The following is a 116275-nucleotide window of genomic DNA, read 5'->3' as shown; positions in this document are numbered from 1 at the left end:
AAATTATGACCATGAACTCATAAATCATCTGGGCACAGACGGTAAAAGATCTAAGTTTTATGTTCAAAATTCTTGATGCAAAGTCCAGACTTGAATCCAGCTGGAAGCACTTGAAGCAACCAGTTCAAGAAGGTAAACCCACCAAACCTGCAGCAGTAGCAGTATGCTTCAGAGAAACAGGTCAAAGTTTCTTGGACTGGAATTCACACAGAGCAAATGTTCGAGTTAAGATCTATTACTCTATAGTTTTTCTCAAGAATAAGCCAGTATTCTCATAGAGGTCAAATCTTCCTAGATAAAATAAAACAAGGACAAAACACAAGAATTTCCAAAAATATTAATGGTATAAAGAAAACAAGAGAACAGGGAAATGCATTCTGAAAGAGGCTGAGCATCACATCAATCATTTGATTAGCTGTCCTGGCTGCACAGGAGTTTGGTGTTTACTTGTCACAGACACCCCGGTGTTCCTCTGTCACTGTCTACTTAAGCAAGGTTAATGAGTTTCTTTGTGCCAACAGAGAAATTCAATAATCTGGGACTACTGTTACAAAGAAATAAGTAATGAGAATTAGTCTGACACAAATAAACCTCTCGATGCTGTTTATAACCAGACATTAACCTAGGATTTCAAAGGTGAGTGCTGAAGTTAATCTGATCCGACCCGCTTCCTGTCCGGAAAGTCGTTGAAACGCAAGTATTTAAAATTTGAATATTTGAAAAAGTGTTGCATTAACTCTATTAGGAAAACGGTTGGACTCTGCAGCTTAGTAATATATTAGTTTATAAATAAATGTTTCATTTAATGACCCCGTCTACATCAAATGCTAAACCTGCAAAAACTAAAAACAAACAAGGAAAGAAACATTCTGCACCCGTCAGGCGTGTCCCTCATTTAATCACAGTTTAGAAAGCAGAACAACCTCCTCAGCATCCAAGTGCGCTCCCCAACCAGCAGGTCACCAGTAGGTCACAAGCCTACTGGTGACCTACTGGTTCTTGATGTAGTTTCTCAATTAAACTACATCAAGAACTAAAAGTCCATGTTAGGATTGTTGGTTCTGCTGTCCTGCTGATTTTTGCTGTGTGGATATCTGCTTCTGCAGATCAATGAGAAACCAAAGTCTCTTCTAACTTCCTGAGTCCAAATAAATCAACAAATGGTATCTAATGGCATCTTTTTGTTTTTATTTATCATTTGGACACGCAGCTTCAGTATGCTTACAGGTGTTTATTTTCTCATCTGAAATGTGTCTGAAATCTTTAGCAATGGCTTTATATTATTAAACATGATATCAAACAATTGAAATTTCAGATGAGTTGCGCTGATAAGTCATTTGATTAGCTGGCCTGGCTGCGTCAGGTGTTAACTTGTCACAGACACCAGGTGTTTGTTTGTCTTTGTCCGCTTAAAGAAGGTTAATGAGTCTCTTTGTGCCAACTGAGAAACTCGGTGTCAGTGACTATTGTCACGGAGAAATAAGGAACGAGAATAATCTTAAACCTCTTAGGGAATCTGTGGAGGGAGATGAAAATTAGGGTGATGGCAGAGGCCAAAGAGTTGGAGATACAAAATAAAAACGAGAGTGGAAACACAACGCAACTCACATCTGTTGAGTAATTGTAAGAAGCACTTGATAGACAACCCTGTGTTTTCTGTTCCCTTTGCAATGATTGAGTAAAATCCAGCACAACCAACTGCATCAGGAAATCCCCTAATTAAAAGACAAATAAACTCAAGTGTCTTCTGAAGCCTTCAAAAGTGCATCATATAGATCATATAGAGAAGTTTAAAGTTATGTTTGGTCATAAAACCAAACCAGCAGGACAGAAGAGGCAAAAACGCCAGCAATGAAAGAAAGACACAAAGGGGAAATGTTTAAAGTTTTCCACAAATGGAGAAAACCAACACTTCACTTCAGTCTGAACACACACCGTCCTTGCATTTACTTATTCATTTATTATTACATTGTGGCAGCAGCATCATGCTGTGGGTCTGCTTTTCAATTTGGCGCAGGCTTTGTTTTATCTTTCTATGTTGTATCTTGTGTCAAGTTTTGTCTCATGCTGTGCATCGTCGTCTCCCTGGTGATGGGAATTCAGGCGATAGTTTGTGTAAAACAATTTCCTCTTTGGGGCAATAACGTCTAAAGTCCAAAACCTCTTTCAGAATAACAGTAAAACTTTTCACGGTTTTAGATGAATGGAGCCAAATATCCAACACTGAGCTTCAGCTGTTTCACAAAGAAGGCTGGGAAAAGACCAGGATGACTTTTCAAATAATAAACGATGGGATGACAGGGCATCCCCAGAGGTTTAGGGTTGTAAAGTGACCAAAAAAAAAAACGTTTTCAAGGCATCTTAAAAAGATACAGAAAAGATATTAATTTATGCTGAAGGTATGGATATGAATCATTTAAAAGGTTTGAAAACTGTGAGACGAGCAGCTGAGTGTGCGAGCGACAGCGGCGCTGGATAATCACTTGATTAGCTGTGCCCTGACCGTGTTGGTGGTTACCTGTCACAGATACCAACTTGTTCCTTTTTCACCATCTACTTAAGCAAGGTTAATGAGTGAGCTTCTGCCAGCTGGGACATTCAGGAATCTGTGACTACTGTTACCGAGAAATAAGTCATGAGAATTAGTCTGACGTGAATAAAACTTATCTGTGCCGTCGGCCTATACATTAAGTGTAGAGCGATGATGTGCAACAAGATATTATAATAGGCAGAAACACAATCCTTCACCTCTAAATTACTCCAAGTAGCTCAGCTGCTTCGCCTTGCTTGAAAGCGGCTCGGTTGCAGATTCAGGTGAAAATAGACTAATAACAGAGGACAAATGAACAAAAGTCCTTTCACTTTATCGCGGCTCATCTGCTCCTATATATTACGACCCACTGTTTCAAAGCCTCAGCCAGGTAATGGATCTTCTTCCTCGGGAATCGGTCCCTGACCCTTTTATCAACAACCAATGAGAAAGGGGGGCTAAAAGGGGCAAGAAGGCATCTGGGAGACGGAGTCAAATGGACCTATGGAAACCACACTAGCAAATGGAGAGCTATACATTATCAGTGTTTAATGCAGGTTAACAGAAGGTGATGTCTGAGGGTAAAAAAGGGATCAAAGGTGAGATCTGAGCCGTCGAACACCTGCAGACGAGAAATGGGGCATTTTATTTATGGAAATCTGATGCTTTTAGGGGAATTAGTTCCTTCGGGACAAACAATACAAAGCCGTTCGCAGCTCTCCAGGATGAGCCAAAAAGCAACAATAAAACGTCTATCAGGCTGCGTGAGTGCACGGCTAAAAATAGACGTCTACCTGTGTGTGTGTGTGTGTGTGTGTGTGTGTGTGTGTGTGTGTGTGTGTGTGTGTGTGTGTGTGTGTGTGTGTGTGGTTGTGTGTGTGCGCGTGTGCGTGTGTGTGTGTGTGTGTGTGTGTGTGCGCGTGCGCGCGCGTGTGTGTGTGTGTGAGCTCAGCCATGCTCGATGGATGGGATTATACATGCAAGAGCAACGCAGAGGTGATGCGTTTTTAGCTTTTCATCATTGCACAGCAGCTGAGGCTGTTGCGTCTCTCCATCCGTCCTCCTTCTCTTACAGCGATGGGGAGAAATAAAATAAGAATCCAATCTGTGTTGCAACAGAAAGGACTCGGAAGGAGATGCATGGAGAGGATTAGAAGAGATATATATATAAGGACAGAAGCACATCCTCTGATGACAGGAGAAGAGTGCAGTTTACCTGTGATGAAGGAGAAAGGGTGGAAAAAAGGGGGAGGAAGGAAAGGAGAGACAGAGGTCGACATTTTAGAGGTAGATAACACAAGGAAGGTAAAGTTCAGGAGGTATAGAGTGTCGCCTAAAGGATCAGCAGATAGCCATCAGGGGGCAGAGGTGCAGGAACTCAATCCCAGAGCCAAGACAACAGATGATAATAAAACCTCCTCACCTGAGCTCATCAGAAGACAGAAATGGACAGAAGCATCAGGAAAACAGGCAGAGGAAACACAAGGAGCAGAAAAGCAGAAGAAAGGAAGAACTGAGCTCTGATTCTACTCTGGTTTCATTTTATGATTCAGTCTTTTTTTGTTGTTTTTTTTTGTACCTCAAAAGTAGAGAATGTTGGAACATTTTCTTAAAGCACAATCTGACAAGTTCACTTTTATTTAGCAGAGTTTGGGAGGATTTTTATTTTCAAGAAGCAAGCTGAAATAAAAACCAAGCCGCCGTGGTGCAGAGCAGAGAAGTGAAGGGAAGAGAGAGGGCGAGGGAGGGGGAGGAAGGAGAGAGCGTGGTGTCTGCGCGTCTGCGCCTGTCACAGAGAGATGTTCATGCTCATTCGAGAGCCGTCCGCCGGAGGAGGCGGTGGATCAATGAGTGCACCGCCGGAGAGGAGCGCAAAGCAGGTCTGTGAGCCGGATCTGGGTTTTTGACTCGTCTCAGCTTGTGTGTGTGTGTGTGTGCGTGTGTGTGTGTGTGTGTGTGTGTGTGTGCGTGTGTGCGTGTGTGTGTGTGTGTGTGTGTGTGTGTGTGTGTGTGTGTTGCTCTCTTCTCTCTGCCAGAAGAAAAACGAAAACTAAGCTTTTGACTTTTAATATTTAGATAACGTGTGCACTGTACTCACTGCATTCTCATCGCAGTAAGCGTTGGAATACATTTTGTGAAAAGTTGCATTTTTATACAGAGGAAATGTTGAATGATGCTTTGAGCTTTAAAAATTACTACAGTTTTGACATAAACTGAGCTCCAACTTAAACCCTTTTTCCAGTGTATTCTTGTTATTTAGTGCAGTCAGTCGGTTAGAGTTCTTTATCTGCTCACTTGAGATTGAAGATTCATTCATTTCTTGAAGTAGTCTTTACAAAACGAGCTGCTCTAAGCTGCCGACTTTCCTGTCATACGAATGTCACGTTTATTTCCTTCAACCAGAAGAAATAACACGTTTTAACTCTTTCTTTCTAAGCCTGTTGCAATAAGCAGTAAATCAATTAATCGCATGATAAATTAAAACAATAATTTCCATTTGCATGGTGGTTTCTCTCTCTCTCTCTCTCTTTCTGTGAAAGACTAGTGCATTGGTCTCAACTAGCTCCTTTTTCAAAGCACTATTTTGTTTACCGAGACTTAAATATCCATGTTCGTTGTTGTTTATGGTGTTTTGTTGATTTATTTGGGATATTTAAAACGTCTTCCAGTTCCAGTGTTAAACGTTAGCTAGAAATTAAGGTTTACTAATATTTGAGAGAGTGTGTACTTGCATCAGTATGCCACCGTTACGTGACGCTATCCGAAACAATATTATTGCTTATCGTAATAACTTCTGGGGGAGTTTATCGTCTGCCTAATCCTTTGCTTAACCCCATCCAGGTTCAGGCCGCGATCAAGAGGAAGATGGAGAGGCAGAAGAGGCGAAGCATCGAGCAGGGCATGCTCATCGCTGAGGGTCAGGGCGCCACCCATGTGCCTCCGCAGCGTCAGAGATCCAGACAGGCACCCCAGACAATGGCGGCCGAGGCGGCCGAGGCGGCCGAGGACAGCGAGGCGCTGGAGGAGCAGCTGGAGGAGATGCTGGAGGGACCTCGCAGGACCAGCGAGGAGAGAGAGGTGGAGGAAGACTCTGCTGACCTGCTGCCCATCGTGAACTCGGTGTTCGGACAGGTAGGACGGGAAAACGTCGGTGTGCGTTTCTGTGAAGTGTTGAGTGTGGCTCTGTGTGTATTTTTGTGTGTGTGTGTGTGTGTGTGTGTGTGTGTTGGTCCTGCATCAAGTTCTTCAGCTTATCGAATGTCTCGCTTTTAACCTGATTGAAACCCAACTCCCCCAGTTCAAGTTTAAAAACCCAACATGACCCAAGTTTGCTCCTGATCTCTGATCCCACCCAGTCAAAGCTTTCAGAGCCAAAACAGAGTAAATATTTTATTTAACCCCAAAAACCTTGAGTAGAAATGTTGGGCTGTACTAACAAACAGAACCGGAGCTAAGGACGCTGACAGAGAGAACTTAAGTTCCTCCATGTTGGAGAACATCGGTAAAGCTTAACCCGTAACAGATACAGCCGATGAGCTCGCTGTCTCTGGTGTCGTCTTATAAGCTCAGTATCACATCACGTCCCAACACCCAGATGGTCAAAAGGAGACACAGGAGACGCAGGATTATGGCAGACATCCGTCACGGCTCAGTCAAACCACCACGATGTGGGAAAGTGTGTGGAAATACCACCGAGCTGAAGTTGACCCCTGACCTGAGCTCACTCCCTCAGACGTTTCTCTGCAACCACGCAGATGGAGTCGCATCCACCTGACCACGTCAGAAAAACTCTGACGGTGAGGTTCGCAGCAGGAAGTCGTACATAAGGCAAGGGAAAAAAAAAAAACAAAAAAAACTTGCGATGTGAGTGGTGATGCAAGTGATCCAAAAAAAGAAGAAATCTGCTGAGTGAGTGGGAGACAGAAGTCGGGGAAGTCTGGAGAGAAGAGAACAGAGCGAAGCCGAAGATTGGATCAGTCAGTGCTTCATTACATGAAGGCTTAGGGAGGACAACCACAGACCCTCGGCCCCCACATAATGAAACGGAGGGAAGCAGATGGCTCGCACAAACCCGGCATCTCTTTAAAATGTCTCACTGAAAAAAGGAGACGTCACATTACTTTATTAGTTTAAACACATTAAAATCTCAGAGAAGGTTCCCTGAGCTTTATGAATGGGATGGGTTGAAGGAATTGTAATATTTTAGACGAAAATTTTACAATTTCTTTGTTTATTTGAAAGCTGTAATTTTTTTTTAAATTAATCTTAATTTATTTATTTCTGCCTTTTATGTTTGTTACATGACCAATACAAAGCTATGCAGTTCATTTGTACAAGTAGGTAGCAGAGCATCCATCCGTTCATTTCTCATTCATTCATATCAGTTCCTTTTCTTTCTTTTTTTTTAACTAAAACCAGGTTACTTGAGGAGTTCTGCACATTTTTAAAAACAGGGATTTTTTTTAATCCTAAATGCAAAATCAATATATTTTTGTGCAGTTTTGACTTAATAACTTAATTTCTGCCCTGACTGTGTTGTTCAAATTGGCTTTTTTAAGTCTGCATGCTTCTTTTACTGATAATCGATTTCTAAATTAGTTGACAATTATTTAAATAATTGCTTCGGCCCCACATCCATCCATCCATCCATCCATCCATCCATCCATCATTTCCTTTGGGACGAAGGAAATGGTGCTACCAAAAGAAATATATACCAAAATATATCAGAATTTTTATGTATATCTGAAGATAAACTTCCTGTCTTCCGTCCTCTAATGTTTCCGTCCTTATTGGTTGAAGATGCTTAAAACCAGCTGATGTACATCTAACACCAGATCAGTACACGCCCCACCCTCACACACACAAAGCAAAGGACGGAGTCGTGTTACCTCAGATCGCTCATATAACCCATGACACCATGTCAGAGTCTTGTTCTCGTACCGGGTTGACCCACCCAGCGGCTCCTGACGTGACCGTCAGCTCTGAAACAAGCGAACAAAATGTACACAAACCCCGGGACGTAAACAAACACACACGCTCACCTACTGAGAGGTTCTAGCGGAGTGATCAGTGAGAGCAGCAGGAGAGAACCAGGCTGGTAATTAATCTGGTCGGCGGTGCCGAGGATCTTCAGTTGCAGCTGTTGGTGTCGGTTCTGTTGGGAATAATTTAGATGATAGAAAAACTCAGCAGTGCTGACAAGTAGGATTAGCGTCCATATAAATATTTAAAGAGCAGCAATTCCCCTATTATCAATGGTAGGACAGAGAGGTGAGAAAGGCTGAAGTATGTTTTAGTTTATGCAAGATTTATTCAGGAACTCATTGAGATGACTGCATCCAAAAAAACATTTGGACATTTCAGGAAGCACTTTTTAATATGTAGTACAAAACAAAATATGACACAGATGTAAACCTGCAATGCTAGAGGGGGTGGCACGAAGCTGAGAGGTCTGTGGTTACCTTGGAGGAGCTGCAGAGATCCACAGCTCAGGTGGGAGAATCTGTGACAGGACAAATATTAGACTTGAACTCCACAACTCAAGAATTTAAGGAAGAGAGTCAAAAAGAAAGCCATCGTTTAAATGAAATCATTAAAAAATCCTGTTTGCAGTGAGCAACAATCCATGCAGGGAATGGAGGAAACACCAGAACACCCGAACTAAACTAATGAACAAAACTAACACTTAGACTACACACAGCCTCCACTAACAAACTGATACACAATACTGCCAGGCAGCATCACGCAGCGGGGATGACTTACTTCAGTAGAAACAGTGAAGCAGAGTAAATAAAGAAGAGCTAAATTATGAGTTTGAGCTTCTGTGAACATAAGATTTGTCAACAATTTCAGTCTCTAGAAAGCAAAATAAAAAATAAAATAAATAAATAAAATATACGTGCAACACTTTCCATTTTGCACGAAAGAAAATCAAAAGCATGTATGATGAGCTCAGTTACTGTTGATCCGAGCCACGAAATACAAACATTGAGGTTTGAGCAGTGACGTGCGGTCGTCATCATGGAAAAATAATATTTATTTATAAAGATATTTTCACCCTGTGGTTTTTACTATAAAGTACCTATTTTTTTCATTTAATTTAATCAAGTCTGATTATTTGTTTCTTCAAAATCGCTGAATTTTCGCATTTTCCCATTCAAACGCTTGGAAGCGAAGCCGGTGAGGCAGCAGCGAGCTGAGCCTCACCTCGGATTGCGCAACCTCTCGCTAACTACACTGGCTGCCATTCTGAGAGCATGCTCCTCCTGTCTGTACGCCGGCAATAAAATGGTTAAAAACATTTAATGTATGAACTGATTTTCCATAATTTAGCTTATGTATTTAATGTACTGTGTTTTTATTGTCGCTAACTGTGTGTGTAACGTGTTTCGTGTGCTGAGGAGCGATCAGAAACCGCAGAGAACAGATTCAAGGTGAGTCAGGCAGTTCTCTTGCCTCATCGCTGGGGGCGCTCATGAACCCAGACATTGTGACTCCACAACTGCAGAGTAAGAGACAGTAACAGCTTATATATTGTTACTTATATTATGTCTATGGAGCTAGCCATATAGTAGCTGCGCTGATACAGAGAGCGAGAAAGACGTGTTTTTGAGTTGTACATTAACAGTTTCTCACTTTGCTGTTAAGCACAGCACGAAATTAATAATATCTAGATGTCTAAGTTTGATTGAGATAACAGCATTATTCTGCGGCGCGGCTAAGCATCACATGTTTAAGAATAGCCTTTTTGCCCTCCAGCATTCTACGCATGCGCGAAATTTCCTTATGTAAACAATAACATGCAGGGGGTCTAGATTTGTAAATCCGGTTATAATGAAGTCGGTGCCTCACCATCATTCTCTCTTCTCTCTTTCACCAACATTTCTTCACACTACTAGTTTTCACAGTTCCTTCCCAATAATCTTTTGCATTTTTAATGACTGTATTTTAAGTCAAGTCAAGCAAAGTGAAATTCAAACTTAACTTAAAAGGCCTTTCATAGCATAAAGCATCTAGTAGGACACTCACTTGGACTCTGCCTCGTTTGTCCTTCTCTTCTTCGTTCCCTTTTTTATGCCTTTTTAATCAGACATGGGGATTAACGCCTGTGTGTTTGTGGTCTCCCAGCTCTTCCTCTTGAACTCTCCTCCCTGAACCCGTTTGAATCGTGGCCCAAAGGCAACAGAGAAAGAGAAAGCAGAGGAGGGGTTGTTGGATGGGTGGGTTAGAAACCCAGTGGGAGGAGGAATAGTGAGATGCTCCGTCAACAACTGCAGGGTTCGGTGGGCTTTATTGAGTTAGCTTGTTGTTTGGTGGGAACTCATGCATGGATTTCATCTGAGCAACATATTAGAAAAATAAAGGAGAGGACCGGGGAAGGCAGCTGCAGGGAGGAAGTTTTTTATCTGGAGTTCTGGTGATGGGAAACTGCACAGAACCATCAATGAAAACCAAACTCCGGAAGGTAGGAGGAACTTGTTCTCTGCTGGATAACTTTATTTATTTATTTATTTATTTATTTATTTATTTATTTATTTATTTATTCATTTATTTATTTGTTATTTTTGGTGAAAATGTATTTATGTCCTTTTATTAATATTGAATGAAATAAAATATTAGTGAAAACTTCACTTATTTCAGTAACTCGATTCATAAAGTAAAGCAAATGTAGAGATCAGTTACACACTGACTGATATTTTAAAGACTTTATTATTTAATTTGGGTGATTTTCCAATTAATGTCAATTTAAAATGCAATCGTATGTTTATAATATTAACAAACAAAAAAAAACATATCAAACTCATAAATTGAAGTTTGATAAAAGAAAGTGTTTTTAGTGCCTGCTTGAAAGTTTGTTATTTTTTGAGAGCCTGTTTTAATTTGTCAAAAGAGCCTCATGGAATCATGTTGTAATTTATCGCATATAATGATTTTACAGCCATTTCCCATTTGTGCAATACTTCTAATTAAGTTAAGAACATAAAGCACAGCCTCCTTCAGAAAACAAAATCAAATCTCCAGATTTGATTTTGTTTTCTAGAAGTTTTCTAGAAGTTTCAAGATACAACACAATTTAACTTTGATTTAACATCCCAGAAAATGCGATAAACAATATTCTTTTATTTTCCTACAAGATTAGGATAGTGTAATAAGTAAAGAACGCTGGTATTTTCTCCTCAATTTATTTTCTCCTTATTGAAATCTGAATCTATCATATGATTTGTTTTATTATTATTTTTTAAATTAAATTTTAAAACATCTCCTTATATCTGGGCATCTTTCAGATGTCGGTGACGTCTCAGTTTCCTCTGGATCAGAGCGTGATGCTTTTTCAGGCCTTTTATTCTGCTTCATGTTGTCAAACAGACTCTCTTTAAGTTATTTCCTTTATTTTACAAATAAGGTCGTAATCACCATTTGAAAACACTTTTTGCATTGATCTGAAGACGTTACGTGTAAGATGAAAATCAAAAATATCTTCTGACTAATAGAATTTCAGCAGGCTGGAGACAAAAAGACAAGCATCAAAATGCCCTCTGACATATTTTGCAGAATAAAACCTGACGTAAATGTGAGCTAGGATTTCTGTGAAACAGTGAGGATCTTATATAACGTAATGCTTAAAGTCCCATTCGGACTCATGTCTGCGGGCTCAGAAAACACGGGTCCAAACCTTGTTTCCTTAAAGAGATTACTCAGGTTTTTGTGGCAGTGAGAGCTGTGATCTAACAGCCTGCTGTGTCTCTATAAGAAAGCCATGCATGGGACCCTGCGGCGCAGGCCGAGGGGCCAGCAGGGTCTGCGGCAGCCGGAGGACGAGGAGAATCAGGATACGGAGGACAAGACGTTCAAGGACTCCTTCAGGTCGCTGATGAAGAACTACGAAGTTCTGCACAACATCGTAGGCCTGGCCTGCGTCTTCCTAAAACAGGGCTTTGTTCAGACGCTCGTATGTAACAGGCAGCGCTCTGTGTCCTCTTCGCTAAGCTTTTCCACTGTCGGCTTTCATCCCCATGTCTGGGCCCTTCATCACCCTCCTCCCTTCATCACACAGGCCCAGGTCAGACAATCAGCAACACGCTCGGAGGGATTGATTACTGGCTTTAATGGAAAATTATCGAGCGGGATTTGCGAAGCTTGTCGCTTAAAATCTGGCACAGGCCAGAGTGTTATTTTCCAACTGAGACGAGTGGGCGATAAAGCAAATTAGGTCTGGATAAGAGAGCAAAAACATCTTAAATTATCTGGCTGGAAACTCCGAAAATTTTAAAACATCTCCTTAAACTGAGAGTTTTTGGATGTATTGATGGCACTTATTAGAAGTTATAATTTTTCTGCGTTATCTTTTAAACATCAAATATGACATGGCAATAAATCAATCCATCTATATCTTCTATTGTGTAAAAGCCACTTAATGGCACCAACCTATTGGGCAACATAGAGACACACAGACAGGACAAACAACTATGCACACAGACGCGCACACACACCACGCACGCACGCACGCACGCACGCACGCACGCACACACACACACACACACACACACACACACACACACACACACGCACACACACACACACACTTCTAGGAAACCAAATACACCAATTAACCAAAAGTTCAAGTTTTTTGAACTCTGTAAGTGGAGGACATGTGCTGAAATCATCAAAAGCTTTTTAAATGAAGCTGTGAACAGGATAATGTACTACTGTCATTTGTAAAAAAAAAAAAAAAAAAAAAAAAATCCAACGCAACCACTCATTTTAAGAAAACACCCTAACACACCATCGTCTTTGTAAAACATAACAGTGGCAGCATCATGCTGTGGTAATGCATTTCTGTACCAAGCTGGTGGGAGTTGAAAGGAAGACAGATAATGCTAAATAACAGGCTGTTCCCTAAAAAGACTGAAAGCTAACAGCCTGACAGTGACCCCAACCTCACAGAACGGCCCAGTCAAAGTCCAGATCTAAATCCAGTTGGTAAACTGTGATGGCCTTCATAATCTCCACTCTAACAGATTCAATGAGACATTTTTGGCTAAATTTTAGTCTTGAATATGTAAAGTCCCTCTGATGAATTTCCAATGACTAGTTCTCGTTCCAGAATCACAGGAGTCAGTAGAGGGGAGGTGGGATTAGTTTAGCCTGGTGTGTGAAACTAAAAGTAAAAAATGGCATTTTTAACTATTATTTAATCAAATGAATGTAACAGTGAACTCATTTTGGTTCTGCAAATGAAACAGTTGAAATTTCAACCCATAAAAACGCATCATGTTGTGTTCAGCTTCATTTCATCTCTGTTTAGTAAGCTGACGTGTGATTTTTTTTGTGCAAATTTTTTATTTTTTTTTTATTTTTTTGATGCAGCTTTGTCTCTCCGATTTACCAAATGATCTTAGAGTTCCTGAAACTTTTCTCTCCAACAGGACAGAGAGCTGAGACCAGAGGAGCTTGAAGGTGAGACAACAGAAAATCAAGCCGAACCTCAACTTATTTTAATGCCTCCGAGTAAAAAGATGTTTTCTGTTCGTGATCAGAGCTCCGCGTGGCGTTTGTGGAGTTTGACAAGAACAAGAAAGGCTACATCAGTCACAGAGACCTGGGGGAGTGCATGAGGACGATGGGATACATGCCCACCGAGATGGAGCTCATCGAACTGAGCCAGCAGATCAGTGAGTGGAGAAACTGAACACAAATCATAGAGAAATGAAACATGTATGACACCAGGTGGTTCTTGACACGGGGAGGAAACTGGAAGGAAGAAAGGGCGTCACAAAGAAATGTAGCTTATCAATTTAACTCGATCAGAGATCTAATTTTCTCCGAACCAGCCACTGTGTGAGAAAATATGTTGGATTTTATGTGGATTAGTCTGTAACAACGAGCGAGGGAACAGTTCGTATTTGACTGTGTGTTTGTGTGTTTCAGGTGGAGGCAAGATTGACTTTGAGGATTTTGTGGAGCTGATGGGACCGAAGCTGCTGGCAGAGACAGCGGACATGATCGGAGTCAAAGAGCTACGAGACGCATTCAAAGAGGTTCAGATAGATAAAAAAACTATAATTATTATTATTACAAACATAAAGAAATGAAGCCACTGGTACTAGAGATATTGAATGATGCAATATCTCTAGTATTGCATCATTCTAGCAGGTGAGACACAGCATGTGTCTCACCTGTTGCTGCTGGAACTAAACTTATACACAACAACATCCAAAAATCCATCATTTAAAGAGTCAATTAAAAAAAAAGTTTACTAATTTAAAACAAAGAAGGTTCTGAAGTGGCCTAATCAAAGTCTGACGGTAAATCTGATTAATAAGAATCAATTTCAAAAATTCAAAAAATGCGATGGATGCAATCAGTGCAGTATGCATATGTTTTTTTTTTTTTAAATTGCTAGGACAAAATAACAATTTTATTCTCATTTATAAAAAAATAAAAACATTAATCATTTATTTGTAATCATCTGTCATTGAAGTTTTATTTTTTTTTTTTAGTTCCCTTTACCATTTTCACATTAATACATTTGAAAATGTGATGACAGAAAAGTGTTTGGAAAGCAACAAAGGGCCATCCGCTTTGCTTATTTTGCAGTTGGCTGTAATATAACAGTGACGCGAGGAAACAGGAAATCAGGATCAGGAATTTACTCTTCCTTCCCCCAGAATGCTGAGCTTTTTGTCACATTTGTCTTCCTGTCTGTGCTGCAGTTTGACTCCGACGGCGACGGTCAGATCAGTTTGACGGAGCTGCGTGAAGCCATGAAGAAGCTGATGGGCGAACAAGTGACCAACAGAGAGATCAGTGAGATCCTAAAGGACGTCGACCTCAACGGTGACGGCCAGGTGGACTTTGAGGGTAAGAGAGAATTTCGACACGACTATTTCAGCATCCATGTTTACATTCGTTTCTCTGTTTTTGTCTTCTCAGAGTTTGTGCGGATGATGTCTCGCTGAGCAACCCAGCTGCCCCACGCAGGAAAAGGGAACACAGTACTGCAGTGAACTTTATTTTTATTGTGATAAATATATATATTTTTATATTAAATAGTGAAACAGGAAAAGATATAACAAAGGCGAATGAAAGAATATGAAAAGCAGTGCAATACATATCAGTTTTACAGAAGAAAAAAAATATGATTTCCTGTTTTTTAACATATTTTTATATGTGAGTGGTTGGTTTTTGAGTGTAATGTTTGTAAAAATGTAAAAAAATGCAGATTTTAATAATGAATAAAAATGGACAAAGAGAAGCCAGTACATAGAACACTGAGCTTTATTTATATTTATAGTGACCAAATGGGGAAGAAACATGAGAAAACACCTTGTAGAGATAAAATATCGTTTCAAAACGTCTCGATTTAGCATTTTTGTCGTGGGTTGACTGAAACTGAAACATGTTTTATGAAAGGTCCATTACAGAAAGACAAGAAGGAAAAAGAAAACAAATAAAATAATAAACTGGATTTGTATTTTATAGAGCATAAGAATTCACACAGCCACCTAAAGCATTTATAGTTGAGGTGTTTCTATCATTTCTATGGTAACGTGTATAAAGTCCTTTAGCTCGGCATGCAAAGAGCTTCTACAAACATTTGTGCAAGAGTGGGTTGATCTCAGGAGCTCAGTGGATCCCAGATTGGCACCATGATGGGACGCCACCTGTGCTCTAAGTATAATCCTAAAATGTCATGACTACTAAACATTCTGCACTCAACTCTTGTGGTATTATAACATGTTAGGAATAACAACAACACGGCCATCAAGTGCTAAGCCAGATAATAATCAGTGGGGTCAGCAGATGTTGGGGTGGACAGTGTGCAGAGGTCACCAACTTTCTGCAGAGTAAACAAACTACAGACGTCCAAACTTAACGTGGATTCAGTTTAGCTCAAGAACAGCGTGTAGAGACCCCTTCCTGCTTCAACATGAGTGTTTACCGTTCACAAAACAAGCTCCATAAAGACGCGGTGACCTGCACAGAGTCCTGTCCTCACACTGATTACACCTTTGGGATGAATTAGATCTGGGATGACAAGCAGGCCTTCCTGTCCAACATCAGTGTTTGACCTCACAAATGCTGCTATGGAAATATGATGCAAATCTTTGTTAAGCACACTATTAAACCTGGTGGAAAGGCTTTGTGGAGAAGTCAAAGCTGTTGCAGCAGCGTAAGGTGAGTCAACATCATTTCAGTGTGATGAAATCTGTGTCTATAAATGTTTATAAATGCCTGTTTTAATAATTAAATCCCATTTAAACTTTAATATGCATCAATGTGCGCAGCGGAAACTGTCTCAGTGCTACAGCAGAAGCTAACATCTGCAGCCAACGTCTCTGCTCCTGGTGGCTCAGTCGATCATTACCAAGGGAAAAGAAAGACGCTTTTTGGATTGAGCGTCATTAAGCCTTTGAGAAAATATGTTACATAATAATATAATATATATAATAATTACATATTCATATATTCAAGCATAAAAATGAACTCTCCCAAAGTAAAAGTGTGTCAATTTAATAAAGCACTACCATCACAAAAAAAACATGTTTAAAAAAATATGTGTATGAGTAACTTACTGACAATTTAATACTTCATCTTTTAAAGTGTATTAGTTATTATTATTACTAGACAACTAGGACTGAAATTAGAGATCAAACAAAAAATGCATTAAAAATATAAGTGCTAACTGAATTTCTGTCAATAAACATAAATAATCTAAAGGGTGAGACGTTTCACTCATGCTACATTTATTTTCCTAATTAAATCATGATTCTTTTACTGTATTTTTTTTCTCTCATTCATTGGTTTGACATTTTTGCACAACCTTCATTACAAATGTCTGCCATCAGCCAAAGCCAGTGATTCCGGTAGGCTATACACGATTATATCAGATGATTGGCAGCAGTGGGGTTCGAACCTGTTTCCTCTGCTTCTCTATAAACTACAGATGTTTTTTATTGAACATTGTGTGACTGGGAAATGTTCAAAATCTGATTCTGCACAGCATCATCCGAACCTCACAGCTTGGTTATGTACGTTAAAGCTTTAACACCGTCATGACCCGGCTGTGATGTTGCTCTTTTTTTATTATTACTACTGTTTTTTTAATAAGTAACAACGGCAAAAAATCTTTGAAATCAAAGTTTTTCTTTTTATTGAAAACTTGGCCAAGATTCTGTACAGCAGAGAGGGTTTGTAAAGCATAGGGGCAAGAGGAGACAGGGGCGGAGGGGGCTCCGGGGGACTCAGTTTCCCATGGTGCATCATACCCTGAGCCGAGAATCGTGTGTGTAAAACAGCAAGAGGTACTGAGTTTCCTCTCTGGTGTCTCAGAGGACTGTGGAGGGGGTTTGAACTGAGAGAGTTTAAAAAAAAAAAAGGAAGAAAAAGGGGGAAGCAAAGTGCAGCCCAGAGGGGAGAAAGAGAAAAGTAGAGACAGAGAGGGATGGAGGGTGGATCTGGTGGGTTTTACTGGTCCAGCTGGTCGTTCCACAGAGGTGTCGTCTCTGATCGGGGGGAGGGGTGGGGGGGCAGACGCAGACCTTCTCCTTTCACTTCGTTAGATCACAGACCTTCAAGAGGCACTGAGACGAAGACCTCAGACATCTCTCCCCCGCTCCCTCTTCCTCCGCCCCTCTCCCTCACTAACGCTCTTTCTCTTTCTCTCCTTCCCTGAGCCTCACTTGCTGGCCATGGTGTAGCAGCCGTGTGGGTGCCACTGCATGTCACGGATACGCCTCACGGACTGGAACTGGGGGTAGCGGGCGCCGTACTCGTTGAAGTGCCTGTAGTCGCCCTTCTCCAGCAGGTACTGGCTCCCGCGGTATCCGGGGAACTGGTATCCCACCCAGCTGGGGAGAGGAGCGGGAAGGGAAGACGGGTGATTAAAGCTGGGATCTTTGTTTCCCGGATCTCCTCTTTGGTAGTTTAGTACTCACGTTCCACAGCCGACCATGATGCTGCCCACTCTGTCTGTGAAGCCGTAGGAGAACAGGCTGGGGACGTCGTCGTCCATGATCTCCATCTTGCGGCCCTTGAACTCTCCCACCTCATACAGGCAGATCTTGTGCTTCTCGGGGTCCTGAGGGTGAAAACGTTGAGAAAATTAAAGATCTCGGATCTTAATGAAAACAGAATGACATCAGGGGAAGTTTTTTTTTTTTTTTTTTTCCCTTTTTGTACCATTCTGACAGGCCTGAAGGACAGCAGGTAGTCATTCCTCTGGCAGTTGCTCCAGGAGTCCCAGCGGGGATACTCGCCCTTCTCCAGGATGTACATCTCACCGCAGAAGTTCATCTGCTCAAATCCAACGAAGCTGCAGGAAAACACAGAGTCAGGAGACATCAATGCAACAATTTAGGCAAAAAAAATAAAATAAAATAAAACACGGAAATGTATGCACACTGGCTGAAACTTACGGTCCACACTCAACGCGCAGGGAACGCACGCGGTCCATGCCCATCTCACACACATTCATGCACTCATTGACGATCTCGATCATGCGACCCTGGAAGTTCTCCTGATCGAACACGTACATCTGGGAGACACAGAACCGCAGAGAAACTCACTCGCTATGTGATCATTAAGTTTATGTTAACAGAGGGGAAGCTCGGTGAGGGCTGCAAACCTTGTAGGACATCATCCCCATCTCAGACTTCTTGCCCTGGGCGGCCTTGCCGTCAGTCTGGGAGGAAGTCTTGGCCTTATCTCCAGTGGACATGATTGCTGACTAAAAAAAATAATAAAAAAAAAGAAAATTTATAAAATAGGATTTGAGTGAAGATACAGAAAGGACTGGACTTCCAGGTGTGCAGCGTACCTTACCTGTCTATGTGTGTGATGCCTGCGCCGAGCCTCACTCAGAGTGTGTGCGGCTCGGAGAGCGCCCCTCGCTTTTATACGCTGGCGCCCACAGGAGGAGGATTAGGCGGAGAGAAACAAACCTGCTGAGGTCAGAGCGGGGGGACAAAAGAAACCCCTCATCATCAGAGGGGGACGGGCAGAGAGGTGGGACAGAAGCAGGGGACGGGACGACAAATGTGGTGTAGCTGCCACCTCTTAAAGGATCATATTTGTCATTTTTGGTTATTTTATCGTCCTGTTTTTATCAGCAGGTCCCAGACAATAAATGGTGCTAGTCTGACAGCGACTGACTTTGGACAATGCAGTTTAAATATGAATTATAACCAAAGTGAGAGCATGTGATTAGTGAAGATTGTGTATAAGAATCGTTTTTTCCAATGAGTTTAAAAATGCAAGGAAAAACACTTATTTTAGGGCACAACATTTATTCTTTAGTTATCCAATCCAGTTGTTTAGTAGATTTGCTTCTCCAGCTGATCGTGAGCTTTTCAGCTCTCTGCTTTAAATGCTGCAGCAGCAGACACTTGGCATCCCAGCGAGGCTGCAGCTGGCTCAAGTCAGGAACGTCGGTGGGAAAATTCAGAACTATTGTTCTGCAAAAGAAGAAAAATAACCCAAGTAGGAGCAGACTATATTTTTAGTGCTTTTAGTGCACAATCAGAACTACAGAATGTTATTTTAATGCAACAACAAATAAAACGATCCCACAGCTTTCCAAGCAATGTTTCAAGAGTTTTAAATTATTGCTTTTCTAATGTCCTGTGACAGCTAGCTGTGCTACGGTGCAAAAAATCAAATCATTATCATATAAATGTTTCCTTGATCTTTCAGAGATCTATAAATTGCCAGACATTATTGATCAAACAATGGCGTGCAAACAGCTATCTGAAATTAAATACTGACAAAGACTCTTGTTTCAGATGTTATGAAGCAGCATATATACATTTTTGCAACCTTCTTTGCAAACCAATATAACAAACATGAGTGTCATTTTCGACAGCTCTTTAGGCTTTGGTCATCATCCTAAACAACCGGTTCAAAATTGGTTTAATCATTAAATTAATATTTCTAAATTAAGATTACAGGTGTCAAAAATGAGCTTGAAATGATGATTTGTGCTTTTGTCTCATTTTGTTTGGACTGTTGTTACAGTATTTTTATATGTCTTAGAAAAACAGATCAGACTGTGTGAAATGCAGTAACAAGGAATAGGGGAGCACATTACCGCTGTCCTGGCCTCCTCCTTGTTACTACATGATGCAGTTTTAAAGTATTGGTCCTGACAGTCAGGGCACTTCAACCCCTGAATATTATCAGATTTTATTACAGCCTTACTGTTCTTCTCAGAGGTTGTTGGTGACTCATTTTAAAACTAGTGACGATTGGGTTTTTCAGGCCTCAAAGCTCTGTAGCTCTGTACTTTTGTCCCTGTGCTGCATGAACCCCAGTGACTCCTCCAAGACGTTGTTATTCTGACAGGTTTTTAACTATGGATGGATAGCTTTCATGTCACTTTTTATATTCTTGTTTATTTGTCTTTGTGAAACACTTTGATTTTAGTGTCTGTGATAGCTGCTACAACTTTTACTTACTAAATTTTACTTATACAAGAGAATTTCAGCTTTGCTATTTCAACTTCTGTCTTTCATAGCAGTGCTTCCTAAAGTTAGGGTGGAGACCCAGTTATGGTCAAACTCAGGAAGAGTGAAGTTCTAAATTACAAATTTGAATTTTTTGAGGCTTATTTATGCTACTACTTCAAATGCAGTGCTGATCTAAAGGTACTTAGATCAGCTGTTTTCTATGTCATAAGAAGCAAAACGTAAATTGCAGCTGTACTTCCTTTAGAAACACAGCTAAACACATAAGCACAGAGCCAGTAGCAAAATGAAAATAGCCAGAGGGGACATAGCAGAGTTGGTAGCAGCAATAGTTCCTCCCATTGCTTTGTCTGGGAGAGACGAGGTTAACGCAGAAAGACAGGGCAGGTGCATCAACTGTAGAAAGAGAAACCCAGGCAGGTGTCAACACTACACACAAAGACACGGTTTAACACAGAAGTTACACCTGTTATTTCTAATGAGAAGGAGGAGAAAATTTCAGAGTAAGGAAATATTCAGTTCAGTTTATCCTCCAGCAGCCCAAGCCTATGGCAGCATAACTACAGTGAAAACTCAGGATAGTATCAGTCACTCAAATTAAAAACTTTATCAAACGGGACAGTTTTAATTCTAGTTTTTGCCTCATGGACAAAAATTGGGAGCTGGAGACAGAGAGGAAGTGTCTGATAACTGAGAGGCCTGTCTCCCATCCTCCTATTATAAACTCAAAGAACCTGCAGACTGAGATGAAACACTCAGATTTATATCCACATAATGAAGCATTATTATTATTATTATTATCATCATCATTAAGGGCTTTATATGTAAAAAGAAGGATTCTGAATTCTATCCTGAATTTAAAAAGTTCCCAAGTGAAAATAAGAGAAATGTTTTAATCTCACATAATTCTTCTTAAATGCTTTTAACATTATTTGGACTCCTTTATTTGTGAATGACGGCAATGTGTCCATTCTTTTCTGTTTTAATCATTTAAATCATTACATGACAATTCATTCATTGAATTTATTCATTCTTATGTAGCCCAGAAATTTAAATCTGTTGGTGCTTTTTACAACTTTTTACAACTAAGTCTCAGCAAAACAAAAAGACTGGATGCAAAAATATGCAAAACTGAATATCAAAAAAAAAAAAGTCTGTCTTGTAACAATTATGATAAAACGATTCTATTAACAAACATATTTTATTTATTTTTGTTTACTTGAGACCAAACCAAATCCTTCTAACTTGTGCTTTCCGTCCAGCTGTGGGATCCAGACCCCAACTTTGGGAACCACTGTGCTAATAAGCCACAATGAGAAAGCCAAACCAGACAGCTACCTGTGCACGTGCACCTTCACCAATTAATGCGCGTGAGCGGTAGCACCTGCAGACTTTAAAAATCTGAATCAGAAAATATGACTTTCGCCCTCTCTGTAACATTTCTATACATTAGCTCAGACCTTCACAGATGTAGTTGTGTGTGCCACCTTAATCCCCGCCCTTTGTGCCGGGCAGGGCGCTGGACTGCTGACCGGGGTCCGAACATGCCGGAGCGCCTTTTGTTCTCCAGCGTCAGGGGAACTATAGGATCTGCTGAGCTGGTCGATGCGGCAGGACAACAGCGTGCAGCGGTCACAGAGGGTCGCCGGGGTGCGCGCCCGGCGAGGCGTGGACATTTTCACAGGAGCTCATAGAGAGACGCGGGCGCGCCCCTGTGAGCGCGCCTCCCGCCCACCCGTCGGTATAAAACTGAAGCGCCAGGTTCTCTCAAAGCTCTACGCGAGTCAGGCGGTAGGCGCGTATCACTCCGAGCTCTTCCAATAAAGTGCCAGAATAGGTAAGGAAATCTCTGCTCTCTCAGCTCTCAAATCCAGAAGCACTTTTACTGCAACCAGAGCCCAGATCTCCTCCAATTTACACCTTTTAGTAACAACCAGTAGACGCAATATACGATTCTCAAATGAAAACCACCATAATTTATACAAGGAAGAGATAATCTAAAAATAAGATGCTAACTGTTCTGCATTATTTCCCTGTCCTCAATCAGGAGTCAAGATGTACAAAACTACAAGGTCCCCAATGATGCAGCCTTTGGTCAACTCAGGAATGGGCATGGCTCCTTTCTTCAAGGTAATCTGTCGCGCCTCTGCACACAAACAGGAAACATGGAGTAAATAACTTTTTCTATGATCTGTTAATTTTGTGCTCAGTGTGAAGGAGAACCAACCAGGTTAGGTAACTTGCTCTGTCTCCTCAGGTGACTGTGTTTGAGCAGGAGCATTTCCAAGGAAAGTGCCTGGAGTTCACCTCCGAATGCTGCAACATCCAGGAGTGCGGCATGGACACCATCCGCTCCATCAGGGTGGAGAGCGGAGCGTAAGTCTCTTAAGAGTTTTTGGAGTGACAGTAACAAGCTGCACAAGTTGAATTTAGCCAAAACAATATCTTTATGTACAATATATTGCATCGCAACTGTCATTACAACTTTAGTACTTGCAAAATTGCAAACTGCAATGGAGTGTGTGGATGCAGTATTTACATTTCAGGTAGAATGCTTTCAAACTCTGCTTATCTATTACATACTTGACCACTCAGGTGAAGCTTCACTGCTGTTTATGGCCACAGCTAACATAGATCTTAAAGACTGACATCATTGAGAGCAAGTAGGGGCTGGTAATGCAAGAGACTTCAAAATAGGAAAATCTGGGTGAATCATAATTGATACCATCAGTTTAATATATTCTACTTTTCAACAAAGCAACAGAGAGCCCTCTGGTAAGCTGGTCTGTCTCTGTGTCTTTGTGTGAAGCTGGGTGGGCTTCGAACACCACGACTTCCAGGGCCAGCAGTTCATCCTGGAGAGGGGAGAGTACCCCCACTGGGACGCTTACAGCGGAAACATCTCCTACCATGTGGAGCGTCTTATGTCTTTCCGCCCCATCTACTGCGCTGTGAGTACATCGTCCTCACCTTGTCCAGCCGACCGTCCGGCTGAGAACGTGAAGACATGATCGGTCTCTGTGCTCTTGTCCAGTCCCACCAGAGCAGCCGCATGATCATTTTCGAGAGGGAGAACTTCATGGGCCGCAACGCCGAGATCTGCGACGACTACCCCTCTCTGCAGGCCATGGGCTGGATGATGCCTGAGGTCGGCTCCATGCACGTGCAGTGCGGCGCGTAAGTTCTAGCTCAAAACAGGATCTACAGATTGTCCTCTGTTACTCTCTTTGACCCTGTGCCGTCCTGTTGCTGTCCCCTTGCAGCTTCGTGTGCTACCAGTTCCCTGGCTACAGGGGTCAGCAGTACATCATGGAGTGTGAGAGACACAGTGGAGACTACCAGCACTGGAGGAACTGGGGCTCTCACTGCCAGACCCCTCAGATCCAGTCCATTAGACGCATTCAGCACTGAGAGGAGAATGGGCTGAGATTGAGGCCAAGCAGTTCCTCTCCCCATACCTGCAAACCCCCTCTTCTCCCTCTCTTTCCCTCCCCTCATTCCTCTTTTTCCTTTTGACTTGAGCCGCCCCAACCTGACAACACCGCACAACGATCCAGAGCCGCTGCCAGAGTGTGATAAGAGACAATATCGCACTGTTAAAGCACAGGGAATTACACACCTTCACACACATGCTGACATTAATGACGCTCAGTGTCTTTTTATTTGGTTTAAAGGCTCCTCCACGCAGCAGGCACACACCTGAGCTGTATTCTAGCCTGAGCTCAGTGGAGAGGACAGGAAATTGATCAGACAGGTGTGAAACCTGGAGACCCAGGGAATAATCCCCCCTGCTGAATGAAGCAGAGGTGCAGCTCAGATGTGTTGTGTGAAGGAAACCGATCCACATGCTGATTACTAATAAAGTCATTTTACTTCACGTGGTTTTGTTTTATTCCTACCCTCTTCCATAAGGCTCAAATGACATGTCAATTATTTAAACAAAGGATAAATTATTTCAGATGGCTTTAATGTGGGCGAATCATTGAAAACAATGCAAAAAGAGAAAAAAAAACTAAGATGAATGCAAACTTAGAATCTATCGGATGAAAAGGTTAAAGTAAACGGGCCAAAAAAGCAAACTTTTTTGGAAGATATAATCAAAAGTTTTGACATCTCAGGTGCATACAGAATCATTTATTCAGCAATTTCCCAAAATATTATCAGGTTACAACCACAAACGTCAGTCTCTTTTATTTGGATTTTAGCTTGCATGTCGTGACATTTAAAAGATTTAAAGGGGAAAATTACACGTTTTTAGAAACTAAAATTTAAAAAGTGTTTTGTGCATATAGTCAGTCACCCCATGACAGCATGAACATTGCCCTGGGCGAGCCCCTCATCCCGTCACTACAGCGACAGAAACGGTTCCAGTTTATGAAAATGTTACACCCCCATCTGGAGCTGCTAAACATGGCACTCAGAAACTAATCTAAATGAAGATGCAACAGAAATTATTTATCCCACCTGGGAAGAGTGTGATAGACTCATCTCCCAATTCTCAGCTGCAAGCAGGAAGCATCTGTCAACACAAGGGGGCAGCAACTCCCAATTCAGTGCACATCCACCCAGAAATTTGGAAACCTTCAGATGCACCTCACAGATAGAGAATTACTATTACTTTCTAAAGTCCTTCTAGTCAGAGGCCCACATAACGAAAAACTGTACATTCCTGAGTCAGAACTTAGTGAAACATTTAACATTTTTCTAATTTTACTTTATGAAACAGATCAATTCCAGTCTCATCAGAATGAGGACATCTGTTTTGAGCAATTTTCAAGTGTTGCTACAGATTCTTAACTGGCTGTAGGCCTGGACTTTGACTAGGCCATGAAAATGCTTTAAACCAGAAGACTCCATTCTTCAAACACTGCTTTGCAACTTTTAAAAATATCCCTGATCTTACACATCCGAATCAGACTGCTGAACATATTTAGAACTAAGATAAAATACCTCTTACCCTTTGGCTTTAAAACCCTCCAAACGGTTTTGTTAACAGCTAAAACAAACTGAACAGCCACAAATTAGCTGTGAAAACCTGCAAACCGATGTAAATAACTAACTTCTTTGAATCAGATCCCAACATCAATTTCTTCCTCTGAAGAGTCTGTCCAGGTTATGCTGACAGATTCAGGGGCTGGCCCCATACCTCCCACCACATCTACATCATCCTCCTCAATGACTGTTTCACATTTTTCTGTCTCAGGGATTTTCTCCGAAGTTGTCGTGCTCTCAACATGAGATGAACTAAGAAGATTTCCATTTTTCTTTGGCCTGCCACACCTTCGATTTGGTGGCCTTGTTGTCTGTACTGAATCCTCCTCCAGAAAAGGCAAAAAGTCCTGAAAAACAACGACACAAAGTTAACTTCCTCAAAGATTTAGCTTCATGTTGTTTGGCAGTGGATTCACTGATCCTTAAAAGCAGTGCTTGTCAACAGAGACGTCACATGTTACTGTGAAGTCTCGTCTCGACAGCCCCGAAATGAAACCTTAACAGCAAGATTACTATTATTACTACATACTATTTTCCAAGAGACTTTACCAATGTTATCTTGGCAACCGCTTATATTTCACCCTCAGCTGTTGTTGGCAATACATATGAAGTCATCAGTTTAGTTTCCAATTATGTTATGTTTCCAAAACAAGAAATTTAGACCAGTCTTATATTTCTCTAGGTGGAATATAAGCCCCTTGTTTAGAGGCAGCCTGTAAAGAAGAGAGCTGTGAGAAAGTGATCACAGGAAGCTGAAGAAGGCCTGCAGGATGTTTAGAGGACATCGATGCCGTGACTCAGTGTGTGACTAACTATATGATCGACTGTGTGGACAACACCATCCCCACCACAAACCTTGGATCACCATTGACCCAAAGGGACAGGAAGAAAAGCCCTCAGGGAGGGAAATGGGGAAATATTGAGACGCATACTGAAAGCCTTTAAAATCAAAAATAGCCCCAAGTTAATAAGTCTGCAAGTAAACCTTTAACTGCAAATCAGTGGTGCTTCTTCACATCCTAATAATACTCAGTGTATTATAAGCCTGGCGGGAACCAGGCTTTATTTGTGCCCCCACCAGGCTGAGCATTGTTGATTTATTAGGTTCTTTTTAATGATTCCCTTTTTTTAAACACTTTATAGTTGGTGTTTAGGTATTAATCTTCAAGTCTTCCAAAAATGCATAACTATCAAATGATGTTTTTAAATTTCCTGTCAACTTTAAACATTTTTAACTCAAAAACACGGCGGGCAGCTGGAGGACTGCCCTAGCGCCCTGAGCACCAGGCTTAGCAAGGGGGAAACCCTGAATACCAGAAGAATTTGTCTTACCATAAAGGTTCATGCTCACCTGGATGTGTGGATCCCTAAATCTGCTCCTGATTGGGTAGAACTTTGTGACCAAGTGCCTTCTGAAACTGCCAAAATGGGAGTTTCCCTTTGATGGACTCTGCAGGAAATATTGCACACCAAAGTAAGAGATGATACATTTTCTGCAAGAGCCGTTGTCACCTTTTAGCTTTGTCCAACTCATTTAATTTCTTAACAGTTGATATAGGGACCAGTTTACTGCTGCAAAATACACATTAGGTCATCTGTCACACTTTTTATTAGGAATCTCTTACTCTTATGTAATACTCTAAGTTTTCGTAGAAATCGAGCTTTGTGTTTAAATTAGCTTTAAGTGATAATCATCAGAATAAACAGAATTAAATCTCAAATATATCACTGTGTAATATGTCTATGTAGGTTTTACTGTTTGAGGTGAAGTATTGATATAAAATTAAATGGTATTCCAGTAAACAGTGATGACCTAGTTTTACCTATAGCTACTTTTTAGTGAGACAGACTATCATCTTCGGTTAGCTGCCATTTTTACTCTATTTAGATTACTCGGTCCTCTTCAGAAAAACTGAAATCTGGAAAACATCAGCAGGTTGCAGATAGTTTAGTCACCTTTTCCTCAGAAAGCTCACAGTTGTTTCCCTGCCGCGCCGCTCTGACTGACAGCAAGTTGTCTCTAGTCAGTTTCACCACCGGTGTCTGCTGCAGCTGCTTCTCCTGTTGATCCTGACCCGACGTGGCCTTTGAGTCCCGCGACGATGCCGGCTTCTTCACCTTTTTCTTCTCTAACGAGAACAGATACGTGTTTGATCTCCTTCTCTTCGGCCTCCTTGCTGGTGTGACGGATTTGAACTTTTTAGAGGAAACAGCCTGGGTGTCTGATAGTCCGGTATCAGCCCTCTGTACTCCAGGTGTCTGAGAGTGATTGACTATGCGCTGCAGAGAAGGTGTGTGAGAGGTTTCCTCATGAATCTTGGTTGTTTTGTAATTCCTCTGAATTGCCTGACTGGCTTCTGGAGAGATCTGAATGCAAGAGCTGGCGTTATTGCTTTCAACATGCTGCTCCAATGATTGGAGTAAGTTTTCCAGAATGTCGTTCAGCTCCCCCTCACATTGCTGCTGCAGCACTGGCATCTCACAGCTGCTAATCTGGGCCTGGTGTTTGTTTTGGATAGCAGAGTTGCCAGGAGTGTTGCTGCCTGTTGAAAGAGGAGCTTTGTTGTTTGGTAAGATGTCCAGATCCTGAAAGACCTCCTCCAACAAACGATCGATGTGCTCAGGCTGGTCCTCGTGAGGCGGAGGAGTTGGAGGAGCAAACTGTGGGCTGTAGAGACGGGATGATGCTGGGGAAACGTATGGTGCAGCATGCGAACGCATCGGTCGAATGGAGGGACTGGAAGACGTTAAAACAGGCCCATCATAGAGGTTGTTGGAGGGTGTTGGTTGGTTCCTGCAGATCTGATCCGTGCCAATAGGAAGACTGGCCTGGAATCAGAGAGAGAAAACACCAATTATGACGCAAAAAAAAAAAAAAAATATTCAGATACGCCCTGAAGAAAAATGTTATGAAAAAGGCTAATTTGATCTTAGAGTAATTGGTGAAAACAGGAGTGTGTGTTATTAGGTTTTCTGTGTTTTATTTAATATATTTTATTTTGTGGTTTCTGACCTGTAAAAAATGCTACATAAATAAAGTTTATGAACTTACTTACTCAAGAAATACACTTTCAACTGTAGATCGGCTTCAGTTCAAATTCACAAACTGTTTCCCCATAAAAATGTCTAAGCAATGATGGGCTCTGATTGGTTTTCAGTCCAAGTGATTCACAGAAAGGGCACTGAAGTGTGTAGACAATTTGATAAAACAGTGTTCGCTCTGGCTCCAGAATATCGACGTATTAGGGCTGGGCGAAACATTTAATCGACAAATCTTTTTTTTTTTTTTCCGAAGATTTAATTTGAGAAAAATCAGGATTTTTTTTCTCGTTTCCATAATTCTGAGTGGTTATATCCCTCACCTTGGCAACCTGCTGTGTGGTTTTTCTTCTCCCCCGTTGGGTGTTCGCTCCCCCTCTGCCTTGCGGCGTCTCCTGACTCTGATCCTCCTCAAACACTTTTCCACGTCTCCTCGGCTTCTTCTTGGCCGGCTCCAGCTCCTCCCTGGTCTTCTGGTGTAGCCTCCTGCCCACAGCGCCCCCACCCTGACCTGCTCTGGGCGTCCTCACCCTCCACCTGTGCAGGAACAGTTTCTGCAGTTTGCTCACCCCAATCTCCTGCACATCCACCATCTGAGTGAACGCGCCTCGCCCCCTCCCTCTCGGCCTCCCTCTGGGTCTCCTGGTCCTCTGCTGTCCGCTCTTGGCTGCCTGGGCACCCCTTGGCTTCCTCCCTGCCCGCCCCCTGCGGGGGCTCTCCCTCTTCTCCGGGTTCAGGAAGTGGTTGATGAATCCCACAATGTTTCCCTCAAACTGCTCCAACCTCTCTCCTTCCCATTCCTCTGGGTTAGGGTCGGCCCAGCAGCTCTGAGAATCGGCCACACAGGGAGCCGTCTGGGTGGAGTAATGAGGAAGAGGAGCAGGAAGAGGCGCGTACTGTGGCGTCACGATGGCGACAGATGTCCTTCCAGGTGTTGTGGATTCCTGCAGACAGCCTGGTGGAGCAGCGGTGTACTGCAGCGTTTGGTTTTCTTCGGGTGGGTAGATGACAGTGACAAGCTGATGAGAGTCTGTGTGTCCTAAACTCTGGAGGACGCTCATGTCGATGGTCTCATAGGGGACCACTGCGGGGACAGGAGGACATGAGTCGACAAGCTGTTCCTCAGTTTGAGTCCACATGTCTCTTCCTCCACCTGACACCTCCGCCTCTTTCCACATATAGGTGGACCCATCCCTCACCTCTCTCCTCCACCTGACCAGCCTCCCCTCATGCTCCTCTGTCCTCTGTGGCTCCGTTTGGACCCCCACCTCCGCGTACTGCTCTGTCCCTCCACCAAACCTTCCTCTGCTCTTCGTCACCTCCACCAAGCCGCTGATGCCGAGCTTGGCTGCAGCGTAAATGGCCTCCTGCTTCTCGTTCTCCCCCTCCCCGGCCATCTCTCCGGAGTAAAGGAGCCGGATGATGTGCAGCAGGGTGCAGGCGCCCAGGGCCTGGAACTCCAGGAGACGGCTCTGTCCAGAAGGGGGCGCCGGTGAGGACGACAGAGCCGAGGAGATGTGAGGGCTGATGGCTGACAGAATGCAACTGTGTGCTGGGACTGAAACACCTGACGATGAAAAGATTAACATAAAAAACGTTTAAACAAGATGCAATAGGAAAATAAAGATATTCCTTTAGATTTGACCTTGTTCTGCAGTCACATTGAGCAAGAAAGCAGCAAAAGTGCAAAGAGAACTTCCAAAAACAGCTCGGATAACTACTAATAAATGACGTTTAACTAAAGTCCTACGGGGTTTAGAGTCCCAGTTGACGGCGTTTCAAATAAAAACCTAGAGGTTGGAGTCCTTGTCAAACGGTGTTTTTGACTAAAGTCCCAGAGGGTTAGAGCCCCAGTTAAACAACATTTAACTGAAGTCCTAAAAGGGGTGCGGGTTTTAATGTTTTTATCTTTTTTAATCTTTTTCAAAATGTCTTTCTCTTTCTCACTGTTTATTCAATGTCCCATGTTGTTTTTATTTTAATTATGTGAAGCTCTTTGAAATGCCTTCCTGCTGAAATGTGCTATACAAATAAAATTTGATTGATTGATTGATAATAAAGACCCATTTACAACATATTGCAAGAATGTCTGCTCCCCTATATGAAAACCTTAAGTAATATAAAAATTTGCACGGAACTGTTTGCAAATATTTGTCCCACAAGTAATTATCAGCAGCAACCTTATATAAATTATCAACAAAAATGCATTTGCTCTAATTTGTGAGTGAGTTTGTACCTCCAGCTTTGAGCAAAGTGTCACAGAACTGGCTGCATTGCTGCTGCTTTCGTAGTTCTGCAACGATGAGGGCTTCGAAGCCCGGTTTCTGGTAGCACCACATTTCTCCATCCACTTCAAAGCAGGAGTCAAAAGGCACAGAATAAAGGTGAGTCAGACCAGAAGATAACACAAGTATGCTTTTTATTTCATAACAGAAAGACCCGATTATCTGAATCTTGTCATTTTCATAAAAACCCACCTGAAAATTATTTAAAAATAAATTCATCACAGCATTTTTTTTTTCTTGCAAAGACTACACTGTATTATATAAAAAACAGAAGTCACTCATATAAGTAACTTTATTTTTCACTTTAAGTGTGTTTTTGTCTGTCTCACCTGTGTATAAAATAGTATTATAGACATAATTATCCTATTTATTCCAACACACTGACTTATGACTTTTAAAAACCTTTCTTAGGCAAACTTTTACACATTAAAATAATTATATGACTTCAGTTTTACTTTAATTGTATGAGCTAACTTAATCACTTTTAGGCAGCTAGGGGTCCAGGCTCAAAGGCAAGTCGCCTAGATCAAGCACACCTGAGTTTAGCATTACAAACCTTTTGCAGGCTAACTACAAAACCAAACTATTCAAAATAAGCATATTTTATCGGCCCTGACAGTCCAGCTGCTAGTTACCACTTCAAACACACCATAATACAGAGTCTAATAACTCTACTGAGTTTTATTGCCAAAAACAAACTCTATGCTAGCTAAATTACTATACAGTAAAACGCGCGCAGGTGTCCGACACCGTCGGTACTTACCGTCTTAAAGGGCCCTAAAATGATTTCTGAAGTCCAAAAATGTAAAGAAAATATTTTATATACATAACACGAACGTGTGAATTGAGTCTTTCTTCTCTTTTTTTTATTTTCGTCTGATTAAAAGAGGTAGAGGCCAGCCACGGGTCATTTTGGTGAACACCAGCAAAGCGGGATGGACAACGAGGCAGCAGTTTGCCACTGTCGCCGCCAGGTGGCGACAGTGGCTCTCCACAATGACCAAAACCGGACTTTTTGGATAGTCAACTAAAGAGTGAAAATAAAGCCAAGAGGGTTTCTGTACGTACTTCAGGCTTCTTTTGTAAATCAAAACAAGACGATGAAATCCAATTTTGACTGGATTTTGAGATTTCTGTTCATTTGTAATTAAAATAGGATTGCATTTGTTGTCTTCTTTTACACAAAATAAGAAAGTGGGAGGTTTTTTTATCCACATTTTTTTTATCTTTGTGTGATTGTAAGTTACCCTTCAACAAGAACAACAACAACAATAATAATAATAATAATAATAATAATAATAATAATAATAATAATAATAATAATAATAATAATAAATATTATTACTCTTGGAAGTACCTAAAACAAAGCAAATTAAAGTTAAAGAATGTCAGAAAAAATTAAAGAAAAAAGAGAGAGGAGCAGGGGTTAACACTGAAAAAAGGCATACAAATATTAAATATTTAGAGCCACATCTTAGAAATTCAAACTAATAAAAAGCTAAATACAACAATACCATTTTAGATGATATTTTTGTAGATTTTTATAAATTATAAATACTTTCACAACATGATATAAGGTTTGAATTAAATGTATTAAAAGAATTGAAAAGAAGTATAGATTTCTTATATTTCCCCTTTTATTTTTCAAAAGATTTCATTTCTATAAGGAAAACAGATTACATTTTGTTTGAAAATGTAATCTCTCTCTCTCTCTGTAAAATCAGAAATTTATAAACCAGATTCTTCATAAAGTTAATTTGAATTTTACTACACCTAGGAACGGTTCAGTCAAGACCCATAAAATCAAGATATCACTTAAATAGTCTCAATCTGACAACAGAAAGTAGGCCAAAAAAAATCAAAAAGCAACTAAATATATCCTAATATGCAGTAAAAACAAGAACTCCATTAAACCACAGACATTGACATTATACAAAGGAGAAAATATAGAACTGTGGTTTCCAGAAGTTATCATTCATATCACAAAATAACCCAGAAAAACTTCTGACGGCCTTCAAGCTTCACTAGCCTCAGTTCAGGTCCTATTATTCAAGAATAAAAAAAATAAGTGTTTTGGCCAAAACTGACTCCAAAAACAACAACAACAACAACAACAAAACACAAATATCTGTCTCATATTACCCAGTACATATCTTTATGATAAAAAGTTTTAGGAAAATATTCTCTGGACTGATGTCGCAGTCGTGAAACTTTATGAAACTGGCTTCTTTTTTTCAAAATGTCCCAATTCATCTGGAATAAAAATAAAGTAGCATATGAGGAAAAGATGATCATGCTGGCCGTGGGAGTAATGGGAGGTTCTGGGGCTGTTTTACTGCTTCAGGACCTGGTTGACTTGCTATAAATTGATGAAAAGGTGAACTCCTCTTTCTCTTTCGTGTTGAAGGAAAAGTTATTAGTTTGTGATCTTAAACTCAAAATAACCAAGATCATGATAACCACACTAAGTCTGATCAATATGTCATAGCACAACCCTTCAATGTTGATGAATTAAAGTAATTCTGCAGGGAAAAGTGCACCCAAGTTCCTCCAGAGAGATGTAAAGACACATTTATTGTGTGATGGGATCTGCTCGAGAGTAACAGAAACAGTGAACACATCATGTGGGAAGTTACTTTTTCACTTGATTTTGGATCAGACAGAAAAATAAAAACAGAAGACACCCTCAAAGGAACAAAAATACAAAAATCATTTTCTGTAATTTGCAACAAATATAGCAGCATGTGCATATTTTCTCCTCTATTTCCTCCTAAAAAAAAAGTATAATGGTTACTCCATTAGTTACAAAGCATAGTGCAGAATTATAAGCTGAGTCCAGTCCTGGATAACACAGCATAACAAGATTTATGAGATTCAGATTTCATTCTTCTGAAATCGTTTGTTTGTCATAACAAATTATTGATGACGGTACCAGGAAAAGCCTAAGCCATGTTATGATATAAAAACCGCATAATCTCTCTGTGTTCAACAGCAAGCAGTTAAACATGTGTTAAAACAAACAAGTAAAAAACAGTCTCTCTATAAAACAAAAACGACAAATCAACTGGCTCAGTTAAGTAACTGACTTGGCAGTATTTTTGGTTAAAAAATGTTTTTTTATTTAATTTTTTTATTTCTAAAACTCATATTTCCCACCTCTTTTGACGTAAAACAATCTCATCATCAGAAAAGAGACACGTTTAGCAATAATTATGTTTAATCATTGAGAGCCTGAAGAAAACATTCCTGTATGACGTAATAGTTCATTCTTGGAAAGCTCTTGCTCAACTCTGACGAAACGTGTTGACGAGTCCTGCTCATCTTATTGGGAGAATATTAGTAATTTCCTCTAATCAACCTACAGATTCTTACCCAGAAGTCATTTCTACTCGATCGACACCTTTGATTAACTCGCTGACATTGTTAATTTCTCGGTGACTGACGCATCAATGGAGGCCCAAACCCTTATTCTCCCATTTAATATTTTCCACAGAAGTGACACAATATAAAACTTAACACAAACAACAAGATCTGCTTTGGTCTTATCCCCCCAGTCAGAAAGAAGCATCTTCTCCAGTTTACGATGTATCGTTGAGTCTGAGAACACCGTTAAGGACTTGGACAAACGACGGGGAGGGGACCGTGGTGAAAGCCTTTGTAGGGGACGGAGACTCTTGCGGAGGAGTTGGTCGCGGCCACCGCTCGTAAAACTTGACAAAGAAGAGCGGGTCTTTGAAGGGCCCCCCGTAGATGATGGCCTGCATCAGATAGACGAGGGCCACAACCATGAAGCTGATGAGGAAGAAGGGGAGGAAGGGCCTCAAGTGGTGCCAGGCAACACCGACTCCGTAGCTGAGGTTGCTGAGCCCGCTCTGGTGGCCGGTGTGGGTTGTGTGGCGGGAGGAGTCTGGGGCCGGAGCGTTATCCGAAGACTCCTCAGGTGAATTTGAAAAGGACGAAGAGGGGCCCTCGGGTGAATCCATGGGGTTGTAGCTGCAACACAAGTCCTTTCTTTGCACCCAAACCTATACTGTAGGTACTTCACATTACTCCGCGGAAAAAAAAAAAAAAAAAAAAAAAAGGAACAGCCAGTGAGATTATGAAGAAGTAAGGATGAAGCCAAACTTAATCTCCCCTGTGCTGTGGCTCCTCTGACGTGGACTCCTGCTGTGATTAATCCAAAGATAAAATCCCTCAACAAACCAGTCGTTGGTCTCCCGTCCGACAGGCCTCCCAGTCGTATCCCCCACCCCGTCAGATAAACTGCGCACTGACATTAAATGTCAGTGCGCAGTAGATGCAATCTCCTTCTCTCTGAGCTCCGGACGGACCGAGAGGAATCAAAGAGCAGCAGGGAAGCCATAAATAGATTTGACACCCAATGACAGGACACGTGTAAGGAAGGGTGCTGCTACTTTTGGTGATCTCGGTTTTAACGGCTGCGTGTGTGCCCGGAGAACAGGTTAAAATATTATACGCACACACACACACACACACACACACTCACGCACACACACGTACGTACGCGGGGTGGCTAACAGAGACATGCACACACATGCAGGTCAGAAATGTGCTTGCCCCAGTGAGAGGACGTTAATGTTTCCCACTTGTTTATTACAGTTCTAATAATACAGCTTTGACTAAAGAGTTCTTACATTAAGACAGGTGCAGCTGGAGGATTTCACAGCTAGTTAAAACTTTATACCGCCTCAATGCTCTGTTAAAACCCCATCATTTACTTATTTGGTGCATTTTAAACCCCGCGGTTAAAAATATAGTTCGCCTTAAGAACATGTCAACAGGATGGCAACATTTAAAGTGTCTTGTAAAAATGTTTTTCACATTTTATCATCTTACAGCCACAAACATGAATGTACATCATTGGTCCGGGTTTTATTATGGAAATAAAGCATAACTGTGAGGTGAATTTTAGATTTGTTTTACGAATAAAATGTGAAAAGTCTGGTCATTCATTTGTGTTAAATAACTGGGAGTGAATTTTTGGATCTACCTTTTCTTTGCTCTCACAGCTGAAGGTCTTTGCAGGTGTAGAAACCAACATTTTTCTCCATCCTTGCTCAAATATTTTAAGCTCAGTTAATTAGCTAAAGTGTCTGTCATCCTAACCCAATAACATGCTTTGCTCAAAAGCAATCCGTTGCAGCTCTGGCTGCATGTTTAAGGCCATTGTCCTGCTGAAAGGTGAAACCTCCTGCAATCTCAATCTCTAATCTCCAGTGAAGTTCAGAGTTTGAAATCCAATCCAATCTCAAGTCTAGTGAAGCTTTTCTTTCGTGATTACCCTGTATTTAGTTTTTCTTCTTGTCATTACATGGTACATATACATTTTTTGACTAAATGCCAAAAAGCTTAACAGTTCAGATGAAATTTTCAGTCTCAAAGTTTTGCCTCAACTTCAACCCTGACCAGCCAGCTGCCTTCATGGCTTTCTTAACACTCACAGAAGACCTGTATGTTTACATTTTATTTAAACAAACATACATGTATTTGAAAGATATATATTCCTCTTCCTTCAACTTCACATTTACATATATGTGTTGGTCTATCACATGAAATCCCAATAAAGGCCATCTTTTGTGGTTGTATCGAGACAAAGGATGAAAACAGTATAAATATGGTTGCAAACGCTACACAGTGTTCAGAGGAGGCAGGTGCAGCTGAAAAGGGACAACGTGTTCCCACGAGGGTGAAGCACATCGTACTCGGTGCTGGAGCAGCGTAAAAAACTAGGTCAGATTCAGGCCTCTGTTTTCAGACGCGGGGAAACTTCGAACATTCACACTCTGCTATGTTGCTAAAAGACACAGTGAGCAATCCGATCTTTGGCTCTGTGGAATCATAGCCTGTAAAATTAAATTAAATCTGGCTCACTGGCTGACACGTAGCAAATCCTGTAGCCTGACTAATACTAAAACCATTTACAGTCGGCTATGCACTCCCAAAGCCCCCTCGTGATCCAGCAGCTGCCTTTTGAATGTGCCACATACTGAAAACGACAAGACATGTACCGAAGCGCAACTCTGAAGCACAAAATCCGTGTTGATATGCAACGAGAGACAACAGAAAAGTTGAGAATGTCAGCGCTCCGGTCTTCTGCTGCTTTATTGTGAACACGTCCAATGTGTTTGACGCAGGAGTTGTAGAAACACGACTCGTTCAAAGGCAAAACTTTTTGCTGGATTTGAAAAGCTTTGATAATTAGTTAATCCATGAAGGAGACTTCAAAAGGCTTCACAGAGCAAACTGTCGTTGAGGAGAGAAGGGCAGACGGGGTCAAGTTTTAGTGTTTGCAACTCGCCCCAACGAGTGCCAGGGGATGAAATTACCGAGACACACCGGCTCTTTAATTAGAATTGTCTGGTGACAGAAGTTCCCACTTATCTCACGTAGGGAAATTACAACCTAGATTAAATATCTACACAGCAACAAAAAATCTAAAGAAACTCAATCTGAAGGATAAAGTGTCAGAGAGTCAGATAAATGGATACTTTACAAAAGTAGCTCCTCGTTTGATACAAAATTAAGGCAGGCAATTCTCAAAACAATGCAAAAGAAGCAAAAAGGTTTCACATTTTAATTAATCACACATTTAAAAAAGCAGCACCATGAATTTTCCAAACTTAAGAGTATGTTTTTGATGAGGGAATAATATGAAATTTGATTTTACATAAATTCCATAATGTTGACACTTGAAATTGAAAGACTATATTGAAACTAGTCTAATAGAAGCAAGATCATAATCAAAATTGATAAATATAAAATATCACCATTTCAAGAAAAACTTATAAAAAGCTATAAAAGCTTTGGTCACTCGGAAAAAGCATGACACAGATGGCAAAAACTTGTCTAAGAAAAAATCTTTATTTATAAAAAAAAACAAACAGTATTACCAGTTACATACTTCACTGAAAAAGCAACTGCTCAGAGCCAAGGCAGGTGTATGGTACGTCATAATTTTACATGGATAGGCAACAGTACAAATATACTATGTGTGTGAAGAGATTAAGAAAAAAAAAATAAAAGATTGGTCTCTTTTGCTTTTAAAAACATAACAGTGAAAGTTGAATTGAAAAGAAAAATTGCATAATGCTCTCACCCACATACAAACCCCCAAAAACAAAAACACACACTGGACACAAAATACAAAACAAACAGGTCAGACCAAAATTTAAATTATAGAGCATCTCTCCCAAAGCTGCAGGAAAACTCGAGTCTCCTCTGAGTAACAAAAGCCTCTGAAATTCATATTCCAGTCGACGCAAAACGGATTTAGAGGTGAAGGTCCAAATGGGCTACATGGCAGACTCTTATTTGAAAAGTCAGAGAAAGTTCACCTGATTTTTTTTTTTTTTCTTTTTAAGTATTGAGACAGGATTAGTGGTTAAACGTGTAGTAGTGTTTGTCACAGCTTCACATCTCAGTACCAGGTTTGACACGTTGTACTGGACGAGTCTGCTAAATCCAGGCAGAAATAAAACTAAACAAGCAGCTCAAAACTTATTTTCTACTTGGGGGGGAGGAACAGAAACAAACTTAAAAAATGAAATAAAAACAGAAAAAAAGAGGCAGCAGGAACATAAGACGGTTAAAAAATAAAACAGAGGACAATCAGACAAAAACAATTAAACGTGTCTGGTCCGTGCAAGCAAAGACATTACTCAATAATAGTAAAAAAAAACAAAAAAAAAAAACAAGGGTCCATAATCATTTTGACACAAGAAACGCACACGCACACACACACGGCCACAGGTTTAGCATTTTGACAAATATACAGGTCTGTGCTCATCCCAACAGAGAGAAAATAACTCTAGACAGGAAAATAACTCCTATATAAACATTCTCCATCTACAGGGCGGCCTGTGGGTGCAGCCAGCCTCCCAGCATTCCCAGGAAAGGGACAATTTAAATTAATGCGCCAAAACCAATGCAGTCATCCTGTTTCGCCTATGTACACTATATTCCCCTACACACACGGCTAAAGACAGATCCATCGTTCGGATGCAGGGGCTGGCAGCAACATACTGAGCATGATTATCTGTTTACTTAGTAGCGAGAAAAAGAAATGGAGAAAAAAAAAAAAGGCAGGATGAAGGCTGCAGAATAAAATGATTGTCAACAAAGGTGATTGCCTTTACAGAAGACAACTATAATTTATAAACTGAATATATTTCTGCTGCTACAATTGAATGAAACAGGTGTGTGTGTGTGTGTGTGTGTGTGCTGTCTGTAACTGTTTTTCTGCAACACGACCACTTTCTTTGGATGCTGATCCTCATCTTCAGATCCCAGCTGTGTGGCGACAGAGAGGAGGGTTAGACCGAGGAAGAGGAGGAGGAGACGGCGTCCAGGTCTGCCTCCTCGCTCTCCTCAGTAGCAGTGGTAGGGCAGCGACGGCCCGGTCTGGGTGATGCACACTATGAGTTTTTCTGTAGAAACAAGCAGCGAAACACGCAAATTAAAAACCACTGGGAAAATAAAAAGGCATTTATGAACAACAACAACAACGATACGACATGGCAGCTGCACACTGGTGCCGTCACAACTTTTAAAAATAAATCGTGTTTAATTGAAGCTGATAAAGAAAACTTACTTTGATGAGAACGATTTTGGCACACGTTAAACTTAATACTCGACAAGACTTCAGTGATTTAACACGTAGTTTGCATCAGTTAAACGTCTTTGCACAATAAAGGCAAACCGAGTGGATTACAATGTTTTCTGTGACGACTAATCAGATATAGCAATGGTTGTTTAAAAGGTTAAGTTAGGCAGACTGAACAGGCGACGACGCGGCTGACTGATGGTTTGGGTGCCAAAGTATTAATCATTTACCTTTTTGAAATGTTTCAGTATTTCATTTATTTGTTTAGCGTGTGAACTTTGATCAGTTTCAACACAACAATTATTTTTATTTTTGTAAAGAAAAGCACTTTATTCCATAGAAATTCAGATGTTTTTTTTTTTATCTTTAAGATAAAGAGAGTAACACAGGGAAACGTCTTTAAGCTTCACGCTTTCAGACAGTTTTCATTGTAATTTAGATTTGAGAAAAAAGGTGACTGATTGTATAAATGTTCAAAATGAAATTAAAGGGGAAATTGTGACATTTTAAAGACTTTAAGGCTTGAATTAAGACCAACTAAAACATTTAACTTTTTTAAACCATCAACACTTCTGTGATGGTTTATACATGAAGTGGTGAATCCTGCGACTTGACTCATTATTCACACAAAGGTGTGACAAAAAAACCCCCCCTCCATCACCAATCTGTGCTTGTGTACTACAAGAATAAAAGGCAAAAATAGATTCAGAATACATTAACTTTTCTCTATGCTTTTTAAAATTACCTGCGATAACAAAATTTTAATTTTTCTGAATTTGTAACCACTTCTTTTAGAAAATGCCTGTAAAATAACCTCAAAATCATCCCTGATGGTTTAGCGTCACAGATCATGAATATATAAAAAAAAAGGTTCTGATCCAAATACTTGCAAGTGGTGTTTGCCCTAAATATGCGTTTTCTAAAGTGGTGCCAAAAAATAAAATCAGACAAGTTAAATCTTCTTATAGGCTGGGACATCAGGTGCAGTTTCAAGGATAACCACCAGGGTGTGCTCTTAGACACCAAAGCAAATCAACACGATAATCTCTCAGATTAATTAAAGGAATAATCTGACAAGAAAAAAAAAAAAAAAAATATATATATATATATATATATATATATATATATATATATATATATATATATAGCCTTTTCAGTTAGTAATATTTCTATTTGTGTCATGTAATTATACATATTTTTACTCCTATTCTACATTTTGAGATTGATTAAATTTGAGAAAGCAAAAATCATTTACGACCGTAAAAAAAAATAAAAATATTGTGACAACACCACTGAGCCCTCGTTCTAGCAGTTAAACTTGTATTATCCAGAGTTAGTAACCTGAAGAAACAACGCACAAGGACCAGCTCAGGGGGCAAACTACAGCAATATGTACAGCACAGAACATCGGGGGTGGGGGGCGTCACAGATCTAAACATGACCACAATAAACCTCCACTTCTGTTCCAGCACACCACCGTGGATCTACACCAGTTTATTCGAGGGTCTGAAGTAATAAGAGACAAAATAAGCTCAGAGTAAACATGCAGGATTAGAGGTCTGTTGGACATACCATGCTGTTACATGCAGAGGGGGGGGAACAGGGGAGGGTACGGGGCTAACCATCGTAGGAGTCCAACAGAGGCAGGGAGCCTTTTCTGCCCCCATACACCCCTCGCTGAGTGACAGAGGAAGAGAGAGAAAGAAGGTGGACAGGAAGTGACTGTGAGAGAAGTGTCAGTGAGTTACATTAAAAAGGTCACAGCGAGGAAATGTTGAACGCGGTGCATCGGGTTAGGGATTAGTCCAGTTAAATCAGGAAACTGGGTTTTTTAAAGTACCGGTAAAGTGTCTGTGGTTTCGTCCAGAGTGTGTCTCCTCTCCTTCTGATCCAGTGTAGAGTAGGAATCTGAGGGACGATCAAATAAAAGCCCGATCAGCACAGTCATAGAGTGACTTTAATACTAATTCACAAAAACAGAAGAAGAAATGAATATGCTAACCAGGGCCAAGATCATTCAAGGGAATTAGATCCCTCTTGTCTCCTAAAAATAAGCAGAAGTGGAAAAATAACCTTAAAAATATACAACACACATTTGAGTTTACAGACTTTCATTTCAAGAAACGCCCGTATTCAGGCTCAAGAGGCAGAAATGATGTCCGTACCTCTGTCCAGTAGCGGCGTGGTGCTGTCCTCGTAGGTGCCGTTCGCTCTGGTGCTCGGTCCGTTGGTGGTCGTGGTGTTTGGGTTCAGGTTCACCGTGAAGTCCGTCTTCTTCCAGCCGTCCTTCTCCAGCGGCCGGCGCAGCTCTTTGTGAGCCCAGACGAGCTGCAGCACCTGAGCCGCTCCTCGCACCTCGCGGTCGGTGCGGCTGCTGGAAGAAACCCGAATAAGCGCCCGAATTAAAGACGTGTTCAGCTCAGACCGTCAAGACGGTTTATTGCATAAAGTGAGGGAGATGTTGAACTTTAAAGAACAAGCAGCGACTCGATTCTGGTTTAAAAGTGGGACAGTTTCCTAATTTAAACTTGCGAGCCGTGCTACATTTTCGACTCGTAACTTTAATGTCAAACATTGGAAAAGCCTGTTTAATATCAAGCTACTGATCAGATTAAATATTGTTGCTGCGTTCAACACAGTTTGGTTTGAGATTTCAGACACAATTTGTCGATTCTTGACCTACGGAAAGCAGGTCTACAAAAGTTACTTTGATTTTTTTTGGGTTTTTTTGTTCTATAGAGAAAAAAAAAGTATTAATATTTGTCTCATTTCCAAGTTCTTAATCGCAAGAAGAGTTTATCAGCTGGTGTCCTACAGCGCCCTGTGCTTCGTTTGTTTGCTTTCAGTATGTATATTTATGATTTGCCCTCCATAATACTTGAAAATATGAAAGTATTTCGACTCATGCAAACAAAGTTGCAGGCCTGTGTGAAGGCTGTGCGTCAAAGCTGCATCCTGGCTCGACTCAATTTGTTACCAGCTTCCCCTCTAAAATCCACGCAAAAGATTTCAATCTTGACACTTTTATCTCGGGAGAAAGCCCGGCTGTTATCACAAACATTTTAAGTTTCTTTTGAGCTAAAACATTTTAACTTGGCACCATGCCAATTTGAGAATACTTAATTTAAGCCATGCAAGTCAGTAAATCTCATCATTCCCTTTTGCACTTTAGTTTTTCCAAGAGTAGAGACAAAACAGTCATTAAAATATTCCTAACTAAAAGAAAAAAAGTGTACACTTTCAAAACTTTTTTTAATTTCTACACACTATACAAACAGCATTTTTTCTACAAGGATTCTCTCTCTCATAATATCCCCACACGGTTTATAAATCTGTAATCCTGAAACACTTACCCATCTTTACTGATGAGCACCAGCCTCTCAATGCCAGATGCGATTCTCAGTTTCTTTGCCGCCTCCACGTTGTTGCCGAGCACCTCAGCGAGCGTGCTCAGTACCGACACCATGGTTTCCTCCGACAGATTGCACCTAGGCTGGTTCTGGCCTCCGGGCAGGACGGCCACCAGGTGAGGCAGAGCGTGCTCGCCTACGTGAGAAAAGACACGAGTCAGCATTCCTTCATTTTCGCGGCGCAGGCGAACGTCAGGACGTGTTTTTCAGTAAACAAAGAAGATCGTCTTACCCAAGAGCTCACTGTTGCGGTTGTCGATGGCGAGGTTCCTCAGGGCTCCAGACATTGCCCGAACAACACGATCGTTACTATGGGAGAGCAGTTCTGTCACGATGGGGAGGCCCTTTTCCAGACGCACCATGGCTCTGATGTACCGACCAAACTGGACACACACACACACCATCATCATCATCATCATCTGCTGAAGCAAAGCTTTCCAGAGGCTTCAGTTGTTGAAGCATCTGATACTTACGGTCCATCGTCCGGCACACAGGTTCTGGATGGCGCCGGCCGCCGCCTCCAGCACTGAGGGGTTCTTGCTCTCTTTGAGCAGAGAAGTGTAAACGCGGACCACCTCCGGCTGGTACAGCAGCTCGTAACCTGATGTCAACAAAACCATGAACAGAGCTTGATGAACCTTTAGTTCCATTCTAGGTTGGTCCCAGTAGCTCAGACAGCATTGTGGGTCAGACAGATTCCCGACTGGCCTTTAACCCAAAAGCAATGCTGCGTTCCAGCTACCCGGGAAGTTAAAACTCAGAGCCGGGTTTGACGTCAGACTCGAGGTCCAGGGGCCAAACCCGGCCCGCCGGATAACTGCGGGCTGCCGCATAAATAGAGCAGTTGTGTGCTTAACTTAATAAAATAATAATAAAAAAAAAAAACAAATGCAATTTTTATCTATTGGTTTATTTTATGACCAACTCTGGGCATTTGAGATTTACCTCAGATGCTTTAAAAGGTACTTTTAACTGCTGAGGCACACAAGGAAATTAAACTCAAGCTAAACCTTTCATAAAATTAGAGCATTCATCACTTTACTGTCAAAATGACAGCAGCCTGTGGTCACAAGTATGAAGTATTATAGAAAATGTAGAGATAATCAAATTCATTTGATTAAATTTATTGATCTAGATTTGTTTCCCCAACCTTTGAACATGAAATTTGAGAACTTCTGGTTTAAAAGTTAAAAAGGTTTTTAAATGTCATTCAATAAAACAAAACCCAACATTTCCAGACTGAAATGAAGATAAATACAAACATGTCTGCATATTCAAACTCTTGAGCTTGTTAAGCAAACAGATGTTCAGCATAAAAACAAAACTACTGGTCATACCTTGGGCAGGCGTCGTCCTCTTTGGAAAATCGTAAGACTCTGGACTTCCATCATCCCCATCCTTCTTTGCTGCAAATAAAAATACATTTTTTTTTAAATAAAATTCAAAATTGGAGAAAGGATCAAATAAATATTCCCATGCAGGCAAAGTGATTATTATGTGTTCTACTTCTAGAAACGACACCCAGTGACGAAAGCGCCGTGGGCATGCAGCGTCGTTTCAGTGGCGAATGTTCATGCCCGTGTGACACGAGTAAACGGCCTTCGTCTCTCACTGATGTTTGTTTAGCGTTAGTGAAATGGGTGATGGCAGCAGCTCTTCAAGCATTCAACACCAAGAGGAAAATCTTACCTTTGGAAAACCACTCATCTATACACAGCGGAGAGACAGGAAGACGTGAAAGGAGGGTGGGAAGACAGGAGGAGCAGGGGGAGGAGAAGGGAAACAGTGGCAGAGTGTGAAAAACAGCAACAGGTGCTTCCGCCACCAGCAAGCTCAAACCGACCAGCGACTGCCTGGCTTTCAAACAGCAGACGTCTCGGACGCAGAGGACATTTTGGACGTAAAAGCTTGTCCGACACTGACCTTTGCCCTTTCGCGAACCAAAGCAGCCTCCCTTGTGGGCGGAGGCGGGGCCATGGTTGAGCGGAGTCTGCTCTTTGTAATTTTCGCAGCCGGGGATTTCGTGGTGAACCTGATAGGACAGATTCCTCAGAAGGCAGACGCAATTCTCCACCAGCTGCAGAAACATCGAGAGACAAAAGTTAATGTGATAAAAAAAAAAAAAAAACAGAACGTAGGGATTAAAGATGCGTAGATGGAAAAATGTGCAGATTCCAGCCAAATAACAATAACCTTATTATCCACGTCTTTGTGGTTGAGTTGTGACTGGACAATGTACATGAGCGAATCCACCAGCCCTGTGCATTCCCTCAGCTTTCGTCGGGCCTCGCTCCGTTCTGAGCTGACATTCCTGATGAAGGAGGTGGAAAAGTTAAGGACATAATTTCACGTTCTCCCTCTCAATTCTCTCCGCTTTCCGTCCAATACCTAAGGCAGCCAGCAGTGTTGGTCAAGGCCGTATCCCACTCCAAATGTCGTGGTTTGGAGCTCTCTTCGCCTCCGCCTTTCTCCCAGCCCGAGTGAGGAACAATCACCTCGTCGGCGAGAGCGTGCAGAGCGTGGTCCACTATCTCCATCTTCACCGAATCATGGGAGGAGAGGTTCCACAAGGTGCCTGTCGCAAAATTACAGCCTATTTTAGGTTTGTTGTGTGGGTCTAAATGTAAGAAAACTAAGCAGATTGTGTGGAACAGCAAGGCCTCTCACATCGATTGCTTTGGTATGACTGATTTGTAGATTATGTGTGGATAAAAAGTGTCATGTAAAAAATAAAAAATTCTTGTAAAAAAAAAAAAATTAACCCTTCTATTGTGTTGTAGAGTAGATTTGAATTCAATGTCCAAATAAGCTGAAGCTATAAAACATGCTTGTCAAACAAGATGGCGGCCGTGGGCATCCTGACATCCCTCTGCAAACAAAGAACTGCTTTTGGGGAAAAAAAAAAAAAAAAAAAAAAAAACAGATTTGCCAAAAGTTACGTCTCTAAAAACCAAAACTTTGACCAGTAGAATCAAGTTATCGCTCAGCTCTAAAAGGAAAAGGAGCAAACAAACACAGAACAAAATAAAACAGGTTAGTTAAACCAAGAATCCAGAGAGAGGTCAGACCTGTGATCGTGTCAGTGAGGTCCTGGTCGTGGGTTTTCCTCAGCAGCCTGACCAGGGCAGTAACTCCATCACAGTTTTTGATGGCGATCTTGTTGTCTGCGTCTCGTCCGTATGAAATGTTCTTCAGAGCGCCGCAGGCTGAATGATGAACCTCCTTACTGGGATGATCCAACATCGACACCAAGGCTGGAATGCCTTTGAGGCGGCGCACTTCCGACTTCACCTAAAAGCAGGTAGAAACCTTATGTAAAAACCTGAATATTAAGCAACAAAAGCTGAAATACTGGATCGTGAATAATTATTGTTCATGGAACTGAGGAATATTCCACCTTATCATTTTTGAAAGTGAGATGCTGAAGGTAAGCAGCGGCGTTGGCCTTGACAGGATCCAGACGGTAATTCAGCATGGCGATCACCTCTGGTAGATCTGGCTGCCTCCATGAAGTGGGAGGGCCCTTTCTCAGCGTGCTTTCCAGGGAAGCCATGCTACCCCTCTCCAGCGTCATGGGAACCGCCCATGCATAAGGGTCGACTCCTCCCACGTCACTGTCCAAAGTGTCTTCGCAACTTCTGCAGGTTTCAGGAAGACAGAGCAATATTTGTCAAGAGCATCCTAAAGCTGGGACTTCAAGAAATTATCCAACAAGAGCAGCACTTTGCCGTTATACCTGAGTCTGCGTCTGTCTATTCCAGGACCCGGGCCGAGGCGGGGCATTGTACCGTAGCCTCCAGGGTGCATGGGTGGAGGCCCCATGCTGTAGTCGTCATACCCCATGCTGCGCTGGTCATCCTCCAGTCCGTAGTGGCCGTGGCCATACCTCATCTCCAACGCTGACCCCAGCGCCCTCATGCGACTCACCTGGGGCTGCGCCGCGTACGGGTCCAGCTGCTGGCGGCTGGGGGCCCTGTAGCCAGAGTCCAGAGTTCTGTAGCCATCGACAGGCCTGCGAGGATAGGAGGAGAATCATGGAGAGCAAATTCTGTGAAATGCTTCCCTCCAGCTGACCCAAACACTGCAGAATAAACGCCGTTACAAGAATAGTTCAGGATTTTTGAATTGAGGTTTAAGTTAAAGGGTTAGAAGCAGATTACTGCAAAAACATCAAATATTACCACTAGATTCTAGTGCAAATACCTTGGTACACTTGAAACAAGACAGAACTAATTTACAAGTCATTTTCAGCAAGTAGTGGGAGCTTGTTTAAGTCAATAATTCTTTAATATTGGTAAAAAGTTCTAGCTATAAATGAGATAATCTGCCAACATTTTAACTTGTCACGTAGGAAAAATGTCTTGTTTCACTAGCAGATTGTTTCACTTATAATTAGCACTCTCATCAATATTAAATAATTGACTTAAACAAGCTCCCACTTCTTTCTGAAAAGTTACTTGGAAGTTAGTTTTGTCTTCTTTCAAATGTAGCAAGATATTTTTAGTATAAATCCAGATAAGAAGCTTTCATCTTATCTGTGTGGCAAACATCTGAGGTGTTTGGTAGAAGAGAAAAGCACATTTCAGAGGTCTTAACTTTGTAAAAACACCACAGTGGTTCATGTGAACGGTAAAACAGTGTCACATTTACTTTGGGCACAACAGTGGCATAAAGTGGTTGGCCACATTCGAGCTTCCTGTATGAAGTGTACAGAAAACACGACATGTAAAGTGTTCTCGGTTCTCAGTCCTGTTTACAAGCTTCTGGCTGATTATTAACATGTAAAGAAAACAAAAAGGAAGTGACAAGTTCAATAATTCAACCATGGCACTGGTTAAATGCAAGTAGCGTAATGGAACCGACCTAGAATAGAGCAAACATAAAAATAAATCAGCAGAGGCACGCAAGCCTTTCATTAGCATCCACCAGTGGTTTTGCATTCATCTTGAAACTTAAAAATTTCTGCAGAGGATGCTCCGTTCCAAAAAACAGTGTAGAGTTCCTGTAACAAATCCGATACATGAAGCAGAAATTGAAGTTCTGCGTTTGTACTTCCTCCGAGATGCTTGTGTTTCCGTACCTGTAGCGCTCGTCCATGTGCGAGCCCCGGCTCAGGCTGGCGTATGCCTCCGACGGCGGAACTGACCGGTAGTCTTCGTAGCCGCCAACCGGAGCATAGTGATAATTTCGGGGTACCGTCGCGGTAGGGTAGTCCCCAACCCCAGAGGGCCTGTAAGGCCTGTCCAGTGTGGCGCTGTAGACCCCCATAGCAGGCGACAACAACCCATCCATGGACGACTGAGAGGGCGGGACCGTGCGCGAGATTGGTTTCTTCATCTGACACAGAGATGGCAAGACGCGTTAGTTAAGGAAAACGCTTTAAAAGATACAAAAACCATGAAAGAGTGAAACATCGATGTACCCCGTTATCTGTCCTCCGGGTGGTTCCTTCCTCAGAAAAGACAGAGTGCACTTCCTGGGATTCATCCTCAGGTGTGTAGCCGTCATCAAGAGCTCCGTGTGCGGGGTCCACCATTCTGTACTGTAATGGCAACAGCAAACGTTAAAAACACAAAGAGATCAAATTAGTGCTGGAACAATTAACCAAATTCATTATGATTCACTGATTAGTGAAATAATCGTCAACTGGAATACGCAGACTTGCTAAAAGAACACTGTGATTATGCCAAAACTGTACAAATAATCTACATTTAGTACTTAAGATAAAAAAATGTTGGTAAATCTGTTCTACACTGAATTCAAGTGGCATAGTTTTAGCTTCACCTGGTTCAATTTCTGTTAAAAATATATTAGGCATCTTTCGCCATCCCATTTTTAATTAAAAATAAAAATTAATACAGTATTTCTTTAGCTGCAGATACATGCTCTGCTACAACATTGCATTTTAGGCAAAAAAAAATATAGTTGAAAAAAAAAATAACTGGCTTATTTGCGTCTTTCAATGAATTTGTAATATGAAAAAAAAAAGGCTTAAGTGGTTAAATTAAAAATTTGTACACTATGACATTTTATCCAATTACCAAAACAATCAGTTACCTTAAATCAAGCATAAAATACAAAAAAAAACAAAACAAAAAAAAAAAACAAACCTGCGTGCCGTTTATGTACGAGTCGGTCAGCTTCAGACGTTCTATGTCTGCATCCCCTAAACGCCCGTTCTAGGATGGAGAAGAAGAAGAACCGTCAACATCATATTAAAACACCACATATACATTAGTCGTCAAAAATATGTTGTTTTTTTTTTTTTAAGTAATCAGAGTTCCTCTTACTGCTGCTAAAGCCCAGTCAGGGCTGACCAACCTGTCCCTGCATGTTAATGGCTCAATGAATCAGCGCCAGACACACACACACACACACACACACACACACACTACAAAAAGGCGAACACTTTGGAATGCAGACAGACGCTCCTGCACTTCTCTTCCTCCTGCTCTGCTCGCTTACATAACCACCTCTTGCCACACATTCGAATCAAACTGTGACCAACATTCATTCTTAAGATAAACTCCCTGAAATACCAGTCATCAGATGAACACAGCATTGCTACACTGCTTTAGATATCTTTTCCAGCCATCATTCATCCGCCGAGTTAATATCAGTTTCTCTGTGACAGTGATGGTGAGTCAGACGACCTTCTGACTCAGGTCACATTTATAATGCATCATACCAGATTAGGTGCTGTGTCTAACTAGGAGGAAGGCCTGTTATTTTAAATTAACAGGAAGGGAAGGCAGTGTTTTTATGTCCAGCGGGGCGCACTTCCTCTACAGGTCGTCATTTCTAGTCTACCGACCTCGATGAACTTTCTCCTGGTGGAAAAACTTCGCTTCACCGCCATCAACACCGATGTAAAAAAATGTCACATTTGTATACATACTACATTTTTTTTTTCTATTACTTGGAGTTTAGTCACGCGATTACAAAAACAAACACCAGTTGGATTTTATTACCCGCCCAACAAATAATAAAAACACAGCTGAAAACAGCCTCTGAGATAAACAGACAGGCAAATTAAAATTAATACTACCATAAAAATCTGGACTGGAGTCTAAAAAAATAAACTTTTCATATTTGCACATGAATGTTTAAAACCGGCTCCGATGAGCTGGGCAAGAAGCTTTGAAGTGGCAAAGACTTTTATCCAAATAAATTAAGATTTTTTTTTTTTATCCAAGAGTAAGAAAAAATATTTAGTCTACATTTATTTTGTCCCTACCGGAGGAGCCTCTAAGGATTCAGGCAAGATTAAATCCGACGGTGAATAATCCGAAAGAACCCATTTAATCTCTGTAGATAAAAAAAAAAAACGCTCTCACTAATAAATTTTAGCAAAGATAACATTTGCTTTTCCTGTTTAAGTTTATCAAGACTTTACTAAAAAAAAAAAAAAAAACAAGTCAAGCTTCTGATGCATTCAAGGCAGCAGCAGATGCTCGTTTGTTAAAAAATCATGCAGACTTCAATAATTTATACTAAACAGTGTTTCAAGAGTAAAACAGAGAAAAATGCTTCTAAATTATACAATACTGTTTGGAAAAATTTTAACTTTATAAAAAAAGAATAACGTTAAAAAAAAGCCGCAATAAATAGTAAAAAATATTGCTTTAGTTATAAATCTGGACATTTCATCACTAGTTTCTTCCTTCAAATCAACAAAAGAGCAAATTCTGAACATCTATCAAAAAATTCTGACAACTCATATTTGCACATTTCTTTTGTTGAGGCAATGATTTGAATAGTTTGAGACTATTTGAATAAACCAGCACAGCCAGCAAAAAGACTGGAGGGAGTTTATTCTACTCTACACTTTAAAATTGTATCAATTATAGCAGTAAAAGCCAAACATTAAGAAGGAATTTATATTACATTAACGGCACATTAAATCCCTTTAGGAGAAAAATGATTAATGCAGAGCTGGAATGACACAATACAGTTTCTAAACTAGTCTGTACTTCTTTGCATGGAAAACCAAGTGACATGCACGACCGTCAGATCCATTTCATCATGCAGAAAGGAAGGAGGAACATTTCTGAAATTCCAGAACAGGCAACAAAAGATGCTCATCAACATTAAAGGGAACATCCGGTGAGTGACAGAGTGCTGACAGAGTGACGGCCATCTCAAAAACGTCAGAGGAAGTATGAGGGCATGCAGCAATATCTGTAAACAAGGAGGAATTCACTGCAAAACACACAAAAGGCACAATCTGCAGAGTTTTGATGGAGAGGAGGTGGAGCCGAGGAGAGAGAGGGCAAGAATGACTGATGGAGGCTATCGAAGGATTAAAACTAAATTCACTGGATGGTGCAGATGAGGGGGGGGGGGGGGAGAAGGATCCATGATGCAGAAGATGGGAGAAATTGGGATGTTTTGGACTCTTTGTCGGGGCGTGTTACCTGTGTGAGAGGGAAGGGGTGACCCAGGGCCGTGGGGCTGGTGGCGGGGAGGCCAACTCTCCTCCTCTCCTCCTCCAGAGCCCGGGTCAGCTGTTCAAACTGCACCTCCTGCTCCCTGACTGACTCCAGCAGAGCCGCTGCGTTCTCACACTGCTCCATACACACTGAACAGCCCCAAGGGGTGAGAGTGGGGGCGTTACAGACAGCCATACAGATGCAAACACAGCAGCGCACAGGGAGGGGTTTTTAAAAGTAAAACCTGGCACTCCAGAACAACAGGGAGCTACATCTGACTCCACAGGATCTACAGGAGGTTTGGTGCTGAAAAGAAGAGAGTTACTCTTTTCTGTCCAGTTTCAGCTGAAAAACCATCTGCAATGACTCAGAATTAGGCATCATCTTAGATACCTGTTGGCATCAAGGTTGCACAAGAGCTGGTCTTGCTTTTACCTCAACTATAAAAGAACATTAGTCACAACCGTGAAGGTATGACATCTGAAACCTGGATCAAAAAAAAAAAAAAAATCCCCTAGACTACAGTGGATTATTATGTTATTCCTTTGATAAGGTCGGGTCTGACTTCAAAGTTACTCCCCACTTCTTTACACGACTTTCATCCGACCTGTGGAAGCAAAAATAATGAAACCCCAGGGTTTTACGCTGCAGCAGGAAATGGCAACAAGTGATATCGAAACCGGACTATTTAAAATATTAGATTAAAATAGATCAAACTATAAAAAAATTTCACACGAGTGCAATAAGATTCTTGAAATAAATGCGATAAAAAAAACAAAACTGTTAATTGAAAAATGTTTCCTTTGTTAAAAGCTCCAGTTTCAATGAGGCCATTTTTGGTAAGCACTGAAGAAAATACATGCAGCTCTCTTATTAATGCAGTTTGGTTTCAAAGCAACCAACTAAAGCCACATGTGTGAAGAAGTTGATGGTAAATTGCTGCACGAGAACAAAACCTGACTAACATGTCATCTAATGTCAGCTTGTTAGTCAAAATGTATAAACGTAAATGTACATTTTTAGACATTTACCTTCATTAAAATACCGCAAGAAAGCAATATTTTAATGAAGGTTATCATACAGTCAAGGCATCAAACCGGCGTCAGAGTTGTGTGGGGGAGCGATAAGAGAAAGTCGGATGCTTCAATGTTCCAGTTAATGCACCAAATATAAATAATGCAATATGTTGATTTGTCAGTGTCATGGTTGGCTTCTGCATCCAGATCGATAAACGAGCTTCATGCACAAATGGAGGAGTCACTTTAGGCTTCTGACTGCCTTAAGTTGCCACATTGGCAGTCATGTCAAGACAAGGCTTCATTTTACGGGAAACTGCACGATGGAAACCGATTATAGGCCGTTACTTTTTGTTATTTCAGCATTGTTGGAGTCATTGCCCTTTTAATTCAAACACCACTTAAATTGACTTTGATAAAGAAACGGCATAAAACTTCAGCAGGAAGTTAAGCGTCAAATCGAAAGGAGAAGTGTTCATTTCTCACTTTGGCTTAAACACAAATACAAACAAGAAGTTCACATTTCTCACTGGAGTTTAAGCAAACAAAGCGTCTAAAAGCTCAGCGAAAATCCCGGATACACACCTTCACCTGTGGGCGTGGTTTGGTAGAAGAGGTGAGAGGTCACGCTGCGCTCAGAGATGGGGCTCTAGTTGGACATGTGGAGAAGGCCTCTTCAACGTCCAAGCAAAAAACAAACGGGGAGACGAACTACAGAGAAGGACAGAGAGGTGGAGGGGAAAGAACAGCAGAGACAGTGAGGGAGAAATGTTTTCAGTAAATATCCCCAAGTCTGAAAAACGGCAACATGGCGAGTAAAAGGCGAACACGCGTGTCAACAGAGCTGTGTTTGCAGAGTGAGTGGAAGAGGCAGAGACAGATGCACAGTAGCCCCAGCCTTCAGACACACCCTGTATTTACCCAACATTTGGCCTGCGTACGGCAGCCCGCTGTGGGAAGCTGACCGACCTGCAGGTCGCTCTTAGCCACAGAACATTTCACAGTCAGCAGAAACGAGAAAATGTGTCTCAGATCGAAACGGCCACAGAGAGCTCAGGTTTCCGTCTCAGGTGGAATCGCATTTTAAATGTGAAAAACGCCAACCTGATGCTGCTGTTTTCTCAACTAAAGCTGCTCTTTATCCCCCCCGTCCAAACTTCCGCGTTACGTTGGCTCACAGGGAGACATTGTTATATCAGTGTTAAACAAGTGGACCATGGAAACGGATGCCCTTATCTCCTAATCCACGCTTTGCTGCAGCAGCCATTGCCACACACCTGCCTGACCGGTTGGATGAGAGGGGCAGCGGCTCGATTTGTGTTTTTCTGGCTCTCTGCATCGGGTCAACAAGCACAGACGTATACCTCAGTGTCAAGAGTTTGGCCAACCAACTGGGACCCACATTTACACTTCAAGCAGCAGGTGCTCCTGGGTCTGACAGGTAAAGCACCAACAAGTGCAAACGGAGAGACAAGCGAGGCATAATGAGAGCGAGAGATGGTGAAGAGTGACTCACAGTTTCACCTCTATCAGATTGTGCAAGTCCCATCAGACTTTGTGATGCCCATGTAGAGATCCTAGTGGTTTCACCAGGAAGACTCCATGCTCCTGGGCATTTTTTAAAAATACAGTGAAGTGACACGCTATTCCCAGCACGGGGTGTGGCAAGCAGGGCGATTTAAAAACGGGAAGAAAAGAGGGCGGTCTAATGAGAAAAGGAGTGGCTTGGGTGAAATTTCCCAAGGAAAGAAAATCTGCAACAACCACTGGGAGCTGGATTTACATGCGGGATAGGAGCGACTGACAGAGACATGATGTCACAAACCCAACACTCGGAGTCATAGCCTCCTACCTGAACCAATAACAAACTGCTGCGCTGCTTCACACATGACCATATTTGGTCAGAGTCGGGAAAGGGCAGATTTTATCCACAACAGATAGGGCTTGTTGCTGTTCTACACTGCCCTAAGTAGACTCTCAGGTAGGAAAACAAAGGCAATGCAGGAGCAAACATGAGGATAAAAGAGCAGCGGAGATAATTGAGATAAGGTTGGGCTTGTTGAATAAAGGATAATGGCTAATCTTGCATTCCTGCCATTGTCTTGGGCCAATTCAACTTCACAGCCCACCCTCGTCTGCACTGAAAAGCAAGTGTAACAGCAAGGGACAGTGGCTAATCATCATTCGGCTATCTCCGTTCACTTTGGTTGCATTTCAAGGCGACTTATTCGGTCGCTGTGACACAAGGAAAGAAAAAACTAAATATCTTATCGGCCACCCTTTCAACCATCCAGAAGCTCTCACTTCATATGCAAAGAAAAAGCAGCGTCCAGAGGATGAATAATACACCATGATTGTTATTTCTTAGGAAGCCTGGAGGGGGGAGTGTGATTTTGTAAGAGCGAGGAGTGTATGAGTGACTGGAGTTTAACCGCAGGCAGGAGGGAATTTGCAGCTGTCAGTCTGGGAGGCTGGTGGGAACAATGTGAAGTTTGTGCAACTGACAGAAAAGACAGCAATGTGAAAAGAGCCAGGGAGTAAAGATAACATCAGCGCACACATCTGAGCAGTCCTGTGTGTGTGTGTCCATGCGAGAACGGGGTTAAATTTGGTTCCTCTGTGGACTCGAACGGCTTCTGTCCACTCCCCACGCCTCTCGCAGCTGTTGGTTTTGGCCTTGAAAGTTAGAAGCGTGTTTCGCCAAACAATGAAAACAATCAATGTTGTCCCATAGCCGCTCCCTCCCCTTCCCTCTCGCGCCAGCTTCCTGAGAAACAGGATGTTATGGATTCGACATCGGAGATGGATCTTCAGCTCCCCGAAAAACAAATTCCACGACAGAGCCGCCACCTACAGGACCCTCGCCGATGGCCGCCGTTTTGGATCACGCTCCACCATTTGCCCCCATGACTACATTACACAAACGTAACCCACTTCCTATTTTTGCTAAAACAGTTCCCCCTCATTTTCACTTCCGCCTCTATGACCTTTATAAGGGAGACAAAAACAATGATTACACCAAAACCTGATTTGCATTCATTCTGTCCAAATAAAGTTTTCCAGCATACCCGCTAATGAATTAATTTATTCTTGGACTCTTTCACTCATTACGTATAAAGAGACAATAAGTCTTAGATGTCTTACTTAGTCTAATGTTGGATCTGTGAATAGAAAAACCTTTGTTCAGTTACATTTCACAATGTAATTTTTATTACGTACCCTTTTACTCTCTACAAGTAATTTTAGCAAGTTAATTTAAAGCTGTAAGCCCTAAATGCATTCCAAAAACATAATAAGCTTAATAATTCAGACATAAGCAAAACTCAATTTTATATATTTTATTAGACATCTAAATTTCTGATGTTTTTCCAACTATGGCATTCACATTAAACCAACTTCTGTGCTTACAGCACACAGACAACCTGATCATATCAACTTCTAAAGGTCATAAACTAGAAATGAATAATCATTTATGATTGCCTAAACATGGTGAAGTTCATAAAAGTAAGAACATTAATTGCAAGAAACCTTGGTCATTTTGTACCAGCAAAAGTTATTTCAGTTTATATCCATACTAACACTGGATGAATCCAACAGCGTAATTTTTAATACAACAAGTCACATGTCCCCAAAAGTCCTGACAGTGCGTTCCAAACTTTGACGGGAACAAGAGGGCACAGAGGAAGGGGTCACGCTCGCTCGTTCAAAGCATGACAGAAGTAAAAGTTCAAAACGACAAGCACGTTGCCTCTGAGGTCAACAACATCTGATTGAACCCTGACACACCACGAGCCAGATATTCCCATCTGATTCTGCAGCCATCAGTCAGCATGACTCACTTAACCCTGTCAGAAGACATCTGTGATGATCATGCGCATGCGTAACCATCAATGAGTGCTTTGTCGACTTAATCAAACTCGAGTTATTGAAATGAGCGCTCACACCTGCCGAAACAAGAGAGCCGCTCGCAGAAACGCACATCTGGTCGAGCGGTTTCAGCCGAACCGACGCCGCGGTTTGACGTCGAAGTCAGTGTGATGCTCAAGCCGAGCGAGACTTGTAATGGGATTGAAGCTTTACCCCACTAATCCACTTACCTCCTCACACATGCACATGTGAAGTTAACATGTACGCACATGTGCAGACGCCCTCCGGTATGGCTCTCTATGGATTAACCCGGAGTCGTTAAGAGAGCAGACACAATCACAGGCTACGTCCAGAGCATGTGTCAGCAATCAAACAGCGGCTTGGAGACAAGTCGCCAGGAGAGCCCGGCGTGTGGTGTTATTAGTGGCGGCACCAGCAGATCAACAACAAACCTGAGCCTGTTACACCTATAGTTCAAACACCTACTATATAAACATCTACCAGGACAGACCTAAAGCTTAAATGGAAGTCTTTAATACCACAATCCAGTATACGTCTGCATGAAACCGGTGTTTACAAAGAGGAAAAAGGCTAGCTTACATATTCACACTCATGCCGACGGTTATCCACACCCATGCTTTTTTTTTTCTTCTTCCAGTAACAAAACAAGTTCACACAAGACCCACCCAACAGGTTCACTGATAATCTCAGGTTGTGTGACCGACCACCACCCACACAGAAAGAATGGATTTTGCAAAGGCATTTCTTAACGTATACACAATCATGCCTTAATTATTTACAGTCAGGCTTAGTCATCAACAAAAGGAGTAGCGGTGATGAAATATTAAAATAAGACACTATTGAGACTTTTCTATAGAAGCAATCAAATTCTCTTGATGCAGTGGTTCGTCATTATTGAAAAATGCTCATTTGTTTTGTCATAAAGTTAATCAAGAAATAAAAGCTCTTAACAATGAAAACTGATTAAAGCTCATAAATGTGCTTCATATTAATGCCTGTTTTATTCTGTGTGACTTTAGTAAAACATTTGATCAGTTTTTAAGACCTCCGAACCAATGATAGGGCAATTTGGCAACACATGAGAGGCAGACTAGAATGACTCAATCAGTTCATTTCTGTGGGAAAAGTAGCCAGTCTACTCAAGTGTTTACTAGTGCAACTTGATCAAGTCAATTATTTTACTTTTTCCGATGTCATCAACGAACACACAACTCAAATATGTTTTCCCCATGTACTTTGTATTCAGTAAAGTCCTCCAAGAAAACTCGGTAGCACACTGCCCAGCTGTGTTTCCATTGTCGGTGTACATTCGTCAGCAGTCAGTTTCATCTTTTTTTTATTTCTCCCAAACGTGAAAATGATCAGCTGCGGCGTAAATAGGCCAGAAATGTGGAGCCAAAGTGAGAACCATCTCAAGTTAGGAGCAGCTAGCATTCCAATGATTTAGAAATCACAGATTATTTGGCAATTTGGGTCAGCAGCAATGAAGAGGACGTCATCAAAGAGGAAAATTACATTTTAAAAAAGACTAATTGTTTAAGAGTTGTACGTTTTACTCACGCTGGGTGCTTTGTAAACGCCACCGCCCCGCTAAATGAGATAAAAATCAGCTCTGTTGAGTTGAATGCTCGCTCAGCAGCAAAATGACCTGGATTGGCTGTCTTGCAACGTTAGCATCACAATAACCCACATAGCCCTCCGAGAGGGGAGCTAACGTTAGCATAGCAAACACATTATCCGCTAAATAATTTAAATGTAGCGGCCAAGCGGCGTTTACAGATAATCTATCCTGGCATTTACAGTCATACTCGTTGGTATTATATAGTCTTTTGAGTCGCAGACTTCACTGAGATATTAATCAGTTTGAACTTTTAGATTAGCATCGTTAGCTAACGTTAGCCACCGAGAGTCGTGCTCATCTGTCGAAAAAGCGACCACTCCTTGCCAACGCTGCAGTGCCCTCAAAATGTGCGAGTAACGGGAGGGGGGCACGAAAAGCGCAAATCACAACCAAACATCTGGGAATAATTATGGATTCACTCACCTGCTGAGGGAATACCAGCCCCGACCCCTTCCAGACTACTCCGTTTTTAGTGTTTTCTGCTCTCTCTCCCTCTCTCTCTCTCCCCCTCCTTCCCTGTCCTGTGGGTCAGCCTTGTGGAAAACCAAGCGACATCAGAGTTTTCTACCAAACGGAGGGCGGGATTTAAAAGGCTTTACGGTAAACACGTCGCACTCAGAATGTGTCGTACAGGTGTGTATAGTCACTGCGAACAGTTTACCAAGCTACGATTAAACTCTCTTGATCAAACACACATCTCCTTGTGTGACCAGGTTGGTTATTGCAACTGTGAAAAAGGGGATTTAAATTCCGTTTGCAGTGCCGCCTCCAGTCTCCTCCCATGTATTTCCGCCTCTGAACACACACTGATGTCATTTCATTGATTGCCCAAGAACAATGGTCACGAAAGGGGAAGCTTGGATGCACTCCATGGGGGAAGTAGCAGCATTCCACATCAACACGAGAAAATGGTTGGCACATAAAAACAACGCGACAAGTGACTGTTCGCTCACTGAGCATTTCTTGATGACTATATTAGGCATTTCCTGATTTGCTTAAATGAAATCTGCTTGTTTTACTTTTTTAAAATAATTATAATTTTTAAAGTTCATACATTTTGTTTTTGCTTTATGAACATAAATCTGAAAAGTCTGGCAATATATTTGTATTAAATCCCATTTACTTTGATGTCCCTAAATAAAGTGAAACAACACGCCTTTACAAGAAACCTAATTCTCCTGGTATGAAGGTTTGCCTTCCAGGAGGGTGACACAAACATACAACCTGAGCTTCAATGGCATGGCTGAAATCTAAGAATATTCAAATTGAATATTAATAAAAAATCCAATAAAACGTTGAGGCAAGATTTGAAAAATAATATCTGCATTCAGACTGAGTTCAAATTATTTTTGCGCAGAGGAATAGGATGAAATATCAATCTCTAGCTATGTAATGCTGTTAATCATATCCAGACTTAGAGCTGTAATTGCACTGAAAAGTGGTTCTAAAAGGCACCGATTCAGGATGTGTGCATCAAATACACACTACACTTTTACATTTTTTATTAGTAAAAGAGAAAATCAAAACAATGATCCATTAGAAAAAACAAAGAAACTGCAAAATAGTTAAATTCTGTAAAACCAAAATGATATGAATAAATAAAATACATTCATGAAGTAATCCAAAAGTCTTTCCAGTCATGATCCACACTAAGAAAGGCTGAGTGGAAAGAGGAACAATGCAAGGAATTTCCCCACAGTTTCCTTGAGACCCCCCCTTAAACACTCATCAGAATTAGAAATATTAGACACACAAGAAGTATTTACAATAGTGCTGCCCTCTGGCCGTGCAGTGTGGAAAATTGTTTATTTATGACAGAATATCCGACACTAAATAGCAAATCACACAAAAAACAAGTCATAAACTATCTGTTAAGTATAAAAACTTGGAAATCGAGCAATAAAGTTGGTGGAAGTTTGTTTATAAATGAAAATTGCACACAATCACAAAAACAAGGAAATGCTGCCTTCCTTTGTCTATTTTTTTACAATTCATTGTGCTGTGTATGAAAACTCAGACGATTATTTCAAAATGCATAGTATGTGTTAAAGGATCTTCAAATGCAGCTCCCCTAATGCTCCCAGAGAGGAACAGTCATTCTTTTCTAAACTTTAAAATTGCTCTTAAATAAATTCTGAAAAGAAAAGAAAAGCAGGTCTCAAAGCTATGTTAAAATGTTCTACAAAGTTCATTTGACTGATAATAAAATACAAAAAAGTAAATCAAGATCTTATTTTTAACGTAAGTGTTCATTTAAAATATTTTTTGGAATCTAAAACTTAAACAGAATAATGCTCCCCAAATCTTAAAAAAGGCAAGTTAACACATATTTCTGGCATTGTAGCTCTTTTAGTTTTTACATATATCAACAATAAAATTTGCCCAGGCAAAATGTTTTCAATAATTTAGAATAAGCTTTGTGTTCTGACCTGAAATATGTTTTTTTGGCAACTACAAAAAAAAAAACAAAAAAGTTTTTAAATTGAATCATCAAACAATACTTGAAAATGATACAGTTTAAACTAATTAATTTTGTCAATGTTCTAAACTAAATTCAAATGAGAATCAATGAACAAGAAATGCTTCAAATTACTGAAACAATGACATGAAGAAAAATTCAAAACAAAAAACTCGAAAAAGACTTATGCAAGATTTTTAAAAAAAAAATGCTTTCAATCAACAAAATTCATAACACAATAACTAAGTAGTACTTTAAAATAGCTGGGAATAAAGCACATCTAGATACACTGCTAATGTGAATACAGTCATGATCAAAAGTTTTGGCAGTGACACACAGGTGTTTCTGTTTTTATGGCAAAAGGTCAGTTTAGTTATCAAACTTTGTCATCTCAATGAACTTTATTGGATTAAAAATAACCAAAATAACAGCGTTGCATATTTTTAGCAATAGCTAAAAATACCAGTTAATTTTAATAAAACCGTAAAGGAGAACAAATAAAATAATTGTATCAATCTAATTAGTTAATTAACTGCATTATAAAAGGAGTGAATGTTATGGAGGCCTTTATCGATTTGAATTAACAGTAGTTCCGTCCAAAAGAAAGAAAAAAACGTGCAGCAACTGGTGACATATTGGGCTCATACAGAAGGAAATCTGCAGCCACTGTTGCAGGGAACATAAACATTTAAGGGTCTTCAAGAGGTTTTGTTGTAGAGAAAATGGTTTTATGGTGTCTAGGAGTGTCGAGCAAGCGCCAGAAAGAATGAACAACGGCAATACCAACAGTGCAGAGCTAGCTCGACACTGGCCTAAAAGAGGAAGGTGGATATAAGAAAAGCCGAGATTCACCCGAGCACAGAGAACAACCAACCCACCAGAATGCTGAGGCAGCAGGCCCCGTATTTGTGCCACTTTTATTAACGTCTTACGTGATACGCTACAACCTATAAAAGATACCCTTTTGTATTTGTACTGCATTTAATAGCTATTAGGGCTGAAACGATTCCTCGAATGATTCGAGTACCTCGATTACTAAAATTCCTCGAGGAAAATTTACCTGCCTCGAAGCTTCGTTAATTTATGTTTTATTAGTTAGCGCACCGTGTTCCGGCCGGGACTTCATTTGCGTTGCGCGGAGCTCTCACTTCCGCCTCTGAGTTGTTGACAAAAGCTAAGTCTCAGCGGCATAAAGTCCAATCTTCAAGATTGGTCCGTGGGGATTTTATTGATTGATGATAATGCCCGACTTTTTATCGTTTTTGGGGAACCAATAAGCATCCTTAAAATGACTGGGGGAATGCCTGGAGTACGGCAGCATTTCTCCTCCGGGGCTGCTGGTTGAAAGCGAACGGCGGGAAGAGCGCTGAGGTGAGCGGATAGACTGAACAGGGCGGGCGGCTGAGTAGCTGATGCTTACCGTGTAAATGTAGCTTTACCGACGAACCGCACAATACATTTCATATCCCGGTCTGAAGAAACGGGTGGCGGAGCGCATCGTACATGGCTGGTAGATGAGTTTCTGAGTGTGACCAGTGAAGGTGTCGTAAATATCCCGTATTGCTTCCCCTTGTGTTCGTCCCCCGGTCTAACGGTTCGTCAGTCCGCTGGTCTATTTCCTCCCCTCCACCCCATGTTCGTTCATTCGCCCTCTCCTCCCACTCCAGGCGGCATTTCCCGTATTTTCAAACCCAAAGCGTGACAGGTTAGGTGGCAAGGTGAGTTTAATTAATCTATTAAACTCACTGAAGATGAATACATAAACTAAAAGCTGGATTGTAGACATTTTTTATTAGCACATTTGTGAGCCTGCCTCTTTGTTATTAAATTCAATATAATTTCAGATTTTTCTATAACTTTTCTTCTGGTTAACTTAGAAAGTGAGCTATTATTGTTACAGGCTAGTTTTCTAAACTACAAAAAAGCAACTGTTAGGGATGCTCAAATATGAAAAATTGGACTGATATTGATATCTGATAGTAACACTGGTATTATGCCAGATTTACCAATATTTCATTTTAGAATTTTTTTTATCCGATTACTCGATTAATCGTAAGAATAATCGATAGATTACTCGATTACTAAAATATTCGTTTACAACAGCCCTAATAGCTATATTAGTGTCAACATGACTCTGAAGTAACCGAATCATTGAATTTTAAACATCATTGCTCACGCAACGTCTTGCCAGGACATTCACAGCAGCTTTCCTTAGGCTGAATCAAGTTAAAACATTAAAATTAATATCCTGCTTTTACGGTTCTCCAATTAATTACGTAACTTCAACCAACTGTATGTAAAGTTAAATGTCTTATTAGGAATGCTCTGAAATACTTGGACCATATTTCTGGTTTTGTTTTCATTTCAGGGATTAAGTCAGGAGTTCTTCTGCTGCTCACACTGCAAACCAGGAAGTGTCAAACTCTGACTCAACAAACACTACTGTGCGGCTGCGGTTTGTTTTCGTATGATAAACAAAACGTTAAATTCCTGGAAGTCATAAAAGAAAAAAAAAAAATCTGGATCCTGACCACTTAATTGAGATCACAGCCCTAGGGTGGAATTGTGCGTGATCATGTGTCTGCGCAGGTTGCTCGGGTTGTTAAAGCTGGCGGTGCACTGGCTGCACGAGAACGGCTTCTCTCCAGAATGGGTCCTCAGGTGGATCTTGAGGCTGCCGTTCTGCGTGAAGCGCTTCCCGCACTGCGTGCAGGCGTACGGCTTCTCGCCCGTGTGAATCCGCATGTGGATGGCCAGCGTGGTCTTGTTCGCGAAAGTCTTGCTGCACAAGGAACAAGGCATGGGCGACTCGCCGGTGTGGCCGGCGCGGTGCACGATAAGTTCCTCGCGGCTGTGGAAGCGCTCGCCGCAGAAGCCGCAGTCCAGGGATTTGCTGATCGGGTTGGGGAGGACGTTGTGCTGTTGCGAGAAGTGGATGGGCTGTCCATTTGCGTCCACTGTGGGGGAATTTAATGCTTGGTTCCCTGCTGCTGAAGCTCTCCGAGTGGGAGGATCCCTTTCGTGTTGGATGTTTCTCACCACTTCAGTACAGTTTTCCTGCACCGCTCCTACCGGTGCACGGCCATTCGCACCACTCGTGAAATTAAGAATCGTCTCCGGAGGGATGCTGTGGTCAGACAGGACGCTCAAAGCCTGAAGTTCAGAGGCAGAGAAGAGGATGTCGCCGTCCTCCTGCAGAGGGGCCTCTCCCACGCTGTGAACATTCACGATCCTCAGCTGCTTGTTATTATCGATCAAGCAGGATGAGCCGGATGAGTCTAAGCTCTGATTCCCTGCACCCTGCATGCAATCCTCTCCAAAGTTATTTTGACCTAAAAAAAAAATAAAAAAGGAACACCAACATTTATTTATTACACATTTATCGTTATCTTGCCTACAAAACAGAAACCGCACCGGTGAAGCCGACCGGTGAAGCCGACTCACCAATGTCAGACGCAGATCCTACAACATCATCCTCATCTTTGATCAGAATGACCTCTGGACTGTCCACATCTGCACACTGGCAAACAATCAGGCAGAAACCTGAGCAAATTAACACGTCAAACAGACTCACAACAACATAAAACTATATTTACCTGCACTTGGACAGCGGAGGAGGACGACTTGGTTTGGGGGACAGAGGTGGAAGCAGTTTCAAGAACGGTTTTATCACCCTGTGCTGGCTTCATAAACACTGCAGAGAAAGGAGAAAGTTTATGGTCAAAAACCGAGTGGAAGGATCCACTCCTTCCACTCTAATGTTCATCTGTCTTTATACCAGCTGGTATAAAGACAGATGAACATTAGTGTTCAGAACTGTGAGAAAAAAACACAGCAAAGATTAATGAGGCAAAGTCTTCTTTCCATCAAGAAGGCTCTTCAGATGTACTTTGTTGTGACAGGCACAACACCAATGCAGAATGACCCTGGTACAAAGTCAACCTCTGGTGGTCAGTTCAGGTTAAAGCAATACTAGAGGCCTATATAACATAAAATGTGAATAAAAAAGGGAAATTATGTTGATATCCTCCTTCTGGTTCTGACAATAAACTGACACAAAGAATAAGTATTTTCTTTCTTCAAACACTATAACTCCAGAACAATAAAATATCTAATGCATAATATAAATAGGCAACATTGCATTTTAGGTCTTTATTAGCATATGTTGAACATATATTCTTATTGCAATGTCACTGTTCTTTGTAATAGCAGCTATATTATTCTATTCAATAAATAAGAGCTAATAACCTAAGTATCATGCATTCAGACTCTCAAGGGTAGTGATATATTTCCTAGATAACTGCTTTTAAATGTCATGTTGAAAATGGCTCAAAGAAAGATAAATATTTGAACACTTAAAGTTGTAGCACCTTTTATGGATTGTTATTTTGTAGTTTCTTTGTTTATTTTTTCACTTATCTGAATAGGTTTCTTTGTAATTGTAGGTTCACATGTTAATCTTTGATTGTGTTAAAGTTTTCTTTTGCTGTAATTGTATTTGCATTACTATTAAATGTCGACTTCGAAAAGCCTAACCAAGGACAGGGCTTGCAAATTTATATATATATATATATATATATATATATATATATATATATATATACATACATACATGGAATTGGGCCCCCCAAAAATCTTGTAGCCCCAAAACAATCGTGGGACCGGCCCTGTTGGTAACAACGTATTGCTCTCCACGTGTGGGGCGTCTTTTTATTGTTATTAGAGTAAAAGTAGTGCTTAAAAAAAGGAGGGTTACCCTGCAGTTTTGGCCGAGGTTTGGTTACACTGCCTCTGAAGGCAGAGAAGCGGCTGGCCGGTCGGTTCGTCCTGGTTTGGAGCTTCAGGGAAAACAGCTCACTCCTCATCACCTTCATCCTCGTCCTCAGGTTTTCGTTCTCCCTCAGACTCTGGCTGAGATGCAGCCGCATAGACTCGGAGCTCTCCGAGAATAGCTGTACGATCTCCGCTACGGCAGCTTTCACCAACACGTTCATGATGGACAGAAGCTGCGACTCCATGTTAAGGCTGCCGAGCGCCGCTGGCATGTCTGCGGACATGTTTTACAGGAAAGTATGTTGGAAAACAACACCGCAGGGTCTCAGTCTATGTGTGTTAGCACTGAAAACGAACTACACAGCAGTCTTCCTTCCGGGTAGTAAAGAGGGCGACTACCGTAACGCTTAGAAAGAAGACGCAGCTCCTTAATTGTTGGTTCAAAAGTTTTTGTTGGATCAATGAAAACTTTGTCAGATATGCTCTCGGACCTTAGGTTTTATATTAAATATATAACTTTTTTTTTAACTGAAAGGTTTCAGCCTTCATGCGTTTTTATTTATTAATATTTAGGTATTCAGTGTAAAACATTCAGTCCATATATGGTCAGTCTATAAATTGTGTTCATGTTGGACGTTAAGGGGATCCTAATGAAAATAAAAAGCTAATTTATATCACATTTCAAACTATAATTTAAAGATCCACTGACAAAAGTAGATTAATGCAGTTAATGTTTGACCAACCTACTGTATTTTCGATTTAATACTAGATGTGATTAAATGCAATCCTTAAAGTCCAATAAAATACCAATACGGTAAAAGCCGGTGGCTAAATTTGCATGAATGCGCCTCGGGTAAGCCCCCGCCGCATAACAACTAATCAAAATACGAAAAATCTTCAAAATGTTATGTAATTCTGCACAAAATGTTTGACGTTTAGGCAATGGTACTTACTTGTACAGTAGAGCAGTCTCAGAAAATTGTGAAAACACTCCATCAACAATATGTAGAAAAGTGTTATAGACATTCACATCTAGCTGCCATTGTTGGCATTGCTATTAACAACAACTGGAGGAAAATACATAATTCATCACTGAATCAATTTTAACTTTCATTTACTTCTCAATAGGGCAACAGACCCCTGCAAAATGCTGGCATTTATGCTTGCGCTCTCTCCTATACTGAACCGCCCTGAGCAGAAAACCATATTGTCAAAAGTCATTATTGAACATGCTTCATTAAGAGCATGTATTTGTTTGTATAAGCTAAACAAAAAAACATTAATGTTACGGTTATTGTCATGTTTGTTTGTTCTTTCCGTAACAAATCCACCAATACATCTTTAATTTCCATTCAACGATTTCTATTCCATCAGTCGTTTTATTATACTTTTGTTATTTACACACATTTATGGGAAGAATTTATCTTTTTTGGAGTGTAATTAAAATAAAAAGTGATAAACACAGCACAAGAGACAAAACATTTTCCATATATTTGGAACATTAAACAACTAGCATCTGAGTTGAGACAGCTGTATGCAACACTGAACTAAGTCATCATCAACAGCAATCTTTGGTCTTTTCAGTCTTTTGTTTTCTGTCAGTTTTGTTCTAAGTCTCTGCCTCAACCAAAACTCCCCCAGCATCTTCATCCTGACGCCTCATTGGGCAATCTCCCTCCTCTTCATATCCCTTTTCTGCTTCTTTGTCCTCTTCCAGTTTCTCCTCTTGGTTCTCCATCTTCTCACAGTCAGCACATGATTCCTCTCCTGTTGCATCACTGCCTTCCTCTTTCTCGGTGCCAGCCTTCTCCTTTTCCTCCTTGTCCTTCCTCTCTTTCTCTATTTTAGAGAGGCTGTGGCAGAGGGACTGCACATATGTGAACACACACATCGGGTCTGGGTGATTTCCCATCATGATCATGTCAGCCACTTCCAGTAGAGGGCAGCAGTCAGCCAGGGACCTGGAGGAAGAAGGCAGCAGAGAGAAAAATCTGATGAGCCACAAAGGTCAGAGAAACATCTTTGTTTCTACAGATTTTAATAGGAACTATCTGGTCCCATTATATATCTTAAACACCCTGAATTTAAAGGTTTTTAAATGTGGTATGTAATTGTTAATATGTTTAAAACAAAACAAGTCTTTACTCTGCCGTTTGGAAGGCCAAAGTGAAGTTTTTCTCCCTCTCCTCTGGTTTCAGTGAGCTGTAGTCGAAAGCTTCCGGGAAGAAGCGATGGATTAGAGCACAGAACGCCAGTCCATCACTCCAGGACGAGGAGAAGTTTTCAATGTTTACACCCTACAGGGATCAAAGAAGAGTACAGGTAATGTCTTCTTCTTGGCACTGACATCATGACCTGAATCTGATGGGTTTTTGATGGGTTCGACATGTTGAATTTGCCTCATATTTGCGTGTCTTGTTGCGGCACCACTGAAGAATCTTCTGTTTGATTGAAGCTCCAGTTGCCATCGCTGTAGCGGACTTCTGAATTTTGAAATTGCGAGGTATTGGTGTCCTACAAACAAAAGAGAGAAAGAAAATGCAATTTCCTCAAGCTTTTTGGAATCCCTTTTTAATCTAAGAGTTTATAGATATTTTGGCTGTTACTCACTCTGGAGCACCTTGTTGAAACTTAGCAATAATGTCATTTCTGTTGGACGCTCTAATAGAACGTGCAGAGGCTCTTGGTCGAGAGATGGAGGAGGAAGGGGCCCCCTTTCTTTTAGGCTTCACTTGTTTTTCTGTCTCCTTTGCCTTTCCTTTGTCGGCCACCACTTTTTCCTCTTGTTTTGGATGTTTTTCCTGCTCACTTTCTTTTGGTTCATTGTTTTTCACATCTTCTCCTTGATTCTTTAGCTTTACTCCCTCCTTGTCCTGGATCTCCTCCGTGATGTTCCCGCCTTCTTGATTCTGCCTCTCATCCACCTGCTCTTCTTTCTTGTCACCATTCTCCACATCTTCTTTCCCATCTTGTTTCTCTGTTAATTCAGCTTCCTTCACGTCATCAGCTGCGGACCTATTATCTTTATCTTGTCCTCCCTCTTCAGCACACTGAGAGACATCCTCCATGTTGTTGTCTTCAGCATTAGCCTTATCTTGTGCTTTTTCTGCCTCCTTGCTCTCTGCATCAGTTACCCTTTGACCTTCTGTGGTGTCCTCTGTCCTCTGACAGAGGTGTCCTGTGGTGTCCTCTGAGTCCTTACACCTGTCATCCAGTGCTGGCTTGTCCAGCTGGACAACAAAACAGGAAATACGTTATATCAAAGTGAATGTCATTAATTATGCCCTTATTTAAGCTATATTTCAAAGTCACGCAACAAACAACTTTAATGAATAAAAAAAGAAATGGACACAAAACTTAGAATTTATGGTGAAACCAGAGGAGGCCAAAATTATCCACATAGATTTTATTTTATACATACAACCCTGTATGTATAAAATACATAATGAATCATTTTATTGCCGAGAATTCACACCATTTTTCTATCAACAAGCTTCTTACACAATTCTGATTATTTGACCTTTTTGCTTGGCAGAAACTTGTTGGATGGATTCTACCATCTGGCAGGATTGGTTACCTGCCATTGTCCCAGTTTTTAAGAAAACATACAAATTTTCAATGTGTTTTTTGGTCAGCTAATTTACATTCAAAAGTAATTAGATGATCAGGATCATTATACTGTGTGAACACCCGAGTTTCAGTCATGTAGTTGTATTTAGGAGTACCTCTTCCTGAGTAGCACTCTACTTTGTGCAATGGAAATGTACCCCTGGTACTGGAGCAGACCCTTGTCATGATGCATGACAGCTGATCCAGTATTTAGGTGTAAAAGCCACCCCCCAAACCTTTGATTTCTGTAGCTGCATTTCCCAGTCTTTGTCTCTTTTGACCATAAACATTTCCTTTAAAGATCTGACTTAACCATGTGGGCAGCTGCATAATTTAGTTGATCTCAACAGTGTTCATTTTGGAGAAACCACTTCTTTTTTAGCTTTTATGCCCTCAGTCCATGGTGATCTTCAAATTACAGAGACAACGGTGTTCCAGCGTTTTCTGGTCACTTTCTTGGTTGTTGTTAGACAACCTAACCAATTTCTATTCCTCTGAGGGCAACATTTTGGGATGGAAGCTGTGGTACTTTTCCTATTTTATCTGTCAAATTCTATTTATTTTTCATGCATTCAGTAAAATATATTCAAACAAAGTATACTATTTAATAAGTTAAAGTTCTCAAGGATGCCCTATAAATTGCTTTGATAAATGCAGATGCAACAGTTTATTGCAGAACGCACATAAAAGGATGAGAAGGCATTTGCAAAGAACTGTGCACAAAGGCATTTAATGCTTTATCCAACTAAGATTCAGACAGCATATTTTATTTTTACTGGATTCAGACATCCATTTTTTTGTCAAATGTTTAATTTTCATCGTCTATGTAGCACTTTGGTCAATGTTGACCAAAAATAGTTTTAAACCACCTCACAATATACACCATCTAATTTCTGAAACTTTTAAATAAGAGTAAATATTTAAATACAAGGTCCTAATTTTTGAACTTTTAGTGTTGCCTGATCTGAATCTTTTCCCTCATTTGTTAATGACCTCCCACAATAACATTCACATCGGGTCAGGTTTCCCAGCACCGAGTCATCAGCGAAAATAGGAAGCTCCAGTGAGTGAGTATGCTCAGTGTGCATCACCCTGTATAACGAATGAGTCATTCAGTAAAGAGTAAGAACAGGTGCAACGCAACATATGCAGCCAGAATCACGACACCTGCTGTGACCGCAAATGCTCCGGTTGAGCGATCCCTGTATGGACTCTAAAATGCCAATCACCGAATTTGTTCCGTTATCTTTCATACAAATCACAATAACGTGTGAAGCAAAGCACAAAACTGACCTGATTATTGATGGCGTCTGGCTGGCAGGTTATTTCCTTCTCTTGGTTTGATGGATCTTCATCCATGATATCCAAATAAAAGCAGTTTGTCTACTTTATCAAGTTTGTTGCCCTTTACTTTCCTCTAAATCCAATAAGTTTCAATCAGGTTACTTATTCTACATCTCAGTTTCTGCTTCACCCTCTCAGGCAACACAGCTCTGTAGGAGAGATGTGTTTGTGGTCATCTGCCTTCACCCCCTTTTAGCTAATATCCCCCTCCCCCTGCTTTGTGAGGATTCCTATTCTTTATCTGACCTTTTGAACACAGGTTCCTAAAATAGAGCCATAGGCCCAGGCCTACTGGCCTGACAGCTGCCTCTGCTGTGGAAACCACAAATGTACACAGATCCACAAGCAGCAAACCCATTTAATGTACAAGTTCCCTCTAGATACGTTTCATTGGTGCATAAGCAGTTCTGTGATGAGCGAGTGTTTAACTTTAACTTTGAGTTAATTACATCATGGAGACACTGAAAAACCTACATGGAATCACTTGGTCAGCAAAACACTTGCAATATGCTTAAGCTGGACCCTCTAGAGAACCAAGCTATAGCCGTAATTTATAGTATATTTTGCTCCCGTTCTGTGTGCAACACATAACGGCAGCTGCAGTTCTTTGTTCCAACAAGCGTCTCACCCACTCAAGTCCCACAGTAGCAGACAGTACCATGGTCTGTTCAGCTTCACACTTTGTAGTTTGCCTCAGGTTTTAACTAGACACCCAAGCTTCCCACACTTAATTTTGTGCAATACTCTGACACAAGATGTTGGAGGAAAAGTTTATTAAAAGATGTAGTACATCCTTAAGACACCATCTACAAGAGAAAACCCAGTTAAGCTAATGGCAAGATACATTAGTACTTTACAACTGTCAACCCACCTTTGTCATATTTAGTACCAAGACCTTAACGGGGCATCTTAGAGCCGTTGCTGCTGCTACTGAGGGGCAGGGTTCTGTGGAGCATCAGAGCCATGTTCTTTCAGGTAGTGGATGGTCTGGTACTCTTTGCCCTTCTCATGGTTTTTGCTGAAGGTAGTGTAGGTGCCAGGAGGGTACTGTCCATACAAGAGCCTGTAGTCAAAATCAGGGTAAGGGTAGGGAAAGGGGTAAGGAAGACAGTAGGGAGAAGGGAAGCTCAACAAGCCACCCACACCAGAAGCTAGCAGGGCAACAGGTGGAAGACCAGGCCCCACATGGTCAGATGGGTAACCAAACGCCTCCGTTTGCTGCTGGTAATTCCCAAACTCAGCCTCCTTCACAACATTAGACATTTCTCCAGACTGAAGGGTCGGTGTAGAAGGTGTTGGAGGGAGTGGTGGCCCAACAATGCTCAAGCCTCGAGGCTGGGTGTTTGTTGTAGCTTCCTCAAAAGCTTGAGGTGCAATAACCAACTCCATCTCTGGAGAAAGAGTTAGTTTCAGGTTAGTGTTCAATATCTGTTGCAAGCCCAGAAGAAGCTTGGTTACATGTTTCAGGAACTTACCAGGCAAGTTAGCCCGAGTTCCAGCCTGTGGAGGAATGGCAGCATATCCTGCTTGAAGAGGCACAAAGGAGCCAACAGGAAGAGGTGCAGAAGCATCAGTGACATATCCTGCAACAGATCCTGCTTGAACAGGCACAAAGCCAAAACCAGTGGTATATCCTACACCAGGCACAACTGAGCTCAGTGCAATAGGCATTGGCTGGGCCTGATAATACTGGGGTGGACCTAGATATTGACCCACTGGCTTAGAAACACCTCCATATGTGCTGTAAAATACAGGTGCAGAGTAGCCAGTGGCAGATCCCTGGTGAGAGCCATCATCATCACCACTTGAGTCACTGGGTCTACCCTGGCTTTGGGATTTTGAACCTGGGTAAAGAACAAGATTCAGAAACAAGTTCAATTACATGCGTGTCCCCCTTCATGGTTTAATAACCTCACCTTTTATTGGAGAGCCATGAACAGCCACAAGCAGCAAGGCAAAGAGAGACACCCTGAAACATTAAATATTTAGAAGACTTTACTTTAAAGCAGTAAGGCACATCACAACCCTTACTGGATTGTTTTGTGCTAGCAAGGAGGTGGGCCTTTCAACCTACCTCAGAAAGACCTGTGCAGTCACCATGTTGAACAACAACTATGATGCCAAAGGGGACGGTAATGGTTTATAAATGTTGCCAAGGGCCAATCAAAGCCTAACAACACACAGCTGATGATGACTGACTTTCAACAATGGGAACCAAAACACATCAAATCTTCTATCTACACTCCAGTTCAGTAGTTGGGGCAATAATGTATTGTTTAAATAACTTTTTTCTAAATTAAATAACTCATTTTTGTCTCATAAACTTAAAAAGTTATTTGCCAAACATAAACTTTTATTTGCACACATCAGGAATATTTTGTTGCGATTTTGGGCCCTGCCCACAACTTCATGTGAGAAAAAAGTTTTTTAAGCATTACTCAGTAGGCTTTCTCATGGTGACATGCATTAACAATTACATTTTTGCTTTTGTTTTTTTTCTTTTTTCTGCAGTTCCTCTTTAAAGTTTGATGCAGCTCTGCTTTCCTGAATGGACCATGTTCATCTCCACTGCAAGTGTAGCAAACAGGCAGCTCTTTTTTATAGATTACAGTCCACTAAAAGGTTGCATTGTGCCCCTGTTTACATTTTTAATAGTGTAATTCTGTAAAGACAAAATATGTCTGGTGGTCTAGCTCTTATTTACATATCCTGATAAATTGCGGGTTTGAATGTTGCAATACTTTCCTATAACAAAACAGATCTGCAAAAAGAAATTACTAATAAAATATCTTACATATGCATAGTTGTATGGTCTATGTAGAGATTTTCCTTAGCTTTGATTGTATATCTCACAATTTTGTTATCATTGTTTATTAAACTCTGAAAGCTGTGTGGCTTTGTTAATATTCTGTCCTAGAATGTGGTAGATGTGCCCTTTTTTTGAGCACCTGCCCCTTTAGTGGTCTCTGCATGGCCCTGCTAAACAGCTATCAGCCCATATCCACACTGTATGGTCTTGTTGAGACTAAACTCTGGTGACCATCAAATGGAATAGATTTAATTTTCTGTTGGCCTGGTGGTCTCAGTACAACTCTAAATGAGTTTAATGAAGTGTTTGATAGTTAACAGCACAATGTAGTCATTGTTTTTTTTTCTACATTAAAAAACAGAGCAATAAAAACCTCTTAAATCATGAGATTATACATTTTGCACTAGTCTTCCATGTCTGAAGGTATTATCCTTATATATGTTAAACAACCAAACATGTTCCTTTCTGGCACCACTTACTTAGTTTGCACTTTTCTAGTTATATAAAAGACGTTTTGCTAATTTCCACTTTTATGCTGATGATGCAATGTTAAATGTCACAGTTCCTACAATTGAATATTGTGAATATTATTTACGATTGTTCAGGTTTGCAAATTTCATCTCTTTTGTATTAAAATATATCTGTTGCGTTATAGATTTTGCAGATTAGATGGTAATTATGATAACAGGCTTGAGCATTGTTGGGCCACCACTCCTCCCCAGCACCCTCCGTGCTGACCCTTCAGTCTGGAGAAACTTATAATATTGTGAATGAAGCTGAGCTTGGGAACTACCAGTACTTGATAGTACTTGATGGTATGTATGAAGATTTGCTGTGGGAAAAACTATCATAATGTTGTCTAATCACTTTTTTTCCCTCTTTAACAGGTTGTCTGACTGATCAAATTGCAATAAAATGCATGACATGGTCCAATTTTTGTATTCAATTTAATAAAGATCACTTGAACTGCAATTTTGGCAAGGGTTTTCCGAGATGAGGGGAACTGACTGAGACAAAACAACTCAATCCACACATGGACGAAAGGTGACTCGGGCTAACATACTGTAAGGTGATTATGTAATGGCTCTGTCAGGGTACTGATTGTATTAAATGATGCAATGCCGAAACGGTCACACGGTGGCGGAAGAGGCTTTTTTTCCCCCTCCACCATATCCTTTTATGGGCTCCGTACAAAACCTTTATTTCTGGTTGGCGACTACATAATTTATGCTCTCGATAGACCTGAATTAAAAAAAAAAAACGGGACCGGTTTGCCTCTTGGTTCCTCTCTGGGTATTTTGGACCCTGGGGATGCTTGGAAACCCTTGTGCGGCTCGCCCACCTAATGCGAGGGGTTTTTCCTGTCTGGTTCCAGCGACAAAAACAGTCATGGACAACGGGGTCGCTGTAGGAGATCTCAACACGCCACGTAAGTGATTCTGCCGTGCAATGACTCCATAAGGAGGAATGAAAATATTCAACGCTATGGTATCTTGATGCACAATTGCGCCTCATCACCTGCTGACGTCAGCATCCGAACAGTGCTGTCAGTCAGCAAGACCGCCAGCAGCAAGTACTACTGAACATTTGACTAAAATTGCCTTCGTCAATCCCTACTCATTTTAAAACTAAATGTTTTCAAACCTGTCATTTTAAAATACTTTATTTGCAATCTTTTTTCTTTTTTTTTTTTTTTTTTTTTTTACGGCGTGGAGCCCTGAGGCATCGCTTATCAGTGATGGAGGGTTAAAATCCGTAGCCTTCAATCTGTGTGAAAATATTTCAAAGTTCATCTGAAGATAATAGGCGGTGCATGACCTCCAAACTTTCTCACTGTTGCTGCTGCTTAGCACCACGTTTTCCCACGAGATGAAAACAGGAGCTGGATGGTGAATTGAGTTGGAGTTTAAGGTAGGACAAGGTGTCAAAATATTTCCACGCAGACATGTCAGTTTTATCTGCTCATGCAAAAAGATGATCAATTTGTAACAATTAGGTTTCTTCAAGTTGCAAGAAAAAGAGCTCTGACCTTTGAGCTTCACTCTAGATCTTGACGCAGAAACAATGGTGTGGTAATCTAACGGTGAAGCATTGATACCCCTTGACATTTTTTACATTTTGTCAGCCCTTAACCACAAACTTCAGTGTGTTTCATTGGGATCGTGTGTGATAGTTTAAAACCAACGGGTGCACAATTAATTAAACAGCAAATGGTTTTGATCTATTTTGGGGGGGGGGGGAAATAGCTGGAAAAGTACTTTATAGAACACGTCTCCATTTCTTTTGGGATGTGTATGCTGCCTTTGCGTACACAAACAGAAAATCTTGCCCATTCCAATTGAAAAATAATCTCTTAAATTCAGTTGGATTGCAATGGAGGGGTTTAAAGATAAGGGATCTAATTAGATAGGCACTTTGACTTGGCCACTCTTTAAATTGTTATGCCATAATTCGAGAAGCACACATTTTCAGTCTGAAAGCAGGATTTCATGTCTTTTGTTCTCAAAACGTTTAATACTTGTACTTACATTTTCAGACGCTTGGAACAGAAAAGTACCGTTGCCTGGCAACCTCTCAGCCAATAGAATGAAAACGTTATAGTAGGTGCGTTTGTTTCTTTCTAGTGGGTGTGCCTGTGTGGCTACTATGGATTGTAGCAACCTGCGCTGCCCAGGATGGATAGATAAGATAAAATAAATTAAATAAGATAGATGTCATGTTGCGACTAAGTTCTAACACGGTTGGTTCTGTGAATCAATTTTCCTCGGTTGGATGAATAAACTCCTGCCTAAGATCAGTTGGCTGTTGGTGATCAGTAGTAGCGCACTGCTGGCGGATATTTAGCGTAACACGAGGCAGAAAGCTGAGGTCGTTGTTTCCATGGTTGTTTCTCCTATACATCCAGTGGGCGGTGCAGGTTGCTGTTGCTAGAATCGATAGTAGCTACACAGACACACCCGAAACGCACCCAGCATAACACTTTAATTCTATTGGCTGAGAGGTTGCCAGGCGACGGTTCTTTTTCTTTTTGTTTTTTGTTCCAAGGCTAGCACAACATAATTCACAAGCGAGCAGCGAGGTTTGGAAGTGGAGCTTTGATCCAAGCAGAAACACGTTTTGAGCGCGGGGAGAAAGGTTTGAGAAAGCACAGTGAATATTTGAAAGAGTAGAAGTTGAGATGAAATTCTGTTTTCGAAACCATACCATATGCTTTGATATAGCTAAACAATTGTGGCTGTAGGTCTAGAGTTGTTCTCCTGGAAGATGAACATCTGTCACAGTCTCAGGACACTTGCAGACAAACTTTCTTCTAACCCGTGTTTAACTCTATCCTGTAAGCCTGACCAGCTTCCATGGCCCTCCTAAACAACAAATGGTGTGTTCAGGGTGGTGTATTGCGTAAGTTTGCACACCGGCTCCTGTCTAACCCTGTTTGATGTCAGGTCAATAATTTCCCACTAAATCAATCAGCTAAGCCCCCCCCCCCCCTTTTTTTTTTTAGCTCACTTCAGTTTGGTCTCTAATACAAACAGAACTTAGTTTCACACAGACTGAAAATGGGAAACTTTAAATTAAACTTTCAGCCTCATTTCTATATTTAAAAAAAATCTGTGATATACAGCACCTTCTTGTAATATGTCACTTTCACATGAATGTTAGAAAAAAAACAGAAGTAGAGGGTATGATGGAGAGTGACAGTCCCATGGTATTATTCTATTTTGGCTTTTCTTTCTGATAAAGCAAATGTATAAAAATATCTAGATGTTTTGAAGGAGTACAAGTTGCTGATAGTTGCATTTTTCCTGATTACACAATAGAGGGTAGAGAAGGGGGGCTTTGGTAGTTATGCAAACAGAACACATGTTTTCCATGACTTCTCAGAACAGGAGATTGATTTGATTTTAGTGGAACTATATTCTTTTGCTGTGAATTAACATTAAAAAGAAATAAATCCTTGCTATTTAACAATGCTTGGTTTGACTTATCCAAACTAAAAATTAAGTTTTAGAACCAAAAGTGGAGGTCCAGTTGGCTTACACAGCCTCAATTATTAAATGAAATGATTGAGGTGACACCAAGCCAGAACCAGTCGCAAATTAAGTGTTTGGCATTGCAGAGAGAACTTGGGTAATTTTTAATGGACACCACACATATACTCAATTCTGCGGCTCAATCCACAAATGCATTTCCATTATAAATGTGAGATAATTTAATGGGAAACAATCAGACGTGTGAGGAGTATATAATTTACTGCCAAGTGGCATTATTCTTATTTATCAGAACACCAAGAAGACCTGTTTTATTTTAGTTTGAGGTGAGAATGGACAATAGTTACTTTTTTAAAATGTACTTTAAAAAACTGGAATCTGTGTAACTTGTCTGACTGTCTTTGTAGATTACAATAAAAAGATATTAGATGTGATCACCGGAGGATCTAATAAAATATTCGGCATGCTTTCACACTTTCCTTTAAATCAAACTAATATTAAACAACACAGTATGCACCGAGTGTTAAATTTACGGTCGCTATTATCACTGTTGTCTCTGTTGGCTTTAGCTGACCTTTCAGATCAATCATGTTACCGTCACCAGATCCAATTTCAGCTTGTTTTCTCCTGGACTTGGACGAAATGCACAAAGAAGTCAGAAAAACCTAAATATACTGTATGTGATCAGCTTGCAAAGAACAAGATTTTTCCAATGTTTACCACTGTGCGTTTCCTTTTTAAAATCCTGCCTGCACTTTGGGAATTTTCTTAGTTTGTTCATCAGAAAGGCAGACAGTGGTTTAATGTAAATGAATGTTTCTAAGTTCAGTAGCTGAAAAAGCATCTGAAGGCTCATCTTTATTTTCTGCTAACATTACTGATACCATAGTCCATTCTTGCTTTACTGTTAGTATGACGTTCTTCTCCTGGAACGCTGGATTTGCTTTATGTCAAACACTTTTTCTCTCCTGGAGTCCAAATGATTCAGTACAAAGAACATTATGCCTGAAGTCCTGGTCTTTGTCTTTGCGCTTTCTGGCGAACATCGTTCTTAGAGAGTAAATGTTTATCCCTTGTAGTATAGATGGAAGCTAATTTTGTGCAGCGAGTAGGAGCCTACTGATGTTTTAGGGATTTTGGAAACTTCTTGTGGCATCTTGTCTGCTTTCTGGGTCAGATTGCTCAGACGGACATGCCTAAGAACCTTGCTTGTTGTTTTGAACCTCCTCCATTTGTACACAGTTTTTCAAGCAGTGGATTTGCTGATTTTTATCTATTTTGAGACCTTTCTGACTCACTTACCAAACCTGTTAGCTGCTACTGTTTTCTTTCTGAAGTGCCAAGTTAGCTCTTCACATATAAACCTCATGTTCACGCTCACTTCAGCAGCCAGCAACACACCAAACTAAATGTCTTAAATTTAAACCTCAGTCTATTGAGGAACAAAGAGGAACATCATGTGCATCTCACATGTAATTTTAGCTATCTTAAGGGGGAATAATGTTGAGATTTACAAAAATTATTATTATTAAAGGATTGTACAAAACGTTTTAAGCTTTAATTTTGTTTTAGGTTGTATTTATATTACTTGAACACAACCTTTTTTTCTTAGTGAAACCGATAAGACTTTCAGGGTTGCAGTTAGAAAGATTGAGGGTTTGTTTATGTATAATAAAAACCAATAGTAGTAACTTTGTTTGAACTATAGTGACTGAATTGTCATTCAGAGTACTGTCATGTGTTTTATGACTTACGATGACCATGTCTTCTTACGTTATCGACATCCACATGGTTTAGGAAGTGGTTTGCGTGCCAGAAGCTTGTCTTGTGACGAGGGGATCACTGCGGTCACTTATGCAAACATTATGGTATGATAGTATGATTTACAATCATGATTGACTTCTAAATGTTCTTCATCCTCCGAAATCCTGCTGATCCACAAACACAACAGCAAATTATTGAAACCTGAATTACAATGTAAATCATGCTTTGCTTGCTGAAGCAGTTCAGATTTAACTCCTTGAATGTGAATTCGTGTTGGTATTGTAATTCTGCATTTCTTCCCTGGACACATTTCAACCCAAAGACGCTGAAGAAATAAACTAATGTGCTAAATTTGGCTTTGCAGTCCTGTGTTCGAGTCCCGGCCTGCATGGAGCTTTCATATTTTCCCTGTGCATGAATGGCTTTCTCTGACACATGTTTCACAAACCCACATTTCTCTGATTACGTCCTCGCTTTTCTCTAATAACTTTCTAATGAGTCCACCTTCAAATTTGCAAACTGGTGAGAAAATGCATTTTTTAAAATATCCCTTCAAGGTTTCATGTGCAACATTTAAAATGTTTATATTTTTATCAGTTATGCCCCAGAGTGAAAGTTTTGTAATATTGTATCACATGCTGGAAGCTCTGGTATGATCTACTTTCTTCTGCTTTTGGGAGATTTTCACAATACCCAGAAAGATCACTGTGTTTCTGCTGAATAGACAGCAGATTTGTTTGTTTTCTGACCTCCAGCGAAGGGAAACATCAAATTTGCACCTGGACATTTATGATCACGCAAAAGATATTTTAACCTATTCGCACTTATTAAGCTTTTAAATATATTTTTCAAAATACAACAAAAATAATTATAGTACAGACTAACACTAAGTGCTGCATATGTGTAAATTGTATAGTTTATAAATTTTTCTCGCAAATAAAAATGTGAAAACCATGCACCCCTTCTTAGTCTTACCACTTTTCACATTGAGCAGACAACATCTTTGCAAAATATAGCGCCCGTCAAAACTTCTCACGACCTTGGATGTATTATTACTTGTATTGTTTTTGCAAAATAAATAAGTGATTGCATAAATATTCAGCCTCTTTAAAGTGACTGACTTTTAAGGTCCAGCCAACTGGGGCCGGTAGTCTCACAATGAGTGGAATGGAAACCAAAAAAAACTAATTTTATTCTCGTGATTGATTTGTAAAAGCAAATAAAAATGAAAAAACATCCAATGTGGTAAATACTTTTAAGGTGCTGCAACTCGCATTCGGTCAGATTGAATGTAGAGCGAGTGTGAAAATCAAATTTCAAGTCGTCTCGATGGGATTCAAGTCTGAGTTTTGACTGGATCTTTTCGAAAACATGAATATTGTTTGATCTTAGTTTCCGTTGTGTCTCTGGCTGCTTCAGGTTGTTTTCCTGTTGGAAGGTGAGCCTGCGCCCCAGTCTTAAGTCCTCTGCAGAGTCTACCAATTTGTTTTCCTGGATTGCCCTGAAGTTAACTTCACATATTTTTCCGACAAACATGATTGTGCCACTGCCAGGTTTTACTGTAGAGGATGGATGTCGCATTCTGAACTTTTCTCCAAGAGGTTCTTGTCTTTTTCATAGAACAGGATTTATACTGAGGCAAATCCCATTTACTAAATAGGTGAATACTTTTGGGACTGATTGTTCCCTCCACCGTTGGGAGAAATCGCTCTCAAGGGAAAAGGCTTGATGGCCTGTGTGTGTAGATAGAGCTTGCCATCTGTCTTTGCTGTTTAACTTTTCACATTCTTGTTTTCCTAAATAAAAGGCCTGCTCTAGCATAGAGAGGGCAGAACACTCAGTGAAAGGCTCGGAGGAGCACTTTGCTGAAACTTCTCCTTTTGCAAACGTTTTGGCCATAAAATGTTTTGGCCACAGAAACACTTCTGTGGTTCTTCTATGTAGGTTTGGAAATTACCTATCATATAAACTGGTAAAGGTTTAATTGATTGAGGCGTTTTAAGCATTGTAGTGTCAGTAATTTTAATTTCCTTTCATTGCACTTCAGAATGAAAGTGCAATGAAAGGACTTTCATTCTGACTTCAAATAAATGATAATTTTGCTCATTTATTTCTGAGCAAAATGATCGGAATGGACGATATTCTGGAAGTCTCATTGTCTCAAATTTTTTATTCTTTTGTTGAACTTTTCTCCATTCCTTGTCTTGTTTTATTTGTTGATTGCAGATTAAAACCTTCTCATTGCTGATAACCAAATGTCTCCATCTTGCAGAGTTTTCATCTCTTGAACCAGATGTTGTTGAGGCAGACTTGTACCTTTGAGAACATATCCTTGCATTATTCAGCATTGTGGTCTGGTCTGAACTCACAGCCGGTTTTTATGGTAGTTTTATTTAGCGTTGGCTTCTCCTTTCTCACAGGATCAAACTTCTCAAATTTCACGTCAAGTACTTACATGATTTAATTCTTTCCTGCTCTTTAAAGCTGGGACATTACTCTGACACACTGGTCATAGTTTGGGCTTAGAGTTAGTATTTGCAAATGCAAATAGAAATTTAAATACTTGAAGCAACTCCGGCGCACATGTTCTCTCACCTGATAACGAACACGTGCTTGTAAAGCTACAGAGTATTTTGTAGGAGAGTAATTGTAGCGGCTAAAATCCTATATTTTAGGCTACTGGTGGTTGTTGTTGAAAGGCGTTGGTTTTACGTGCGCTCAATTGAGATTCATGATGCCGATCTTCCGTTTGACATAAAATAAAGTCATTTATTTTCAGTACAATGTCCATTGTCTTACTGTTTTCCTTAAGATCCACATAAATTCGACATACATCCAAACCAAGCACAGTAGAAAACTGTTTGCCTCTACCTATTAACAACACCTGAACAGAATCATGGTTGACCTTAAATAACCCATCCCCCATCAGACACTCAGAACTCAAAATTAAATACGCCCCCTGGTGGCGATAAACACCAAAAAGGATAAATGGCTCCTACAGTAATAGAAAAGCATTGGTATTCACACTTTAATGTTTACTGTGGGTCAGCCTCCAGCAGCCATTATTTTCCAGAAGTGAAGTGAAGTGAGTGACTTGGCTAAACCTGCACAGTCACTTTCCATGGCAGCATCCCTGTCTCCAGCCTCTCTTGTAGCTTCTGTGGCTCTGCGGTGTGGCCAGCCAGGAACGCAGGAGGAGTGTATTATCACAGTAGTTAGTAGCCTGAGGATGAGGAGGGCTTTCTCTGCTGCAGAGCCGTGAGCCGCTGGAAAAGGGGGGACAAAAAAACATTTGGGAGGTACGTACAGGGTAAAAAGAGGAACTGACCTGCATAAAAGCAGCAGTAGTAGCCGGAGTTTAACAGTCGAGATCCTTCAGGGAGACAGATTTCAGTTGCTGCAAACAGAGAAAGGTGTGGCTGTTTTTTTTTTTGTTTTTTTTTTAAAGGATATTGCCTTACTTTTAGGAAAAAAAAGTGTGTATTTCATCACTTCTTTGTGCTTAATTTAAGTGATTTGCTCTGTTTTTTGTTGTCTTTTTTTCCCCTGACGTCGACTTTAGCACAAGAAAATGACTGGAGGTTGCCTATTAAAATATTTATAACAGATATTTTCTTTTCCAGCTGTGATGATAATCATAATCTTCCATTCAAACATCAGCACAGAATAGTTTTTGCTCCTGACAAAACGGGAAGTGATGTGTAACCTTTATTCTCTCTGATGAAACTAACTGGTTGAAGACATTGCCTTCTCTTGTCATTTTTTTTTTTTTGCTAGGTTCAGAGTGCTAAGGCTGAAACCTTGTGGGAGGAAGTGCATGTTGACACAAAGGCCGGTGAACATGTCCTTGTGAGTTTTTCTGCTGCCGAGTGTTTTTTTGTGAGTGACCATGCAGGAGCCACAGAACAAGTCAGTCCGACACTGGCTCACCTTTGCCACAGGCCTGGTAGAGTGTCTGTGCTTCGCCGGAGCCGTGTTTGGATGGGCTTCTCTTGTTTTTGTCCTCAAAGAGGAACGTTACTTCAGCTCTCTGTGTGTCAACGCCACAGGACTCAACGGCACGCAAACTCTGGGTGAGTTTTATCTGCTCTGGATTGAAAGTTTCATTTTGAGCACTAATTGTTGATATATATCTGTCTCTGTTTTGGCTGCAGACTGCAGCGCACAGGATGAACAGTTCTCGCTCGTTTTCACCATCGCTTCTTTTATGAACAACTTTCTGACGCTGCCCAATGGTTTTCTGTTTGATCGATTTGGTACCACAGTGGCTCGACTCTATGGAATGTGAGTAAAAATATCAAATATGAAGGAGCCAAAGATGAACAGCGCTTTAAAAATCAGTTTTAGACGGTAAATTACAAATAATCTGTTGGTTTGTACGCACAAAAACTGTAGCGCACAAAGTGACTAAATCATTTTGTGTAGATTTGTGACCAAGACTTCAGTGGGTGTAAACAATGCCGGAGAATACCCTTTGATTTCCTAAAAATTCAAAGGGTATATATGTCAAAGTGCCACAAATTGGCCAACATTGAACATTAAATATAGTGAACAAGAAGTTATAAATAGCTTTTAACTCTTTTTTTCTTTTTCTTTGTTTTTTAAAGCACTGTGGAGACGCAGTAGTGTTTTCATGTGCTTCATATGCTCTCACACTCATTTAACATGTGTTTGCAATACGTCGACCTCTGAGTGCAAAACTAGTAACTTTAACCTATTGTTGATGTGGTTCAGTGCAATGAGGTGGCAAACATTGAAACTCAACTAATGTTAGTGTGATTACTGTAAGAAAGTTCCACCTGCAGCTTTCCTCATTTCACTGACAGGTGTCAGGATTCAGGTTTCACTCTGCATCATTACTGACTTGTTCAAATAAACTCATAATAAATATAATACATGCAATTTCTGCTTACCAAACTTCAACCAAAAGTGTCCACATCGTAGAAAGAGAAACCCTGGACAAAGGAAATCTGGGTTGGGAGAAAGTCAAGATGGTGTGGTAATTTTAAGTTTTATATTTTCAGCATACCTTTTGTAAGCCTCTAATTTATCATCTCTAATAAATCAGCACAAAGCTGCTGATTTATTATGTCCACATCCATTGGTGTGGCCTGATACTTAGTCAACACATGTTTCCAATGAAAAAGGGAGGAGAAAAAATAAAGACCAAAGGAATGTAAATATCAACGGGTCAAATGGTGACGAGGATGAAGTGTGCTTAGCGCAATCCAAGAGTAGGAAATTAAAGTCTGCTGGAAGCAAATTAATCTGCATGAGAATCATCGTTTGCTTTGAATTTCACAGCGTTCCTGTTTTCCAAGCTTAAAATGTAATTTTTTTTTAATCCAAGTTGTTTCTCATCATGGTGTGAGCTGCGTCTTTGAATCCAAAAACAACATTTTTCTGTCTCACTTTCAGATTCCTTTACACCATGGGCACCTTGATGGTGGGTTTCTCCTCATCAGGTAAAAAAAAAAAAAAAAATTAACAGTTTTCTAACAAATTAATACCCGCAAATTAGAAAAGTTTGTGATATCGGTTTATTTATCCTCTGTCAGCTCTGGCAAACCTGCTCTTCCCGGCTCTTTCTTTTCTGGCTGTTGGAGGAATCCTGTTTCTCATGACAAATATGCAGGTAATGTTCATGACAAACCAGGAGCGGCTGATTTGCTGCTCTGTAAAAGTACTAAGTTTGCGTTGTTGTCCTAGGGTTTGGACATAAAACTATTGTTCATCTTTAGGGAGATAAGGCTAATATAAATAACATGGAGGTTAGAAGCTAATGATAAATCATGTGATTCCTTTCTGGATCAAAACCCCGATCTGCAGATCTTTATCTAAAATGATTTATTTCTGATGGACTTTGAGGAGGAAATCTGCATTTCAGAATATAAAGAGTTATTTACGCGCACATTTAGCTCATCCTGCTACTTTCTATGTAAAATTAGTCTCAATGGGTCGTGCAGTACTTTGCATATATTGCATCACTTAAAACAGCAGGACAATACTTGCACTTGTGATTGAAAGTAGGACCTAAACATCGTTAAGTGTTTTTTGTTGTTAAAGGGACTGAAGAGCTGCTTGTGGCTTCAGGTTGTAGACATCTGAACAAAAAACAGTGACATTAGTCAGGAACTGCTTTTTAATTCATCTATGACTCACTTTATGAGGAAACACTGTTGCAAAAGACTTTATGTGACAAAGATGGTTGATGCCTGCACACCAGCGCTTCCGTAGTAGAAAAAAAAAAAAAAGAAGTTCCTGTTTTTTCAGGCTGCTTCACATCTTTCATCCAATTCATGATGTTGTGCAGCAGGAGCACAAATCTCCTTAGGAAAGAAAAACCTGGTGAAACTCTACTTGTTTCACAGAGGTCCGCTCTGTAACGCAACAATAATCTGCTTTATGTCTCTTGAAGGTTGGAAACCTGTTTGGCTCCCGTCGTTCCACCATCATCACGCTCTACAACGGGGCGTTTGATTCTTCCTCAGCGCTCTTCCTCGTCATCAAGGTGAGATTTATTAGATTTTTAAAAATTTTTAATTTTTTATTAACACATATATGTGCCACTAATATTCTCTGTCACGTCTCTTTTTCTCTGCAGCTGTTGCATGAGTCTGGCGTCTCTCTCCGCGCTGCCTTCCTCTTTCTATCGGCCTGCAGCGTCGTCCACGTCCTCAGAACGTTCTTCCTGCTCCCCAGAAACTTTATTCCTTACCCGCTGCCGGATCGCTACACTTACGGGTACGAATAGGCTGCTGTAATCATCTTTAAAAATTCTATGAAAGAAACAAGAAAATGGGAGTCAGCAACGTGCAAATATAGTACTTTGTAAATATCCCCTTGAACTTTATCAGGTTTTGTCTCACTTATTCACCCACCTTGAGGTTGTTTGTGGTAGAACGATAGAAGTATTTTGTTGCAGGTTTCTGTTATTTATGCACATGTAGACGGTAAACAAGAAAAAACATATTTTCTTGTTTTTTAGAACAAGAAAATATGTTTGAGATGTAATGTGAGAAAATATCTGTTTCTCTGAATCAGCTATTTCAAAGAATTCATGAAAACTCGAGTCTTTTTCTCTAATCTCTCCCACATCCTCCGCAGGGTCTCTTGTGGTAAATCGGTGACTGCGAGCGCAGAGGTGGCAGCAAATGGTGATGTGCTTCCAGCAACTGAAGGAACGCCTCTCAAAAGGAACGCTCCCGTCAACCAAGGTCCAGCATTTAACAAAGCAAAATGAAGAATATTATTTACACATCTCTTTTATCAGGTGCAGATTTATTTATTTTTGTTGTTTTACTGCGTTTAGTAACTTTGTGCCTCTTTTTGCCCCCTCAGAGAAGACTTTCCGAGAGTGCTTGCTGTCCAGGTTCTTTATGTGGCACCTGCTCTGGCTGTCGGTGATGCAGCTCAGGCACTACCTGTTCATCGGCACGCTCAACCCCATGCTGCAGAGGCTGACCGGAGGAGAGCCCTTACTGGGTAAACACGTCGCTGTCTCAGTGTCAGATCCAAACGTTTGGACTGTGATACATACAGAAGTTATGTTTTTCCAGTTCACTCTGTATTATTGCGTATAGGTCTGCAAATGCATTTTCAGATCCAAATATAGATTTATATTGTCTTATTTTGTTAATAATGGGTCTTCCCAAGAAAACTGTGCATCAACCATTTATTTTAAAGATGCATTTCTGCGGACGACGTACATTTTCTGGACTTGAACGCATAAAATTGAAAAACTGTGCAGCAGGTTCCTTGAAGGAGATAATAGATTTAAATCCAACAGAAACCGAAGGACGTACGAAATTGTGAAAAATAACTGTAGTCTGATTTTTACTACTCTAAACGGTGCATAAACGTATGTGCTGATATTTGAGAAAACCTCAGTGAACAGATATGCAGTTATCAAGACAAATGAGATCAGAAATACTTTAGGATGCCAAAGAGTCTCTACCGAATACCAGGATTATCTCCTAGAGAATACGTTACAGGATATGATAAGTGTGGAAAAGTCTTAGATAGGTCAATAGTTCTCGATTTAAGAATGCAAAACTTGGATCTTTGTATTTCCAGCATCACAGAAAACCAAGCCACAGCTAATGACATTGAAATAGAAGAAGAAAAGTCAACAAAATCCAACATTTACATCACTGCCAAAACTGATGGCAAATTTTTCCAATGCATTCTGGGTATTTGTTACGTCAGACGGCTGGTGTGTTAAACATGTACATTTAACCATGTTGCTTCTACTCGTGCATCTGTGCAGTGAGCCGATACACCAACGCCTTTGCCATCACCCAGCTGTGTGGAGTGCTGTGCGCTCCCTGGAACGGCCTCATCATGGACCGGCACAAAGGCAAACCGCGAGCTGAGGGTGAGACGCAGTGAAAAAATGTATCTAATTAAGATGAAAATATGTCAGCAACGACATTTTCCAAAAAGTAAAGGAGACTATTTACTTGTCAAATCAACAAGTTGATGTTTTCTGAATAATTTCTAAAATGACATAGATCTGTATTGATGATGTATGAAGTTGATTTTAAAACTATTTAATTCACACAAATTTTAGGATCGCACCTGACAAGAGCAATAACTGAAACAAAACGCATGGAGACAAATAAAAACATCAGTTACTTGTTTGTGGTTTAAAAATAAAGTCTTGTAATTATTTCGGTCATAAAATTTCTGCTTGCCTCTTAGTTATTGGAGGAAAAAAAAATGCTGTTTATTCATATAATCTAAGGGATTGTTAATGTTGTATTTAAACTTCTCCCTTCACTGCACTGTCTGCCTGTTTATGCTGCAACAGCAGGAGGCCAGAAATGACAAAATGGAGTCACTAAGCTTCACAGGAGGATCTATATTTGTCTGTTTACAGGGGAGACGGAGCAGGAAGCCGACCTGCGGGCGACTGTGCTTTCTTTATTCCTGACGGCGCTGCAGTGCGTCTTGTTCTCTCTGTGCGCCTCCACCCCTTACCTCCCGCTTCAGTACTTCACCTTCATCCTGCAGGTGCTGAACCGCTCCTTCCTCTACGGCGGAAACGCAGCCTTCATCAGCGTGGCGTGAGTACGGACGCATTTGCAGGAATTGCCAGGGTGCTGAGACTTAATTTAAAGTCCTTTTGTGTAATTTGACAGTGAACGCACAAACATTTCGTAGCTTATGATTGTCTTTTTGTTTTTGGTGACACGAAGAAACTGAAATGTTTTGGGTTTGTTTATTACTGTTTTTGATGCCAAAAGAATGATACACTATGTAAAATGCGTATATTTAGCATACCTCTCCATTCATAGAATTTAAAAGTTTATTTATTTCAGTGGCTCATAAATGAAACACATTATACGGACTAATTACTCACAGGCTCGTGTTTTGAAGCTTTTATTCTGGCAAAAGTGATGATTTTCCACTTATAACTGAAACATTACATCAAACCTATAAAAAACATTTTTTACTACAGCAATGAGGATTTAATGGGAAAATATGTTCAATACCTTAAAGTTTAAATGTTGTTTTTATTCTGACAGCCGGCTCGTTTATCGGTATCCAAATCCAATTTTTGTTCAGTTTATTTAAACTGCAGAAATTCAAAACAAACGTAATCTCAAACCATTTTATAAAAAGACAGTTTCACTCCTGGTTATATAGAAACCGATTCTGTCCCAAACACGTCGTCATGTTTAGGTTAAATAGCAAACAGCACAGTTCAATCTGAAATACAGCTGCTGTCAGTCGATGATGTAATCCAGATTGTTTCAAGCTTGTCTAAGGAAGTCCAGCTGATTGCATTAAGGTGTCAGTTTACAGGAATCCCTCCTGCTGATCAAGCTTTTGGTCTCAGAGCTCTGTTAGGTTCCTCCTGAAAGGATCTATATTTGGTGCTGGCTTTGTTGCGTTTAATTGATCATGCATGTTTACGGCTAATTTGTTGCATCTTTGTAGGTTTCCATCTTGCCACTTCGGGAAGCTGTACGGTCTGGTCATGGCTCTGTCTGCAGTGTTTTCTCTGCTGCAGTATCCCTGCTTTGCTCTGGTGAAAGGACCTCTGGGTGGAGATCCTTTATACGTGAGCACAGTTTTCATCTGTATCGGCTGTATGTTAATTCAGCTGTGAACCCTCCTCTCATGGCCTCCCCTCTTCACGTGTGTGTGCAGGTGAACGTCGGCCTGACGCTGCTCAGCGTGGTAGCCTTCATACATCCCGTCTACGTCTACATGCACTGTCGAAATCTCGCCTCTGAGAGAGCAAGGAGCAAAGCCTCGTCTTAAAGAGCGCAAAACCAGGATGGTGATTTGTGTTTAAAGCTTTCCGCCTTGGTGGTTGACTACCATTTCCTGACTAGAAACTAGAAGAACTTTATTTTCAGTAAATTTTGTGATGATTTTACAGTTTCACCTTAAGCCAGAGTTCTTTTTATAGACAGTCCTGAGTGTCCCACAGAGGATCTGTAAAGGCATAAAATTACAAATCCTCACAGTCAATCGAGTTGTGCCGATCTGAAATCTCAGGAGCAAACGGCTAATTCCAGACCAAAGTCTCATCTAAAAGATCTGTGTATAATACAGGGCTTGTATTTTATCCACACACTCAACCTGTTAGAGCCTTTACATAAATATGATCATTTTTCACTACCTACTCTAGCAGCATTTAGATATATGATGTCACAGTTGAGGGACAGAAAGCATGCATAAAGCCTTTTCATGTAGATAAATAACTTGCTGTCCTCTTCTAGGATAAAAACAACCTTTTCACAGATGGCATTTGAATTAAAACCTGCCGTCCATGAATGCAGGTAGTGAAAAATGATCCATGAATGCAGTGTTATGTTCCTCTACACTCTGGGATAATGAAATTGAAATAAATAAATAAGTACAACCAAGGAAAACGTCGAGCTTTGGCGCAGCAGGTTTTTTGTCACAAATTCAACATCAACCTGCATAAATAAATCAGGAATAACGTGGAATGACAATCTTGCCGGTAACGTCTTGTTTTTGCATTTCAAACAAATTCACATACATGCAAAGATGCATGTATACAAGTAGAGACGCCCTGTCAGATCAAGAAAAAAGGGATTTTAAATTAAGAGGGAGAAGGAAGTTTTACTAAAAAAGTGAACGTTTGTTTCTCTTCTTTATCTTTTGCAAGTTTCGCTTCGTCCTAACAACCTTTTTATGTGTTTACTGTCATCTGATGCTTGAAGTAACTATTTTTTTTCCTTTTTGCACAGATATTCTGCGTAGGTCAGTCATTGTTTTTCTGCGCCAGTCAGTCATACGTTTTACTTAAACAAATTTGTTGTATGTTTGTTGTTTGATCCCTAATATGTGACATTTATTGCTAAAAGTGAAACGGCACAAAGCTTATTTTTATTAAGAAACAGACTAAGGACCATTGCAGTGACCTTACTAACAAAGAGTTCAGTATAAAAGTTACTCAGTAGAGATTTGAACTGCTTCATCAGAGAGGAAACATCTCTGCCCTCTGCTGGCTGCACAGCAGATGCATTTCCTTCTGACCAGAAAAAAAGTTTATTTTTACTATGTTGAATTCGCTTTGTTGTCATTATTTCAGTGTTTTATGTTAAACATAGAGACATATAGACATACTGTGTTAAAACATGTAGAGGATCAAAAAGGGACATTTTATATTCTGAGGGAAAATGCCAAGCTAAAGCTGATCAGTATTTTTTTAAATGAGATATTGATATAACATTACTGAACAAAATGTAGCTTTTGATTAAATGCGTGATGAAGGGAATTCATGTTCTTCACCTTCTGCTGCTTTTCTTAAGCTGAGGTCAACTGCCACCTACAGGTTGTGAAAGAAGTACAATTGTACCATTGTTTTCATGGAATGTGACTGATGGACACGTTTTACATACACAAATAAAAACCTGATACATTTCAGTCCTCAGTATGTTTGTTTTGCTGAGTTAATCTGAGAGTTTTCCAAAAATGCATTTAACTTTGATAAATGTGCAAATTCTTCCATTTCAGAAGGAGGAATTGCAAAGTATTGAAGCTCCAATATTGACTGACAATCTCCTTAGGCCACTTAACTTCTTTTTTTTTTAATGGATGCCATCTATTTTGTGAAGAGCATTAGTCCCTCCTGCAGAAAGTCATCCTTTAACTTGTTACTGTCGTCCTTGTACTTCTCAGTTAAATGATGTTCTCAGGTTTACAAGCTGCCATATTTTCTTTCTGTTTGAAAATATGGTTGGTTTGGTCAAACGCCAAAATTTTAGTTTCATCAGACCACAGCGTAGCTCTGGTTGTGTGATGTTTTTAGAAAAATGGCTTCTTTGAAACTGAGTGGCCTGTCAGACTTTAACATTCAGAGGTTCCTCACAAAGTCAGAACTCAAAGTCTAACATTGCTGCCACCATTATACAGCATATTTATTCTTGGATTATTTACCTGCAATGACATTTAAAGTTCTGATAGTCATCGAAAGCATAAAATACAAGCAAATACTTGACAAATAATGGTTTGTTTAATGAACAGAGCAGTTAGCTGGTGACTGAGCACAACTATTATCTAATGCTGCTGGGTTTCCAACTCGCAACTGAAACACTAGAAAGTTAGGTGTGATATCAATGCATCAATCAAATAGACTGACTTGTTTTTAACTGTACATAAAAAACAGAAATATGTTTCTGCTGAAAAATAGAGATAAAGGAAGATGGAATCTGAGTTTTTACGTCTGAAATCAATTTACCAAAATTAAACTGGAAACAAAGATGAAGAATCCGAAGAATTTGTGGTCTAATAAATGAAGTGTGTCAGTGCAATCAGTTTTCAGAAGAAAAAAACAGAAGTAATAGGGGGAAAGGCAAAATGCTGTGGATTCAAACACACCATGAAAAGGAAAGTTGCACAGGCAGGTTTCTGGCTCCAGAGGGAGCTGGACAAGAGCTGATAAACTGTTCAGAATGTATTTATTTATTTTTTTTTTACATTTTCTGGCAGTTTTACACTTTAAAGTAATAAATCTCAAATGCAGAGATATTATGAATTGCAAAAATGTGAGATTTGCAGCCACTTCAGAGGAAAGAGGAAGTCACAACAGAAAGGTTTAGATAAATTTACACTGTTAAAGTGATTCTCATGAAGCATTTTGTAAAACAGATGTTTGATAAATCATTTAATTAAAGGCACAGTGGCAAGACAAACAGCATCAGGCTCCTTGATTTATGATGGGACTTGTATTATTTTTGCTAACCAATATAACTCAAACATATTTTTAATTTCTTTGCACTCTTTCTGTTCTGCTCTCAGGCCTGCTCAAGCTACGCCTTCGGGGTTAAAGCGGCCATTCAGACATAAACATATTAACTTGGTTTGAGAAGATGTTAATCAATAATCCCACTGACATTCAGGCTCATTTTCATTTCAGTCACGTTCCATCTTGTGGTGTTTCCCAGTATAGGTTAATGTTTGTGCCTCCTAACCGTTCCATCATTTCACATGCTTGGCTTCAACCCTTCATTTGACATACCAAAGGTCTTCTTCTTCACTCAAATTCAAATGGATCAAATTCTTGTCAACACAGTCAAAGTTTCACTGTCACATTTTAAATACTGATACTATCAGCGTTTCCATCTGCCTGTACATCCATAGTGTCTCCATCACATGACGCTGTGACAGAAGCTGCCCATCCAGACCTTGCAGCGTCCGCATCAATCGCCCACGTCTTATGGCTTCTTTGGTTTGGCTGTGTGGCTTTAAACAGGAAAGATTATTCTACACAGAGACTAACACCCCGAGGATGAGGCTTTTTCAGAGGGAGGGAGAAGAAGAAGACTGCAGAAAAAGAGAAAGAGGGAGGAAACTGTGAGGAAGAGGAGGGAAGAACTCCTAAAGGAGGAGAGCGTGACCCGAGAAAGAATCTGTTCTTCCTGAAAGTATGTAGGGAGGCAATCTTGAGCTGAGGCAACACTCTCAGAAAACTGCAACTTGACGAAGGTTGGTTTGTTTTTGCAGGTTTCCATGTGTTTGCAATGCAAAATGGTTACTTCTGCACATATCTGTGACTTTAATTGTTAGTTTTTGTCGCTGAAATGTGTTTCTGCAGCGTTCCCTGCAGGCTCACAGCAGATGTTTTCTGTTCTATCTCATGATATTGCTTTCCACGTTTCACCTGCTGAGCTTCTTCGTCATCTGTGCCATAAACTTGTTCAAACCTTTATTCTCTTTAAGGAAACCAGAAAAGTAAAAACATTTTCTCTTGTCTTGGTTGCTAGGAGGCAGGTGCAGAAACTAAAACTGCTTGTGTGAATGAGTTTGTGAGTTTTTTGTTGTTGCTGCTGCTGATAGTTGTATCTGAGTGAGCATGCAGGTGTTGGAGAACAAGTTGTCGGTGCGACACTGCCTCACCTTCGTTACGGGCCTGGTGGAGTGTCTGTGCTTCGCCGGCGCCGTGTTCGGATGGGCTTCTCTTGCCTTTGTCCTCAAGGAGGACGGCTACTTCAGCTCTCTGTGCTTTAACACAACAGGAGTCAATGACACTCAGATATTAGGTCAGCTTGATGTTTCCGCTGCTGCTGGTTTATTCGTCACAATTTACTCAATTTTAAAGCTTTAACTGTAAATGTTGCTGCATCGTTTTCAATATTATTACATAACCTGTTTATCAGTTATGCATCTAAATACGCCGCTGTCTTATTTGTGTCTCTCTCTGCTTTACCAACAGACTGCAGCGCACAAGATGAGCAGCTTTCACTTATTTTCACCATCACCACTTTTATAAATAACTTCCTCACGCTGCCCAATGGCTTTCTTTTTGATCACTTTGGTACCACAGTGGCTCGACTGTTGGCAACGTGAGTAAAATTGTGTTCATAAGCCACAGTTATATGCATTTCTTTGCTGCATGCTCCTGTAAAACTTTCACTCATGTAGAGACTTACAGTGCCTACCTTTAGTCAACTGGGATTTTATCAAAAAGTCTCAGTTTAAATACAGATGTTCTGGTTTGTTGGAAACCTTTGTGCACATCAGTCTGAAAACATCATGGTGAAACAAGATGTTGGGAAGCTGCACAAACTTGCTATGAAAATATGTGGAGCTAAATTCAGGGTACTTCTAAGAAAAAAGAAAACTGCAGAAGACTTTAGAGTTTTGTTGACATGACAGCCATCAGTTTGTTCTCTTCACTAACTCGATCTCTGGAGCAGATTCACGCTGCTGAAAGACAGCAATCTTCAACTTTACGCCAAAACTCAAATCCATTTAGATTCAAGTCCGTTTACCATGCAGCGTAATGTTGATGTGAAGTTGGAAAACGTCGGGGCAAACAACACAAAGCATGAGATTGTTCATAATACTTCACAGCAAACATATTCTTCTTTGTTTCTGGTAAATGTGTTGACAAAAACAAATTAAAGGTCGACTCAGCTGGTCAGACTGCTGGTTGCAGCTGGATCAAAACGTCACAGATCTTTTCTTCTGTTGTGCCATTTCCCCTCAAAAATTTTCCGACAAGGACAAGAGATGATGTCGGTGATCCGGTTGAAAAAGGAAGAAAAATGATAATAGATCTTGAAAGATCTGCTTTATTTTTTTATTCATTCTAAGACATTCCCGTCTCTCGACAGATTTCTTTACACCACTGGCTCCCTGATGGTGGCGCTCTCTTCACCGGGTGAGAAACAATAATGATTTCTACCAGCTTAAAAAAAGCTGTTGCCTCTCTTTCTTATCTTCTTCTCCTTTCCCACCAGCTCTGCCTTTCCTGCTCTTCCCAGCTCTCCCCCTTTTGGCTGTGGGAGGCATTTTATTTCTGATCACAAACATGCAGGTACGTTGGGTTTCCCACATGTCTGTCAGCACAATTTCTTTTTTCTTGAAAGATCAGGAATGACTGTGCAGCAGTTCAGGCTGCGAGTGAAGCTTTTGTTGCTTGAATGACGTCTTTTAACTCTGTGAAAATGTTAGGCGCATTTGTTTGCCTGAGGATAGTATATGTTTTTTCACTATGCTTATTGCTAATTTTTTTTGCAGAAAGTCAGATGAGAGGACTTGATCTGTAACTTTTTTAGAGGTTTTTAGTGGAAGAGCTTCATTCGCAGGCGAAACAGACGTTGGCAGTCCCACGACTTTCTGGCTGCAGGGGTGATGAGTGCAAATAAGGACAATGCACAGATGCACAGACTAAAAACACTCTCCAGACTTTGAAGAGTGCTTAGAATATATTATTAACTCAAAATGCCTTGCAGTGTTGTGCATATTTACTATAGCAGCTCCATAAAGGCTAAAGATAAAATAATCTACTTTTAGGAAAAGGTGCAACTTAAAGTCCTTCCTCTGACTCATCTTTTTGAACATCTTTCCTGGGGTGTCTAAAATAGTATTATTGTCAGTAAATGATCCCCTAAAGGAGGCCAGAGTGAAAACACATGACAAGGAACCACTTATTAACTTCTCCATGACCCACTTTCCAAAGAAATGCTCGACTTTGGGTAATTTTCTGGCTGATTTTGTGACATCGGGCTTATGATCTTGTGTAGATAGACCACCAGTTGCCTCAGGAAGAATTGATGCTTAGTGAAAGATGGCATTGTGTGTCGTCTCCTCGTCGAATCCCTAAGTTCAACTCTTCAAAATACAGTTTCAGTTTCCTTTGGGTTCAAGTTTTATCGTGTACAGAAGCTGATGTTTATTTGTTTTTGCCTCCTGAAGGTTGGAAACCTGTTTGGCTCACGTCGCTCTACAATAATCAATCTTTACAATGGAGCTTTTGATTCTTCCTCAGCACTCTTCCTCATCATTAAGGTGACAAACGTTCAGAAAGTAGGTTTTTGTACAAGAGTAAAGAGCTCACAGATGCCACTAAGTCTTCTTGTCTCCGCAGCTGTTGCATGAGTCTGGCGTCTCTCTCCGCGCTGCCTTTCTGTTTCTGTCGGCCTGCAGCGTCATCCACGTCCTCAGGACGTTCTTCCTGCTGCCCAGAACCTTCATTCCTCACCCACTGCCTGATCGCTACGCATACGGGTGTGAACAAACCACTTGGGTGTAGCAATGTTAAGCTACTTTAAAAGTCTTCTTTTACTACCGGCATAATAACTTAAATAATTAACTGCGATCGAAATGCGACGTCTGTAGCTTCATTTTAATCTCTTTACATTGTTCTGAATAATTTTTTTTGTACATTATTTAACTTACTTGTTTGACACACATGAAAGGGCCTTTACCTTTTCATGGACCAATCTATTTCTGTGTATTTTTCAAAGTTATTTAGAGTGATATTTTTTTATATATTAAAATAGTTAGCAAAATATACAGTTATGAATTACAGCTTTCTGGATTCCTAAATTCAAAAATAAATGTTTGCCGAATAGAAATTGTGGTGGTTGTGGGTCAATGTCTCTGAACATCTTGAGGCTAGTAAACACAAAAATACATGTTTTAAGAAAGATAAAACTGAAATTATGTTTGACTTGTTTTTAATTTATTTGCAGGGTCTCTTGTGGTGCATTAGAGACTATGAGCAATGAGGTGACTGCAAACAACTCTGCACACACAGGAGCAGAGGGCACACTGTTTACGAAGGACGTCCCTCTCACACAAGGTTTGCGATCCGTCTCTCTCTGCTCTAGCTGCAGGTCTGTCTTCTCTGGGTTTATTGAGTGTTTGTCCCTCTCAGAGAAGACTTTTCGAGAGTGTTTGCTGTCCAGGTTCTTTGTGGGCCACCTGCTCTGGCTGTCCGTGATGCAGCTCAGGCACTTCCTGTTCATTGGCACCCTGAACCCCATGCTGCTCAGGCTGACAGAAGGAGATTCCTCTCTGGGTGACACCTTCCTTGCTCTTATCAGAAAAAAAATAATGATTTTAGTCAATGCGTTGTGTTTTTGAAGGTTTTGCTGCTACTTTGCAGTCAACTCTACCTGTGGGATTCCTACCAAAACACTGTTTATCCAGCATATTTTTTTTTATGTGCATGTATCTGTGCAGTGAGCCGCTACACCAACGCCTTTGCTTTCACCCAGCTGTGCGCTGTGCTGTGCGCTCCCTGGAACGGCCTCATCATGGACCGACACAGGGGAAAACCTCGAGCTGCAGGTGACCTGCTGGACATTTACAGAAATCCTAAAGCCTGAAAGATAAGGAACAATGCTGTGATGTATTTACACGTGATTTCTATGCTTCTAGGGGAGACGGAGCAGGAGGCCAACCTGCGGGCGTCTGTGCTTTCTTTATTCCTGACGGCGCTGCAGTGCGTCTTGTTTTCCCTGTGTGCTTCCGTCCCCTCTCTGCCTCTTCAGTACCTCACCTTCATCCTGCAGGTGCTGAACCGCTCCTTCCTCTTCGGCGGCATCGCAGCCTTCATCAGCGTGGCGTGAGTGTCATCTTCGGCCACATTAAATCTGAAAAGCAGAAAGCGTGTTTGTGTTTTTTTTTTTTTTTTTATTATGCAAAAGGTGGTTAAAGACACATTAAACCTGCTTAATTTTTTTCTTAAAAATGAATAGATGTTATTTTACTCAACAGGGTTTGATTTTGGCACAAACAGAACCCCGTACATTTACCTTTAAAGAGTTCATTTTTATTTAAAGTTGTCTGACCCTTAGTTTTTTTTTCTTTATGTGTTGATGAGGTTTCCGTCGTGTCACTTCGGGAAGCTGTACGGTCTTGGTATGTCGCTGGCTGCGTTGTTTTGTCTCCTGCAGTACCCCTGCTTCGCTCTGGTGAATGGCGCTCTGGGTGGAGATCCTTTATACGTGAGTGCTGACCTGTCTCTCAGCTAACTTAGCGGTGAGCCCTCCCTCTAATGACTTCCTTTCTCATGTCTTACGTGTGTGCAGTTGAACATCAGCCTGACGCTGCTCAGCTTGCTGGCCTTCGTACATCCCCTCTCTGTTTACCTCCACTGTCGAAAACTTGCCTCTCTGAGAGACAAGAGGGAAAACATCGATTTCTCTTCTTGAAGCCCACTGACTGATGGGACAGCGGTCCTCACATGAATGACTGTGCCATTGTCAAACAGATTCACTATGCTGGGTTTGAAAATAAACTATGGGCATAAGCTTTAATTAAATGTTAACCCAGCTGTTAATTTAGCAAATTTTTATACTGCATTTCTCTTGAGTAAGAAATTAACACTTATTGGTTACTCTTAAAATGTTACAGGCCGGATGAGGCTTATTTACCGGATAATTTCATAACAGCCATAGTGGTTTGCGTAAAATTTCACAGTTTAGCCGCCGTGTTAATGAAAGGGAGTCTGCAGCTCAGCAACACACACAGCTTGTTTCTCCTGTCTAACCCAAAGATCACATGAGCGTAAATCTTAATTCTGCAGAGGTGTTAAAGTTGCCAGATCTGTTTACAGATCCAGGCCCATTTACAGATTCAACTACGATTTAAAAAAAATTAAACAAATAATTGTTTTCGGTCAGGAAGGTTGTGTTCTGGGTTTGCCCTGTAGTTTCTCTGCCCAGTGGGGAAAAAAAAAAAAAAAAACTCTGGTGGTGTCCAGAATGTGTCCTACTTGAACAAATACCAACCAACTTCAACTTCAGTGTGGAGTTTAGTCAGGCTGCAGTTGGTAATGCTCAAGATAATGACGCATGGCCTGACTCCCAGTTTTAGAACCACATTGTGCCAAACTTTCCGCCCCGCAGATGGTGGACCCAGATGAAAAAAGCAACCTGTATCTTGCCGGAAAAGGCAAGCTGTGCATCCTCCTCAACTACATTTATCATCTTCTAATCCTTTTAATTTGTTCCATGGTTTCACCTCATGTATTGTAGCTCTTACTTGGTGCAAAACAAAAGTTGATTATATGATGTGTGAACATCCTTTTCTTTCGTCTAATAATTTTTTTTTCAGTAGCTGACTAATACTTCATGTTATTTCTTTTGTTTATAATCTGTCATTTGTGCTTGAGGTTTTGTGTGTGGTGCCTGTCCTTTGGCAGCACTTGCCAAAAGATGAAGGTGAAAAAGATTCAATTCTTGTTCAAAAAGAGGTTTTCAAGTTATGCTTATTTTAAGTTCCACAAATCTTCAGTGCAATGATTTGATTAGAAATGTCAGGAATTAAATTCCAGATGATTGTTTGCCATGAAACTTTTTGCTTGAAGCGTCCTGGGACAGTGAAAGGGCCAGTGGACCGCAGTTACGGGAAGGAAACACATTTCTGCCACCTGCTGGCTTTACAACGGACCCATGTTTTTTTTTTTTTTTTCCCCAAGGTGTTGACATTTTAGAATAATGTCTTGATTTTTTTTTCTCAGAGAAAAAATATATTAAAATCTACATTAAAAATACGAAATTAATTTCTCCTCTTCAGGTAGGTCGTTACTCAAGAGCTCCAGTCTGTGAAGCTAATTTTAATTTCATTTCTGTTGCATTTATCAGAGCCTCGGTAGTTTCTCAATTAATCTTTTTTTTTGGATATGATCAAATCTGTAAATAATTAATGTTGTTTAGTATGAAATAATAATATTTCAGACCCAATAAAGAACACAAACAAATAGCATAGATCTAATATATTAATGCATATTTCATGTTGATATTGCACCGACTGAGGCATTTGTCGAAACGAGATAAAAGTAACAGATGGGTGCAACATATACAGTACAATATTCTGAAATACTGGTAGAAGTAACCTGGAATAAAACAAAAACAAAACAAATTGTTTCTCCTTCTTTAAGTCACGACCTTTTCTCTGAAAGAACTCTTCAGTTTGAAACAATTAAAATAATTGCAGAAAACAAAGATTTGTTTTAATAATTAGAGCTCTCTGTGATATTAGTCCAGCAAATAGACAAAATATTTGATAGAAAACCTGTCTTTGGGGGAACCCTTCAACTTAATGAAGAAAAGTTGCACAAAAACTTTTGTGTCTCCAGAGGGAGCTGTGCTAAAACTGATAAAGTGTCTCATGAGATGTTCGTGTTTGAGAAAATAAGTCGGTAAACTGTCAATTATGTTCCATACAGCTTCACATTTCTTTACAAAATCTGCTCTAAGTTACATTTCAGTAGAAAACAATTGTATAAAATAGATATTTATTAGCAAAAAAATAAAATAAATTCTAGAAATAGAAAACACATTTTAAATTGTGAAGTGAATCCTCCATTGAGGAAATTTCATGAATGAGATTAAATTTGCAGGGGGCCGTGTCGGCTTTTGAGACGCGCTTGACGATCCAAATAAAAGAGATTTTTTTTTGGGGGGGAGGAGTTGTTGGGAGGTTTGTCACTGGGCAGGATGGTCGAGAAAACAATCTGTAGCATGTTTTTTTTTTTTTTTTTTTTTTTTTAAATAGAAAGGAAACTCCCCCCACAACACCTGCTGTGCACCAACACAACCCAAAAAAAGACTTGATGCATCCCCACAAACTCTTCCACATCTACAGTTTGTCTCTGTGCATGTGCGCACGCATGTTACTTCTGCGTCATCGGTGATTTCAGCTTCAGACTCTCTCGCTCATTTAAAAATAAATACTTGCATAAAAGCACGTCCAAGTCGAGAATGAAGGCAGCAGGAGAGGAAGATTAAAAATGGCCCAATCTGTTAATGAGGTGACTTGTTGCTGCGCCGCATCTTCATGGCAGATTTTCAAGACTCACTCAGACTGTCTGTTCCCTTTAATCGGTGCAGCAGGCAAAAAGTCACAAATGCCACAGCTTCGTATTGTCATAATTCATGCGTTTGTTTCCATCTGCGCCTGGCGGCTAATAGGAAGATAAATCATGTCTGAAACTGAGTGAATGTCTGACTAGCAGCTGCAGAACCAGAGAACATAATGATCCTCACCTCTGAGCTGTCACATCTAAGCTAAATATGATAGCATCATTAACACACCGGCATTTATATCAACAAATCTCAAAGCGCTAACATGTTTTTCACTCAGTAATCAATCTGAAAGCTTCTAAGTGCTCTACTTCAGATGGCAGTAAATCCTCCTTTTTTCACCTCTGTTTCCTCTTATTTACAATCTTTGTTACATCACCAGTTTCTTCTTACTCTGCTCATGTCTTCATGTTTTCTTGTTTTTCTTTCACTGACCCACTAACCATGACATGGCCAACCTCTTTTAATCTGTTTGTTTTGTCCTGATAATTAATCCATGCAGATCAAGCAGTCGTTCCAAGGAGGTTGTGGGTTCAAAGCCCAGCAGGGCATGAGGCTTTTCTGTGTGGCAGTTGCATGCTCTCCCAATATAAGTGTTTTTTTTTGGGGGGGGAGGGGAGGTTAATCCAGCTCTATCCAAACATCCAAAGAAAATGCATTTTAAGAATATTGTCCACAATAAATTTTAAAGTTTGCAAACATGAATGTTTGGATAAGGCAACCAGGGCAGGGTGAATCCTATCATCTGCTGGAGATATTAACCAGCTCTAAAGAAACAGATTTAAGCTTTAATGGTTGAATGGATGCACACTTTCTGTCCTTAGGTTGAATTTTTCCTGTGTATCTGTTAAAAAGGTTAAAAAATATCTGAACACAAACAGCTCTGCAGTGGAACGTGATCGAAAAATCAAACATATCTCAACATTTCCCCAAAGCTTGGGTTGAAGAATGATTTGAACCAAACAGTCCCCAAAGCGAACACAGAGTTTGGACAACAGCTTTCTTATTTCACAATCGGCATTTTAAAATAAAAGATGTTCTGAGGAAAAAAATAAAAGTAGAACTTAATTTACTCTGAATAAAGCCCTGATTAATGATCTCTTGCTCATCCTGGTATTTGAAATCTGATGGGAACGTTCTGGTGACAGACGTCCATCATCAGATGGCTCAAACAGCTGCTGCTTTTTTTCTGCTCTGTTATAATTTTCGACTGGATCCGTATCAGATTCACATGTTCATTTCAGTGACACATACTGAAGTAGTGGGTGACTTATTTGAATAAAATCCTTGGCAGAGCCTGTTGGTTTGAACTGGTGAACAATTAGTAAGAAAACGATGGAGAGGCTCAGGAATAGGCTGAGGAGGCGGAGGGAAGTGAGCTACAGAGTAGGAGAAATGAATAACAGCTGATATAACATGAATAAAAGCTGATATAACATCAACTCTACATTTGATGGACCAGAGCAACTACATCTTTTTTAGCAGATCATTGCGACCAAATAATTCAAATTCAACAAGCCATTGCCAAATAATTTTTAAATATGCAAAATGAAAGCCTTTTTATGAAAACAACAGAGCTAAAATGACCTGCCTGAAGCTGTAATTTGTGACTCTGAACTGCTGAAACAGCTGAACCTGCACATAAAACATTAGAGGAAAATATGTTGCAACAAGATTTACATTTAAAATGTATAAAAGAGATGTGAAGAAGTGAAAAAAGGCAAACTTTCTGTCAATACTGGATGTGTTGTCTTCAGAAAAAAGAAACATAACCTTTGATAAATATGATCGTCAAGTTAAGTCTGTGTTTATTTGAAATATTGACACATTCCTTCCTGATGGAACATTTTATGAACACCTCATAGCTATGGTCACATACGGTGGTGGCAGGCTGATGATCTGGGTTTGTTTTAGAGCCACAGGAAGTGGGAATCTTGTAGTCACTGAGTTGACTATAGAAACTCCTCTTCATATCCACAAGGACTACAGTCAAACATGAGACCATCTGATCTGCAGTTAGGCTGAAATCGGATCCTGGACAGAGGTTAGCAGCAGCAGCAGATGAAGCAGAATGACAAGAACAAACTTTTCAAAGGCCAGAGTGGGGCGGCGCAGAAACGAAGGTCTGTAAACCTCAACGCACTGAATCAAAGTAGCAAAGGTGAGAGACAGAAAACATCTGTGTTGAGATTTCCTCTTTCCAGTTTGAGTTAATAGCAATAACTTACAATGGGATGCTTTTATAATGCTGCATTGTTAATTATTAATGCTTGACCCATGATTAGTATCTGGTTTTATTTATTTATTTGAACTATTTGGGCTAATTTAAGGAACCCTACATGTAAACTGATTGTAACTGATTGTAACGTTGTAATGGCAAATGGAAAGCACAACCAGTTTAGATTGTAACATTTCACTATTTTTAGGGGCTTGAAGGTATATTCACAAACGTTTTTCCTTTGACTTTGATTTTGTTGCATAAATGATGATATTGTGTCACTTGTAGAGATATCAAAACGTGATGAAGACCAAATCTTTCTTATTATTGCGACATTAACTCGTCTGCAGATAACGTTCAGTAATCAATAATCTCATTTGTCACGCAGCATCGATGGGTGTTTCACGTTTAGGGTAAGGTTTCCTAACCTATTCAACACGTTCAGACGAATAGTTTTTCACTTTTGTGTTACCAAAATCTAGTTCGGAGGCCATCAAGGATCAAATTGGGCGTATATTTAAATCAGTTGCAAATATGAACTTTACACATATCGGTTTCTCCTCTGACACTAAATATCAAATGATTCATTGTCTCATTAACAAAGTCTTCTCAGACCTTTGCTGTCCGGCACCCACATTCCTCATGATTCATACATTTGTACCAGCTTCTCTCTCCCAACAAAAGCTACAATTTGTGAGAATTGTTTGGAAAATGCATCTTTGCTGTGTGTTTGCATAACCAAGGATCACTTAGAAACTCCCCACTGACGAATCTCTGACTACATACTTCTTCAACTTTCTGCTTGACCTCGGACCCGGTGGGCAGAAGCAAGTTCTGTCCACACGATCTATAGCACACTGCACATGTGTGTTTTTTTTTCTGTTTGGGTGTGTCTGTGTGTGTTTGTGGGCTTATGGGCGGGCGGACAGTCAGCTACATGTTAATTTAGGATCAGGGAAAGAGTCCATGAGCATGCTGTGTTTACACCAGTTCAAATGCCAGAGTCCCTGTGATTCACTTTGTCACAGGAGGCAAGTGAGAGGATGCATGGGAGGGGATCTGGGATCTGCAGGGCGATGCATATATTTGTTCACTTCTCTTTGCACACACTATTACAAGGTGTGGTGGTACCACACCAGAATGATGGACCAGTAAGAGGAATGCTTTTAAAATCACCTTCTGGATTCTTGATTAACAAGTTTGAGCTTCAAGGATCTCTTGTATTCACACACACATTTTTGAAGATGGAGAGCCAGCTGCCTACCCTCGTTACTCCAGGGCCACTGAATAAATTATTTGTGCATAAACACACACAGACACACACACACATACACATACACGGGCGACCTTCTCAGCTCCACAGCCCCCTGCGGAGGCCGGCTGCTTGGTGAGCTGTCCACCTCCCCCTCTCACAACACCGCAGCCAACAAGCGGTCCGATTCCAGGCGCGCAGTTAATTACTCCCTGCACTGCGAGCCCAGCTTGGAGTTGCAGATGACCTTCCGTGGAGCAGGCTCTGGTGAGCTGGGAGCAGATGATGTGCATCACGGAGGACCTGGCAGTGACCCGTGGCATTTAGGGAGGACTCACACGTGAGCGAAACCCAGCCCACCCTCTTCGCCCTGGCACACTTTATTTCATATGCACAATACCTCCGTCCCACGGCCCGACTGCGCCGCGTCTTCGCCTCCAGCTCGTTGCACAACAGCCAAATCAGCTGGAGAGAGTGAGAGTCAGCCTGGTGTTCTCCTAATGTCGTTTTCTTGCAGAGACCGCAGCATATGCCTTCAAACTTACACAAACAAGTTCTTATGTTTCGATAAATTGCCCTCATCATATTACAGGAAAGTTTCTGTCTTAATTCTGGCTTTGATCACTCGTCTGATCAGAAATGCTACAGCTAGGCCTGTCAAAATAAACAACAAATCAATTAATAGCAAGATTAATTAAGAGAAACTCAATAGTTTTCATTTGCTTGTTTTATCCTCTCTCTCTCTCTCTCTTTTTTTTTTTTTCCAAAAACTGAGTGATAAAAGTTTTCAGTCTGGTGTTTTATTTGAAAGATAATTTTGTTAGCAGAGATTTCATAATTCATTTAATTTGTTGTTTCTGTTGTTTTCTTTATTCATTGTTGATATTTAAAATGTCTTCCAGTTCCACTGTTTAAATGTTCATTAAAATTTAAAGTTTATTGATCTTTGAGAATGACATTATTACTACTCTGTTACTTGAAAATGGTCTCAAAACATGAAATGAAAATGGTCATCTCAATAAATGACCACAAGTCATTTATTGAGATGACTTATGGGAAAACTTATTGTCCAGCAAAATTTGTTATGGTGACATGCCTTGTTTAAATACAGCTCATTTAAACTGGTTTGTTTCCTGGTACAAACCTGATTTTAAGTTTTGAATATAGTTAAGTTGGAGACAAGTTCAAAAGTTAAAAGTTCAAGATTCAAAGTTCTTTATTTTTCATAAAATCTACAGTCATCATTGGGAATCTTGTGCAAGGTTCTCTCAGTCAACAGTTAACCAGAGGGGAAAATATTTAAAAATGTAGAACAAAATATACAAAACGAATACATCACTTTCTGTAGGCAGCCACAAATGTGCTGACTTCATTTTTGGCCAGACCGTTCTCGGTCCATGTCAAAACGCTTTGTTGTGAACAGTGAAACTGGTTTTCCTACATTTCTTACCTCAGAATCGGCTTGAGATTCAGATTTTCTTGGGTTGCTGTATAGCATCATAATAATGAGTTTCCTTTCATTTGAGGAGGCAGATAGTTGCAAATTAGACAGTTTTGGGTATTCAGATAGGAAAAGTATCCAAAAAATACATAAAAACTAATTTTGAAAGGCTCATTATTACCTTTTGTTTGCTTCAAAAAGTGAGTTCTTGAGGCAAATCTTTATCCAACTATTAACGGGTAGCCTGTCATTTAAGCCTGTCAGTCATGAAAAGGAACCTGACATTAAGCAAAACATATAGATCCACTTCTTGCCAAGTGCTACTTTGATAAATAGGCCATTAAAATGGACACTTTGTTTTGATGATTAACTCGATGTGCAGTATGTACTGTACCACAAAGATTTGTCAGTATTATGTCACCCCTCAGCCACACACACACAATGTAGCCCGTCCATATGTTGGGTTTGGTCATTTTTGCTCCACCGCTGGGTTTTCCTTTCATGTTCATCTGTTGTTGTGAGATGTGGGCGGCTCTCGGCTTCTTTCCAAACCAGCCAACGCTTAAGAAGAGTAATGAGATTTTGGTTTTAATGCCAAATGAGTTGACCAACCTCCCCTTTTTCCACCCTTTGTGGTGAGCCTGATGTGCCACAGGTGAAATAACAGCACTTTTAATTAGTTGTAGTTTTACAGTAAATTCTTTGGCTTTCCTCCAGGAGGCAGAGAGCTTGTTTTGTGCCAAAACTGCCTCCGTCCCACCTCCAGCTTCCAGCAGAAGTCAACCAGTCCTCCCACACTGTGCTTTGTCTTAAAGGGAAAAAAAATGTGACTGTATCAAGCAAAGCCTGCATCTTTTGTCTTCATATAATATAAAATAAAATTCAAAATGAATCAAATGTATGCATTTAGGAAGTTAGGGCGTTTTGTTTCCTATAATCATCCCCACATTTATAAGTAATAAAGAATTAATCTCCCCTTTATCAGACGGTTGTCAATATTTGGATAGCTCTCTGCTTTCCACTGCCTTTCCAGGCGCTTCCTCCGGCGGCTCCTAACCCTCCCTCCTGGCTGACGTAGAGAGGATCCTTCGCTGCCCACGGCAGTGGGCGACGCGCCGGCCGCGGGTATAAAAAGCTTCCAGGGAATCCAGAACGTCACTGCCAGAAGCCGCAGTGACTCGGTCACCAGAGCTGAACCGCAGCAGAGATAGCAGTAAGCAGGCACTTCCACGCCGCGCAGGCTAACTCGCTTTCGGCTTTGGTTCGAGATGGAGACCCGTAGGACCGTGAGGAGCTCCAGCGCTCACAACTTCAAGAGTAAGTTGCTCTGCAGGAGGAGGATGTTAACTTTTTAATCTGATCTTGTGATTTGAGTTGTCTTATGTCGTTTCTGGAAAGTTTTATGGGTTTAAAGTAGATATTTAGATGTTTAAGCAACAATAACTTATATATTTCTCTCTATTTTTGTGGGCGAATGAACTTTTTGCGCTTTTACGCACAGAAACTTTGGTTTATTTTCAAACTTTTGAAATATCATTAGCTTAAATGAAAGCTTAACACAACACATTTAGTTTATAAATGTGTTGATTTGCATTTTTAAGTTCTGATAGCAAATAAGGTTGCCACTTTTGTATGTTCAGGAGAAAATAATATAGTTAAAATAATTTTAAGTGAGCAAATTGAGTTTGGTTCTGTTGTAAAGTTTAACTTTTGCCTCTTTTTGCAAACAGAGAGTCTTAGTATAAAACTAGAGAATAAAGCGACTAAAATTTACTTCTGTATTTTAGTTCTGTCCATCAGGCTACCCCTAAAACTTAGTGATGCTCCTCTATCCATGATTTGTGCAAACAACTTTGTGGTACCTTCAAACTTTAAAAAAGATGCTGTACTTTTCTCCACGTCATCTGCAGATTCTGCACGTAACCAAACTTGTTAAAAGGTCAGAAGGCTAGATGGTGGAAAATCTTGCGCAGAACTGATGAATGGAACCTTATTAGTATTTAATGCATGTACTTTTCCCGCATTTACGTCTTCTGTGGGGTGTTATCTGAGCGCTGCCAAATGGCTTCTGAATTATTAATTAAAACTGAAACTGACCCCGCTCTGGCTACTGGTTGTAGCTTGTACGTGCTCTCTCCCCTGGCACCTCTCCCAGCGGAAACAACCATTTGATTTAAATAACGTGAGATCTAGAAATCTGTGTCGATTTAATGCTGCAAATAACATGTTCCAATATTTAAGAATGTCTGGGCTATAGATTGATGCCAAGTTTGACAATTAAACTTGCGTAAGGCCAGAGTTATGCAACCGAGTCACTGATACCTGTGTAAAGTGATCATCTGGAAATGAATAGGTGAATGATTTTTGTCTGAATTATATATGGGGAGTATCAAAATGACATGGGTGAACGAACAGCGCTGTCACATGGAATTACAACAACGGGTTTGATGGACAGAAAGCTCATTCATAAACAGACAATGTGCAGGTTTCCAAACCATAACAACACAAGCATCCCTTCCTCGGTCTTAGTTTCTGTAAAACCTTCTTCCTGTAAATCATGATGTTTTCCAGCAGAGTAAAAACCTTCTGCTCCCCTGTACCTTCAGGTGGACTGACCCTTTGGTTGATTCTGTGGCTGGTGGTGGTGAAGCCGGGCGGGGTTTCTGCATGCCCTAAGCTGTGTGTGTGTTACCCTACGCCCATGACGGTCAGCTGCCAGTCCCAGAACCTCACCATGGTTCCAGCTGGAGTACCCTACGACTCCCAACGAGTCTTCCTGCAGAACAACCGCATCACAGAGCTTCGCGCAGATTCCTTTGGCTTCGAGACACAGGTGAGCTCCCCACTCTTGGGAAATGCTTCCAATTACTATATAATTTCTTTTTTTAACACATTTCCCATTAAATCCCCCATGCAGGTGCTTTGGCTGTACGGAAACAACATTACATGGATTGAAGCCGGAGCTTTCAGCAACCTCAGGATCCTGGAGGAGCTGGACCTGGGCGACAACCCTTTGCTGCGGCACCTGGAAGGTGGAGCATTCAGGGGGCTGGAGAAGTTGCAGAGCCTGCACATGCATCGCTGCAAGCTGGCCACTCTCCCCCATGATATCTTCCACAAGCTGTACAGCCTCCAGTTTCTCTACCTGCAGGTAAATGCAGCATGGACACACACACACAAACACACAGAGAGAGAGGTAAAAACATTTTTGAGATGTTCATGATTTATTATGCATCCAACAGGAGACAGTCATGTTGCAGAATTAGTTCACTGACGCAACAGTCTGCGTTCAAGCTGCACACTCCCCTCCCCCCCCTCACACACACAGAGTGACACGTTCCACACTGCTGGAAGATTTAGTCTAAGCAACACATTCAAATAGAAACTCAGAAAACCAAAGGCAGCAAATGTATGCCAGTGGTCTAGCCTCATTTAATCACAACTATTCAGTTTTAGTAGGGTCACAGGATAAATACACAAATATAAGAGAATGTTAGGTGAAAAAAAACAAACAAATCATCAATAAAATGAGTGAAAATTCAGCAGCACATGCCACATTTAAGCACTGCAGCTGATTACTAAAGCAAACTGAAACAGCATCAGTTTCCTCTTTTGCATTTTCACTAAATTATCTCATATTTGGGTTTTTCTGCAGGAAAATCAACTCCATTCTCTGCAGGACGACCTCTTCTCAGATCTGGTCAACCTGTCCCATCTTTTCCTGCACGGGAACCGAATCCGTGCCCTCTCTGAGAATGTGTTCAGAGGCCTGGTCAACCTGGACCGCCTGCTTCTCCATGACAACCGCATCCGGCAGGTGAACCGTCGGGCTTTCCGTGATCTGGGTCGCCTGACGATCCTTTACCTTTTCAACAACTCTCTGGCCGAGCTGCCAGGCCAGACCATGAAGGACACCCAGGGCATCCAGTTCCTGCGCCTCAACAGCAACCCCTGGTCCTGCGGCTGCGAGTCCCGTCCCCTCTGGGAGTGGTTCCGCAAAGCCCGCATCTCCTCCTCGGAAGTCGTGTGCACCTCCCCATCCCAGCGTCGTGGCCAGGACCTCCGATTCCTGCGTGAGATGGATTTCGCCCTCTGCCCCATGCCTGACCCCGGCTCCATGGCCGGAACCACAACCACCACCTTCAGCACCAAGACCCGCTGGTGGTTCTCCAAGCACAAGCCTGCGTCTTCATCGAAGGCTTCATTCCAGAAGAGCTCAGAGGGTGTGAAGACCTTACCCTTTTCCCCCGTAAAGCCTCAGTATCCCCCCAAGAAGCCCGCTGAGACCTTACCTTACAAATACGAACTGTCCGCAGACGAGGCAGCTCTTCCCAAGCTGGATCCGGAAGAGTACTGGGCCAACTACGGAAACGAAGACTCCTCCATCCGCTGCATCGAGCTGGACTGTGCTCCCAGCTATGACAGTGCAGCTTTCCCTTCATCTTCCTCTTCAACCGTCACTCCATCCCATCTCCACTTCCTCTCTTTCTTCATAGTAACACTCCTACTCCGTTTCCTGTTAAGCTGAGCTGTTTTCTCCTCTCACACCTTCTCCTTCCTCTAAGTTTTCCTTCTGCTCTTTCTTGTTCACGCTAAAGAAATTGCATCTTGATTCCCTTCGGTTGCCTCCTGCACATTCGTGGGGGATGATTCAGTGATGCAGGAGATGGACGAGGCAGCAGGGAGCTGTTTCGGAGCGAAGAGCAGAGGTCAGATTAGCTGAGGCAGAAAACGACAAGTGAGTTCAAGTAATCTGGTGGGGTCTTCAGATGTTACTTGTGACATCCCAGTCCAAACGATGCAGGCTCCATGATCTAATGATTGTCTAATCACTGTTTATGTCATGGCAGCTGCGTACAGCAGGGGATTCACAGACAGTTTGGCTCCACCAGATGTTAGAACAATATGCAGATCCTGAGAAGTAACGGAAGTGATGAAAAGGTTCAAACGCTTACCAGCAAACAAGCACAGGTCTGTAAATACAGCACAGAATCACTGTAGATAAGCTTATTTCATATTATATATAGGATTAACAGGATTTGTACTTTTAGTAAGAACAGTTTGTATTAGGTTAATTGATTTTTCATTGGAAGGAAGCCTAAGAATACGTGTTAGCTCGTACAGTTTCACCCAACCGCCACTCTGGCCTTATTTGCTTTCGTGTTGTTTCCTGGACTTTTGCAATTCTCAGTCTGTTTTGATTATGTTTGTAAAACTTGTTTTCGTGTTTCTAACTGGGACATTTTTCCACAAAAATGATAATTTGAAAATGCACGACTTGCTCTGGATTTGACCAGTCCACCGGTTCATCTGGTTTCACCAACATATATGCAAAATATGGTCAAACAGATCATGACAATCAACCAGATGTGTCTGCTCATTCCATGATGGAGCTGCAGCTTTCTGTCTCCTGTGTCTGTGGTAGAAAAGTGACTGCCGTGGACTGATCCTGCGTTGTCAATGAAAGCAATGTGTTTGTGACCAACCCTCCATGTTTCATCTGAATCATGACAGTGAGTTTCTAAACTGATCATACTGTGATGTTGCTGGATTTTGTATTTTTAATGGAAGATGCTGTTGAAGTGTTTTATTTAATAAAAAAAAAACTGAATTCATAAAGTTTCATTGAGTTTATTTATTTACTTATTTTTTTGTCAAAGCGGTATCCTTCATTGCCACATTAGAAATAAGACAAGAAAGTGACACTGGAATTAAAATAAACCTTATGAGATGAGGTCAAAGAGATTCACATATATACAAACACAATATGTAATTATTTTTCATATTTATTAAGTCACTAATTCAATTTGGGAATAATGAATTGTTTGATTTGATCAATATACTATGAATTAACAACCAAATAAAACAACTTAGCACTCCCACCTAAGAATGATAATTTTTAGTTACATGCAATCTAGTTCTTTCTTGCAAGTTTTCATCTTATTTATGTAGATTATTTAGATAAAATCACAGTGATTCACAAAGGAAGTTTGAACATGATTAAATAAAAACACAATTATAAAGAAAAGTGCAACTTAAACTAAGGAGGTAATTAAAAATATAGTAAGAACAATTACTTAATTTGATACACTTTATTGGCCTCAAAGGGAAATTAATTTGCAACAAAGTCTACAAAATCCACACCACAACAACAACCCTCACATTTTCTATTCCATTCTCATAATCAGAGAAACAAACAGTTTTCAGCTCTTTTTTTATGTAACAGGACATATATATTGGGACTATCATGTATAAAATAGCTAACAAGCAGGCAAATATCAATAATAATATCCCTTCAGTACAAGACAAACCTAAAATGTTTATATTATTATAAAATTATGCCAGTAGCTGAAGGTAAAATAAGCAAGTTTTTATCCTGGATATTTTGTACTTTAGACTTTATAGTCTTTATTTTGTCTGTGCTGAACTTGTTTATAAAACTACAGGTGGTGGATGTATGGTGCGTGTGTGTGTGCTAGCAGCGTTAGCGGTTCATGTGTGACTGGGAGTGTGAGTGAAGAAGGTCACCAGTTTAAGCGCTGGTCACTTCACACCCCGGCCACTTTCCTCGTTGTTTACAGATGGCGGCTATATCAGGCTCCTGCAGAGGGAGTCTGAACGTGCATGTGTTTGGGGGTTGGTGGGTGGGCTGAGACGTGAATCAGGGAAAGAGGCAGGATGGGGAACACACACCAGGACCAAAATGCAACGACGTTTGTCGGAATCAGCACACCCCCTCAACAGGTCCTCTCTCAACATGAACATAGTCATCATGATGCATGCAGCCATGCATGTGCCGTGCCAAGACGCTAACACACACACACACAGTATGGTTTATAGACTTCGCGGGGTCCGAAAGTAGAATGGTGAGTTGCGGGGCCCACCCTTTCTAGACGTCCTAGATCTATGAAAAAAATCAGGCAAGTCCCAAAAAAAATCTTAATAAAAATCACCTTCAATAAACCCAATTTGAAACTTTATTTTACACGTCAGTTTTATGGCCCCTTGTGGGGCCCGTTTCTAACATTTATGCTTTGCGGGGTCCACCTTACACACATTTCTAACATTTATGCTTTGTGGGGTCCACATTACACACATTTCTAACATTTATGCTTTGCGGGGCCCACTTTTACACACTAGTTTTTTAGCCCATTATGAGGCTTGCTTTTAATATTCAAACCTTAAGAGGCCCAGCTTTACACACATACTTTTTTGGACACTTATGGGGCTTGCTTTTAACATTTAACTCTTGTTAGGTCTGCCTTTAAGATTTCCTAGCCTTAACTTTCAGCAGAGCTCATTATCTTTAAATTTGGATTCATCAAATGTATCCCATACCCTAATTAAACCCAAACATGCATTTGTGTGGGGAAAAAAAACCCTCACATTTGGTTAGTGTTACTGATACTTTCATCTAAGTAAAGAAACTAGCTGTACATTAAAATATGCATTTTAAGTAAGTCTGTCTTAATTCACATTCTGGCCCACTTTCCCTGGCAACAGTCTTTACATGCTTCCAGTTTTCAGTCATACTGATTTTAATATTTCAGTATAAAATTTCAATTCTCTATTTTAGCTAAGTATAAAGTACATAGGATTTTCTGGGAATCATTAACTTATGGAGTCAAAATTTTAAACTGACACATTACAAATGTAGGCAATGAATAAAGAAACTTTAATTTCAGGAACACATATTTTATTTCAACATTTTAACACAAAATGTGCCATTTAAACATCTGCCCATCTTCCTCATTTATCAATGAACTGAAATATTATTTGTATATGTGGGAGTAGAAGAGATCACTTCGATGACTTCTGGCATCAGTCCATCTGAAATTATGATTTTGAAGTACAGAAAAGAACAAGTTAAAGTCATCTCATATTTAAATAACTTAAACATGGTGGTATTTAATAAATAAATAATAATCAATATAAAAAGGAGTACTGACCAATACAGTTTTACAAGTTCATCTTCTTTTGGCCAAGCTTTCCAGACTTCCAATAGGCAAGTAAGCACAAGAGAAGCTTCTTGCATCTGGTCTTCTGAAATACTGGTTTTAGGTACAGAAAGAAATTTTTTAAGTTGCAATAACCTACAGTGAAATTACCTTAACACTTTATATACAGCTGTCAGGTCGTAAAATACATTCACCGGCCACTTCATTATGTACACCTGTCCAACTGCTCATTAGTGGAAATGTTGAATCAGCCAATCAGATGGCAGCAACTCATTGCCTTTAGCATCAAAATGGGGAAGAAAAGTGATTTAAGTGACTTTGAACACGGCATGGTTGCCACAGGCTGGTCAGAATTTGGCGACAACATGAATACATCCTGACTGTGTCCAGCCCCAACTCCAGACGAGTTTAACGGGGGGAATCGGCCTATTTTTTTTTTTTTTTTTGGGGGGGGGGGCGATGAATCGTACCAACAAAAACAAAAATCATAGCAATTATATTACTCAAGTAAAAGAAAAAGGTACAGTGATGTGAAACTACTATAATAAGTACTTTTTCCCAAAAAAAAGGTTACTCAAGAGCAGGGGTCACCAACTCCAGTCCTCAAGGCTACCATCCTGCAACTTTTAGATTCACCTCTGCTCCAAAATGTCTGAATTCCCTCACCAGCATTCATTCCTCTCTGCAATAGGCTGGATCCAGGTGTGTTTGAGCAGAGACACATCTAAAAGTTACAGGATGGTAGCCCTCGAGGACTGGAGTTGGTGACCCCTGCTCAAGAGAATGTAACAAGAACTATCCACTTTTGAATATAGATAACATCAGTAGCCTATACTACTTGTTAACAAGCTTAAGATGCTGTATTGTTATTAGCTAGTCATCTTGTAGCCAGTGGTGGAGCTAGACTTTTAAAGTTGGGGAGGTCAAGACTTCATGATGCCATCATGTCAATATGGACCAGACTTTCTGAGAAATGTTTCCAGAAAGACTACCTGTGGCCTCCCCACAGGTAGTCTGGGGGGTTAATTCTAACTCAAGGAAATAATGTACAGGAATGACCTGGTGCTGTTGCATGTCAATTACTGGGTGTACCAATCAGATGTCAGGGGGGTCTCTGGCCCCCCTGAGCCCTTCTGGCTCCACCACTGCTTTTAGCTAACATTACCTGCAATCAACACCTTTGCTCAACTCAGTCGGTTAGTTTTGGGGAAAAAAAACTGTGCAAAGTTCTTTGCATTTTGCTAGTTTGCTGTCATGATTGTAACACACACCTGCGCAGCAGCAGCAGGTCTCTGTCGCTGCCATGTAAACCCAGTGCGAGTGTTGTAGCACTCATGTTGCATTTAAAGGCAGCCCAGAAAAACAAGTTACGATGTGTTAACAACGGATTAAACTGTTTTAACTGCTGAAAAAGTGACAGAGGACACAGATATGGGAAGTGTGGAAGCCCCTGCTGTATCAAACTGACATAGGAATAACAGAGTTGGCCATTCTAAGGTAAAAACAAAAACAGCTCTCAGTCCAGGGGGGCACGGCTGACTCTGTGGTTGGGCAATGCCCCCAATACCCGCCCATGCCACCAGGCCTGCTTGTGTCAATGGTTCAGCTGGTGGTGGTGATGTAATGGTGGGGGGATATTTACACTTTGCGCCCATAAGTACCAACTGAGCATTGTGTCAACCCCACAGTCTACCTGAGCGTTGTTGTTGACCATGTCCACCCCTTTATGCCCACAGTGTACCATATTCTGATGGCTACATCCAGCAGGATAACTTGCCATGTCATAAAGCCTGAATCATCTCAGACAGGTTTCTTTAACACGACAATGAGTTCACTGAACTCTAATGGGCTCCACAGTCACCAGATCTCAATCCAATAGAACATCTTAGAAATGTTGTGGAATGGGAGAGACGCATCATGGATGTGCAGCTAGGCCTGTCACGATAACAAATTTTGCTGAGCAATTAATTGTCTAAGAAAATGATTGCGATAAACGATAATATTGTTTCAAGACCTTCTGACACTGACTTAATGGAAATTACTAATAATGCATGTGATTTCCTGCCATAGATACATACATTTTATTTTCAAAAGAACACATAACACTGGAACTGATAAACTAAATAAACAAAACAACCAAAAACAAAATTAAAATGGATTCTCAGTCTCCATTAACAAAAAACCTACTTGAATAAAAACTAAACAACATAAAGCCAAAGTGAAAATAAATACTGCATTCAACCAAAAGAGTGCAGATTATGAAGTCTGTATACTATATTGCCCTTCAGTTATTAGTAGATTTAAATAGAGAAGATGGGCACATCCAACTGCCTAATGCAGTCGTTCATACTACCCGATTTTTTTGCCCCATTTTCCTCTTACGACAATCTTAGATCGTTGGCCGATCTAAGATTGTCGCTGGTGATTTCGTAACCGATCATCCTGTAATGTGTGGTGAGTTACAGTAAGTCGTCGTGGCCACTCCGATCTAAATCGGGGTTTTTCCCCGACTGGGAGCTTAACGCAGCCTGTTGAATGTGACAGGTAGCCAATCAGAAAGCGAGGATTCTCCTCCGTGCTTTCTGAGGGGAAATTACGAGGGGAATCCCAAACAGCTGACATGGCGCAACCCAAAGTCGGAGATATGTGGAAACAAGATGAATGTTTATTCAATATTTTGTGCAAAGAATATAAAATAAGGAGAGGAGTTGAAGCCAAATTGCTACCGCAGTTGATAAACCCAGTAATTTTCAGCTGTTCTTCGTTAACGTGACATAAATAGGTTATAATGATTTTCATTCAGTCAGGACTTTACACTGAATCTAGCCACATGCGTCACAGGTAGATTGTAGTAAAACACTGATTAATGCTTGATTTTAAAATTAGTTAACTGGACTTGTAGCCATTATTTTATGCCCATGTGGCTGGACACCACATGGCACGATCAAACCCGACTGAACCGTTATACCTAGGATTTCTGTTGGCTAATGTGTCTCTCAGGTTTTGAAAATGGGCCGACAACTCGTGTAGTGTGAGCTGGACATTACACTAAGGACATGAGGAAGGGAGGGTCAGTGCAGAGCACCGGAGTTGAGCCTTTTTTCATTCAGTGTCATCAACAGAAAGAAAAAAAGGCAGGAAGAGACAATAAAGCCGATAATTAAAATGAGGTCGATAGGTTTAATTTATCGTGCGATTAATTGATTTATCTTTTATAACGACAGGCCTATGTGCAGCCGACAAATCTGCAGCAACTTCATGATGCCATCATGTCAATATGGACCAGACTTTCTGAGAAATGTGTCTAGTACCCTGATGAATCAATACCACCAAGGATTAAGGCAGTTCTGAAGGCAAAAGGGGGTCCCAATCCGGTACTAGCAAGATGTACCTAATAAAGTGACCAGTGGTTCTCTAACTCACAAAAAAATTGCCTTTTTTGCTTACCTGTTTTCTTTAAGTGAACATGTCACTGCCTTGTGAGGATAATATGCTGTCATCATCAGTCCCCTCAGGCATATCATCTATGTACATGAAAGAAAAAAATGTTTAAGTCAGAATTAAAATAACAGTAAAAAAAAAAGGCAAAATTAACCATTGCTGAAATTCATATCTTAGGTCATCCTAGTTGACAGGAAATCAGGAGTAATATAGATCGATAAAGAATATTAGTGCTCTTCATAATGTATATGGCAAATGGACCTGTGTGAATGAGCCACTTGTCACAGAGCTGAACATGATCACATAATTAAGAATGTCAGCTGACAGTACT

General features: G+C 40.7%; 11 protein-coding genes and 1 long non-coding RNA gene across 29 annotated transcripts; 5 read left to right on the top strand and 7 right to left on the bottom strand.

Annotated features, from left to right (window-relative positions):
* The first annotated feature begins 3790 nt into the window (after positions 1 to 3790).
* Positions 3791 to 14789, top strand: LOC106928360 (calcium-binding protein 2-like). Its single transcript, XM_015004583.2, has 7 exons — positions 3791 to 4410; positions 5372 to 5662; positions 12958 to 12988; positions 13069 to 13203; positions 13460 to 13569; positions 14245 to 14392; positions 14465 to 14789. Exons 1-7 carry the CDS (start codon positions 4330 to 4332, stop codon positions 14488 to 14490), a joined length of 822 nt encoding a protein of 273 aa, XP_014860069.2. The 5' UTR covers positions 3791 to 4329; the 3' UTR covers positions 14491 to 14789.
* Positions 14790 to 16661: 1872 nt separating this feature from the next.
* Positions 16662 to 18452, bottom strand: crybb1l1 (crystallin, beta B1, like 1). 2 transcript variants are annotated; one of them, XM_015004589.2, is made up of 6 exons: positions 18356 to 18452; positions 18159 to 18260; positions 17950 to 18068; positions 17714 to 17846; positions 17470 to 17612; positions 16662 to 17382 (listed from the first exon to the last, which is right to left on the bottom strand). In XM_015004589.2, exons 2-6 carry the CDS (start codon positions 18249 to 18251, stop codon positions 17211 to 17213), a joined length of 660 nt encoding a protein of 219 aa, XP_014860075.1. In that variant the 5' UTR covers positions 18252 to 18260; positions 18356 to 18452; the 3' UTR covers positions 16662 to 17210. The 2 variants fall into 2 exon arrangements, with proteins under 2 accessions (XP_014860075.1, XP_087865668.1); XM_088009542.1 differs by having other exon boundaries at positions 18351 to 18373.
* Positions 18453 to 21732: 3280 nt separating this feature from the next.
* cryba1l1 (crystallin, beta A1, like 1) lies at positions 21733 to 23872 on the top strand. Its single transcript, XM_015004591.2, has 6 exons — positions 21733 to 21832; positions 22043 to 22125; positions 22253 to 22371; positions 22805 to 22946; positions 23030 to 23172; positions 23259 to 23872. Exons 2-6 carry the CDS (start codon positions 22051 to 22053, stop codon positions 23404 to 23406), a joined length of 627 nt encoding a protein of 208 aa, XP_014860077.1. The 5' UTR covers positions 21733 to 21832; positions 22043 to 22050; the 3' UTR covers positions 23407 to 23872.
* Positions 23873 to 24114: 242 nt separating this feature from the next.
* On the bottom strand, positions 24115 to 31337 carry LOC106928348 (uncharacterized). The gene is made up of 6 exons (XM_015004558.2): positions 31075 to 31337; positions 30263 to 30376; positions 28350 to 29593; positions 26944 to 27816; positions 26339 to 26437; positions 24115 to 25334 (listed from the first exon to the last, which is right to left on the bottom strand). Exons 2-6 carry the CDS (start codon positions 30363 to 30365, stop codon positions 25065 to 25067), a joined length of 2589 nt encoding a protein of 862 aa, XP_014860044.2. The 5' UTR covers positions 30366 to 30376; positions 31075 to 31337; the 3' UTR covers positions 24115 to 25064.
* Positions 31338 to 37174: 5837 nt separating this feature from the next.
* Positions 37175 to 58047, bottom strand: LOC106928346 (catenin delta-1-like). Of its 10 annotated transcripts, none has more exons than XM_088009535.1 (22): positions 57725 to 58047; positions 52378 to 52503; positions 50762 to 50925; positions 48455 to 48523; positions 47767 to 47886; positions 47425 to 47681; positions 46081 to 46356; positions 45742 to 45982; positions 45413 to 45635; positions 44733 to 44919; positions 44538 to 44655; positions 44268 to 44421; positions 44034 to 44051; positions 43682 to 43750; positions 42818 to 42945; positions 42577 to 42727; positions 42288 to 42480; positions 41100 to 41305; positions 40937 to 40978; positions 40775 to 40842; positions 40507 to 40611; positions 37175 to 38758 (listed from the first exon to the last, which is right to left on the bottom strand). In XM_088009535.1, the coding sequence occupies exons 3-21, from the start codon at positions 50918 to 50920 to the stop codon at positions 40552 to 40554; spliced, it is 2739 nt and encodes a 912-aa protein (XP_087865661.1). In that variant the 5' UTR covers positions 50921 to 50925; positions 52378 to 52503; positions 57725 to 58047; the 3' UTR covers positions 37175 to 38758; positions 40507 to 40551. The 10 variants fall into 10 exon arrangements, with proteins under 10 accessions (XP_087865661.1, XP_087865659.1, XP_087865660.1 ...); XM_088009533.1 differs by having other exon boundaries at positions 41100 to 41308; positions 57725 to 58046; XM_088009534.1 differs by lacking the exon at positions 57725 to 58047 and adding an exon at positions 55890 to 57625 and having other exon boundaries at positions 41100 to 41308.
* A 739-nt stretch (positions 58048 to 58786) lies between these two features.
* LOC106928357 (uncharacterized) lies at positions 58787 to 64910 on the bottom strand. Its single transcript, XM_015004579.2, has 4 exons — positions 64516 to 64910; positions 63356 to 63453; positions 63204 to 63279; positions 58787 to 63091 (listed from the first exon to the last, which is right to left on the bottom strand). The coding sequence occupies exons 1-4, from the start codon at positions 64814 to 64816 to the stop codon at positions 62304 to 62306; spliced, it is 1263 nt and encodes a 420-aa protein (XP_014860065.2). The 5' UTR covers positions 64817 to 64910; the 3' UTR covers positions 58787 to 62303.
* Positions 64911 to 65891: 981 nt separating this feature from the next.
* Positions 65892 to 69667, bottom strand: smtnl1 (smoothelin-like 1). The gene is made up of 5 exons (XM_015004575.2): positions 69435 to 69667; positions 67143 to 67762; positions 66932 to 67046; positions 66678 to 66829; positions 65892 to 66493 (listed from the first exon to the last, which is right to left on the bottom strand). Exons 1-5 carry the CDS (start codon positions 69498 to 69500, stop codon positions 66142 to 66144), a joined length of 1305 nt encoding a protein of 434 aa, XP_014860061.2. The 5' UTR covers positions 69501 to 69667; the 3' UTR covers positions 65892 to 66141.
* Positions 69668 to 70243: 576 nt separating this feature from the next.
* LOC106928361 (uncharacterized) lies at positions 70244 to 71655 on the bottom strand. Of its 5 annotated transcripts, XM_088009529.1 has the most exons (6): positions 71560 to 71655; positions 71402 to 71454; positions 71198 to 71329; positions 70961 to 71008; positions 70357 to 70876; positions 70244 to 70291 (listed from the first exon to the last, which is right to left on the bottom strand). In XM_088009529.1, exons 1-5 carry the CDS (start codon positions 71583 to 71585, stop codon positions 70413 to 70415), a joined length of 723 nt encoding a protein of 240 aa, XP_087865655.1. In that variant the 5' UTR covers positions 71586 to 71655; the 3' UTR covers positions 70244 to 70291; positions 70357 to 70412. The 5 variants fall into 5 exon arrangements, with proteins under 5 accessions (XP_087865655.1, XP_087865653.1, XP_087865654.1 ...); XM_088009527.1 differs by having other exon boundaries at positions 70961 to 71329; positions 71560 to 71654; XM_088009528.1 differs by lacking the exon at positions 70244 to 70291 and having other exon boundaries at positions 70404 to 70548; positions 70629 to 70876; positions 70961 to 71329; positions 71560 to 71654.
* A 1842-nt stretch (positions 71656 to 73497) lies between these two features.
* On the top strand, positions 73498 to 89957 carry LOC106928352 (equilibrative nucleobase transporter 1-like). Of its 4 annotated transcripts, none has more exons than XM_015004567.2 (13): positions 73498 to 73723; positions 81825 to 82120; positions 82202 to 82331; positions 83466 to 83512; positions 83606 to 83682; positions 84466 to 84558; positions 84652 to 84791; positions 85155 to 85264; positions 85389 to 85532; positions 86317 to 86424; positions 86929 to 87115; positions 87993 to 88116; positions 88206 to 89957. In XM_015004567.2, the coding sequence occupies exons 2-13, from the start codon at positions 81937 to 81939 to the stop codon at positions 88317 to 88319; spliced, it is 1458 nt and encodes a 485-aa protein (XP_014860053.2). In that variant the 5' UTR covers positions 73498 to 73723; positions 81825 to 81936; the 3' UTR covers positions 88320 to 89957. The 4 variants fall into 4 exon arrangements, with proteins under 4 accessions (XP_014860053.2, XP_087865651.1, XP_087865652.1 ...); XM_088009525.1 differs by lacking the exon at positions 73498 to 73723 and adding an exon at positions 73958 to 74205; XM_088009526.1 differs by lacking the exon at positions 73498 to 73723 and adding an exon at positions 75293 to 75429.
* A 2269-nt stretch (positions 89958 to 92226) lies between these two features.
* LOC106928351 (equilibrative nucleobase transporter 1-like) lies at positions 92227 to 98690 on the top strand. Its single transcript, XM_015004565.2, has 12 exons — positions 92227 to 92572; positions 92746 to 92875; positions 93650 to 93696; positions 93776 to 93852; positions 94734 to 94826; positions 94906 to 95045; positions 95513 to 95622; positions 95698 to 95841; positions 96006 to 96113; positions 96204 to 96390; positions 96649 to 96772; positions 96857 to 98690. The coding sequence occupies exons 1-12, from the start codon at positions 92386 to 92388 to the stop codon at positions 96977 to 96979; spliced, it is 1470 nt and encodes a 489-aa protein (XP_014860051.2). The 5' UTR covers positions 92227 to 92385; the 3' UTR covers positions 96980 to 98690.
* An 8329-nt stretch (positions 98691 to 107019) lies between these two features.
* On the top strand, positions 107020 to 110164 carry rtn4rl2b (reticulon 4 receptor-like 2b). The gene is made up of 3 exons (XM_015004593.2): positions 107020 to 107378; positions 107463 to 107696; positions 108201 to 110164. The coding sequence occupies exons 1-3, from the start codon at positions 107103 to 107105 to the stop codon at positions 109071 to 109073; spliced, it is 1383 nt and encodes a 460-aa protein (XP_014860079.2). The 5' UTR covers positions 107020 to 107102; the 3' UTR covers positions 109074 to 110164.
* A 2055-nt stretch (positions 110165 to 112219) lies between these two features.
* LOC148157042 (uncharacterized) lies at positions 112220 to 116029 on the bottom strand. The gene is made up of 3 exons (XR_015764375.1): positions 115951 to 116029; positions 112495 to 112596; positions 112220 to 112375 (listed from the first exon to the last, which is right to left on the bottom strand). It is a non-coding gene; the product is annotated as an uncharacterized LOC148157042 (long non-coding RNA).
* Between the last annotated feature and the right edge of the window lie 246 nt (positions 116030 to 116275).

The sequence above is a fragment of the Poecilia mexicana genome, unplaced genomic scaffold (assembly GCF_051168715.1).
Source record: "Poecilia mexicana isolate PSO_F unplaced genomic scaffold, ASM5116871v1 scaffold_10, whole genome shotgun sequence".
Classification (NCBI taxonomy): Eukaryota; Metazoa; Chordata; class Actinopteri; order Cyprinodontiformes; family Poeciliidae; genus Poecilia; species Poecilia mexicana.
Note: the sequence above shows the minus strand (reverse complement) of the source record. Positions and strands in the feature narration are given on the sequence as shown.

Coding starts and splice junctions, on each gene's coding strand:
- LOC106928360 (XM_015004583.2), top strand. CDS start 4,330: ATGTTCATGCTCATTCGAGAGCCGTCCGCCGGAGGAGGCGGTGGATCA. Junction 5,663..12,957: donor TGAACTCGGTGTTCGGACAG/GTAGGACGGGAA, acceptor TCTCTCCAACAG/GACAGAGAGCTGAGACCAGA. Junction 13,204..13,459: donor CGAACTGAGCCAGCAGATCA/GTGAGTGGAGAA, acceptor TGTGTGTTTCAG/GTGGAGGCAAGATTGACTTT.
- crybb1l1 (XM_015004589.2), bottom strand. CDS start 18,251: ATGTCCACTGGAGATAAGGCCAAGACTTCCTCCCAGACTGACGGCAAG. Junction 17,613..17,713: donor CCTTCAGGCCTGTCAGAATG/GTACAAAAAGGG, acceptor TTTCACCCTCAG/GACCCCGAGAAGCACAAGAT. Junction 17,383..17,469: donor ATCATGGTCGGCTGTGGAAC/GTGAGTACTAAA, acceptor TCCTCTCCCCAG/CTGGGTGGGATACCAGTTCC.
- cryba1l1 (XM_015004591.2), top strand. CDS start 22,051: ATGTACAAAACTACAAGGTCCCCAATGATGCAGCCTTTGGTCAACTCA. Junction 22,126..22,252: donor GCATGGCTCCTTTCTTCAAG/GTAATCTGTCGC, acceptor CTGTCTCCTCAG/GTGACTGTGTTTGAGCAGGA. Junction 22,947..23,029: donor TCCGCCCCATCTACTGCGCT/GTGAGTACATCG, acceptor GCTCTTGTCCAG/TCCCACCAGAGCAGCCGCAT.
- LOC106928348 (XM_015004558.2), bottom strand. CDS start 30,365: ATGTGGTGCTACCAGAAACCGGGCTTCGAAGCCCTCATCGTTGCAGAA. Junction 29,594..30,262: donor CACTTTGCTCAAAGCTGGAG/GTACAAACTCAC, acceptor TTTCATCGTCAG/GTGTTTCAGTCCCAGCACAC. Junction 27,817..28,349: donor CCACACAGCAGGTTGCCAAG/GTGAGGGATATA, acceptor CTCTGATTCCAG/GCCAGTCTTCCTATTGGCAC.
- LOC106928346 (XM_088009540.1), bottom strand. CDS start 50,971: ATGGCTGTCTGTAACGCCCCCACTCTCACCCCTTGGGGCTGTTCAGTG. Junction 46,357..47,424: donor CACATGGACGAGCGCTACAG/GTACGGAAACAC, acceptor CTATCCTCGCAG/GCCTGTCGATGGCTACAGAA. Junction 45,983..46,080: donor ATAGACAGACGCAGACTCAG/GTATAACGGCAA, acceptor TGAAACCTGCAG/AAGTTGCGAAGACACTTTGG.
- LOC106928357 (XM_015004579.2), bottom strand. CDS start 64,816: ATGTCCGCAGACATGCCAGCGGCGCTCGGCAGCCTTAACATGGAGTCG. Junction 63,280..63,355: donor CCTCCGCTGTCCAAGTGCAG/GTAAATATAGTT, acceptor ATTGTTTGCCAG/TGTGCAGATGTGGACAGTCC. Junction 63,092..63,203: donor AGGATCTGCGTCTGACATTG/GTGAGTCGGCTT, acceptor TTTTTTTTTTAG/GTCAAAATAACTTTGGAGAG.
- smtnl1 (XM_015004575.2), bottom strand. CDS start 69,500: ATGGATGAAGATCCATCAAACCAAGAGAAGGAAATAACCTGCCAGCCA. Junction 66,830..66,931: donor ACAAGACACGCAAATATGAG/GCAAATTCAACA, acceptor TGATCCCTGTAG/GGTGTAAACATTGAAAACTT. Junction 66,494..66,677: donor TTGGCCTTCCAAACGGCAGA/GTAAAGACTTGT, acceptor TTCTTCCTCCAG/GTCCCTGGCTGACTGCTGCC.
- LOC106928361 (XM_088009527.1), bottom strand. CDS start 71,585: ATGGTGACTGCACAGGTCTTTCTGAG. Junction 71,455..71,559: donor ACTGCACAGGTCTTTCTGAG/GTAGGTTGAAAG, acceptor TTAATGTTTCAG/GGTGTCTCTCTTTGCCTTGC. Junction 71,330..71,401: donor TCATGGCTCTCCAATAAAAG/GTGAGGTTATTA, acceptor TTCTTTACCCAG/GTTCAAAATCCCAAAGCCAG.
- LOC106928352 (XM_015004567.2), top strand. CDS start 81,937: ATGCAGGAGCCACAGAACAAGTCAGTCCGACACTGGCTCACCTTTGCC. Junction 82,332..83,465: donor GTGGCTCGACTCTATGGAAT/GTGAGTAAAAAT, acceptor TCTCACTTTCAG/ATTCCTTTACACCATGGGCA. Junction 86,425..86,928: donor AGGCAAACCGCGAGCTGAGG/GTGAGACGCAGT, acceptor GTCTGTTTACAG/GGGAGACGGAGCAGGAAGCC.
- LOC106928351 (XM_015004565.2), top strand. CDS start 92,386: ATGCAGGTGTTGGAGAACAAGTTGTCGGTGCGACACTGCCTCACCTTC. Junction 93,853..94,733: donor TTCTGATCACAAACATGCAG/GTACGTTGGGTT, acceptor TGCCTCCTGAAG/GTTGGAAACCTGTTTGGCTC. Junction 95,046..95,512: donor CCTGATCGCTACGCATACGG/GTGTGAACAAAC, acceptor ATTTATTTGCAG/GGTCTCTTGTGGTGCATTAG.
- rtn4rl2b (XM_015004593.2), top strand. CDS start 107,103: ATGATGTTTTCCAGCAGAGTAAAAACCTTCTGCTCCCCTGTACCTTCA. Junction 107,379..107,462: donor CCTTTGGCTTCGAGACACAG/GTGAGCTCCCCA, acceptor TCCCCCATGCAG/GTGCTTTGGCTGTACGGAAA. Junction 107,697..108,200: donor TCCAGTTTCTCTACCTGCAG/GTAAATGCAGCA, acceptor GTTTTTCTGCAG/GAAAATCAACTCCATTCTCT.